Here is a 144,179-nt window from a genome sequence, read left to right as displayed (position 1 = left end):
TCCACATCCTTCCTCTTTTGAGGTGACCAGAAATGAATGCAGCACTGCAGATGAGGCCTACCCAAAGTTTTATAAAGCTGCCACATAACTTCCTGACACTGGAACTCAAACAACTCGACTAATAAATGCAAATACGACTAATAAAAGAGCTATGGACTTGGACCCCAAGATCCCTCTGCACATCCATGCCGTTAAGGGTCCTGCCATGAACTGTAAACTTTCGCTTTATATTTTATCTCCCAAAGTGCAACACCTCACACTTGTACACCTCACACTTTGTGCAAAAACAGCTGAAGTTTTGAATTCTGCCATTTCTGGAAAAATTTTGAATTCTTCCAATCCTGCCATTAAGGCAGAATCAGAATCAGGTTTATTATCACTGACTTATATGTCATGAAATGTGTTGCTTTGCAGCAGAAGTAAAGTACAAAGCCATTAATTACTTTGCCTTTGCACTGTACTGCTGCTGCAAAACAACAAAACCGGGAGGATTGGTTGCCTGAGATCAATAAACAACAATTGGGCAATGAGGTAATTGGTCACTGATCTACTTCACTAAGCTATAAGACAAACGAGATTGCAGATGCTGGAATCTGAAACAAAAAAACAGAATGCTGGAAGAACTCAGTGGGTCAAGTAGCATCTGTGTAGGCAAAAGGTGTCTGTTGACGTTTCAGGTCAAGACTCTGCATCAGTACCGAGAGGGAAGAAGAAGGATTGCCAGTTTATTCCCACCCCCGCACCGACACATCCATCATCGGCCTTCTCCATTGCTACAGGATAAGATAAGATATGTTTATTAGACAAATGTACATTGAAACACAAAGTGAAATGCATCTTTTGCATAGAGTGTTCTGGGGGCAGCCTGCAAGTGTCGCCACGCTTCTGGCACCAGCATAGCATGCTCACAGCTTCCTAACCCGTATGTCTTTGGAATGTGGGAGGAAACTGGAGCACCCAGAGGAAACCCACGCAGACATGGGGAGAACATACAAACTCCTTACAGACAATGGCCAGAATTTTACCCAGGTCGCTGGTGCTGTAATAGTGTTATGCTAACTGCTACACTATCGTGCCTGCTCTCTACTGCTGTGCCTGCCCTCTACAGAGGTCTACAGAGAGAACAAACGTAAATTGGAGGAACGACGTTTCTTATTTTGCTTGGATGCTGTGAACAATGAATTTTCCAGTTTCAGATAACTCACACCGCTGGTGTTCTCCTCTCACACGCACTCGCCTTTCCCATCCTCCTCTCACTACCTGGTTCTATCTTCCCACCATCCCTCCCAATCTCGTTCCACCTGTCACATTCAAGCCTCTGTCCCACCCCTTCCTTATATTGCTATATCCTGGCAATCTTTCCTTTTCCATCTCAGTCCTGATAAAGGATCTTGACCTGAAATGCTGACAGTTATATTCACAGATGATGCTTGACCCACTGCTTCCAGCATTCTGTTTTTTGCTTCACTCTGTTATCATTGCATTCAATGAATATGAAAAAAATAATGCTCATTTGGGCTTCAGAACTTGGGATTCATGTTAATTCCAAAATGGCCCATTGTTTTCAGGGCAAAAATATCCTCCTTCCTTGTTTAATTAATATGAATCACACATCATTTCTAATTTAGGACAAATGTCATTGTATATTCATAATGGAAGTATTCTGGAAACATAGCTTTCAGATCTCGAGAGCCTACTTGATATGGGTATACATATGGAGAAAAGTAAGAATCAGAATCAGATTTATTATCACTGACATGTTGTGAAATTTGTTGTTTTGCAGCAGCAGTATAGTTGTAGACATAAAGACATAAAAATTACTGTAAGTTACAAAAATAAATAAATAGTGCAAAAGAGGAATAATGAGGTAGTGTTCATGGGTTCGTGGACCGTTCAGAAATCTGATGGCGGATGTGAAGAAGCCACTCCTGAAACATTGAGTATGGGTCTTCGGGCTCCAGTACCTCTTCCACAATGGTAGTAATGTGAAGAGGGCATGTCGTGGGTGGCGAGGGTACTTAATGTTGGATGCTGCTTTCTTGAGGCTCTGCCTCTTGAAGATGTCCTCAATGGTGGGGATGCTTGTGCCCGTGATGGACATGGCTGAGTCTACAACCCTCTGCAGCCTCTTTCGATCCTGCACATAGAGCCTCCATACCAGGCGGTGATGCAACCAGTCAGAATGCTCTCCACTGTACATCTGTAGAAATTTGCTAGAGTTTTTGGTGACATACCAAATCTCCTCAAACTCCTAATGCACTAGAGCCACTGGTGTGCCTTCTTTGTGATTGCATCAATGTGTTGGACCCAAGATAGATCCTTTGAGATGTTGATGCCCAGGAACTTGAAGCTGCTTATCCTTTCCACTGCTGATCCCTCTATGAAGACTGGTATTGGAATATTAAAAATAATTAGAAAATGTTGGAATTATTCAGTGGGTCAGGCACAGAGAATCACAGAGAGAATCTTTTCTCTGAGCATCCGCCATTTTTACCAGTATGTATATATTTATATTTGCAGAAAAAGAACAAGGCTGAATGATTAAACTGAACCAAACTGGAGCTTTGGTGCCTAGCTTCTAATTTTTGTCAAGAATCCCTCATCTATCATTTCCAGCTGTTAAAAAAAAAGCTTCCTAAAAGCCTTATTAAATGATTAGATTTGACCACGTATGGTAGTATAATGATTAAGTAGCAAGCTAGAGGCCAGGACTGAAGATCAAAGGACATCAGTTTAAATCCCATCACAACAGATTTGACATCTGGAGCACGAAAAGCTCATCTCCATTATGGTGAACATGAAATCGAAAGGTTGTTGTAAAAACTCATCACGTTTACTAATGCCCTTTTGTGAATAGCATTTGTCACCCTTATCCAGATTGGTTGAAACATGACTCTGCATGCACAACAATATGGTTGATTCTTAGCTGCCTTTTGAAATGATCCAGTTCAGTCCAGAGAGCAACAAGGGATGAGCAATAAAAGCTGGCCTAGACTTCAATGCTCACATCCCATAAATGAATAAAATTAAACATGGGCTGATTATAGGCACATTACTTAATCCATTTATTGCACATCTGACAATCTGTCAGATGATGGGTGGACTGATTGTGATTGAATTCAGGCTCAACTGTTGAATCATAGTCTAGTTAGGCACATAGGATATAAAATTAATTTACATATATTTTAAAAGCTGCTTCCAGTTGAAGAGGTTCATTAAAGATCTGCAAATGCAAGTCCCTGAAAGTGGTAACACAGATAGACAGGATGCAGGTAAAGGCATTTGACATACTTGGCTTCATCGATCAGGGCATTGAATATAAAAGTTGGGACATCATGTTACAGCTGTACCAGATACTGGTGAGACTACACTTGGAGTATTGTGTTCAGTACTGGTCGCCTAATGTTAGGAAAGAGTCATTAAGCTGGAAAGGGTGCAGAAAAGCTTCACAAGGATGTTACTGGGTCCAGAGGGCTTACATTATTAGGAAGGACTTTAAGCTGGGGCTTTTTTTTCCCCTGGAGTGTAGTAGGCTGAGGAATGACTTTATAGAGGTAGATAAAATTATGAGGGGCATGGATAAGGTAAATGTTCACAATTTTTTTTCCCAGGGTATGGGAGTTGAAAACTAGAGGATATAGATTTAAGGAGACAGGGGAAAGATTTAAAGGGGACTTGAGGGGCAATTTTTTTAGCAGAGGGTGGTGGGTATGTGGAACGAGCTGCCAGAGGAAGTGGTAGAGGTGGGTACAATTACAATGTTTTAAAGACATTTAGACAGGTTTATGGATAGGAAAGGTTTAGAGGGATAGGGGCCAAATATGGACAAATGGGACTAGTTTGGTTGGCATGGACGAGTTGGGCTGGAAGGCCTGTTTATGTGCTGTATAACTCTGTGACTCTCTGACTTTATGACAGGTGTACCACTGGTTGAACCAGAGGGAATCATCTCCACATAGAGTGATTTAAGACTATAAAGGCTTAAAGTGCAGAAACAATCACTCATCTCACCATGTCCATATCAGCTATTAGCTAGAGCAATCCAAAATTGATCCATCTACTCTACATTCTCCCTAAAACCTGATGTCTTCTTCTGCAATATTCATCTTTCAGGCTGCCTCAACTGCTCCCTATGGAAAGGAGTTCATTCTCCAGTAACACTGTAAAATAAGGCTTCTCTTTATCCCTTCACCAGTAATTTGATGTTGATAACTCCTCATTACTAAATCACTAACCAAAGCTAACAAACCTTGAATTTCTTTGCACCGGTAATATTTACGCGTTTCACATAATGTAATTGCAACACTGTTGAAGAAAATTGAAGGCTTAGAGCATTCATCACAAAGTCTTCTGGGTCCTCTCTGCATCCTATCTCCACAGGGAAGCCTGGGCATGTGGAGTCCATCCATCCATCAACTTGCAATGCACATCTGGATACCATCCTGTGATTTCCATCATACTTGTGTGGCCCACTAATGGCCCTGGCCACTTATGCCGAAGCAGCATATACCTTCAGAGTGTGTAGGGGCAACTTCACCATAAGTTAAAGCAGCTGGTCACACATCATGGAGTGGGAACCCATTTTAAGATAGGTCTCCATTAGTTTACATATTATCAGCCACCGTGGCAATCACCTGGGCTGTCTTGCAGTTCATCTGGGAATCCAAGATGGAGCAAGTCTGACAGGTCACGATGCACAAGACCCAGACAATGGGGGCAAAAATGTACGCAACATCACGTTCATCCTGATGACCACCCTCATGTATGGCTGCATCAGGGTGTGCTTGGAATTAAAGTATGCTGGCATCAAGTGTCGCAAGGTGCTGAGATTCTACCTGTCCCTGGTGTTGCGAAGGTTAGGCTTGGCCCCATTTCCATGTGATGTGCCAGTCAGCTGGACATTACCACACTACCTATTCTTTGTGGAAAAGTTCTTCCAGTCAAACTACTTTGACTACAAGTCCATCAGGCAGTGGTCAGCACAGAACATCCTGCAGACACTGTGGGGCAAGGACTCGATGGATACTGTGGGGCAGTTCCCTGGGTAGACTGTCCAAATTATCAGGTAGACTGCCTCATCACCAGACAAGCACCAAGACTTCATTTGGCTGGCAATGAGAGGAGCCCTCCTGGTCAAATCCTTCCTGTATGGTCGGAATATCACTCCCAACACACACTGCCCTCAGGACGACTGAAATAGGGAGGAGACAGTTACCCACCTCTTGTAGATTGTGGACTGGAGAAAGATACAAGGGTCCTTGTCACGGTTCATCCCAAGCAGTTGCGTAGCAGAAGACTCTCTGATTTGCGGGCTGCTCCCAGGTACACACGCAGAGATGGACATCAACTGTTGCTGGAAGATCATCAACTCAGGTGAAAGATACTCTCTCGTCTGTCCAAAACCTGTTAGTCTTCCAGCACATGTCCGTAAGGGAATTCTGCTGAATGACACATTCCAGGCTGCAGGAGTGCATGCTGAGGGATGCACTGAAGCTTGGTGCAGCCAATACAAAAGCCCTGTGGAGAAAGTAGAGGTTCTTCCACTACTGGACATGGAGGGGCTGAGTCTGGTGAGAAAGCCCCTTAAGCAACAGAAGGATGTATCATCCTCAGGATCCACATGAGTGACAATGATGCTATGTACAAAAAAGAGATGTACCAACACTATTATGTGTAGAACCATCAACATTGAATGTATAGACTGAACAACACTAAGACTGTAAAGCGTTTTGCCTTGTGTTCTTCTTTTGGAGATATTTTTTAGTCATAAATGAAGTTTATTTCGTAATAAAAAATGATCCTCTGATCTTCAATCCATAGGAACCCTGAGTTTTGCACCCTCTCTAAAATTCACACTGAGCTATGTTGTATAGTATCTCAGATGCCATGGGATAAAACAGCATGTGGGCGAAAACACACCTTCATTACCAGAGATCTGTTTGATTTGTGAAAAGTAGGACTGCTTAAACATTGAAATTCCTCTTAATTTATTTTGTGATAACATTTACAAAACAGTTTCTGATAACTTATCTCTTGGCCAATTTGAACTGGTAGCAGATAATTAACTGGCTACATAAGAAAGAAAGAGCTAAAGTAAAACAGAGAATATTTTTAATCCTTATAAGGTTGGGTCACCTCTGCAGAGAGAGAAACAGAATTGTATCAACTTGATAACCTAACGATGCTGAAACATTTATTCTGTCTGCGGAGCTACCTGACTGTTGAGCACTTTTCGTGTATTGTTTTGTTTCAGATTTTCAGCACCTGTAATATTTTGCTTTGGGACTTATAAGGAGGTGTCGTTTAGATTCTTAGTTAAGTTGCTGAAGCTCAAAATCTATTAATCTATTCAGAAGAATTTTCTGTTTACTTAAGTTTTGGCTGTTTTAACTGACCAGTTCCAGCCACACAAAAGCTTGAATTGCAAGCTTGTCCAGATGATTCAGCTGCATCACAACAAAGAGAGATTTCCTATGTGCATTAACTTTAGTGGCTTCATTAATAAAGTTATAATCAAGACTATGTACTCACAGCAATGTGATTGATTCTTAGCTGCCTTTGAAATGACCCAGAAAACTTCTCAGTTCTGAGAACAAATTAGATGGGTAATAAATGTTGGCCGAGTCAGTGATGCCTACATCCCTGAAATCAATAAAATTAATTATGAGGTCTCTATACAAGGCACACTGCTTAACCCATTTACCACACATCTGGCTTTCTGTCTGAAGACAGCTGGACCCATCATGTCTTCCAGGTGAACCAATAATTCACCGCATCCACAATCCATCTCCATCCAGTCTGCAAGGATGATCCTGAAATTCCAGTTGCCTGTCACTTTAATTCTCATCTCACTCACACCTTGGCCTCTCTACTTCTTAACCTATTCCAGTGAACGTCAAATTAAGTTTGAGGAAGCATCTTATCTGTCTGGGCAGGCTACAGCCCTCGGGAGTCAACATTGAATTCCACAATTTCAGTAAACCAACATTTCCAGTTTGCGCCAGAATTGGCCAAAAGGTCAGGATTCTGTATTATACCATTTAATTGGTTTTGCTCTCTCCACAGATGTTACCTAATTTGTTGAGATTGTCTTGCATTCACATTTATTTCAGATTTCCAACAATTGCATTGCTCTATACCTCACTGTTCCAGCATGTTTTCCCCCCTCACTCCTCTGTTCTCATTCACCTTCTGGTACACCCTCTCCAGACAGACCAGATTCCATTAACAAAGTTTCACCACTGTCCCTCAGCTGAGACCAACTGGTGGTCTCCATTTTCCATGACTACTATTGAAAGGGGCTTTTAATTACTTCTCGGTTATCTTCCAGATTATTTCTTCTGCCTGTTCCTTCAATTCTACACATTTGCATGCTTTTACAAAATTCATAAAATGTTCAGCAGCTAAATGGAACAGTTTGGCTGGAATTAAAGTACTTTTTATTGGTGGCTTGATGGTTTTTAAGTAAACCACTTGGTACAAGGTGTCAGTGAGCGAGTTTGGGATCTTCCCAGTATTGAGAATGAAAGGGGGGATGAGCAAAGCCCATATAGACTAGGGCAAGTAATGACCACAATCTCAACAATGACCACTACCAATAATGGCCATTTAAGGCCCAAGACCTCTATTTGTTGCTCATAGTGTGGTCTTGTCTACACTGGAGAGGCTAAAGCTTAACATAAACTCAAGCAATAGGACCTCGTCTTCAGATTAGGTATGTTACAGCCTTCAGGAATCAACACTGAGTTCAACAATTCCACCCGGTTATTCTTTAAGCCAAAATGAACAGGCTTCACAGAGTGGTGAGGGGTTGGTTAATTGTTGCTGGATAAGATGTTAAGAACTCTGCTTAAATGAAAGGCCCTTTTCAAAAATAAATGGAGAACTTTCCATCTTCCAGACCAAACTTGTGATCTCAACCAACTCATCCAAAAAAGAACAATTTAGTAAAACAGTAAGGGAAAAAGGGCAGACTGAATAGTCTTAAAAGTAAGAGAATGGGTGACACAAAAGGCTGCAGATGTTGGAATTTGGACTAATAAATAAACTGCTGGAAGAACTCATTAGGTCAAGCAGCATCTTTGGAGGCAGAGGGATGGTTGACATATTGTGGCAAGGCTCTGCACCAGGGCCTTATAGGAAGAGGAAGACACTGAAAGGGAGACACCTAAAGGGAATAGAACATCCCTGTGAATTAGGTCGTGAGCAAGGGAAGTGAGATAGTTAGATCGGAAGAGTGACTATTAACATGGGGTAAGGGTGGTTTGTTCATCTCACTTCTGCATATTTTTATTCTCCTGGTGATATTGTGTATCTTTTGAATTATTGGGCACGTCAGCAACTTAGCCCATATAACTATTTGATTTGCTCGACACAGGATTATAACTGGCTGCTTGAATGGGCAACTATTTTTAATATCGTTTGTCATCTTTTAATCAACATTCAGAGCTTAGTATGTATGAAGATACAATAGAGAGAGTAACTGGCACATAGAGGCATAGCATATGGACAGGATAGTTTATAGAGATATCTGAACTCCAAGAACTTTCTGTAAATACTCAGCAGTCCAGGTAGGATCTGCGGAGAAAGAGCAAGTTGATGTATCAAGTCAATAACTTTTCACTAGAACTGAGAAAACAGAGATAAAACAGGTCTGAGATGTAGAGAAAGTGAAGGAATGTAGAGCAAGGAGGAAGATCTGGGATAGAATGGAGAACAGGAGGGAATAAATGACAAAAGAAGTGACAGTCTAAGGTGAAAGAGTGGTAATATGAGAATAAGTGAATAAAAATCACAGATTAGATTAGTTGAAAAAAGCTGTGAATAATGGAAATCTAAAGTGAAGCTGATGGAACTGTTGTTTACCCGAAATGGCTAAATCTTGTGTTGAATTTAGAAGACTACATTGTGATTGGTCATAACATGAGGTGCTGCTTACTGAGCATAAATCAAGCTTTGTTGGAACAGTGTGAGGGGTCATAGACACACTTGAATTCACACTTGAGGATTGAAAGGGAGTCAGAATGTCAGAGAGTCAGAGTTGTACAGAATGGGAACAGGCACTTCAGTCCAACGTGTCTATGCCAACCATCATGCCTAATACTAATCCCACCAATCCATATCCCTTTATGCCTTTATCATTCAAGTACCTGTCCTGATGCGTCTTAAATGTCGTTCCTATTCCCGCCTCCATCACCTCCTCTGGCAGCTCATTCCAGATACTGACTACTCGTTGTGTGAAAAAGATTACCCCTCAGATCTCCTTTAAACCTCCTCCCTCTCGTCTTAAATCTATGCCGTCTAATTTTAGACACCTATACCATGAGAAACAGACTCTGGCTAACTACCCTATTTCTGCTTAAATCAGTCATCCAAACTGCATTTAGTATCCACAGTGTAAGGAAGATCACATAGTGAACAGTGAACACAGTATTCTTGAAAGGCATACAAATAAATCACTGTTTCATATGGGAAGGTTACTTGGGCCCATGAATGGTGGGAAGAGAGGAAGTAAAGTGGTAAATGCTATATCTCCTTCTGCTACAAAGGAAGATGCCAAGGGAGGGGGAGCTGCTATAGGTGGAGATGGAAGAGGGAATTAGATCATCCTTGAGCAAAAAGGTCCTTCAGAATTCTAAAAAGGGATGACAGGAGAAGATGAGTCTGGTAGTGGCATCGTTGGGAGTATTGGAAATTGGGGATCATGATCTGTTGAATGTAAAACCTGATGAGTTGAAAGTTGAAGACAAGGAGAATCTTATCATGCTTCTGGGTAGAAGAAGATGAGTCAGAGAAGTAGTTCATGGCATGGAACGGGCATGGTTGAGGGCCCTGGTGAAAGGTAGGAGGAGATTTGAACAGCACTGAAACAAGGAACATTTTATATAACTTGAATAACTTGAATCCACATGGGTTCTTGCACCAATTCCTTTTATCTGGTGCAAATGAACAAAAGTTCAAGAGTTTCACATGTACAACCACAAGGAAAATACAAGAGTTATCTGAAATACTCAAAGTAAATTCCGTCTTTTAGTTTATGAAATAAAAACTGCCTTGTAAGATGTGTCTGTACCAGAGATGGACTTTCCTGCATTGAGACATTGTGAGGAGAATTCACAGCAATAATTTTAGTTGATGGTGAGAAAATGTAAAGTGATAAGATTTTTGAGATTTTTGAATCAGTTCGGTGATTTATCTTTGTAATTTCTCTTTTAAAGAAAACATGCGTTTCTAACTTCTGCAGGGAACTGCAACTGGTCATTATTAAAGTTCAATGCGTCTCTGCATACGGGATTAGACACTGAAAGCGGATCACTTCACATTCTTTATATTCACTAATTTAATGTTTCTTAGTGACAGACATTAAAATTCATGCATCTGTCTCTCTGCAGTTTAGCTTTTTACGAATTCAGATTATGTGTTAATGGACCAACTCGTATTTCAGGTTAATTAATCTTAATGGACATAGAGGACATAAGATCTTACAGTGGCAAACTTGTTAAACTCTGCACCCTGACAGGTAGAAGGTTTGGAAATACTGCAAGAATGAACTCTGATGAAAACTATTTTCACAAAGCAGGAACTTACCAAGTAATGGTGTCTCATGTAGGCATTGAAAAGAATGCTTAAAGGAACGTGCAGACATTTTAAGATGATATATTACTATTGATCCTTGTAGAGTGGGTTTTGAACAATTTCCAGTGAAGATTCCATTTCTGCTTTGTCTCATAAAAAGGAGTTAGATTGTTTCCCCAGTTCTTGAGTATTATAATTCATCTGCATAAGACCAACAAGTCTTCAAATAGTAACAGATAAAGTGACACAGTAAGGTCATTTTATGCATTGCTTTTCCAAGACCAACACTTCCCTGAAGCTCAGAACAAATGTAGCTTTCTTTATGCACTTTGCAAAAATTCTGTTAAAATTAGGATTATTTTTCTTGCTCGCCTTGCAAAAAGAGTTGTAGTCTGGATTTTAGCCTTGAAAGACATTAATTGTGGATTGGTTGGGAGGGTAATGGTTTGAGGTTGGGCAACAAAGAAAATGGATTTTTGATTACCAGACCATTTTAACTGTAAGAATCCTTTGGTAAATATTTCTGTCAAATCTGGCTGAAATGCAGCTTGATTGACAGATGAGCAAAATGAAGAGAGGACTCCTTTTAATGAATGCTGTAGTCAAATAAAATAAGTTTGTTTAGAGACTGAGAGGGGAGATCTATTGCAATGGTATCTGGCAGTGGTAGAAGGAAATACCTTTGTACACGAATCACTGAAAGTTAACGTGTAGTTCAACAAGCCATTAATAAGGTACAAGGTATGTTCGCCTTTATTGAGAAAAGATTATAGTAAAATTTAAGATAAAATTTCTTTATTAGTCACATGTACTTCAAAATACACAGTGAAATGCATCTTTGTGTAGAATGTTCTGGGGGCAGCCCACACTTGAATAGGGACATCTTATAGGGTGCAGGTGAGACCACAGTTGGAAAAAAATATGTAAGGGTCTGATCTCCCTACCTAGAGAGGCATCTGCTTGCGTTAGAAGGGATGCATGAAGGTTCACCTGTTTGATTCCTGGGATGAAAGGTCTGATGTTTGAGGACAGATTAAGCAGACTAGATCTGTTCTATCTAGAGTTTAGTAGAATGAGAATAGTCACATTGAAATGTATGAAATTCTGACTGGGCTTGACAGGGCAGATGCAGTGTTGACACTTCACATGAATGTTACCTTGATCCAGGGTTCACAGTCTCTAAGGGGTCAACCCTCATGTATTCAAGATGAGAAGAAATATCTTCACCCTGAAGTTGGAATTCACTATGAACAAGGGCCGTGGAGGCTCAGCAGCTCAGTATATTCGAGATGTAGATCAATCTTTTTTTTTCAAAAGGGAAGGAATTAAGGAATATGGTGGAGGAAAGTGGTATTGAAATAAAAGATCAGCCATGATCTTATTGAAGCAAGAGTGGTAGAATGCCCTACACTACTTCTTGTATTCTTATGGGTATCCCTGAAGATATTGCAGTGTCCAGCACCTGTGTTGGCCTAAGCTTGAAGTGCCATCTACTTCCCAGTCCCCGTAGTACTTGTGGTGCTCCACTGGATTTGTCATAAATTAAACAGCGAGTTACCTGGGCTGGAGAATTATAATTATGGGAAGAAATTGATTAGGACAAAGGAGACTGAGGGGAAATTTGGTTGTGGTGGCCCAGACAGCATGAAAAAGAAGGACATATTTCCATGAGCAAAGAGGTAATTTAATGAGAAAAGTAAATTTGTTAATTGTAAAATGATAAGATGAGAGTGGAGGATTTTTATTTTATCCAAAATGTAATGGTGATCTAGAACTCAGTAACAGAAAGGTTAGTGAAGGCAGGAAGTTTTATCACATTTCATAAATATCTGGAGGAATAACTGAAGAGTCATAACTGAGCCAAGAGCCAGAAAGTGGCTAAATAGCTCCTATTATTGGCAAGCATAAGTTTTTATCATTTCTGTGAAGCAGTTGCAAAATTAAAAGCCAGAAAACAAGGCTACATTTTACTGTTATTCTCACTGTTACAAGTGTCAATTTGCTTCCAGTTTCCTGCGTGACCTCAGAGTGCACAATCTGTGCATGATTCACAGCAGTAGTCAAATTAGGTATTGTGGTCGTCATGCATTGGATGATCAGTCAGGATGTATGCAGAATAGCCAATTAGTGATGTCAATCCTCATTCAACTCTGCCTGCAGCTATAAAGGCCTCCAACTGACACTTTAGCTAATAGCAATATCTCCCAGTATGTGGCCCACCACAAAGAAGTTTCTCTCTACTCAAGAAGAGGTGAATTTATCCCCCTCTCCTTGGCTGAAGAGCAGCAAGGAGCTATAGGGTTTTTATCTGTGCATATTGCAAACTTCCCTTGGTATGAGTAAAAACATTTTTTCTTAAAGTCTCCAATGTACAGAACGGAACTCTCCTGGAACTTCTAGGGTCATGCTCTCTGTTTATGCACATTATCTCCAACCCATTGCTATATGATCATTCTGATGGGTCTCAGACATCTGAGAGCTGACATGATGCAATTATCTTGCAGCAATCATACTGTTACTACATTCCAACCACTATGTCCAAGTCCTCTGTGGCTCCAGGGGGGCATACATATCTTTTGTACAAAGGGCTCCAAATCCGTGAACAAGAACAGAATACAGTCATCATCACAGCTATGAAGACACCTGGCATATGGCCTGGTACAGCAATTCCAACACACAGGAACGCAAGAGGCTGTAGAGTTTAGGGATACAGCCTGGTCCATCATAGACACAGCCCTCCCAACTATTGAAAGCATCTACATGAGGGCTGCCTCAAGAAGCTGCCTTATCAAGGATCCCCACCATCTCGGTCATGGCCCTCTTTTCCTGCTACTATCAGGCAGGAGGTACAGAAGCCTGAAGTCCCACACCGCCAGGTTCACGAACAGCTACTTTCCAACAACCACCAGGTTCTTGAACCGACCTATAAACCCTAATCCTACCTCTGCAACTGAACACTGTGGACCACCTCTTGCACTACCCTAGTCACGTTTCTAATTGTGTTTTATTTGCACTAATATCTTGCTTTTCACAGTCCTTTTCTTCACTGTCTTGTATAATTTATGTATAAAGTATGTTCTGTGTACTGTCTGAATCTACACTCCTGTGATGCTGCCATAGTAAGTTTTTCATTTTACTTGTACCTCACCATACTTGTGCATATGACAATCAACTCAATTTGACTTGACTTGACCATCACTGGTTTGTTGAAACTACATTTTCAGTTCCAAACCAATCTGGAAGCAAGCATAAGAACATGCCATTGAGGATCCCTTACTTTGTGAAGGCTTGCTGCATTCTCCACAACTGTCAATGGTTTGAATACAGCCTTTCCCGAATCTATGCAATGGGATGAGGAGGAAAAGAGGGGAAGGAAGAGGAGAGGAAAGGCAGAAGACTGATTGGGTGGTCCTTTCTGGTCTGATTGTGAGTGACAGATTTCTGACCTCCAGTTTTGGTGAGGAGCCTGAGTCAAATTACTGAGGTTTAGGTAATCTGTGCACTTGTGTGCAGCATGGTCTGTTCAGTTGTGTCAGAGAGAGTCAATATTTAGATTAATAGATGAGATGCCAATCAAGTGGGTTGCTTTTTCCTGGACGATGTACGGCTCCTTGAACGTTTTTGGAGCTGCACTTAACCGAGCAATTAAAGTGCATTCCTTGATTAGCTCTTTATAAATAGAGGAAGGGCTTTGAGGACATAAAGAGTTAGTCATTCACCACAGTATAACCAGTTTTGAAACTGACCTTGTGGCCATAGTACTTATGTGTCTGGTCCTGTTGAAGTTCTGGTCTGTGTGACCCCCAACTGCTCCCCATCACCTGGATGTTGATAGTGGAAGACTTGGTGACAATAATGTCATTGCGTGTCAATGGTAGGGAGATCAGATCCTCAGCCTATGTTTATGAATAGAATTGAACATTCCCTCTTCTGACATTATGATGGAAAGAAGGTCATTGATGAAGCATCTGAAGATGTTAGGCCTAAAGGTTTCTGCCTTGTGGGACTCCCGTTGTCTGACCTGAAACAATACCTCTGTTTCTCTCACCACAAATGCTGCCTGATATTTTGAGTATTTCCAACCCTTTCTGATCTTATTTCAGATTTCTAACTAATATTTTCCTTTTAAACTCCTGAAATCTTATCCTTGGGCTGTGATGATTGACTCAGTTGGATGGTGGATTAATTCCTGTGGCAAATCTACCATTTTAGAACAGTTCTCTCCCAGGAGGCATCACAAATCTCTGTAACGTCATTACTGCAGATTTATTGAATATAATTAGCAAGCAACCACACTGTCTAGTCTATTTTCTCTGATCATGTTCACCAGGGCTGCTGATACCACAATTTAATTAGACTGGTAAAAGCTTTAAAATTGCAGTGGTTAAAGGATCCTGGCCTTAATATCTGTGTCTTTGGTTTTAAACCCATAGGAAAGAAATCTGTGGCAATGCCACAGAATGTAGGAAATTATAATCCAGTAAACCTAATATTTGTTATTGGAAAAATGTTGGAATCCATTATTAAAGAGTTAAAAGCCAAACATTCAGAAATTCATAGATAATCAAGCAGAGTTAACATGGTTTTATGAAAATGAAATTTTACTTGACAAATTTCCTCAAGTTCCTTGAGGAAGTAATAAACAGGATGACTAAAGGGGAACAAGTAGATGTGGTATATTTGGATTTCCAGAATGCATTTGATAACGTGCACTTGAAAGGTTGCACATGGGATTGGATGTACTATATTGGCATGGATAGAGGGGTAGCTAGCTGATAGGAAACAAAAAGTTCGGATAAATGGGTCATTTTCAGATTGGTACTCAGTAACTAGTAGGATACCACAGGGATCACTGCTAGCCCCTCAACTTTTTATAATCTATATTGATGACCGGATGAAGGTACTTTGGATTTTAGTCAAATTTATTGATAGAGCAGGGATCTGTGCTTGAGCAACTTGTGAGGAGGACATAAAGAGCTTGAAAAGGGATATAGATAGGTAAGGTGAGTTTGGAAGAACTTGACATTGGAGTACAATGTGGGAAATGTGTAATTGTCCAGATTAAGGAAGGATGAAAAAAAGTTATTTAGATGGAGTGAGACTACAAAATGCAAAAGGTTAAAGGAATCTGGGGCTCCTGGTATATGAAATGCAAAAAATTACCATGCAGGTCCACTGAGTAATTAGAAAAGCTAGTGGAATATTAGCCTCCATTAGAAGTAATGTGGGGTCTAAAAATGGGGAAGATTTGATGCAGCTTTGCAGCTGGAGGCACCCCACCTGAAGTGTTGCATCCAGTTTTGCCTCAACCCAAGGCAAATTGCTCACATGAGGGGGCATAATCTTAAGGTGATTGTAGGAAGATATAGGGGGGATGTCAGAGGTAAGTTTTTACTCAGAGAGTGGTGGGTGCATGGAACTCACTGCCAGCAGAGGCGGTGGAGGCAGATACGTTAGGGACATTTAAGAGACTCTTAGTTAGCCACATGAATGACAAAAAAATGGAGGGCTATGTGGGAATGAAGGGTTAGATAGATCTTAGAGCAGGATAAAATGTCGCACAACATCGTGGGCCGAAGGGCCTGTACTGTGCTGTAATGTTCTATGTTCATAACCCCAAATGTTGACAATCCCTCTACCTCCACAGATGCTGCTCAACCTACTGAGTTCCTCCAGCAGTTTGATTTTTGCTCCAGATCCCAGCATCTGAGTCTCATGTGTGTCCACAATTTCCCAGTTTGTGCTCCTGTTATAAACACCAAAAGTTATAAAGTTTCTTTGCTATAGATATACAGAACCTGCAATAATCTTGATATCATTATGAATCATTTTTACTTGGCATCAAAACTTACACTGTAAAAGAATAGATTTTAGTTATCACCCAGACTCCCTTCAGCAAACATTGTGTGCTTCCTATTATAATTCTGTAACAAAACAGACATTGCATACATAACCAGTCTTAAAAAGGGCACCTTGCCATGATTCACTGTACATATCAACACAGAACACATTTTGAATTGACTATCAGAGACATCAAAAGAGTGTTAGAACCTCATGGCTATGGCAGCTCCTCCACCCTACTTTGCCTTATATCAATGCATGTCAGGGCATTTCTGGATACGGGGCCTTGGCATTAAGTCACCAGAAGCCTCTGAGAACTCATTGCCTGACTCTGGAGAGTGGAGGGCCAGGATGTCGGCCCTCCAGCTAAGGTGAGTGCAGGTAGGTGGGGACCACCAGCAGCAGCACTGGGTGGTGGGCAAGGCCACAAAGATCTTGCCTTCAGTTTCTTCATGGGGTCTGTTCTGCGGCATGAGGGAACTGATAGTGCAGAGACAGGAATATGTAAGCCTTTGTACTGAGTAATCCCCATACGTTCTAAGCATTTCAATAAGCAAAGAAAGAGTCCAGCTACGTATCCACCTTCATTTCACATTAATAAATTCTCTTTCCACATATTTACCAAAGTGTCAATGCACTTTTAAATAAATGTCAGTGTTTTAAAATCCTGAGACAGGTAATGCATAATTTACTGATATGCTGTTTCAATGAATTTACAAATAGATTTAGGTCTTTGATGTGCTGATTGAGGTTTATTCAGAAATCATACCATAACCATGATAAATATAAGGCTCACCAATCATTTTGGTCCCATCCTTGAGTAAAGAAGCTCTATATTGTTTCATTGTATGGTAACTTCCAAATTTCCTTTTAGGGGACATTATTTTGGTTAGTTTCAAACCAATTTTGCAAGAGCCCTAAGAAGTCATTAGCCCCTTGATTTGCATTAACAATGACCTAATTTTATTTTCATAAATACTCACTGACTACTGAGCTATCCAATTCAACAAAAGAGGCAGCATATTTTTGGTCATCTTTAAATTGGGAATACAATCATCCAGTTTCCCTGCTGTAAACTGGGAGAGCAGATTGATTTAGAAGAGAGTGAGGATTAAACTGGGAATAATGTCATTGCACTTGCAAGATGTTTGAACCCGCCAAATTCCACTTTTAACTCGAGAGTGTTTAACCTTATGCAAGCTGCCAGTTCTGTTGAGACAGGTTGCTATCTACCACATATTATTGCCCCTATTAGAACAGTATTAACATGTGCTTCTGACCAGAACATCAGATTTCTTGGCTGCCTGAAACTCCCGAATGAAAGCAAAGCAAATAAGTGTGCTAAGGCCATCTCTCGGAGAAAAGGATTTGCTCCACATAGTTGTTTTTTATATGATTGTAAGAAAGGGTGTGTTTAAAATACAATTGCTAAGGGGTTATTGCTATACATCCAAGGTCACTTACAACACTTTGTAAATTGTAAAATTATATTGCTTTAACATTGAACTCAACTAAGGACCAAGATGAACAAACCTCGTTCAGTAGACCCTCAAGGTAAGGACAGTTTGCTTTCACTCCCCTTGTGGAATCATGAAGTCATGTAGCATGGAAACAGAATCTTCAGCCCATCATGCCCTCTATGGCCATCATTGAGCCATAAAGTCATACAGCACGGAAGCAGGCCCTTCAGCCAATCTGGTCCATGCTGACCAAAATGACCCATCCAAGCTAGTCCCATTTGCCAGTGTTTGGCCCATAACCTTGGAAATGGAATTGGTTTACCAAGGTACAGTGAAAAACTTGCCTTTCATACTGTTCATACAGATCAATTCATTACACAGTTCATTGAGGTAGTACAAGGTAAAGCAATGCAGAATACAGAGTAAAGTGTCACAGCTGTAGAGAAAGTGCAGTGCAGGTTGACAATAAGGTGCAAGGTCGTAACAAGGTAGATTGTGAGGTCAAGAGTCCATCTTATCGTACTAGGGAACCATTCAATAGTCTTATAACAGCGGGATAGAAGCTGTACTTGAGCCTGCTCGTACATGCTTTCAGGCTTTTGTATCTTCTGCCTGATGGGAGAGGGCAGAAGAGAGTCTCCACCACCCGCACAGGCAATGTGTTCCAAATTTCAACCACCCTCTTCGTCAAATCCTCACTAAATCTCCTACTCCTTACTTTAAGCCTGTGCCCACTGGTTATGAATAGCTTTATTAAAGGAATCAATTCCTCACTATCTCCCTCATATTTATGTATACTTCAGTCAGGGCTCTCCTCAGCCTTTTCCGTTCCTAAAAAAACTTGTACTGTCTTTCCTCATAGCGGAAACATTTCATCCCGGGCAACATCTTGGTGAATCTCCTCTGCACCTTTTCCAGAACAATCACAACTTTCCTATAGTGAAACAACCAGAATTTCACACAATACTCCAGCTATCTAATGTTTCATAGAAGTTCTGCCATAACCTCCTTGCTCTTATATCCAATACCCCAGCTAACAAAGGCAGATTGCTGTATGCTTTCTTAACCACTTTATTAATCTGTGCGACTGCCTTCAGGGATCCATGGACATGTACAAGGTCCCTCTATTCTGCAGTACTTCCTGGGGTCCTCCCATTTATTTTTCAAATACTAGCCTTATTAGAACTCCCAAAATCCATAAACTCACATCTTAGAGAATTAAATTCCATTTACTGTTTCTCTGCTGATCATACTAACTGATCATCTCTCACCATATAGCAAAGCTTAGCCTTCACTCAGTTCTGTGTGTTCTGAGATGGCTGATGTGACCAATTTGTGATCCATTGACTTTGCCTCAGGTGGGACCGGAGGTGCTTGATGGAGTGGGTGGGTTAGGTGTTTGATGTGTTGTTCTTCTAATGATGTTTTTGCTGGGTTTCCTTATGTTCCCAACAAAGAGACACGAGGTTCTCAGTGCCAACCCAGATACCACTTTTCCATCATGGAGAAGGCATTCCCACAACTTGGTGGAGATACTGCATTTTTTTCTAGAAGGCTTTGAGCACATCCTTGAAATGTTTCCTCTATCCTCTTGGTTCTTTTTTTCTTTGATGGACCTCTGAGTGGTGCATCTGTTTTGGGACTCTGGTGTCAGCTTGTTAATAATGTGGCTCATCCATTGCACTGGCTGACTGTGGGTGCAGTCTCAAAATTGGCCTGGGAAAGGATGCTGACATTGGTTTGCTTATCTTCCATCGCATTAGAGGAATTTTATGGAGATAGCTTTAGTGATATCTTCCTGTAGGCAAATCTGCTGTAGGTTGTCCATGTTTCTGATGCAAACAGTTGTACAGGAATCATTGCTGCCCAGTAAACCACGAGCTTTGTGTTCAGTAAAGATTTTGATCAACAAATGCTCTTTTCTTCAGATGGCCAAGGACTGTGATGGTTCAAGTGAATTTCATCGTCAGTGTCTGCCTTTGATAGGATTTCATGGCCTTGTAACTCCAGGGGAAAATGAGCATCAATTGGGATGCAGAGATATGCAACTTACAGAAAATAGAATCTCCACACAAAACTGAGGTTACTTGATGCATCTGAACAGTTATGTTTTACAAGGATTTGGAAGTCTTGTCAGATGATGGCAGACAATTAATAGCTCAATGCCCTCTAGAGCTGTATTTGTCTTGGTGCATCAGATTTTAAGGCTCTGGAGTGAATGTAAAGGAGTTCCAGGACATTTCCTCTTGATTGTATCCCAATGAGCCAATGCCTCTGTTGGGCTTGTCCTACTGGTGGGACCAAACATAACAAGGATCACAATGAAGGGGTCCTTGGAAGTTGGCTGAAAGGAATGACTTTGCGACCTTCACTACATCAGGCTGTTAATTGACAATTTTGATGGTGAATCTGCAAGGGAGGAATTCTACTGTGATAGAGAAACTTCAGGCTCATGCGTGAAACAGGAAAGGGTCAAATGTTCACAAATTTTGCTTCAGTTGTGGAAAGCTATCCTCTACAATTTCCAAGCATACAAAAGTTTAATGATACACACGTTCTGTACTAAAGCACTCAGGTGGTCAGTTTCAGGTGTGTCAAGTAGTTGGTCTTCCTTCTGTGTAAATGTTCAGCCTGCTAATCTGCAGTACAGAGCTATTTCACACCTCTCCCCCTACAGCAAATCTTAGCCTCATCCCAGGAGTGTCCACGTGAAAGGCTCAGATGCTGTCAATTTCAGTGATATGACTTGGCTCAGGCACAGCTGCTTGTGTAAGTTTTCTGCCAAGCTTTTGATATGTTAATGATTCCTTTGCTTTTGCTTATCTCTGGTCATGTCTTTGATCTTCCTACATCTCGGACACCTGCTGGTTTGTCACATTCACAGTCACCTTTCCATTGCTGTTAATTGTTTCCATGTTATTTCAAATAATTGCAGACAGTTCTATTCACTGCATTCGGATGTAAAGCTGCAGAGGACACTGACATCCTATACCACTTTACAAAGGCAACTCCTCAAATTTAGTCAGCATTTCCTAGTTCATGAAAAGATTTTTCAAGGTTGACTGGGATGAAGGGGGCCTTACTTTGCTTGGTGCCTCGGTACCCATCCAGATATATCCATTTTGTTTTATTTTGAAAAAATATCATTCACAAAATTATATACAGGAAATACAATACAAACAGTTTATGTTTTTTTGTTACATTCATTGTGTTATGAAGACAATACATTCCATCTACAAAGTGCCAATACCACTCATGTGACCTCTTTGAACAATACACCCAACAAGGGTTTGACAGGCTGTTACACTGGACTCAGCCTTTCAATGCCCAGTGGTGGCAGTTCCTTCAATGCGTTCCTTCCCCTCAAAGCCTTTGCATTGGCTGCACTGACCTTTAGCATGTACTTACTTTATTTCAAAAATCAACTTAATTCATGGAAATATATACAGGAAATATAAACCAAACAGTACAGGTCTTTAGTTGCATTCATAGGGTCATCACCAAGCTTCAGTACATCCCTTAGAATGTGCTCTTGTGGCCTAGAATACGGCATAGTGGCTCCACCAAGCTTCAGTACATCCCTCAGCACGTACTCTGCAGCTGGAGTGTGCCAGTCAACAGCATTCACTTTTGGGCATCTCATTGTACTGGAAGATCAACAGGTTTTGGGCAGACCAAAGTGTGTTTTTCACTGAGTTGATAGCCTTCCAGCAGCCCTCAATAATATTTGAATGTAATGGCTTGATACAACTGTCTGACATGTTGAACCATTTCATCAAAAAAATTCTTGTAGGTCTGGAATCACAAATATGCCTGGCTGTATGGTTGACTGAATTTCTTCTCTGAATCACATCAATGATAATATTTTCCACGAAAATGCAATAGCTTCACGATCACCATAACTGATCGATCTTTTTTATTATTTTAAATTGGATATTATTTGAGATTTTAAGATTTAAGATTAAGATTTCTTTTGGAGTGTTCTGGGTGCAGCTTGCAAGTGTCGCCACGTTACGGTGCCAACATAGCATGCCCACAACTTCCTAACTCGTACATCTTTGGAATGTGGGAGGAAACCGGAGCACCCGGAGGAAACACACGCAGACACAAGGAGAACATACAAACTCCTTACAGACAGTGGCCGGAATTGAACCGGAATTGAGCTGATGCTGTAATAGCGTTACGCTAACAGCTACACTGTCGTGCCGCATCATGTTCCCATGGTAGGATTTGAACATGTGTCTCTGGATCATTAGCTTAGGCCACTAATTCCGTCCACTTCTATCTCTATAATATTGCCGCTTCTACCTCTGTGGCAGTACTCCAGGCTTCTACTCACCCTTCCAACATCATCAGAACCTCAACCAGGTTTCCAGGGTCAGATTTCATGTCATTTACACAGTGAACATTCAGTGCGATTTCTGCCCCCAACTTCAGGGTCTGTCCTTTTCCACTGTGAAATTCCAGTAAACTTGCAATAAAAAAGGTGCCGCATTATTTCAAGATGTAAACAGAAAGTTACACAGGTGCCTTGAAAATAACAAGGTAAGCAAGTTTCCATATCAAGCTCCAAAAAATAAAAAAAAGTATGCAAAAGTCAAGAATGTGGAAAGGCCCAGATCAGGAATTGATCAGATGATAGGAATCAGAATGTAGGGATAATGGGATCGTATTCAGATCGACATGATCTATGTTTAAGGAGTCTGTACTGGAACTTCAGCCTTTCACGGTAGCGTAGTGGTTAGCGCGACACTATTACAGTGCTAGCGATTGGGGTTCAATTCCGGCTGCTGTCTGTAAGGAGTTTGGATATTCTCCCCGTGTCTGCGTGGATTTCCTCTGAGTGGTCCGGTTTCCTTCCACATTTCAAAAGAGATATAGGTAGGTTAACGTGGGCTTAAATAGGCAGTGTGGACTTGTTGGGCCGGAAGGGCCTGTTAACGTATAGAGTTGTGGAATATTGGGTTTAGGCATTAGTTGTCGCAACAAATGTTGTGAATAGGACCATAAAGTTACAGATAAGTGGTTTGCATCCACTAGGCGTTTTCCTCTTAATCCTAAAGTTATAGCGACTGTACCTTTGAAGTATAGTCAATGTCGTAATATAGGAATCACAGAAATCATTCTGCACACTGCCAGCTCTCACAAGCAGCATTGTGATCATGATGAAATAAGTTGATTTCGAAATGTATATTGAGGTTGAAATATGGAGACTGAAAACTGCAGATGTTGAAAATCAGAAATAAAAACAGAAAATGCAAGAAATACAAAGCTAGTCAGGTAACATTATGGAAAGAGAAGCAGTTAAGGATTAGGTCCGAGACACTTTGTCAGAACTGTGAAAGAGAGAAAACAAGTTTTGTGGGACATGCCCAGAAGACCAGACTATACTAGCAGAAAAAGAAAAACTGAGACAAAATAATGAGAGCAACATACAAAGTGCTGGAGGAACTCAATGGATCTTAAGTGCCATAAGATGGGAAATGGTAAAAGAGCAGATCTAGGAGTCTTGAAGAGAGTGATCCCTTTGAAATATTGGAAGTGGAGGAGAATATGTGCCTGGTGGTGGAATCTTGTTTGCAGAAATTGTGAAAGATGATCCACTGAATGCAGAAGTTGGTCAGAGGAAGGTAAAGGCCAGGGAACTCTGCACTTGCTCTGTCCATTAGGATAGGGATTACGAGTGGAGGCAGGGAAGAATAGATGAGGTGCAGTCAAGGACTCTGGCCAATATGGTAGAGGTGGAAGTCATGATTCAGGAAGAAGGAAGACACTTCAGATGCACCAGTGTGGAATGTCTCATCATCGGAACAAATCTGCTAGAGAGAGAGAGGAATTGGGAGAACAAGGTGAAGTTCTTAATGAAGGTAGGGTGGGAGAGCTTATAGTCAAGCAAGTCTATTTCCATGTGGGCAAGGTTGGTGACTAGCCTATCCTCTGAGATGGGGAGTCACTGATCCAGAAAAGTAAAGGAAAAGTCAGAGATGTATAGTATAAACATGGAGCAGGGATAAGTCTCCTTCTGTTCAAAGTATCACAATGGGATCTCTTACAAGCTTTGAGAAAGGAGAGAGGGCTTTGGACGGTTCAATTCTAAAGGCAGCATGTTTAGCAGCAGATCATGTCTTCAGCACTCGATTAATGTATCAGCCTAGCAGTTAGGATTTAAAACTGAGATTAATTGAGATGTTTGTTAGAAGATGAGTAGATAGTATTAGGATATGGACCTGATAGAATATGATTGCATTGAGAACCGAGCTTGAGGGGAAGTGGCCTACTCAGGCCATGATCGAATGGCGGAGCAGACTTAATTGGCTAAAAGTCCTAATTCTGCTCCTATGTCCTATGGTCATGTTTGTATGTTCTTATGACCCAAGCCATCCTCCAAACCTTATTCCATTGACTTCCATCCCACCCAACCTCAAGCCCATTGAGCAGGAACAGGGAAAAGAAGGAACAGTCAATTGTGGTGCTGAAGGAGCCTGGGAAAGAGAGAATCTAGTCTGAACCTCACTTTATTCTTATTCCCAACCTCTCTTTTGCTTGGATTGAAGGGAGGTTTTCCTGCCTACTTCTCGATCCCCATTTCCCATATGCTTCTCATTTGCAGATCCTGATTACAATGAGTTTTGTGCATCATCCAGGACCTTACACAATCCCAGCATTTTAAAGGAATCCATTTAGTGCCCATTACACCCATTACTTACATTGTAATTGCATTCAGTACATATTCCTTAAACCAATTATCAGTTATTTTCTGTTATCCTTCTGTTTTGCTTTTCTCAATTCCTATGAGGTTTTTTGTAGTTTGTCAAATAGAGCCAATTAAAAGGGAAGAGTAAACAGAAACCATGGCAACTTCTACTAATAGAAGCTGGATAATTCCTCCGAAAAATGCAGTGAGTGGAGGATAGTTACAAATAAATTATTTTCATTAAATCAAATGATGGGCAGGAGAATTAACCAGTAAGCCCTATCCTGGTGGGATATGGTGCTGTCACTATATGCAACCATTATATAAATGGAGGAAAAGGGCAACATGGTAGAATTTTGGGACAACAGGGATACCAAGTTGATAACATTTTCTAATATTGCTGAACCTCAAGGCGTTCTTCTACGTTGCAAAATTCCATGATTAAAGGCATTAATTACATCCAAAATTTAACATGATTTACTTTTACGTTTAAAATTTGGCACGTGGCTGATGATTCATATTGTTCAATTTACTTTTTCTTATTCACCACAATTTTATTGTGAATAAATCAGAATTCTTATGTTTCTAATTTACATGTGAAAAATGTGGCTCTGCTTCTGTCCACTATTTTCTTCCACGTTTAGCATTTGTATCCAAAAGGAATCTGTCATCCAAATACCTAAATATGAGTCATTCAATTGCACAGCCAATCACATAGCAGCAATCCTTTTCTGCATAATTAAAGTTCATCAAAATAGTATAAATGGGTGATATTAACCTTCTATAATAGCTTCACCATTATAGATCTCTTACAATTCCATCAAAGATCACTAGAGGGGAGCTATAAAGCAAATACACAAAAAACAGTTAAATGTAATTTATACTTTCTTCTCCTGTGGTACTGGAGTGCTTTTTAATTAGACTGCTTTGTGAGTATAATTGGCGATATTAATTATTTAAATGATACTTCCAATTTATAACAGGTAATGAAAAAAAGTATGTAATCACAGAGTGGCTGCATTTTTAATAAGAATTTTGCCAGCAAATTTAAATCTATTTTTAAAGTTAGTTTGTCATTGAGGAGTCGCAGAAGTATAGTTGCTTTGTTTTTTTATACATTGGACATTGATTGTTATAGGAAAAGCATTGGACATTAGGGAGAAAACAATAGGTTAAGATAAACTCTCACCAACTTTTACTGATGCACCATAGAAAGCATCCTATCAGGATGTATCACGGCTTGGTATGGCAACTGCTCTGCCCAAGATCGCAAGAAGCTGCAGAGAGTTGTGGACACAGCCCACCGCATCACGGACACCGGTCTCCCCTCCTTGGATTCTGTCTTTACCTCTCATTGTCTTGGTGAAGCAGCCAGCATAATCAAAGACCCCACCCACCTGGGACATTCTCTCTTCTCTCCTCTTCCATCGGGTAGAAGATACAGGAGCCTGAGGGCACGTACCACCAGACTTAAGGACAGCTTCTACCCCACTGTGATAAGACTATTGAACAGTTCCCTTATACAACGAGATGGACTATGACCTATGTCCTCATGACCTCACGATCTACCTTGTTGTTACCTTGCACCTTATTGCACTGCACTTTCTCTGTGGCTGTGACACTTTACTCTGTACTGTTATTGTTTTTTTTACCTGTACTACATCAATGCACTCTGTACTAACTTGATGTAACTGCACTGTGTAGTGAATTGACCTGTAAGATCAGTTTGTAAGACAAGTTTTTCACTGTACCTCGGTACAGGTGACAATAATAAACCAATACCAATACCAATAAAGCTTTTGGAGTATTCATATTTACACAGGGTGACAAAAAAAGCACAAGCAGTTGCAGATTAACTAACCTGAACCCATAACTCTCTGTTAAATAATGGAAGCAATTATCAACATTATATATGCAACGACCCAGCAGACAGCAATCATCGTGGGTTCAGATGAGGAAGATTCCGTCTGATCAGTCTTCTTGATATCCTGGAAGGTGGGTCAGTTTAGTTGTTAGCTAAACTTATGCTATAGGAGTGGATTTTGAAGAGCAGTTGATAATGTTCTGCATGAGAGATGATTAAATAAATATAAAATGCTGAGGTTCCAGATGATGACAAGAAGTGTGCTCAATGTTAGAAATTTACCCAGATAATAGCTGGCATATAGTCTTTTCTCAAGTACAACATGGACACCTAGGCATCCAAAAAAGGGACTGCGATGCATACTTAGTATGCTTTGGAGATGTTCTACCTTCTATGACAGTAACATCAGAAAATGATGCAGCAAATACAAAGGGTTAAGCATATTAAATGCTCAAAAGGGTATTAATTGTTATTTTCTCATGTTTTCTTATGACATAGGCCACTTGTCATAAGAAATGTTTACGTTAGCTCACTTCCCTACTTATTTCCCTATAACTTATTCCCTCTCAAATGCCCATCAAGTCTCTACTCTTCTACACCAGGGGCAATACACATTAGCCAATTAATCTACTAACCAGTATCTTTATTCTTTATTATCTTATTAGTCACATGTTCTTCAAAATACACAGTGAAATGCATCTTTTGCGTAGAGTGTTCTGGGGGCAGCCTGCAAGTGTCGCCACGCTTCTGGCGCCAACATAGCATGCCCACAACTTCCTAACCCGTATGTCTTTGGAATATGAGAGGAAACCAGAGCACCCAGAGGAAACCCACGCAGACAGGGGGAGAACGTACAAACTCCTCACGGACAGCAGCTGGACTTGAACCCGGGTTGCTGGTGCTGTAATAGCATTATGCTAACCATTACACTACCACAATTGCCAGTACACCTTTGGAATGTGGGAGGAAACTGGAGCATCCAGCTTAAATCCATATGGTCATAGTAGGAATCCAGGCCATACCCACCTGATCACAGACAGCATCGAAAGTCAAGAGGAACCTGGAGATGTGGGGGATCAATATTACTGCTACCCACTGTACTACCCCCATTGAGGTTCCCTTTGTGCAAATGGGCTGCCCTTTTGTTCAAGAAACCATGGTCTGCATATGGCATAACCAGAGATCCTTAATGAAGCCCACTATTAATAAAGAGAGTTAGTGAGCAACCTATCGAACTTCACACTCACGATAGGTCCCAGATGGATTTGAAAGGCAACACCACCAGCATGAGGAATTCTAGCAAGGTTCTACCCTCTCAGGATCACTGGATTTACAGGGACCCAGCACAAAGCACCAGGTTTGTTCAGAGCCTTTGTGTCCATCTCCCAGATTATTATCATGTCTTTCTACCAGATTGCTATTAAAATCCACTGGTACAGCAACAGAATTTTGGCACACTATTGTGCAACATGGCGACCATCTCAGGAGCTTCTGATAGACGCATATCTTCTATGAACGACGAGTTTACGAGCCCCTTGAGGCTTTGATTTGTGTCATTCAAAACTAATGATTAATCTCCTGGTTTGCTGCAGGCAAACTGAAGAAGTATCAGAGGGACTTTAAGAAATAGTGCAGATTTTTTTCAATTTCTTTGATCTTTATGCATGGGAGAACAGACAAGCAATCATTCAATCATATGGCAAAGAGTCTGGTCTCTTTCCTGGCAAGGGTATTTCATTGGTTGAGAGAACAAAGGCCCTGAGTGCTCTTTGGAGGCAACGTAGAAACAGATTGGTGATAATTTGAGGTCCTGAAACAAAACTTCCACAAATGCACTGGCATCACTTGGTTATCCTCTGTGAATCAAATGGGAAGCCATTGAATCTATCAATTCCTTGAGGCAGCATGGCATTCTCCTGAGGCATAAAATGCACATAAATTTTTTAAGAACTATGCAACTTTCTGAAATCACATGGTCTTCACTGGATTACCAACACTGAGAAGGTTCCTGCTAGCTTTTTAAATATGAGTTGGGTCAGTGCTGTTACCATGCTGTGCGACTCTATAACATTTGAATTCTTTTGAGACGCAAACACTTACTACTGTTATGTACCAGCAGCAATATAAGCACAACGAGTCTCGTACAAGTGTTAAAAACTATTTTATTAATAACTAATAATAAGAAAAGTAAAAACATCAGATATCAAACATAATCCCTAAAACTAAACTCAACATGTGTGTGTGGCAAATTCCCAAACCCCCAACTCTAGGAATGGTTCTCAAAGTTCAGTTCAGCAAGTCATCAGGTGAAATGTGAGCAAAGGCTTTTGCAAAACCACCTTTGACTGAAGAGGAAATGTAGAGAGAATGTAGAGAGAAATTATGAAATCCACATGTTCCACGATGGAATCCACATGATTCCTCAATCTTCGATGATCTCCATTACTTTGTTCCGAAGTAATTGCCACCCCGAAGGCATTCGATATGTGGCTGTCCACAGAAATATCTATTTCCCACTACAGGTTAATGACAAAGTGGATTCCACTTGTTTGCTCCAAAAATCCATACATGGATTGTAGTGCCAGACACACTTATTGTTCTTCATCCAAGGAGACCAGCAGTCAGTGTCTCTCTCTCTGTCTCTCTTTCTCTCTCTCTCTTTCTCTCAGATTCACTTAGCAGACTGTCAGCACATTGTTATCTGGCTGTCTTGATGACACCACACACACACTACTACTCTACTGTCCAGGTGCCTTAAAATGGACATTCACCAAATAGCAACCTGACTCGTAACTCTACACTGGGAGAGATCCAAAGGAAAAGATATGTATGGGAAAACAATTGCACTCCTGTGCATATTTGGGAGGGTTTGTAAAATAGAAAGAAAGAAAACCTGTTCAGGTGATATCAAATAGAGCAACAAACAGCTAATAAGTGTGTTCATAATTTAATCTCAGGGCTTTACTGACATTTGTACAATTCGTGAATTCCTCTCTTGAGGCTTATGACTTCATCAACATCTCTCAACTGAATTACAATGGTGAAGCTCTTTGCCAACTATATGCTATTATCATATATTCAATTCACAACCAATTTAATTCATTACTTTTCACAGCCAGATTTCCTAATGGCCTTGCATTAATTTTTCAGATCAGTTCATCAAATAGCAAGGTGCCTCTTCCTGAGAATAAATTACAAAAAAATGCACTTCATGCCTTTACCTGGTTAGACACCTCTTTCTTTCCTTTCTCTTGGTTGGTCCCTCGGGATTGAGGATGACTTGCTTCCACTCAACTTTTGTGAGTTGTGTGTGTGATTGAGAAGATCACAAGACAAAGGAGCAGAAGTAGGCCATTCAGCCCTTCGAGTCTGCTCCATGAGCTACACTAAAAACTATTCCTATCTAGCCCCAATTTCCAGCCTTGTCCCCGTATCCCTTGATACCTTGACTCATTAGATACCTATCTATCTCCTCCTTAAACACCCCTAATGATTGGGCCTCCACAGCTGTACATGGCAAAGAATTCCATAATTTCACTACCCACTGGCTAAAGAAATTTCTCCCCATTTCTGTTTTAAACCGGTACCCTCTAATTCTAAGATCGTGCCCTCTAGTCCTGGACTCACCCACCAAGGCTTGAACAATCCACCAAAAGTAGTATAGAAAGTGTTTGATCGGATACATGGTGAGTAGGTTGTGAGGTGGTATGTTCCTTTAGCCGTATGCACTGAACTTCTATGTGCTCACAAAATTTGGTCTTGTGACTTTCAATTTGGTCCTATACGTTCCTTGGTGTGGTCATAGGCCAGGGATTCCTAGGAGTTGGTGTGGATGTTGCTTATTTCAAGGAAGTTTTGAGAACACCCTTGAATCTTTTCTCCTGTCCACCTGGTCATCTCTTCCATTGACAGTGCTCAGAATAGAGTGTCAGTTTTCAAAGTCTGGTGTCGGGTATGCGAATGAAGTTGCCTGTCCAGCTAAACCAAACAAGTGTAATTAGGACCTCAGTGGGAATGTTGGTGGGACAAGGGTGTTGATGTTAGTTTGCTTATCCTTCCAGCAGATTTTGCTTTGATGTCCAAGTCTGAGAAACATACAAAAGAGCAGGGATCACCATTGCCTGGGAGACCATGAGGTTTGTGAAATTCTGTACTATCTGCTGTCTGTACTATCTGCTGAGGGAGTTCTCCTTGGTTGCATTATACATCCCACCCCAGGCAGGCATTGAGCTGGCACTGGAGAAATTGAGTACCATGATTAATAAGCACAAAATGGTGCAACCTAATGCCTTCCCCATCATCAGGGGGGACTTCAGCCAGGCTAGCTTGAAGAAGCCTCTGCCAAACTACTACCAGCATGTCACCTGTAACACCAGAGGACCCAACACACTTGACCACTGTCACACCACTGACAAGTGTGCCTACTGAGCCACCCCCTCCCTGCACTTCAGGAAATCTGACCACCTGGCTGTGCTTCCATTTCCTGCATACAGGCAGAGACTGTAGAGTGAGGCACCAGTGGAGAAGGCCATGAAGGTATGGTCAAGGGAGGTGGAGGAGTGTAGACGGGATTGCTTGGAATCGATGGACTGGACCACATTCAGGGACTCATCAACAGATCTGAACGAATATGCCACAATCATCACCGACTTCGTGAAGACCTGCATGGATGAGTGTGTGCCCACAAAATCATATCGAGTCTTCCCAAACCAGAAGCCCTGAATGAACCAGGAGATTCATAGTCTGCTGAGGGTTAGATCTGTAGTGTTCAGGACTGGTGTTCCAGAGACTTACGAAGTCAAGGTATGATTACCGGAAGACTATCATGAAAGAGAAGAGGAAATTCCAGATGAAGATAGAGACACAAATGGATGCTTGACAGCTGTGGTAGGGCTTGCTAACCAGCAGCTCCCACAAGGCAAAATCGACCAGCATAAACGGCAATGACGTATCACTCCCTGATGAGCTTAAAGCCTTTTATGCACTTTTTGAGAGGGAGCATAATGACATACCTGCCCAAGTCCCTACAACACCCCACGACCCTGTGATTTCAGTCTCGGAGGCTGAGGTAAGAACATCCTCCAGGAGGATAAACCCTCGCAATGTGTCAGGCCCTGATGGCGTACCTTGTCCAGTGCTAAAAGCCTGCACTGACCAGCTGGCTGGAATGTTAAGGGATATCTTCAACCTCTCGCTTCTGCGGTCTGAGTTTCCTGTCTGCTTCAAGATAGCATCAATTCTACCGGTGCCCAAGCAGAGCAGTGTGACCTGCCTCAATAACTACCATCCATTAATGTTACATGCACCATAACAAAGTGCTTCTAGAGGTCAGTTATGGCTCTAATCAACTCCTGCTAATTAAGGACCTGGACCCACTTCAATTTGCTTATCGCTACAATAGGTCTACAGCAGATGCTATCACACTAGCTTTCTGCTCTGCTCTGGACCTCCTGAACAACTGGAACACATAAGTCAGGCCGTTGTCCATTGACTACAACTCGGCATTTAATACCATTATCCCCTCAAAACTTATCGTCAGGCTCCAAGATCTGGCCTCTGTACCTCCCTCTGCAATTGGGTCTTTGACTTCCTCACTGAGAGACCACAATCAGTCGGATAGGAAACCTTATCTCCTCCTCACTGACCACTAACGCAGGTGCAGCTCGCTTTCCCCCCTGCTCTACTCTCTCTATACCCATGACTGTGTGGCTAAGCATGGCTCCAATGCCATCTAAGATGCGCTGATGACACCATTGTTGTTGGCTGAATCACGGATGGTGACGAGGAGGTGTACAGGAGTGAGATAGGTCAGCTGGTCAAGTGGTGTCATAACAACAACCTTACGCTCAATATCAACAAAACCAAGGCACTGATTGTGGACTTTAGGAAGGGGGAAGTCAAATGAACGTGCACCAGTCCTCATTGAAGGGTCTGTGGTGGAAAGGGTGAGCAGTTTCAAGTTCCTGGGTGTCAACATCTCGGAGAATCTATCTTGGGCCCAGCACATAGATGCAACCATGAAGAAGGTGAGCCAGCATCTCTACTTTCTTAGAAGTTTAAGGAGGTTCGGCATGTCATGGGAGACTCTGACAAACTTCTACAGATGTACAGTGGAAAGCATTCTGACTGGTTGCATCACGGTCTGGTATGGAAACTCTAGTGCACAGGAACACAAGAGTCTACAGAGAGTGGTGGACTTAGCTGGTTCCATCACAGGTACAGCACTCCCCACCACTGAGGACATCTACAAGAATCATGTCTCAGGAAGGCGACATCCATCATTAAAGACCCCCACCATCTGGGCCATGCCCTCTTCTCATTGCTGCCATCAGGCAGGGGGTACAGGAGCCTGAAGACCTACACCTCATGGTTCAGCAACAGCTTCTTCCCCACTGCCACCAGGTTCTTGAATCGACCGGAAAAGCTCTAACTCTACCTCAGACTATAGTTCTTTTAGTCTTTCTTAACTTGCACTAGAGACATTATGTTTATTTTGTCATGTGAGTTATGTGTAACGTATGTTAATTTAAGTTTATTTTAACTTATGTTTGTCATGTTTGTAATATACTGCACTGCTGCTGCAAAAAGCTAATTTTCCTGACATCCATACCCTGTGTATGTATGCCTATGACAATACACTTGAACTTGAACTCACCATTGTCCTCGGGCAGCCAGCATACGCTCTGGAGATAAAAGGAGTTAAAATGAAGACCTCAAAGTCAGCACAAACTTTCATGAACTTATTGTCAGAGGGCAGTATTACAGAGGGAGAGCAGGCTGGTAGAGGACTTTTTGCAGATTTTGAGTGTAAGGTCCATCCTTTCATATATTTCATTGAAGAAGTTGGATGAAGTCACGCAGATCAGTCTCTGAACACATCCACAAACTTCAGCTTGACTACTAAGTCTGGAGTGGAGCTGCTGTTGGTTGAATAGTTCTCTCTTGGTCCTGTAGATTAGTTCCACAAGAAGCTTGTGGGAGATGAGAAGCATCATTGCAACAGGGAAGGCTGAATAAAATGCGTGTTCTCACACTGGTCTACACTAAAATAAGGTCTGTGTGAACCCATGTGTGTGAAACATGGTGTGTATGCTGTCAAGTAGCAAACATAAGATAGAGTTGAATTTCTGCAGGCACCCTTCTTTGAGGAGTGTGCTCCACAGATCCTTCTGGTTGTAAGTGTCAAAGGATTTAGTGAGGTTGGAAAAGGCCATGTTAGTGGTTAGTGCTGCTATTGCATTTCTCTTGGAGTTGCATGTCCACTGTGCCGCCGGATGGACGGAATCCACATTGTGATTTGGGAGTAGCTCTTTGACAACTGAGAGAAGGGAATTGAGGAGGACCTGGGAGGGTCCTACCCATGACAGTCACCTCTGCAGGTACCACATTTGAACTTTTCTTGATGATGGACATGATTACAGCATCTCTGAGGTCCATGGTATATTCTCCTATACACAGACGTGGACAATGGGATTGTGGATTTGTGACTGAAGCTCCTCTATACCAAGTTTTAGAACTTCAAAGGGGGTACAGTCTGCTCCCAAGGCATTGTTACTTTTCGTTGGCACACATCAAGGCTGGACCAAATTGGCTGCTGTGGGATGAAGAGAAAGGTGTTCATATGGAGGGCATTGTGGCTGAGGGAGTCTTCAAGTTGTTAATTTCAGTGGAATGCTTCTATGTGCTTGATATCAGCAACATTCACCTCCATTCTTGACTCTCATTAGGATGGGCCTTGGGTACATGGTCATGACAGTCCCATATAACCCGTGAATGTCATGGTTGTCAATGAGTTGCTGGGCCTCCTTCATTCTTTCCACCCACCTCTTTAGGTTTTCTGTTTAGACCTCAGTCTTCAGATGCCTATAGAGTTGTTTCTTTTCCCACGAGGCATACTGGAACCATGCCTCAATCTGAGAATGCCTTGAGTTTCTGGATCTCCTGCCATTCTCATCAAACATGCTTTCCAGTCTCCACCCTTCAGTTAATTTGAACTAAATTGACATTCACTATTATAGTCTGTAAGTATTTTCAAATATACATAAAATTTCATTTTATTCATGCAAGGATATGCAGGAGAAGCTAAATTATTATTATTGTATCAGTGAAAGAAACATAAAATCCAACATTCTTAAAACAATTGTAACTTATTTACAGATATTCCTCCAAATCTATGTCAGCAATTACTTTATCTTTTCTTAACATTCACTCTTCTTTATATCCCAGATCTTCATGAATCTTCTTGCAGTTGAGAATATGAGTGCATCAGTTAATCTAGCCGTGAAGAATATTAAATTCAATCTTGTATTCTTGTGATTGTAGAGAACAATTAGTTCATTGAGTACTGTACTTTATCTTCAACATTCTACTTAACCTTTTATTCTGGATCAGGGAATTTACATTAAAAACAACCCTTTAATGCAATTTCCTTTTATTTGTTATAATGAAATACTTAATGGGCATTCCTGTCTGTTTTTTTACATGAGGGAGATTAGAAAAGGTGAAATCACTCCAGATTAAGGTGGTAATGGTTCATATTCACAAAATCTTAACACAATATTGGATTTTTGAATGAAGTCTGAAAAAAATCATTCGTCAGGATTTCTGATTCAAATTTGACCAATAATAGCATTATGTATATTTTCATGGATTTTGACATCAACAGTATTATTAATTTTGAATGCATCCTGACCAATCTATTATTCAGAATTTCTGAAAGGAGCCTGTCTAAATCATTATTTATGATTTCTTAATGGAACCTAACTAGAATTTTATTCAGTGTAAATTGACTGATCAAAACAACACGGAACCCAATCTGACCATTATCAAGAAACTGGTATTAACCTCTTCATTTCGGTTGCTGAAGTATGTGAGTTTTTGTTAAAGGTTAATGAATGTATCAGATGGTTTTGGATTTCTCTATCAAATAGATCACAAAATTGTACCTTTAATCTTTTAGTTTTATTAAACTATATTTTCAATCAGTCTGGAAGAAAATTAATTTGTTGTTGTGGACAGATTTTGATTGTTTTTGGTGGATAATTAAAGTAACAATGAGACAACCTATTTCTTCAGTTAGTTTGGTGAGAGTAAGATATTTAGAACAAAGGACTGTCATCTTTCTCTGCATCCAACTTGGGATGTCATTGGAGGAGGTGACTATTATCTCTGCTGTCTGCTCACAAGAGTGTGCTGGCTCGGATTTGACATTCCCTTTGCTGTGAAAAATGAGAGCAATGGAGGCGATCCCCCTGGGAATTGAGCACAATAGGGAGCAACACTCAAGGGCCATACCAACTGATGAATCTGCCAAAATAGGGACCAGGCAGAGGGATTTAAGGGACTGGCTGGGAGAAATGTTTCTGCCAGAATCTTCTCAGAGCAAAACATGCACCTCTACCATACTGAGGGGCATTCCCTGCAGAGACTGAAGTTCTCCAAGGATGTAAATGGCAGGTAATGTAAATGATAGGGGATATGCCTGCTGTGGCATTTTGCAAATTCTTTGAGGTGTGAGAGTCAGTCTAGAAGTAGTGATAAATTGGTGAAGGTCTGGTGGGGTATTTGATCTACCATGTTTGGTCTGAACTTCTTGCCTGCATTAAGACCACATCCTTCAATGCTTTGCTTATTTTAAGTGCCTGTCTAAATGCCTCTTAAACATAGTAACTGCATATGATTACACCACCTGCATGTTAATTTCCAGTGATTGGTATGCAAAGACATCCAGCTTCCTTTGAGTGTCATTGTTTCTCAATCTATCATATTTAAAAAATTCACAGTGCTGCATTTTTTTGTTCTGAAGTGGATATTCTCTTTTATTTTGCATTGTACTCCATCTGCTGCATTGTTGCAAACTCACTTGGCCTGTCCCTATCACCTGGAAATCCCTTTGCATCCTCATCACCACTCGCCTGACTACTTAGTTTCAAGTGTTTCATCGTGCAGTCCCTTCTGCCAAATCTTTGATACATATTGTGAATAGTTGGGGCCCAAGTACTAATCTCTTAGGTACTCAACATGTCACAGCTTGCCAACCTGAAAAAGGTTCACTTTTTCAGATTTTTTTATTTCTTACTTGTTAATCAACTCTCAATCCACACTGTTATATTGCTCCCAATTCTATAGTCTCCAAACACGTTCACCAACATCTTGTGCGGGACCTTCTTGAAAGCCTTCTGGAAATCCAGTTATACCACATCCACTTTTTCCCCTCATCTAATTAACTACCCACAAAATACTTCAGTAGACCAGTCAAACCTAGTTTCCCTTTCATAATCCATGTTGACACTGTTCAATTACATTTTTATTCTCTGTGTGTCTTGTTAATTCTTTTCCTTATAACATAGAATGAGGGCAGATCACATCCTTTATTGTAAATTTGATCATTTTCCCAACTACCCATGTCAGAATAACAGATCAGTAGGTCCTTACTTCTGCATCCTTCATTAAATAATGAGGTTACATTTGCCACCTTCCAATCTACAGGAACCACTCCAGAGCCTATAGAACATTGTAAGTTGATTACCAAACAATTCATCATCCCCATAGCAACCTCTTTCAAAAACTCTGGAATGTAAATCATCAGGTCTTTGGAATTTATCAGCTTTCAAGGTCATTAATTGTTCTTGTGATATTTTTTAAAATCAATCTTTAATTCCTTTATTTCCTTGTTTGCTTTGGACCCTTAGTTCTCCAGTATTACTTGGAGATATTTTTTGTATCTTTTTCTGTGAGGACAATGTATTTGTTTTAATTCCTCTGCCATTTCCTTATTCCACATTATATGTTCACCCATGTCTTTTGGTAACAGATCCACCTTTGCCCTACCCTGTTGTTTCCTTTCTACATACGTTTGGAAGCTCCCACAGTCTATGTTTATGTTTGTATACATCAGGAAAGCCACATCCACATTTGTTCATCCACATTTGTTCCCTTATGCATTTTGTGCCATCTCTTTGCTGTACATTTTTTTTACAAGGAATGTCATGCAGATGTCCTTAATAATATCAAAGACTGATTTAAATTATGATCTACTTCAGGTAGTATAAATGCCACTTAAATCAAATTCATTCAGCTGATGCCAGTCATTTTGATTACCCTGCTGGATAACCAAAGCACTGTACTGTAATCACTACTGAAACAACTTCCAATAAATACGGGCTGTTTAAGATTACCCAGGACACTTCTTGAGAATCAGAACAGAGGAAAATGTGACTGATTTATTGCTGTGTTCTGAATTTTTTGAGCTATTTTCTGGAAATAAAATCAGAATTAATTTTACATATGATTATATATTATTTTACTTTTGCAGGAGATTCTAATGTTCCCTGCAGAGATTCCCCTTATTGAATTTAATTCACAGTAATGATCCTGCATCTTTAAATAGTGCTGCTGTTTTAACATTGTCAGCTTCAAACTTATATCAAGAGGCAGAAGGTTATAGCACCATGATTTACAATTGAGCATGAATTCTGCGTCAGAGTGCTGAAGAGTATAAGTCTGTCTCATGTCCTTAAGAGATAGAACAAAATGTCCCGTCTCTATAGAAACTGTTGTTTAATTCAGTTGCCAAGAACTCCATTAGACAAAGTTGTTAGAACATGTACATTTGTGGCAGATGATGGCAAAATAAGGAGCTGAGAGGTAAACTATTTTCTGAGCTCTCTTCTAAAAGTGTTTCTGTCTGCTTTTACATCAACTGTCAAGCTGTAGAGATGCTGAAAACTCTTGGTACTATGGCTCAGTTGTTTTACCTGTCACCACATCTACTGAGATTGTCCCTTGTGAGTAAAGGTTACAGCAGCACCTGCAAAGAATGAACATTTCGTATCCTTGCCTTAGGAATGCCACAGAGCAAGCGGGAAAAGATTAACTTAAAAAACAAGGAATATTTTGGAATCCTCAAGGAATAGCCAGAGAAATAGAGAAGTCAAAATTTGGATTGATATCAATCAACTTAAATAATTTGTTTACTTCAGAAAGGATTGTTTGTTGAAATTTGTTGGGATGATCAGCAATGATGATGATAATGCTCCACACAATGATTGATAACTACGGTAGGACAAAGTATATGAAAGACAGCCCTGGAAAGAAACATGACTTAAGAGGGAGGTAGATATAAAATGTGAGTAGGGAACATGTGAGTAGGGTAAGCCCAGCTTTTGTCCCTGAGACCCTTACTAATTTTTGTACCAGTAACTGGGAGAAAGGCAAAATCTCCTTTAAAGATGAGACTAAAATAATAACACAAAACCAATAATGAGGATCATTTCACATTTATTCCAAATGTTAAAGCAGGATTTTTCTTTTCATTCTTGGTGTAGGGACACCACTATCTAGATAAATGTTTACTGTTCGTCCCTACTGACCCCGAAGAGATTTTTAGGAATCCGGGATGTGCGGGAAAATGACGCTGAGGGGAAAGACCAGTCATGGTCGTATTGAATGGCAGAGCAAATGTGACAGGTAGAATGACCTACTCTTGCTTCTCTTTATTATGTACTCACCTTTGCACTTACTGAATGACTACATCTCACATGGTGACGTTTTGTCCACAACTGTTTCATTTATTTAGAGCTTTACATCAGCAAAATTTAATCGTCTTTTTTTATGATTCATCTAACACTAGGGATATAAGTCGATTATTCGAACATTAGGAGTAAAACAGAAAATCAGGTAATGTTCATCCAAATGGTAACAGTACCAGGAAAAAGGCATTGAAATGGTTACATTAATCATTGTCAGTAAGGCACATTTATCGAGAAAGAAGGAATTGAAGGATATGCACTTAAAATTGTTATCCATGTGCTAATTGTGTTTGGCTGTCTGTTTCTAAAAGTGCTTTATAAAAATAGATTTTATTATTTTATACAAAATTAGCTACTTTTTGGGCATTCACTTCCTCAGGCAATGAGAAGAGAAGAGCACTTAATCCTTCAGTTCAGTTACAAACTGTAATTTGGTGTCAGAAAGAAACCTAAAATTAACCTTGATGAAGAAAAACAACTAATTTCTAACTAAACTGTTGTAAATGTGAGTGACAAAATTTGACAGGCCATGAATTGCAAACTGTTCCTCAAAGGCACATGAAGAGCATTCATGCAGTTTAAAGGACTGGTGACTAACCTCTGAAAGGCCTGATGTTTGGATGGTGTGGTCTACAGTAATGCCTGAAGTTGGAGGCAGCAGCCTAAACTGGGCCACATTGGTTCATCATAGTGATGGCTATTTTATACATAAAACTATGCCAATCCATACCCTGAGAAATCAGGACTCATCAGTAACCCAATAACTATTTACAATGGCGTACGCAGAGGTGATGCGTTTATTGTTACATTTCTGGAACAAAACACAACTCATTTAGCAAAACTGTGCCTGCTCAGAGATTTGGCACACATACATAATACAATGAAGTGCTCTGACCTTGGCTAAAACCTTGAATTTATTTATCATTGCTAAGAATATTTTAAGATTTCAGCATAAGATGTCAATAAAACGTATTTCAAGAACAGCAGATAAAAGTATTATAGAATACAATTTAGACGCAGTTACTTTATAGGATTGATTTACCTTTTAATATATCGGGGACAATTTGGAAAGGTTTTATGGAATTAGTTAGAGAGTCATAGAGATGAAAGCGGGCTCTCAAGGGAAAGTAGCATAAAATCAATATTGAAAGAGTGCCAACGCTTGCTTCAAGTTGGGCTCTTGTCCTTATTTTGTGATACCAAGCTGCCAACAGTACTTGAGCATTTGTGTTCATCTCAGTGATTTGAGCCTTCTGAAAACAGTCAGACTTAAACTCCAAGCCAGCCTACCTGTGTGTCCTTAAGTATGTTGTCATGTAAATAAGAGAACAATAAATGTAGACTGAGAAGTGATCAGATTATATGTTTCTGTGGTGCCAAATGGACAACCATTGATCATTAGGTTAAATGAAAATTGGAATGCATCTCCCATTAAGGACCAAGCATTAGGTTTCCGAAGATATGCAAATACACCAACCACTCTTTGCTCATTTAGGCATTTCATCCGAACCCATGTACAGGGCTCTGGTTATATGTTGATAAGATGCTTCAGAAGGACAAGGGAAGGATAATTTCCTTTATCAGTCAAGGCAGAGAGTACAAGACATGGTGGCTCTGCTAATCCTGCAACACCAGCTTGGACTTAGCTAGAATACTATGTGGAGTTCTGTTCATTGCACAACCACAAAGGTTTGATAGCATTGAAAATGGTGCAGGGAAACAGAAAGTTACAGGGATGTTACCAAAGTGGGCCTGTTTCCCTTGACTGAGTTTCAAACTAATCTCTTCCATTCCACCCTCATGGGCACATACTGTTAAAGTATCTGCTTGAGGATTACTGGAGAGTTGAGGAAACCTTTTTTGTCCAAGGAGAGGTGGGGATCTGTATCTCACTGACTGAAAGTATGTTGGAAGCAGAAACATTCATATTTTCATAGTACCTGGATGAGAACTAGGACATTGACCAGCAGTTAAATTTTGTGAGCTGTAAAGTAGGATTAACCAAAGTTGGTCTTGTTGAATGGAACAGATATACTTGGCCAGGTAGTCTTTTGTTATGCGGTCAATTGATTTGATTCTACAATTTTATTCAATGATTAGAATACTCATAGGGATGAATGCTAGTTTCAGGGCTGGAGGACTTGCAGGATAGCCCTGGGAGACAGAAAGTCCACAATCTAAAATGGTGCATTGGGCTGATTCAATAAAACTTCCACGGTTTATGTCCGGTGGATGGGTGAACCTTGTCTCAAATTTTCCTTCATAGTCGATTTTAAATTCTGCATGGGCATTTTTATCCTCTTACATTGTCACTGAGTAGTCATCCTGATTACTGAACTGCGCAGTAAAATACATTTACAAGATTCTATGGAAATTGCAGCAGATGCTAAATATATTGGAAACCCTGTCAATGGTGAGTGTTGAAGGATGGACTCTGAGATCACTCTCAATTGCTTAGATATGAAGAATGTCAAGATACCAATGATAATTCTGGTTGTAGCGTCAACTTTGTACCGCCTAAGTTGTTTCTCTTCATGGATGGTGCATATATGTGATCTCCAACCTCAATATCAGAATCAGAATCAGGCGTTATATCAATGACTTATATGTCATGAATTTGTTGTTTTGTGGCAGCATTACAGAGCAAAGACATAAAATTACTATAAATTACAAAATAAATAGTGCGAAAAAAGGAACAAAGTAGTGTTCATGGGTTCATGGACCATTCAGAAATCTGATGACGGAGGAGAAGAAGCTGTTCCTAAATCATTGAGTGTGGGTCTTCAGGCTCCTGTACCTGCTCCCTGATGATAGTAACAAGACAAGGGCATGCCCCAGATGGTGAGGGCCCTTAGCGACGTATATCACCTTCTCGAGGCACCGCCTCTTGAAGATGTCCTCGATGGTGAGGAGGGTTGTGCCCGTGATGGAGCTGGCTGAATCTACAACCCTCTGCAGCCTCTTTCGATCCTGCACATTGGAGCCTCCATACCAGGCGGTGATGCAACCAGTCAGAATGCTCTCCACCGTACATCTATAGAAATTTGCAAGTCTTTGGTGACATACCAAATTTTCTCAAACTCCTAATGAAATAGAGCTGCTGGTGTGCCTTCTTTATGATTGCATCAATGTGTTGGGCCCAGGATAGATCCTCTGATATGTTGGCACCCAGGAACTTGAAGCTGCTCACCCTTTCCTCACCTTTGACCCCTCAGTGAGGACTGGTGCGTGTTCTCCCGACTTCCCCTTCCTGAAGTCCATAATCAATTCCTTGGTCTTGCTTTTTGTTTTGTTTTGCTTTGATTTTGGTGTTGTTTCGGAGATTGCAATGAAGAATGTTTGTTCTTTCAGTGGAGTTCTTCACTCTTCAATGCACCTCAATGAAGAGTAGCTGAGGAATTAACTCATGATCAATATTGTGATAACAAGGCAATATATTTTGTCACAGTTTCATTGTTGAATATATTTTTAAGTTCAATTAAAATGCAATAGAAAGATGGAGACTGGAGAGGGAGATGAAAGGGAAAAGGGAAAGGTAAGATTGACTTTCTGGCAACAGTGTAAATGGCTGGTATCAGACTGACAACTTATAATGCACTTTTTTTCCAGTCACTTAAAGTTTAAAATTACCCGAAGGAGTTCAAAGCCATCAATGGGAAAGACTAAGCATGGCCCCAACAAAGCATTGTTGGAAAGGTTGCAACTAGGTTTTGAGCTGTAAGCTTCAGAAGAGATACCAGGATACTTTTGAACAAAGGCATGCTGTGTTAAGTTAAATGTATGATAGCCAATTATTTCTGAAATAGAATGTCAGTTATGAAACTACAAGAAAGTGACTGGTCCTGTTCATTAAAATAAGTTCACAGAAGGCAGCCAAAACAAAAGGAGAGATGAGGAAAACTAGACAGCGCTTTAGGTAGAAACGGAGAAATTAAAGAATAAAACGTAACCTAGTTATTCTTCAGCATCTTATACTCCTCGTGTTCAGCCAATACTGTGGTTCATTTGTTCGCTCTCACATCTCAGCCACCTGGAGGAATCCCGCACGGTCACAGAGAGAGCGTGCAAACTCCACACAGACAGCATCAGAGGTCAGGATTGAACCCGAGTTGCAGGAGCCATGACGTGGCAACACAATGCACTGTACCACTAGGCCACCCTCAAAAACATCTAAGATAGCACTGCAGGGATGCTACATTGTCAGGGAAGCACTATGCAATCACTTTACCTTTCACATGAGATGCTAAATTGACCCTACTTCCTTTCCTAGAAAGTTATGGAAGGCCCCACAGCACTAGTTTGATGATGAGAATCGAGAGTTATCCACATGTCCTAGCTGAAGCAAATTGCATGGCTTTTTACCAACTCATTTCTCTACTTCAGTTTCTAGGGGCAGTGTTTCTGCTCAGTCATTTTGCAAAGCTATGTCTGAAATTCTCCAATTTCAGGTGAACTTCTCCCTCTCTGTCCCTTTTCTCTCTCCTCCTGATCTACCAAGTTCTTCCTACACCTGCCCCAGTGCCCCCCTGATCCTGTTTCCCCTCCTCCACCCCCTTCATCTGCCCATCACCCACACACTCCACTGGCTCCCATTCTCCCACTGTTCCCATCTGCCCTCTCCACCTCCCTTACTTGACTCCATGCCCCATCTTCCTTTCCGATCAGATCCGTTTGTTTCTTTATTGTGTCCAGTTCTGGTCGCCTCATTATAGGAAGGATGTGGAAGCTTTAGAGATGGTGCAGATTTACCAGGATGCTGCCTGGATTGGAGACCATGTCTTATGAGGACAGGCTGAGCAAGCCAGGGCTTTTCTCTTTGGAGAGAAGGAGGATGAGAGGTGACTTGATAGAGGTGTACAAGATGATAAGAGGCATAGATCGAATGGAGAGTCAGAGACTTTTTCCCAGGGTGACAATGGCTAACATGAGGGGGCATCATTTTAAGGTGATTGGAGGAAGGTATAAGGAGGATGTCGGGTAAGTTTTTTTACACAGAGTGTGGTGGGTGTGTGGAACGCACTGCTGGCAAAGATTGTGGGGGAAGCTACATTTGGGACATTTAAGAAACTCTTAGATAGCCACATGAATGATAAAGAAATGGAGGGCTATGTGGGAGGGAAGGGTTAGACAGATCTTAGAACAGGGTAAAACGTCGGTACAATATTGTGGGCCGAAGGTCCTGTACTGTGCTGTAATGTTCTATGTTCTTCTACGTATCACCTCCCAGCCGCTGGCACTACTTCCACTCTTCCTTCCTCCATCGGCCTTTCACCCCTCCTCACCTGGATCCACCTATCGCTTGCCAGTTCTTGCTCTATCTCTTCCCCTCTTCTCTTTATACTGGCCATCTCCCTGCTATCTTTTAGTCCAGGTGAAGGGTCTCAACCCGAAATGTTGACTATCTATTTCCCACCACAGAGGCTGCCTGACCCACTGAGGTCCTCCAGCATCTGGTTTGCTGCTCCAGATTCCAGCATCTGCGGTCTCTTGTGTCTCTGAAACTACATCTGACCCTGCGGTTCTGTGGGGAGGCAAGGTTGGAGGAGAGGGTATTGCCCTCCATAAAAACAAATTTCGGAAAGTGTCCGAAGATATGCGTTGTCAGGATGTTTTGATCACAAACTGTCTCGACAATCATATAAAATGGGAAATAACCAAGCCTTTCCTTTGGAGAGGTGTGGAATGACTGGCTGAAAATGCACATTTAACACTATTGGTCATAAGAAAAATGACCTTCTTTGACATTACATGAGAGATCTTCTGATAAAAATATTGTGGGCAGCAATGACCATTTCATACCAGTGAAATTATTGTCCTAAAGGTGCAAACCTAAGCAGATCACAATTTTCTGGCCTCCCTCCTCAAGGATTTTTGGATTTTCACACAGGAAGAGCCCAGTGCACAGCTTGTATATTGCCCTGCACTGACAGAACAACAAAGATATGGGTCTTTAAGGTAGGGACATGTTTGGCACAGCTTTGTGGGCCGAAGGGCCTGAATTGTGCTGTAGGTTTTCTACGTTTCTATATGTTTCTATGAAGGAGAACTGAACAAAATAGAATGTTATTACAAAACATGTGCATTACATCACCAGCAACTTCTAGCCTAGAATGCAGCTTTTCACAGATTGCCTTTGTAAATCGATTGAACATCAGCAGCTACTGTAGACTGCAAGGACATAGGATGAGTGCAAGCAATTGATTCTCCATCCCATTAGAAAGATACACCACAGTTATTAATCAAACACTGCTGTGGTTTCCACATGACGACATGTAGCTTAGAAGTACTAACCATCCTTTAAATAAAAATGTAACAGTAAAGCCATCTTGTTTGCCTAGAGTTGGGGATTTACATATGAACTTCATGCTCTTCCTCACCAACATTCATTGAATAACACTGGAGCAAGAGTAGGCCATATGGCCCTTGGATCTGTACCACTCATCCAATGAAATCGTGGCTGACACTAAATGTTGCTTCGGTTTATGTAAATATCCTGACTTCAGAATCTCAGTTGTCAAATTTTGTGAAGTTACCAAACCAGCAGGTGCAGCAACGCAACTATGGAAAGTTAGAAATGTTAATCGAGAAATTCTGTGATATGTGTAGGCCTTTGTGTGCTATTCAATGACCAGGAATTTGCTATGTAGTTTTTTTTAATTCCAAAATAAACTTTATTCATAATAAGAGACAAACTATATACAACAATAAAACAGTGCAAACCTTTACATTTGTGTACGGATCAATCATTAGTGTTACTTTTTATAAAAACCACAGCACCAATGCTACTGGTGGGGCTCCCTGAGGTGATACCCCAATCCGATCTTTACAATATTTGAGGGGCTTCCTTGCCTGACCCCACCTCTCCCCTAGTTCTCACAGGTTACAATTTTCTTTTTTATGCCTTATGTGTGGAAGTGGCCCGACAATCACACTGGTGTCCAATTCAGTAATAATCAACACACATTTAGATACCACTTGCTTAAAATTCTTTTGCACTTACATGTACATTTCTGCAGAAGCAGATCTTCACAGTACCACAATGGCTACTTTCACTGTAAATTGAAGCGGTGTTGTCTTACCTGATATGTCAACATGGAGATTCATCCTCATGCATATATTAATGAACCTTTGCAACCCTCACCACACTCCCCGTACCTGGGGGTTTTCTTCTACTAACTACCACTTATTTCCAGCCTAAACTGACCCCTGACATCACCCCAGCCACCCTCCCACCCACCCCTACCCCTCAACCAGCAGCTGATAAAGGCACCCGTATTATTCCCAAAACCTAACCTGATCCTGAAAATGCAGGTTATGTTGTTGCAGGGTCATGACCCGTTATGTCAACCACCCCTTTGCCTCAACAACTGCTGCTTGATTCACCAACAGTTAATCCAACGGTTTGTTTTTTTGCTCTAGATTCTTGTATCTGCAGCCTCTTGTGTCTCTTGATCCTCTAGATTGCCATTTCTTCCCCCTTAATTGAAGCTCTGACTCACACACTCATCTACAAGCTTCTCTTAACCTCATTAACCCAGCTGCGTTGCCCAAACATCACAGTACATCGCTTGCCTTCCAACATCTCCCTCAGTTCCTACACTCGTTCTGCAATGGTAGAGGTTAGCAGAGGAACAGATATTGTGTATGCAAAGCTGACTTTATTGCAGTGCGATACACGGCAACATAAGCAGTAGAATATAGAATCTTGAAAATTCATTATTTTTTCCCAGATTCTTCCTGATTTTCACTACTTTCTGTTTTATGTTAAATTGCCAGCATCCCATTTTGAGAGAGGTAAGAGATAAGATTGCTGGGGCCTTGACAAAGTCTTCACATCCTCTCTTGCCACAGGTGAAGTCCAGGAGGACTGGTGAGTAGCTTATATTGTTCCATTATTCAAGAAGGGAAATAGGGATAATCCTAGAAACTATAGACTGGTGAGTCTCAAGACAGTGGTAGGGAAGCTATTGGAGAGGATTCTTAGGGATAGGATTTATGAGCATTTGGAAAAGCATGGCCTAATTAGGGACAGTCAGCTTTGCTTTGTGCGGGGTAAGTCGGGTCTTACTAAATTGATTGAGTTTTTCGAGGAGTTAATGAAGAGATTGGGGAAGGTAGTGTTGTGGATGTTGTCTACATGGATTTTAGTAAGGCGTTTGACAAGGTCCCTCATGGTAGGCTCATCCAGAAGATTAAGATGCATGGGATCCACTGTGACTTGGCCATTTGGATTCAGAATTGGCTTGCCCATAGAAAACAGGGGGTAGTGGTCGATGGGACTTATTCTGGCTGGAGACTAGTGATGTGCCGCAGGGATCTGTACTGGGACCTCTGCTGTTTGTGATATATATAAATGACCTGGATGAAAATGTGGATGGGTGGATTAGTAAGTTTGCAGATGATAAGAAGATTGGTAATGTTGTGGATAGTGTAGAAGATTGCCAAAGGATACAGCAGGATATAGATCAGTTGCAAACATGGGCAGAGAAATGGCAGATGGAGTTTAATCAGCCAAATGTGAAGTGTTGCACTTTGGAAGATCAAATGTAATGGGGCAGTACACTGTTAATGGCAAGACCATTAACAGTATTGATGTACAGAGGGATCTGGGGGTCCAAATCCTTAGCTCCCTGAAAGTGGCTGCACAGATTGATAGGGTTGTAAAGAAGGTGAATAGTATGTTTGACTTTATTAATCTAGGCACTGAATTCGAGAGTCAAGAAGTTATGTTGCAGCTTTATAAATCTCTGGTTAGAATTCAGTTCTGGTTGCCCCATTATAGAAAGGTTGTGGAGGCTTTGGAGAGGGTGCAAAAGAGGTTTACCAGGATGCTGCTTGGATTAGAAGGCATGTGCTATGAGGAGAGGTTGGACAAACTTTGGTTGTTTTCGCTGGAGCGGTGAAGGCTGAGGGACGACCCAACAGAAGGTTAAAACATTATAAGAGGCATAAATAGAGTAGATAGGTGGTATCTTTTTCCCAGGGTCGAAATATCTAATACTGGAGGGCATGCATTTAAGGTGAGAGAGGCTAAGTTCAAAGGAGATGTGCACAGCAAGTTTCTTACACAGAGTGGTGGGTGCCTGGAATGTGCTGCCTGGTGTGGTAATGGAGGCAAATACGATAGAGGCATTTAAGAGGCTCTTAGATAAGCACGTGAATGTGCGGAGAATGGAGAGATACAGACCTTGTATGGGCAGAAGGGACTAGTTTAGTTAGGCACTTATTTACTAGTTTAATTAGTTTGGCACAACATAGTGGGCTGAACGTTCTGTTCCAGTGCTGTATTGTTCTATGTTCTATGTATTTTGATTTTATTTTTGTTTTCAGAGCCTCAGTAGACACAAAACTAGGAAGGATTCACTGACCTGACAAGCTGAGTGTTTCCAGTGTTTTCTGTTTTTATGCAAAGGGGATAGTGATCAAAGTGTATAACCTTATGGTCAAACTGCATCCTATCAAGTTGCAAGTTGCATCAAGAAACTGCTCAAGGATCAAGGGAGGTTTTCAAGCACTGACAACATTTTGACAGATATTGAGGCTGGTTCCCCAATGCATTGGGATCTGAGTTATGAGGAAGAACTGGAGAAGCTTTCTTATTGGCCCAATATGGTGGGATGGAGGTGTAGGTGGTGTAATTTGGGAGAGAACTTCAAACGTGTGAGTATGTGGAAGTATTAATTTGAGTAGAGGAAACCACATCTTATATATTACATTGTGTTAAACTGCAAGAACTGAGTGACAAAGAGTGATTTACTAATGATTAACTTCATGATCAATATCTGGAAATTAGTCATACAAAAATCTGAAAATATCTGAGATAATCCTATGATCTTGTACCAGTGTTTTCCTTCATAATCAGTTGAAGTTGATATTTGACAGTAACAATCACATTTACTCAGTCAAATATTCTTCAAAATATGCAATATCCTCTAGTGAGCATCATTCTTGGTGACATTCATCAGAAGAACCTACTTTGTTTAAACTTTAACATTCTCAAAATCAACTGCTAAAGTTATAACAAATAATAAAAAAAAAATCTTCCTTGGGACTTGACCATATATTTGAACTTCTAGCTGCATGGTTTGTAGACTAAGCCATTCAGCTTGTATGCACAGTTGTAGGTTTTGATAGAAAAGTATGTCTGGACCATAAGAATCTCATGGGCCCCTATGGCTACAGGAAAAAATAAAATAAGTTGGACATGTGTTGCTTTCAGATGTGATGCAGTACAGTTTCTAGCTTCTGTTTTAAACAGTTTCATGTTGTGTCACTTAAAACATTCTTTTGGGTTAAATCACAGAGTCATTCCTAAGGTTTGAACCAGTTCAAGGGATTGGCCTGGAGGAACCATATCTGATAACACGACATGCTTTCCACAATCTTGAATGGGCTTCAAGGAAAGATGCTGTTTTCCTGCATGATGGTGTACTGATTCCTGTAAGGTTCCTGTGGCAATTACAACCGGTACACTTGTCATGCAACAGGTTCATTATAGTCGGAAACCTAACTCAAATTCAGGATCCTCCCTCTTAAAAAGCCAGAGTTCCCAAATAATAGGAAATCAGGTAAACGTGGCAATGAAGAGTATGGTTTATCTTCTTGCTTGATTCAATTCTTCACATGAAAAATATCTCCGCAATTAAAAAGTTATATTATTTATCCACAAAAGAATAGACATAATTGTGCTGCCAGCAGGTCTGTAGAGAACTGTCAGCATGTTCTAGACTTCTGTGGGCTGTGGCATGGAAGTACAGAACATGCTAGAGGTCAGATGCAGGTGGGTCTGACCACCTACTCTTCCTCTGAGTAACTGAGTAATGATCTGAGCCCAGGGATCTGATACAGATTTGGTTTCTCAGCCTCACCCTAGCCATACATGCTGCATCAAGTGTTGCCACATTCACACAGCATGAAAACAAACCCCTCAGCCCACTGAATCTTTGCCAACCATCAAGTATCCATGCACACCAATCCTACACTAATCCCATTTTATTCTGCCTACTTCCCATCAACCTCCAGATTCTACCACTCACCAACAGACGAGGGGCAATTTACAGTAGCCCAGTGACCTACCAACTTTCATGTGGATTTTGGGATGTGGGAGGAAACCAGATCACCTGGTGGAAATCCACGCAGTCAGAGGGAGAACATGTTAACTCCACAAAGACATCAGGATTGAACTCAGACTGCTGGAGCTGTGAGACAGTAACTCTGATAGCTGTGACACTCTGCCACCCCTATTCATTCATTTGAATGAGACCATTGAGCGTCATTGAAAAGTTATCTTCCCTTATTCTAAATAATTTTATTTTTAAGTGAATGTATTAGTTTATGAATCATTTTCATATTTTAATTACTTAATTTTTCCTGACTATTTCTAAATGCTTCAGATTGACAGAGATGCTTGGAAATAGTGACAAGGGCTTCTGAAAGCACAAGCATGAGCAGGTCCATGGGCAGAGGCTCCAACTGCACTGCCTGAGGCTGAGTCATCGCTCATGGCCTGTCCTGATAGGTCGCTGTGATTCCAACACTGTTTGGCCAATTAATCCATTTCTGGTCTTGGCCATTCATTTAGTGAAACAAATTCCTTTGCTTTAAAGGCTTTCAATGTAAAATTTAGATTGGTAGATCTGAGTGCCCTTTTCATCTGGAAAATGCCCGAGTGTGATTCATCCATGTGCATTTTTGGGGTGCATCATGCTGGACACCACAGTTGTGAGAGGTTTGCTTGTGAGCATTAGCATGACCTCAGGAACTATGCAGGATCAGCAGACCATTAGTGTGCAACATTGGTTTGATGCCAGGTGCTATGTGCAAAAGAAGATGAGCTAACATGCTATGTATAGAATCAGCAACACTGAATGTATTGACCAAGCAGCACTAAGAATGTAAAGAGCTTTGCGCTGTTCTTCTTTTGTACATATATTTTTTTATTATCAGTAAAGTTTATTTTGAAATAATTATAAAAAACAAATGATGCTAATGTTTCCACTTTGTAACTTAACAACCCCAGTAACACCATCTTCTAAAGATGTGTAGGGAAACACATACTTAGCAGTATGAAGTAGACCTCACCAGTTCTACTTAGTGGGGTTATCAACTACTTCCAGGTTAAACTAACTTATATTGGCTATTATTACAATTCCATGAGTTTCTAGAGTTGTTTCAGTTTGTAAAGGTTTACAGGGATTGAAGGATTTTGTTTTGCTGACTACAAAGTTTCTGTACAAATCTGGAACTCCCTGAGATGGGTGCATCAGTAGGCGATTCTCAAACGATATAACCGTACAGGTAGGACAACAAAGGCCAAGCAAGGCAAAACAAACTGCTGGAAGAGGGAGGAGGAAGAGGAGTTGAAAGGCTTTCAGCAGGAGACCATATCCAGCATGGATTTTCGAGGATTAGGTCTTCTGCCCGAATATCGATGAAGAACAGTGTACAAGATGTATGTGTTTCATTAAAGGATGGCCTCATTGAAATCTGTCACCTGCCAGAACTACAGCTGCAGTCTGAGAGCAAGAGCTGGTGTTTATCTGTCACAAACATTTTGGATTTCTAGAATCTGCAAGTTCCTTTCATTTTCAAGAATTTTTATGCATCTTGCTCCTCCAAGGCTTCTGCTTGCAACTCCTCACAATTTGACATCTTCTTGATATAAGAGAGGACATTGAGGCTCTCTGTTCAAAGAGAGCTAATGACATTTCATTCATTTTTGCAGATAACTGCAGAGAGAGCACATGGCTCTGGTAGGGCTGAAGGAGATTGCATATCATGGGGTGTCTTGGACTGCACATTCAGCAGTTTGTAGATGTCCCTTATCAACTCTAGGTCACACCAATGCAAAGAGCAATTCCTTTCCATCAAAAATCAGCTGAATTACTACCATAGTCAGTGAATCGTGCTAGTCAAAGCTCTACAGTAGTCAAAATACTCTCATTCTGCAGATCTTCTCTGTGCCAACTGCACTTAAGTCAACATGGTTAATCGAATGGTCCTGTGTGAGCCATAAGGTTTCCCCAACCCATAAGGACAACCTTCAAACAGAAGTCATGCTGCTACACAACACATTGTAGATGATGTTGAGACAATACTTCTGTCATATGGAAGCACTTGACAGTGTGGCAAACATAATTCATGTTCTTTGCCAGATGCTACACAAACCTGCCATCTTCAGGGGACAGACCAGTTATAGATGGTGAGTGAGAAGCAGGAGCATTGGGTGAGAGGAGGAAGAGGTGGATGAGGAAGAAATGGAGGAGTGGAAGCAAGGAAACAACCAACATAGTTAACCTTATTCTGTCCAAGAAGAACACAAGTCCAAGATCCATAGATCTCACAATGTTGCCGGACAGGTTGATAGGGTTATTAAGAAGGTGTATGGTGTATTGGTCTTCATTAGTCGGTGTATTGAGTTCAAGAGCCACGAGATGATGTTGCAGCTCTATAGAACTCTGGTTAGACCACACTTGGAGTATTGCGTCCAGCTCTGGTCGCCTCATTATAGGAAGGATGTGGAAGCTTTAGAGAGGGTGCAGAGGAGATTTATCAGGATGCTGCCTGGATTGGAGACCATGTCTTATGAGGATAGGTTGTTCGAGCTCGTGCTTTTCTGTTTGGAGAGAATGAGGATGAGAGGTGACTTGATAGAGGTGTACAAGATGATAAGAGGCATAGATCGAGTGGACAGTCAGAGAATTTTTCCTAGGGCGACAAAGGCTAACATGATGGGGCATAATTTTAAGGTGATTGGAGGAAGATATAAGGGGGATGTCAGGGGTAAGTTCTTTACACAGAAAGTGGTGGGTGCATGGAATGCACTGCAGCAGAGTTTGTGGGGGGGCAGATACATTAGGGACATTTAAGAGACTCTCAGATAGACATATGATGATAGGGAAATGGGGGACTATGTGGTAAGGAAGGGTTAGATAAGATCTTAGAGCAGGACAAAATGTCGGCACAACATTGTGGGCCCAAAGGCCTGTACTGTGTTGTGATATTCTATGTAATACTGGTAACTTTAACCCAATTCTCCAGCACTAACAATCGTACACTTAACCTCCCTGCTATCACTGAGTATCATTCCCTTTATTTGGCCACAATGCAAGAATAAATGTCGACAAAGAATTTTGCCATAAAAAAGAAACTAATTATCCTTGCATCTTTGGTGTGCCTCACCTGCCCTAATGGTTTTATATGTTGTTATTCCAGAAGCCTCAGCATTGATGGTGGAAGGCTGTTCAATTTCAATTGAGTAGACTGGAGGATGACTTGGAAGGTGACTTTAAGCTGCCCTCTAATTAAAGAGCTTGGATTCAGACTGCACTATCTTCACATGGGCAGTGGTCTAGGCTGGTGGACAGAAAGACAAAACGTGTGCACTGGTGGACAAATACAGATCGAAGAAAGCACACTGTCTTCATAAGAGGGGTCAGAAAGTTTATGCTCCATGGAGTCCCTAATAATTCCCAGGGTCAACATCTGACTAGGCTTGGAAAGCTGCTGGAGGAAAGATTGTTGGAGTGTTAGAACAAAGGAAAGATTTGTGCACGTGGTAATCCACAGCCATGTTGACAGCAGTCCAAACTTCACAAGTACCATTCAGGTACTGAGCCATCAGATCTATCAACTATCAAATATTCTTCTTAGGCAGCCCCTGAAGATCAAGAAGGACATGATTCTACTCCAGTTCTGTGGGCTCTGGAATGATTTAGGAGGCCAAAGTGAGATCGGTGGACTCTACCACATGGGAGTGCAGGACCTGCTTGGTGGGAAGGTGGATGGGTACCATGAAATGTGGTGCTCTCCTCCTATTGCCTTTGTTGGGCTTCTGTGTTCTCCTGATAAAAAGACCTGAGGTTCTCAATTTCATCTTAGATGCTCCTTCTCCATTTTCAGTGGCTGTATTCTAGGGATTCCCAAGGGTTGGTGAGAATGTGACACTTTTTCCAAGAAGGTCTTGAGAACATCCTTGGATTGTTTCTGCTGTTGCATAAGTAATTTCTTGCTGTGATGGATCTTGGATTACAGTGTCTGTTTCAGGAGCATTTATATTGGATATGATGAGTAAATGGAGTTGCCATCTTCCTTGATAATGAATGCATGCTTTCTGACAGGTTACATATTATACCAAACATTTTATTGTGCATGTCCATTAGATATCTTTATTAGTCACATGTACATTGAAACACACAGTGAAATACATCTTATTTTTGCATCGAGTGTTCTGGGGGCAACCCGCAAGTATCGCCACGCTTCCAGTGCCAACATAGCATGCCCACAACTTCCTAACCCTTACGTCTTTTGAATGTGGGAGGAAACCAGAGCACCCAGAGGAAACCCAAACAGACACAGGGAGAATGTACAAACTCCTTACAGACAGTAAGTGGAATTGAACCTGGGTCACTGGCACTGTAATAGCGCTACGCTAACTACTACACTACCGTGCCTTCTTCTGTGGCCTGCTCTATCAAGGATTTCTTTAGCAGAACTTATTTTCAACTCTTCAAGGTTCGACATGCATTATCCTTATCTCTATTCTTGCTGTAGGCCTCACTACGAGCACTTAACATCTGATGCTGTCCTCTAACTTAGACACAGTGTCAGTGTATAAGAAAATGGTTTTGAATATGAAACCAAATGACAGTTACTTATCATTGACACAAGAGACTCTGCAGATGCTGGAACCTGGAGCAACACACACAAAATCCTGGAGGAACTCAGCAGGTCAGGCAGCATCTATGAAGAGGAATAAACAGTCGACGTTTCGGGTCGAGTCACTTCATCGGGACTGGAAAGGAAGAGGGCAGAAGCTGGAATAAGAAGGTTGGGGAAGGGGGAGGAGTACATGCAGGCAGGTGATAGGTGAATTCAGGTGATAGGTGAGTTCAGGTGAGAGGGGGAAGGTGGAGGGATGTCTCCCAACCTTCTTATTCCGGCTTCTGCTCTCTTCAATTCCAGTCGTGATGAAGGGTCTCAACCCGAAACGTCAACTGTTTATTTCTCTCCGTAGAGGTTGCCTGACGTGCTGAGTTCTTCCAGCATTTTGAGTGAGTTACTTATCATTACTATCTTCCAGCTGTTCCTGCACTGCCTGACCAGATTGTATTTCCTGCCTATCTGTTGATAAAGTGACCAGCATGTGGCCCAGAAGGATTGAGGGGAGGTGGGATATGATATGGTTTGGGTATGAACACCCCATCATCTTCATTGGTTTCAGCCACGTTGTTGGCCTCTTTTGCTGCTTCTCAGATTATCTTCAATTGCAGAATGCTTCAAAGCACCTGCTCTGGCCACAATGCACCTCCCATTTGAGAATTTCCAGCTATCTCTGAGCAGAAAAGGCTAGCTTTAACTGGAACTAGTCTCATTCAGTGTTGTTCCCTTACTGATGAGCCTAGCTGATGAAGAGTTAACATTGGCTAGATACTGCAACTATGGAAATGAACAGGCCCACTGCATTTTTTATTCCGTTACCACTGTTTGTTTTTTTTTGCAATATCACTCCTGAGCCCATTTTTGGGGCCAATAATTTTGGGGCATCTTTAAGTCAAACTGGCTACTGACTTCCAGTGTTACAACAACTCAGGCAAGCTCTTCATAAATTGCAGTGAGCATCAGCTGCTGTTTAAATTAGGTTATCTACAACTGTTGGACCTCATTGGGACCATGTACAGTTTGTACGATATTCACTGTGGTCCTGACTTGTATTAATTTCAAAAGATTATTCTGCACCAGAAAGTACATTTAATTTGTTGAATCTTTCTGTTATAAGGTTCTTTAGCAAAATAATTTGGAAGGAACTAGAAAATGGCTATCAACACCCTCCATCATTCTTCCCAAACCCATAGCCTCTGCCACCTAGAAGGTCAAGGTCAATTAATTATAGGAAGACCTACATCTCAAATTCCCCTCTAAAACACACACCATCATGGCTTAGATTTTTCACACAGTCCATGGATTGCCACCAGATGAAAATTCTGGAATTCTTTATCCAGCTACATTGTGAATGCACCCTTCACTAACAGAGACAAAGAAAGTGGCTTACAATCACCTTCACAAGGTCAGCTGGGGATGGGAAATAAATATTGGCCTCATCAGCCGCACCTATATCACAAAATGTTAATAATATCCAGCTGCTTTGTCCTCACAAATTTCAGAAAATTCTGGTCAGCAATAAGATAGCAAGGACTTTGAGCATTGTTTTGATGAGCTTAAAATATTTGCATTTTTGGCATGATTTTCCGGAATGGAAATGATGTGACGGATTTTTGGATTAAGCAGCAACAAGGAGTCAGTACGTGAAAAGAGAACACTTTTTAAAGATGCAAGAGGCCTCAGCACCTTGAGTAATTACAAAGACTTAGCCCATGTATATTTGACAAAAATAACTTTAATTTATTCCAGTGATTATCAAGTGTGGCTTTCAGCAGTTCCCTGTTTGCTCCAAGTGTTCATTTCAAAATCACATTGACAGTGATCTGCAGGAGCTAGATGCACTTAACCAGCTTTCAGTGCATGAAGAAATGATCATTCTCACAGTGAACCTTTCCTTTGAAATGTTTGACTCCAGTTTTGACAAATGTAAGATGTTCTCAAAAATGTATTATTGTTGTAGTTAGGTCTTTAGAGTATGTATTTCAAAAACTATATTATAAACTTCTAACACATAACAATTTTGTCAACCATTCTCTTGACCTTTCCAAATCATGAGCGGCTGCATGCAAGTATTGTGGTTGTGCATCCCCAAGATTTATTTTAACTGCTCCCTTATTCCTTCTCTGTAGCTGCCAACATTACAGCTGTCAAGCTTAATCACTGCTAGATTAGATCAGAGAATGTGAATACCTCTGTGTTCTGTATCTAGTGTTGTGTGTGCCAGCTGGCTGTGATCTCCTCACCCATGATATGCCCAGAAGGTGCAAAGCTACATGCATTTTTAACAGATAAACGATAGGTCTTTGTTGTCTAGCAGACAGGCTCACAGTACAAGAGCTCTGGAGAGGAATGTGTAAATGGGCAGGCTGGAAACAACATTTTATTTTCATGTACACTTGCTCAAGGAATTTGTATTAGTACCATTTGCAGATTGCAAGTGGAATGTAATTTCCTGCGATGATGGATTTCACTACTGTCTTCAGCTGTCTGAGGAAAAGAGTGTTCAAAGATCAACACCTCCAACCATCACTAAGTTCATTGGTCTAACTGCTAGCAGTGATCCCCATTCTCCTGTAAACCTCAGAGACAAGAACCACCTATTACAAGCACATCAAAGCACTGGAGAGATACCACCAATGATGTCTCTGTAAAATCTTCTGAAGTCACTGGCAGGCTAAATGAACTGACGTCAATGTCCTCTCAAAGGCCTACGTCTTCAGCACGCAGGCTTTAGATACACTCTGCCAGGGTACATCTAATGGGCAGACAAGATCAATCACACGCATGATACTTGAAACAAGGACTCTCCTCCAAAGTCCATCACAGAAAGGAATTTCAAGTAAGTCGACGAGAACATTTCAAGGACATTCTTAAAGTCTCCCTAAGTCACAGGATTCCCTGGTACATGACTGCTCAAAATGGAGAATGAGCACACATGGCACTGTGAACAAGGCACTGAGAACTTTGAGTCACCATGATTGGAGCATGCAGAGGTCATTCACAAATATTGGAAGAAGCTCACAACATTCCAAGTTACTGACTATCCCTGCCACATCAAGCACAACCTGCCCCTGCCTGTGGCAGTCTGTGGATTCCAGTCGGACTTGTCCGCCACCTCAGATCCCTCAGACCTGAATGGAAGTAAGTCAACCAACTCCAAGGGACTGCCTAAGAAGATATTTCTTTGTATTTTACAATGAAGAACTTAGAAAATCTGGTTTGTTTGAAAAGTAAGTAGGCACTATTGTACTGAATGGTACTGAATATCCACAGGTCACTGTGATGGATTGCATTTCATGTTTTCTCATGCTCCTCGTGAATGCAGTAAGGCCTGAAAGCCGGAATTGGGAACTGAAGAGATGACTATGAACAGTTCAATGATTTAATGTCTTCATTTATCCATTACTTTGTAGTAACCCATCTTTGAGGACTCATCTTAATAAATAGCTTGTCTCGTTTTACTGAAGAGGAATACTGTAAGGCTCGGAATGGTGAAAAATGGAACCAAATTAATGATAACACATGAACTGAGATGATATAAAATGCTGCCAGCGGCACATGTGTTTTTGTATATTGTGAGGTGACAATAATTGATATACTGTCAAATGTGAATGTTCTCATCCTCAAAGGAAATGGAATGTAGTTAGAATCCCTGCAGAATGATAAGGTTGTGTGATTTAAAAAAAAATCTTTTAATAAAGAAAATTCATGTGCTACTGGTTGACTAGCATATGAGTTAAAGGAAAGTGTCACACCAGTTTCTGAAAAAAAATCATTTTCGTTGTAATATTGCCATATGAGTTCAATGTACAGATTATTACATTTGGTTATTATGTTCAGTTGAGGGGAGAGAGTGTTTTCAGTGGATATTGGTTAGGGTCTGATTCATCTCCTGTCTGAAAATGACCAAATGCAATTGGATCAAATGTTCATCATACAAGCAAAAAGTTCAAAGGCTCCACGCTCCGATTGACTGCAATGCTTACTTTCTCTATCCCAGTGAAGACTAGAGATAAAATGGCTGTATATTTATTTTTTTTAGTAATATATTTATTCTTGACTATTTTCTTTCATTTACACAAATGCCTTTTTATATATTTTGAAAGAAACCCTGAATCATTACCAACATGATTTTCATTGGAGAGCTGCACTCCTGAACAGCGATCGTTAATTTCTCATGGTTGGCTTTGCCTAATCATTCATATTTTCAAACTGAGTAGTAATGATCTTAGGGGGTGATTATCCTCAGCCAGAACACTTGCATCGACAAATGACAAGCTGCTAGTTTGAAATGCATTTTCTGGGATCTTCATTTGTTCAACCTGGATTCGTATTTTTAAATTAAAATCAACCACCATCAAACAGTTCCAATTCTTTACTGACATATTTTCTTACCAGTTTATGGACAATTTCTGGATTATGGTGAGGAAATTGAAATAGTTTCATGATGGTAACAAATTACTCAGCCAAGTTGAAGAAATATTCCATTTTTTTATCTTTGTCTAATCATTAATTATGTTGTTCAAGTTCAAGTTTATTATCATAGGCATACGTACCCAGGGTATAAATGCCATGAAAATTAGCTTTTTGCAGCAGCAGCACAGTGCATTACAGACATAAACTAACATAAACTTAAATTAATATAAATTATACATAATTACACAACAAAATAAACAAAATGAACATAACAACATTAGTGCAAGAGAGAAAAAAATAGATAAATGACACATCTATATTGATGGGCACATGCAACACAGACACTCATAACATATGTTTTTATACTACCTTTAATAGTGCAAAATATTTCAAACCTTGGTCCGCATTGTTAAATAACATTTCACAATGAGCTACATAGGATATAATATAAGCAGTGGTCAAAGGGGCACATTTTAAGGGACATCTTAAGGGAGAAGAGAGAAGATTAGGAAGGAAATTCCACGGCTTAAGCCCAGTCAGTTGAAACCACAACCACCATTGGCAGAAGGATGAAAATTGGAAGTGCACAGTATGCCTGGCTCGAAGGAGTGTAGAGTTCCGGAAGAGGTTACAGATATGGTGAGGGTCAGGTCTCTGGAGGGATTGGAGAACAGCATGGGAATTTTAAAATCAGTGCCGGATCAGATGAATCTCTTGCCACACACAAAGCAAGAGAATAGCTTCTCTGCTGCAAGAATGTCAGTAGCCAGAATGATGTTGTGAATCCTTTTCCACACACAATCGCCGCAGCAAAGGCGCCAGGCACATCCAGTTTTAGCGTGTCTTTTAATCAGGCACCTTACATCTGCATAGCATGCTGAGGATTATCTGTTTCAGAAAACTGAATGCGAGAAAATAAGTACCTTCGAGGAAGTAGTAGCCAAAAATGTTGGACATATATAGCAGGCATCTTGTGTAGAAAATGCACAGGTGTTTAAGATCTGATGAAAGGACTCCTGAAGCATTAAACTACTTCTTTCTTTTGTCTGTGAGTATGCAGTGCTTCCTATTTATAGCTCTGGCTCTCAGGACCTTTGTCTCTACTGTAATTATCAGTTCTCCTGCAAAGCACAGTTGATTGATGTCAAGACCAGTTCAACATCATTGCTAAGCAGAAATATTGGATACAGGTTAGAATAAAGAGATCAGGAAGATTATTTGTGTCATAGCATATTATGAGTACATGGATCATCAATGAGATATTGCTACTCTTCTGTTCTTTGTCAGCTTTCCTGCCAAATCCCAACTTGAGAATTGTGATTTACCTCCTTCATCTCCTTTCTCTCCTCAACCAATCTAAACACAAATGGAAAGAGAACTTCAAAGTGTTGACCGAACAAGAATGGATTCAAATGAGCTCAAGACTGGAGCAGATACTGCTGACCTACTGCAACCTAACGTTAGGATGACCAACACATATGGCTCTAGCTCCAGCCTAAGAGTGACCCGCAGTCAAAGGGAAGAAATGGCTGTGATCTTGAGGGCACGGCATTGCTTCATTCAGGTAGGAGAACTGACAATTGTCCCAAACAACAAGCCAGTTTGACACACCGGAATGAGGCCTTCTAGCATCAGTCCATTTCAGTCTCTAATCAACCAGCCTAGCAGTGTGGTGTAGGGTTCAGAAGGACGGGGCAGGGAAAGTTTGTGGTAGCCTGGATTGTTTTTGTAGGGGCACTCTTACCCTTTGGTGACCTGAGAAATTATTCCAAACTTATCTTTGGTGGGCTACTTCCATGGAACTGGAACCTTAAAACAAGAATCTTAAAACCAACACCTGAAGTGGATGAAACTGTAGGCTAAAATATAAAGAATATAAAATTAGAAATGTAAAATTGAATCTGTATAAAACTGTTAAGTTTGGAGGGTGTTTTCATCCCTACTTTCACACAGGAATGGAGCTGTAAGGGGGTGAGACTATGTGTGTGAAAGTTGCAGTTATGTTCCTGTCAAACTTTAATGATTTCTTTTGCTGGGTGTTCAGCCTCACTAAATAGATCTGATCCCAGTGACACAGATAAGTGGGAGATAGAAAGAAAAGAGACAAAAATAGAGAGGAGAAACTTTATGAATGGATAGACGAGAGAGCAGAGGCCTTGAGACTGATTCTCACATGATTGTTCTGGTTATTATGAGGTCAGTTAGAATGGTGGCTAAATTGGGTCGTATGATCTGGGAGGAAGACCCCCTGAACCTATGTGTCCAAACTGCTGTAATAAATAAAGATCCTTTTAGAGCCACCGTATGGTGCAGCAATGGCAGAAGGTGGTTCAGTTTGACTTATGGTTGTATCTAAAATGTATGATGATCAATCTTGGTGAGCCTGTGTGATGCAAAACAACTATATTTTAAGAAGCCACTTGAGGAGCTGGAACTGCTGTGGCAGAGAGGGACAAATGTGACCAAACTGTTGCTGGAGACTGAGCTTTTTTTAAATCCTAATAACGAATTGCTACATATTTTAGGTATTAGGCTAAGGCAAGGTGGTGACAAAGGTTGAATCCAGGGGGTCTAAAAGGGGGTGATATAATTAGAATGGACTAGAAACTAATGTCAAACATGTTCCTAAAAAATCTTATGGCCACTGCTTCTTTTGGCAATCAAGTCTTCCTACTACATAGTCTTTGCGCGTCACCCATTTAACTAAACCTGAGGGACATCCTTATACTTGAAAAGCTCTTTCCCAGTGTCAACTCGTAGTGTGGGCAACAGTTATGCTTACGGCAAACTCTTTATGAAAATATTTCTGGAAACATTCCCCCAACTTATGAATTGATGTAATCAATTAACTAATTCCAATGCAAATATAATTTTATATAACACATTTGACACAAGAACATTAATGATAGAAGTTGGCAATTTGGTCTTCAGAATCAAATAAAATTCAGGTTAATTTCCCACCTCATTTCCACACAGATACAATGCTCTTGCACTCCCAAGACTTGGAGATACATTAATTCACCAAGCTCATGGTGGGCCTTCCCTCTGTGATCTCCCACCATGGTGAACAGTGGTAAGGGTTGTGTGGTTGGGGTGCATTTGGAGGAAAGTGATGGGGAGGGATTTTGTTGGGGACTGGATTGGAGATAGGGAAGACCAGAGCAAAGTGGAGATGGCCATGGAGTTAATTTAGTGGGGGATGGTATAAAATCAGGAGAGATAATGGTGTGCTAGGGAGGAGATCAATGAGAGCAAGGAGAGAAGGAAAGACCACAGTGAGTGCCTAAGGCAAAGCAAATAATTTGGAGGGGGGTGGTTTTCTGAGTAGAAGATTGGGAACTGTAAGATGTGCCTGAATAAGAAGTGGACCATGGATTAAATCACAGGAGGTGGAGCCAATAGGACATTCATGGAGGGTAAGAGATCGAGGGTCAGAACAACACAAAGGATGCCAGCGAGAAGATGACTGGGGAGGAGCAGGGTCATGATCAGTGGAGTGGATGCAGGCAAAAATATCATGTGAGAGCTGGTGGGGTAAGATACCTTGAAAGTTGGAAGAACAGCTAAAAGGAAAGTAGGGTGTGGCTGTCAGGATAGCAACTAAAGATGTTAACAGGAAACAGGAAGTTAAAGAATAGTAACTTAATGGAAGGATCTTTGTGCCAGACCCGCTGGCAGTGGCAGAGACAGATAAGTATCCTTTAAGTAGCAGAACTTAATTCCCTCAGTAAGAACTGCTCCTGTATTCGAGGCCCATACATACCACATGCTCAAAAACAAAATTGCACAAAACAGATCAATTGTCATTTGTATGCCACTTGGGTGGCACTGAACATGCCAGCTGCCTCCTGGAATTATGCATAGGGGGATATCCCACATTTTGGGAAAATGCTACATATGTGCAAAGTAGTTTGCCCAAAAAGTCATTAGTTTTCTGATAAAATTGTCCTTGCATGGCACCAAAATTGACTTTGAGATTGCAAAACTGAGTTGGCTTCTTGCACTCATACATTCTATCTGGTAAAGTTTCTGCAAGGAAGGAATTTTTCAAAGTGATGCTGAAGGAACAGTAATTCACTTCCATGTCAGGGAGGAAAATGCCTTAAGAAGGAGGTTGCTGGTCCCATGTGACCACTACCTTTGCCCTTCAAAGTGGAAGCGGTTGCAAATCTACAAAACACTGCCCAAGAAGCCTTATCAAATTGCCACTGTGTGCCTTGTTTGTATCACAAAAGAGCTTATCATCTGGGATTCAATGTGTAGGGTGATGGATGGATTGCCAGCCAAGTGGCTTTGTTATGGATGGGGTTGAGCTCCTGAATTGTCTTGACTTCCAGATGATGGAAAACTTTAGGGATCAGGAAGTGAATCACTTATTGCAAAAAACCTGCTCTTCTAGACAGAATATTTATGTGGCTTATTCAATAACATTTCTGGTTAATGGTAGCCTCCAGAATATGATGTTGAGGGATTTAGTGATAATAATGTCTTTACGTGTCATAGACAGATAGTTAGCCATTCTGTTATTGGAGATGTTTAGCATAAATATTACTTGCCACTTTTTCACACAAACTATATTTTCTCCAGGTCTTATGATACTTTTACATGAACTGTATTATTATTTGAAGAGTCAGCAATGAAATTGTACACTACAATCATCAGCATTGATGGATAGGTTCATGGAACTCCCTCCTCCTGTTGAGGTTCAGAATATGTTTGCCAAATAGACTTTTTGTTTGGAAAGGCTATCAAAAGAAGAGGGAGGAGGTGGTGAGGCAAAGGTACCTGGATGGAAATCTAATGTATGGGCGATGGTGTGGAAAAGGAGGGAAGGATGCATAACTAGTAATTGGTTTATTGTTGTCACATGTACCAAGATACAGTGGAAATCTTTATTTTGAAAGCCATCTATACAGATAATTTCAAAACATAAGTACATTGAGATAGTACAAGGAAAAAACAATAGCAGAATGCAGAATATAGTTACAGTTACAGAGAAAATGCAGTGCAGGTAAACAATAAGGTGCAATGGCTACGACGAGGAAGATTGAGGTCAAGAGTTCATTTTTATCATACAAGAGGTCCATTCAAGAGTCTTTTAACAGTGGTATAGAGCTTTCCTTGAGACTGCTGGTATGTGCTTTCAGGTTCTTGTATCTTCTGCCAGATGGAAAGGGGGAGAAAAGAGAATGCCCAGAGTGGGAGGGTTCTTTGATTATGTTGGCTGCTTTCCTGAGGTAGCAAGAGGTGTAGACAGAGTCCATGGAGGGGAGGCTGGTCTTCATGATGGACTGAGCTGTGTCCACAATTCTCTGCAATTTCTTGTAGCCTTAAGCAGAGCAGTTGCCATACCAAGCTGTAATATATCCAGCTAGGATGCTTTCTATGGAGCATCTATAAAAATTGGTGAGGGTCAAAGGGGACATGCCAAATGTCTTTAGTCTCCTGAGGAAGTAGAGGTGCTGGTGTGCTCTCTTGGCCATACCATCTATGTGGTTGGACCAGGACAAGCTATTGGTGATGTTTACACCTGGGAACTTGAAACTCTCAACTATCTGCACCTCAGCACCATTGATACATACATACTCCGCACTGAGGTCAATGACCAGCTCTTTTGCTTCTAATAGTTGGAGTCTGAGTTTGGCGTGAGCTCTGTGGCTAAGGCTAGAGGTGTTATTAAGAAAGAAAGATAAGACCATCAATGTTTTGGATTACTGTGATGAATATTTTAAATAGGGACCAATGACGAATAAGAAGTTATAATAGGACATCAATGGCAAGGATAATGGAGGATTGGAGACTTAGGCAACAACGTGTTCAATCAGCAATGCAGGAAGACCAAGAAATGATTAGAATAGTTAGGTCTGGAGGTCACAAAGTCATGGATGAGAACTTCAGCAGCACTTGAAGTGGAGATGAGGTAGGTACATTACTTTTTTAATCATGGGGATTAGGGCTGACAAACTCAGCCCCAGAACTCCAAGGATACAGACTGGAATAGTGCCTTGGTATGGACAAAGTTAGTTTGGAAGGTACAGTGGTGAAAATAAGTCAACCTTTCAACTAAAGGAAATTGTGACTCATCCAAATACAAAGTCAGACAAGCATTCTTGCAACAGGAAAACAGTTGACAGGTCAAAACTTGTCAAAGTTTCTGTTCCTAGACTCATATTTCCATTATGAATTCAGACCTCAAATGGATAGAGCTGTTTTAACCTTGTCTTACTGAAATCACACCTTTCCACCAAGATGAAGTTTTATTCCTGTATTGTTGTGAAAGGATGTAATTAAAGCAATAATATCTTAATGGACAGTTTTCCATTATAAATATGACCATTGAAATTTATAATTAACAGTTGATAGAATGCATGCTGACATTTGCTTATTGATATACCACACAATACCTTTTATTTCAGTGGAGGCTCTTTGCAGAAGGATAAGGACAACACTGGACTTCAAAAGAAATAATTACCCAGTTAATATACATGGAAACTCTATGACCCTGTCAAATCAACAGAGTGTCAGCCACTTCATTTACATAGCAGCCTGGAAAACCAACTGGAAGCTGTTTCTTGTGCTTTCTTCTTATATGTTCATTTGCACTTAAGTATAATCACCACTATACCAGCCACCTAATTGCAGGATGATTTTTCCAGCCTGGAATGCACGCTTCTTTTCCAATTTTATCGCTATAACTTAATAATCCTTGTCAGGTCTGAGATTCTGCAAATGGATCCATAAAATAATCTTTTGAGTAGCTTGGATCAGAACAAGCAAATCAACTCACAAAAGCAGCAAGCAAAACCACGTGTATGTTGAAGGTCAGGCAGTCAAACTGGCCCTTCTGGGTGGCTTTCAGCATGCTGTCAATAGAGCATGTCAGACAGTTTTTGTTTCTTCCATCTTCTGAAGCGAGAGATATGATAATATGATTTCCATACTGCGGCATGAATTATGTAATAATGTAAATGGCATATTTGGCATCATTAGCCTTCTTAATTGGAATATGGCAAGCTATTGCACTACAGGAAACTTAGATGTATCAAATTATGTATGGAAGTCTGTAATAGCAATCTCCACTGAGTTCTTCTTGCAGCGATGTAGTCTGCCAATCACAAGACCAACCTTCAGAGTCAAGTGGAACAAACTCTTAAGATAAGTCCATTTTAAGGCTTATTATGCAGTGTTCCTTGAAATATTATACCAGGATTGAGAATTATATGTGTGAGAGTAAATGGGATTTGACTTATTTCATGCAAATGTCAAGAAATAGAAGTGTATTAAATATGATCAACTTGCATTTGGATGTTAATTGTTTTCAATATTATTTTTGTTTGATTTCATCAAAATTCTGAGCTACCAGTGCTTTTCTTCAAGACATTGTTGCAATATAATGACACAGACATGATTGAATTAGTCAATGGATCCATTAACAGATGTAGGGGTGAACATTATCCAAATGGTGAACTTGTCAATTGCTTCTATCTCTGCTTTGACATGGGTTAATCTTATAAACGCTCTGAAATAGCACAGAGATTCCACTCCTTAAATTAATACTCCAGTGCATTCCCATTTTTGGCAGAGGATCTGTGCTTCATTTGAAAGAAGAGCCATCTCTAACTCCCAGGAAAAAACAAAGGATGTATCACCAGCTCATTTTGTAATCAAGTCAAATTTGTTTATGAGAAGAACTCATTTTTTTCCCTTCTCCATCAAATGGTAATTGTGCTCCGAGGAAATGGCAGATTATTGTTGATTTTATTTGGAAGCATCTCCTTTAACTTGAAATCCCCCAACCCCTGGTAGATACTGCAGTGTCAACAGACGGAATCCTAAAGTGATAGTCCTCAGGGTTTTTTGACTATGCAGCACAGATCATAGATTGTGAGTACATTCATTTATGAACACAGTTCAATGACCTTGGAAATGAGGCAAATAAAATATAGAGAGGCCTCTTTCTGTCTCCTTTGTGAATTGAGTAATTGAAAATGCATGTAAGAAAGAACTAGCCAGTGGCCATCAGAGCAAATTCCACTCAATATAGATTCACTTCCATCTTCTTTCTCTGTTCATGCCTTAATCCCCTGAGCCTGGAGGGAGTTTGTTTACTTCTTCTTTTGGCATGGCAGTCTGTGATATTTCATCTTCGCTAAGTTGCCTGCGCAAGATTATTACGCTGCACAAGCTCAATAAATCAGTAGAGTCCAGGCTGCATCTCTTGATTCGTGCAAGAAACCAAAAAAAATTGCTACTTTTGCAGTATTTTCATCTAATTTTTCATTTCTTGGTTTATCATTCTCAAGTGGAGACCAAATATCCTGTGAAACAATTGTAAGCTACAGTGCAATCTTGATAAAACTGACTTGATTTTACTGAAGGAAAAGGAAGTTTAATCTTATCAAAGCTGATCTCAAATAGTGGCTGTTATGTCACTTCTTTAATAAACATATCAGGTTTCCTCCCAGCACATGGATCTCACTATTTATATATTAGGAATGTAAATGGCCCTTAATCCACAGCCATTTTTCAGTATATATATCCTGCTTCCTTTAATAAACAGGAGAGTTCAGAAAGGCTCTCTTCATAATCATTTGAAATCTCAGGAGGTTGAAAATCCTGAAGGTTGAACGTTAATGTAAATCTATATCTGACATTGATTTGAAACCATTTCTAATTGGTTAAAACCAGGAGAATTCATAATGGGGAGAGATTGACGGGAGGTACGGACAGATGGAAGACTTCTTTTTAATATATTGCTCGTCAATCACCTGCAGTGTTACAACCTGAGACTAGGAAAGCAGGAGATACCAGATGAGGGTTTTGATATGAGAGACTGGGCAAGAACATTTGATGGGAAGAGTGCACCAGCAAAGCTCCACGAGCAGCGAAAATGAACAGCAGGAGTAGTACAGCAGAGAAAAAAAAGATATTAAAGGGCAATAAGAATGCCGATGTGAGGAGCCAGCAAATACATTTATTTGGAGTACATGGGTGAGTGCGGGGAGCAGGCATTAGAATGAAAGGGCTAATTTAATTTCTTAAACTCGGTGGTGCAGGGGAAGTCTATTGATTTTTAAATATAGCTGAGTAGAGAGCCTATTATGATTAACAAAAGAGGGAAAAAAATTACACTGGCAACTAGACAGGTCTAAGCGCAGAACAGAATAGCTGCAGCAGCAATACGCTTTATATATTGCGAAAATGAGAATAGGTTGTGTCAGAGATTTCAGGTCTGGGTATGATGGGAATGTTGTCACTGAGAAGGTATGATTCAAGCAGCATTATAGCACTCATTTACAACAGTTACAGTAAGTCTGTGACAATACGCTAGATATATATTTACATATGTTTGATTAAACAGAGCAAGATTAATAATAAACAGAGAGATTAGAGACTGAAGCTCTCCAAACTTGCCCTGCCATTTAATTAGATCATGGCCAATCTGTAATGCAATTCTATTTCTCCAGCCTTGATCCATACCTGAAGAAAGGTCAATGAAATGAAGCAACAAGCCAGGTTGTCCTTAGCCCAGCCCATATCTCACATTCACTTCCCACAAGATATTGTGCCATGCTTATCTTTTGTGCCCAAGCATCTCCTACTGACCTCAATACCTTGCTTCACTGAGACACAGTGATCTGCAAGCAATGAGTAGACCTCAGGCTGTGGAAACTGAGCCCCTTCCTGTGTCTACCCTGATGGCCTTCTGGCAGCTCATGCTACTTAAGGCTTTTTCCACTGTCTCTAAATGTTGCTGATCGCCAGAGACATTTAGAAATGGTTGAAGTGCATTTAAATAATTAAAAAGATTTATTTTATAACCTATTCAATTCACAATAATTAACTAAAGTATTGATATTAATTAACCTAAAGTAAAAAATAAATTAACAAACCACTTCACATAGCTTTTAAGGAGATCCAACTTAATGATGTCTTTCCTATAACAGGGTGACCAAAACTGTACAGAATAGTCCAATTGTGGCCTCACCAACGTCTTGTACAGTGGCAACATAACATCCTAACTCCTTTACTCAACATCCTTACTAATGAGCCCAGTATGTCAAATGCCTTCTTCACCACCCTATCTACCTGTGACACCACTTTCAGGGAACGATGTACTTAGACTCCTGGATCCCTCTGTTCTACAACACTCCCCAAGGCCCTACCATTCACTGTGAAAGTCCTACCCTGGTTTGACTTCCCAAAATGTAACACCTCGCACTTACCTGAATTCAACACCAGTTGCTATTCCTCGGCCCAGTTACCAGGTGATCAAGATCCCCCTGTAATTTTTGATAACCCTCTTCACTGTCTACAACACCATCTAGTTTAGAATCATCTGTAAACTTACTAACCATGCCTTGAACATTCTCACCAAAATTATTTATGTAAATGGTGAACAACAATGTGCCCAGCACCGATGCCTGTGGCACACCACTAGTTGCAGGCCTCCAGTCTGAAAAACAACATTCAACCATCACCCTCTGCTTCCTCCCATCAAGACAATTATGTATCCAATTAGCAAGCTCTCTCAGGGTGCGACCTAACCTTCCAGACTAGCCCACCATGTGGGACCTTGTCAAAGGTTTTGCCAAAATCCATACATACCACATCCACCGTCTTGCCTTCATCAATCCTCTTGGTTACTTCTTCAAAAAACTCAGACAAATTTGTGAGACATGATTTCCCATGCACAATGTCATGTTGACTGTCCCTAATCAGTCCTTGTCTATCCAAATGGTGGCAGATCCTGTTCTTTTGAATCCCCTCCAGTAACTTACCCACCATTGATGTCAGGAGCACTGGCCTGTAGTTCCCTGCCTTGTCTTTGCTGCCCTTCTTAAAAAATGATACAATATTAGCCACTCTCCAGTCCTCCCAAACCTCACCCGTGACTAAGATGGTGCAAATATCTCTGCAAGGGCCTCCGCAATTTCTTCCCTAGATTCCCACAATATCCAATGATGCACTTGGTCAGGCCCTGGGGATTCCAAGGGGTTTGGGCAATGTGAAAAGAAAGGAAGGAAGCAAAATAAAATTGATGTAAAGTAAAGCTGGACAAATGGGTTAGAAATTAAAGTAGGCTGGATGGGAATTTACATAAAATGTAAAGAAAAACATCCAATATTAAATTTATGGATTAATTTATTTAGAGCCTGGATGAGATCAGGCATGGTAAATGAAAGGTCAAAGAAGGCAAGCAGTTTTGAGTGGATAAAATCATGAGCAGTCACTTTAAAGTGGAGAGGTTGGATTGGATCCAGATAAAAGCTTTCTAATTGCATTAAACATAATTTATTCTGTGATGAAGAAGAAGCAGCTTGGGCATAAATGAAAATGGTCAGTGAAAGCCAAAAGTGGAGTGGGCAGAATCAAGTACGCAAAATGGCAGATAATGTTTTAGAGATTCACGGCAGGCAAACTAGATGGGAAGGAGATCGGAGTCAAAAAATAATTTCAAACTGTTTATTAAATCCTTCCAAAAAAGTAGAGTGGTAATCCTTGAAAACATTTTCAAAATGATTAAACATTTAAAACAGTATTACTGGAATATCACCAGAGACGTTAAAACTGAGCAGAATTTTTTATAAGCTTCCACATTTTATACCAATTGATGATCCCCAGTCAAGAATCATTATACTATTTTTCATGCTCCTTCAATTATGGCCTCTTGTTCACCTCTGATTTTCTTCATTCCACAAAAGGCAGCTGTAACATTATCTGATTAGATGTGTTTTTCTTTAGTTACTCATTTACTGCATGAGGGTATTGCTGGCAAGACCAGCAGTTTTTGCCATCCTTTTAATTGCCCTTGACAAGCTGACATTAAGCCACCTTTTTGGACCATTTCAGTGATTTTACTGCAGCCATTCCCAAAGTGTTATTGAGCGGGGAGACCTAGGATTTGTACCCAGTGATAATGAAGGAGCAGGTATATATTTCCAAATCAGGACCGAATGTGTCTTGGAAGGGAATCTTCTGATAGTGGTTCTCTCATGTGTTTGCTACTCTTGAACCTCTTGGGATGTTCTGTGGGAGTAGACAAGGAGATTAACTACTGTGCCTTTTATTGTGCATTGCAAGTGACTCCTGTGTTATGGCCTTTCTGGTAAAGGAAACTTGCCCTTACAGAATTCAGAAATCATTATCCAAAAATTTGAGACATATCCACAAATGACATCACTTTATGTTTTGGAAAATCGAGATACGGGCCATTTTCTTGGAATGCACTTAACCTTAAGATGGAAAGAAGGCCACTCATGAAGAAGCTGAAATTAGTTGGGTATGGGACAATGCCTTGAGCAACTGCAACAATTACAACACTCTTCCTCTGAACAAGGTGACATTTCAGCCATTGTAGTGATTTCCCTTGATGACATTGACTACAGTTTTACCAGGGTTCTTTGATATCACACTTGGTCACGTGCCAGCTTTATGTCAAGGTCTGTCACTCGCATCTCGCCTCTGGGGTTTAGGCCTTTATTCAATATTTGGACAAAGGCTAGCATTGGAGGTGGATTGGATGTGGATGGTCCTCTTGCAACCCAAAATAAGCATCAGTGAGCAGGTTATTGATGTGTAAGTGCCTCTTGAAAGCACTGTCGATGATGTCTTCCATCACCTTGCTAATGGCCGAGAGTACACAGATTGTGCTGTAGTTAGCCAGATTAAATTTGTCCTGCTTTTTGTGGACAGACATACTAGTGGAATAGCTTGACTGAGTTTGGCTAGCTCTGGGGCATAGTTCTTCAGCACTGCAGCCAGAATATTACCAGTCCCATAGTCTTTGTTGTATCTAATGCTTGCTATCATTCTCTCTTCCATATGTAGCAAATAAAATTAATGTGATCAATTGGTGAGGCCTTCAGGAGAAGCAACATGAATCTTGCACTCAGGTCTTCCGATTGAGCGTGGTTGTAAATGTTTCAGCCTTTTCTTTATTACTCACATGCACGTCCCACCATCACTGAGGATGGAATTATTCTTGGAGGCTTCTCCTCCAGTTATCTGGATAATTCAGGAATTCCTTCATAAAACTCCCTTTCATAAAATCTATGTCTCACCAAGTTACTTTTTATAAATGCTGTGTGTCATAGGTGAATCGATTGGGCTGGTTCTTCTGTCAAGATGTTGTAGTCCTGGCCTGACTATCCCAGTCCTCCAATTTTTTTCCCTCCCTCTATCATGAGTTGTTCTTCCTGCAATTCTTCCTTCCTTTAGGTTTTATTAGGGTACAGGTAAACTCGTTCCACTTGCTATTATCTTGAGCTACACACAAATTAGTGATAGAATTTAGGAGTTGAAAGCTTGAATTCAAACTTTGCTCCCAACTTTGAGCCACACTAACTTACACCAGGTGTCAAAAATAGCTAGATTATGTAATTACAGCATGAAAAATATAAGTTGTCAAAACACATTAAAAATGTGTCTTTTTGACAGGAATATGCACAAATATCCACAAATATCAAATATGCACAATATCTGTGTCAAATATCCAGAGCAAATAAATGCTGGACTAATTTTTAACCCTTTCAAATCACTTCTGCTTTGGAACAGTACAGTTTTTTTGGAGATAGCAAATCTTTGTTTTTGCGATTTCTGCTGTCAAGCTATTTATCTGGTACTGAAAGCCGGTTGTATTTAAGTTTTCAGCAAAATTTAATAACTTAAAAACATTGCTGTAAAATCTCCAGGCTGTTATTAAATTATTCACCAATACTTTGGTATTACTCTTTCTGTAAATCAATAGTCTTATGAAACTTCCATGACCAGTTCCTAATGACTTCCTACAAGTTGGTTAGCATTCAATTAATTATCCAAGAGATTTTTTGATAGACTTTATTGAAATGCATGACATTTGAAATCAGCATGCTTTTTGGAAATAGCCTAAAATGGATGAAAAGAACTTTTGTCTCAATATTAATAAACCATGAACAATAGAGGCTGATTTGTAAGGCTCCATAGCTTTGCTAGTGATGACCAGAGGTCAGATATTTGCTCCTCAGTGTTTTGTCCTTCACTTCCATCGGAGGTCATGTCCTGTGAGGCTTTGCATCAGCAACAACTTTGTCATTGCTCAGCTGATTGTCTCTTACCTTGGGTATTACCCTGGAGTCCCTGAAATTCAAGCTGAGATGTTAATGCAATTTTGAGACTTTGCGCAATACGGGGGGGTCCTATTTGTCAGATGAGTTGAGGTAAATTTTACCTTAGGTGGATACAACAATCTCTTTTCACTACAGTGGTATGGTGCTATCCTGCAGAGCAATGGTTCCATCCCAACACTCACTGATATCTACCTACCTGTACCATTCCCTTTAGTATGCTCTGCTGTACCGTGAATCTGGCATGAACTTCTGCTCCTCCTCTGCCACTCCCCGCAGCAAAGAATTACCCAAGGGTTGATATAGAGAGGCTGCCTTTGAGGGCTAGTGATGAGTGGGCTGGCATGAATTGTGATGTCCCTCAGCACTGAGATATGGGGCTCAGATCTGCACCTTAGCCATCATGGTGTGTTCAGGCATTACTGGGGACTGGCATCCATGTGTTCACATTCTGCCTGGATCCTGCAGCCTCTCATCAACCCCTGATGGAAGCTGCTGTCTCCTTCTCTTTATGTTTGCCTGCATAGCTCTCCCAGCTTGGAGATTTCTCCATAGTAACCAGCTCAGTGGTGGTCACTGGCTATTGAGCTTGTTACCATAGAGAAATCTCTGGGCAGGGAAGAGCTGGGCAGCCAAACAAAGAAAGGGTGATGGAGGTGGTGTGGGAGGCGGAAACAGCAGGTTCTGTCACATCCAACAGAAGGTGAAGAAAGAGATGGTAAGGTCTGGGTGAAATGTCAAGGGGCTGTCAGTACCCACTAATCACCCGCAATCACTGTGTTGGCCAGTGTGCAACCCTGAATCACACATCTCAGCACTGAGTGGCCCCACTGCTAAGCGAGGCCCACCCAACACCAATGTCTCCAAATCGAGCTGTTGTAAGACCAGCTAAGGGCAGGTTCCTGTCACCCAGCTTCCCAACACAGCAGAGCTGTTGTTAAGACATCTCTATGTACATAGTTGTATAATGATCCCTCACAGCATTCATTCCACTAAGGTTTTTGTTCCTCGGAATGCATCCTGAGTGCTAAGCAAGGTACCAGTGAATTCTGAAGAAGTAACAATTATCCAAAGCATTTTGGCCATATTTAGCTATCAAGCAATGTCACTGAAAAGGATTTTCTCATCTTTGTCAAATTTTATTGTAATATTGGAAGTAATACATTAGAACATACACAGAATAAACAGAACATACATACAGACCATAGAATAAGTAGAACATACATAGAATAAAAACAAAATGCTGGAAATTCTCAGCAGGTCAGGCAGCATCTGTGGGAAGTATGCAGCATGAATAGAAGAGGGACTGGCTCGAAGGTCATTTTCAGGTTAGCAACCCGTAACAGGTTGGTGCCACAGAGATCCGTGAACAGTTTTTGTCTCATTTAAGGAAAGATATTATTATTGGAGGTAGTTCAGAAAAGGCTGATCTGGATCATCCTGGGTATGGAGAGATTATCTTATAAGGAAAGGTTCAACATATCGGGTCTGAACTCATTAAAGTTTAGTAGAAAGAAAAGCAATCTTATTGAAATATGTGATTTTTAGGGAACTGGACAAGGTAACTGCTGGGAAGATGTTTTCCTTTATGGAAGAGTCGAAGACCAGAAGGCATAGTCCCAAATGAAGGGATGCCCACTTAGGACTGAGATAAGCAGGAATTTCTTCTTTTAAAAGGCTGTGAGTTTTGGGAATTTCTTCTGTGAAAGCTGTGAAAGTGGTGAATGTATTCACCCTGATAATCTTCTATATCAGTAAGGGTTATGGGGAGAGTAGGAAAGTGGACTTCAGAAAGTGGGATCAGCAATAATCTTACTAAATGGTGGACAAGGCTTATTGAGCTGAATGACCCACAAGTTATTTTTTACTGTCTTTACATACATATTATTTATATATTCCCTTACACTATGAAGGATGTTCATCAAGTCTATGCCAGGTCTCAGAGCAATCCTGTCAATGTTATTCTCCCACTTATTTCTCTGTAACCTAATCACTCACAAATAGCCATTAACAGCACTGTCACTCCCCCCATGACTGTCCTACCACCCACCTACACTAGGGGCAATTTACAGCATACAATTTGCCTAACAACCAGCATGGAGGAAACTGGAGCACCTGGACGATTGCACAGAGAACATGCACATTCCACACAAACTGTACTAGAGGTCAGAAGTGAATGTGAGTCACTGGAGTTGTGAGAGAGCTGCTTCATCTGTTTGTTTGTGGAAATTTGTTGTGCACAATTTGGTTGCTGAGTTCTCTAAATTGAAGCAGTGCCTTCATTTCACAATTATTGGTTGGGAAGAACTCTTGGTTGCTTTGCTCATTATCGGTGATCTTTCTTTTCCTGATAGAGATAGCAAGTGTATATTAAGTCAATGTATTCCATGATTCAGAGAGGCAGAACAGTTTTCTACCTGGCAATATCTGAGAAGGTTAAAGCTACCTTTAAATCTGTAGGTTAATATTACATTCTGGGGTTAAGTTTGACTTTGTAAAGTAAACTGGAGCAACCACCCGTTGTACATCTCTCCTGATTTTCATTCCTACTAAAGACCTATAAATCTACAAAACTTCCAAAAGGAAAGATTAGGAAGTTCAGCCCCACTATCTCCCAAAGCTAGGTGAAACTCAAAAATGTGCAGATGTTCAATGTCTGAAATGAAAAAAACAAAAAGCGCTGGTAATACTCAGCAGGTCAAACAGCATTTATAGGAAAGATTGCGAAACATTAACCCTGTGTCTCTTTCCACAGACGCTGCCGAGGAGTATTTCAAGTAATTCCTGTTTTATTTCCAAAGCCAAGTGTTAGTAGATTATGGTTATCTCCTTCATGTAGATAAATAATTCTTTAGGGCTATACTAAACTCCACTGGAAAGCAACAATGGATTTCCTACTTGACTGAACTGAGGGTGCAAACCTCAGGGTGCTGATAAGACCACTGGACTTTCATATCTGAGACTGGCAACTCACCTTCAACATTATCTCATTTCATTGTGCTTCTGTAATGGTGCCAGAGTGAAGACGCTTGAAAACCGTTGGATCATCAATGTGTGATGCTCTTCAGATACATCTTGCAGGTACTAAATTGCTGGTGAGATTTACAATAGTGCAGATAGTTCCTATAACTCACTAGGAGGATCCATTTAATATGTCTCTTGGGTAGCTTGATTCATCATTGAAATGTCCGAAATGCATATTGATGGCATTATGTTTGGTTGGACAGTTCCATTTCTAGCTTGAATGATTTGAAGACAGGTGATTCTATTTGCATCACCTAACAAAATTTAGTTGGTTTTGTTGACACAATAATGCTGTAAGAAAGCCAAAAATAAAATGAACAAGCCATTTTCACCCTTAGTTTTAATGTTATATGGGACAAAATCTTCATAGGAACAGAAGATTTAGGAGCCAGATTAGGATACTCATTTAATAAGATCCTGGCTGATCTGATTGTAACCTCATCTTCACATTCCCATCCACTTACAGTAAGCTTTCACCTCCTTGCTGAACAACAATCTATCTTTAAAAAGAAATAGATGCCCAACCCAAAGAATTTGTCTGGTTATAGACACTAACAAAGCAATAGAATAAGCTGCAGTATTACAGAGATTGCTTTGTTAAAAATTCTGTAGACTTTGGCCAATCTATTTCAATGTAAGTCCAGAATGTATGTGTATAACTGATGACGTGGCTGCTCCACCCACATTAGCATGAGGCTGAACCAGAGTTAAAGCAGATCTTTGGAGTTTCACTGCTGTTTCTTGTTGCTGTTGCTGGCTTAGTGGTTACTTATACATCAATTGTTTCAGAAGCCATGCTCTGATTCCCTCCATTTTCATTTATCAAACATTCAAAGTCTTGCAATAACATATTGTGTATATGTGGCACCTTTTTTGGTATTGGTATTGGTTTATTGTTGTCACTTATACCGAGGTACAGTGAAAAACTTGTCTTGCATACCATTCGTACAGATCAATTCATTACACAGTGCATTGAGGTAGTACAGGGTAAAAACAATAATAGAATACAGAGTAAAGTATCACAGCTACAGGGAAGTACACTGCAGGTAGACAATAAGGTTCAAGGTCAAACAAGGTAGGTTGTGAGGTCAAGAGTCCATTTCATCGTATAAGGGAACCTTTCAATAGTCTTTTCACCATGGGATAGAAGCTATCCTTGAGCCCGGTGGTATGTGCCCTCAGGCTCCTGTATCTTTTGCCTGATGGGAGAGAGGAGAAGAGAGAATAACCAATGTGGGTGGGGTCATCCAAAGCATTTCACAGAAGCATGATAAGACAACAATGAACCATGTAAAGATTTATTGTGATGGCGACCAGAAGTTTGAAGAAGTAGTCCTTAACTAGTGCTGTAAAGGAAGAGAAGGAAGAAACCTGTAGGAAGGTTTTGGTAATTGGTAATTGGTTTATTATTGTCATATATACCGAGAGACAGTGAAAAGCTTTCGTTTGCATCCAGACAGATCATTCCATACATAAGTACATTGAAGTAGTACAAAAGGAAAACAAAATATAGTGTTTTTGTTACAGAGAAAGTGCAGTGCAGGTAGACAAATACAGCGCAAGGGCCATAATGAGTAGATTGACAGATCAAGAGTTCACCTTTATCGTATAAGAGGTCTGTTCAAGAGTCTTATAACAGCAGGATAGAAGCTGTCCTTGAGCCTGGTGGTACATGCTCTCAAGCTTTGGTATCTTCTGCCTAATGGAAGGGGGGAGAATGGAGGATGACCAAGGTGGGAGGAGTCCTTTATTATGTTGGCTGTTTTTCCAAAGCAACAGGAAGTGTAGACAGAGTCAATGGAGGGGAGGCTGGTTTTCATGATGTATTGAGCTGCGTTCACAGCTCTACAATTTCTTGCAGTCTTGGGCAGTGCCTCCGGATAGGATGCTTTCTACGATGAGGGAAAATTGGTGAACAAATTTCAGAGGTTGGAGCACAGGCAGCTGAAGGATGAGCACGAGACTTGGCCAAAGAGGTCCAATAAATGTCAGAACATTTTGTGACATAGCATCTCTACTCCATGAAATACAGCAAATGACAGTAGACATGTTCATACAGAATCTCTCAATGCTCAACTGAACAACATACTACCTCTGACATTATTACATTCACTTTAAGCCTTATAATACTTGGAGTTTCTTACACACCAAGAGTAAGATGATCTGGAAAGCTAGCCAAATTCCTTGCCTAGAGTCATGGATACATTAGGTGATAGCCAATGTTTACCGGTTTTGGTAATGAGCCAAAAACAGCAACAACATACTTGGGAGTTGTTGATTCTATGGGGAATAGATGGTTGAGATGGTGGCAGTGGTATTGGGAGTAGTAATAGTGTGAAAGAGCTGTGGCATATTTCAATTGCCTGTCCAACTTATTGTCTTTTAAATGAACTGTAGGGCTTTTCTTCCATTAAATACATACACGTCAGGCCTAAATCATTCAGGGCAAAGTCCATATACCTGGGGATTTCCACTAATTCTTTCATTTTAAAATAATCACTTATGCTATCCTTATATAAAGAAAGATGAAGAGTGATTCCTGCAAGATTAAGGCTGGATCTGCAACCACTAATCATGTTAATCCTTCACCAAAAACTAGATATAGCACAATTTGTGCTATCGGGTAATTATCAAACAATCTTTGAAAATAATGTAATGTTTCAGATCTCATGTTTTTTGTACAGTCCACTCCAAATCAGTCATTTATTGCCCTGAGGTACCCATCATGCCTGTTTCATTATTCAATGAATTCATGACTGATCTGGATTTGCAGTTGATTTGGTTGTTTTGGTTTTTTAACCCGTAATAACAATGTCCGATGAAAAATTATGAATGTCAGTTTTGAATTGTTTAGCTGTTTTTATTTTGCGGGGTGATGCTGTTACAGATTTCTACTATTCATTTTGTGAAGAACTGTTTCTTAACACCATTGAATGGCCAAATGAGGGAAAACAGTAGATAGGCAAGATTCATGGCTCTGGAAGATGGCCCAGCTCCCAAGTCTCCCATGGGGGATTGGTTGAGGGGATTGGAGACCCTGAGGTGTTGGGAATCTTGGGGCAAGGAACCCAGGCATCTGGAGAATAATTGGGTTGTGACATGTGGAAGGTCAGTGCCATGTGGTTGGCGGTCCAAAGGACAACAGGTAAACATGATATTTACACAGCTCCCAGTCCAATGCTGCAGTGTGAAAGCATAATTGCCAGGTGCTGCTCACTCCCAGGGACAACTTGTTCTAAATTACCTCAAAGTACTCAAAATAAAAACTGCTGCACAGGGTGTTTAATCATCCCTCAGGGGACTCACACAGAAATCACACCAAAATGCAAAAGTATGAATCAGTTTGGGAAGTGCCCTGTTGAATTTCTAGAAAGATGTAAAATGGCTCAAAACTTCTCATTCCCACCTTCTCCTCTGGGTAAAGTCAAATTTCAAGCATCCAGAGCTGAAATAAACAATAAAAGCCATAAATGATGAAAATATTCAGTGGAGCTAGTGGCATTTGTAGAGAGAAAAATAGAGTTAATGCTTGAGACTAAAGACCGTTTACCTCTCCAGCATTTGCACTTCCTTTTTTTTAGATTATTAAAACAAATAACATTAGACGAGGTGAGTAATTCAAACTTTTTAAAAATCTATAATGTTCAAATCAATGCAAGCTTAGCCTTATTAAGTTGTCTCCTACAAGTATCTATGGAGTAATTCACAGGATGTAGGCATTACTAGAAAGGTCAGGATTTATTCCCTCAAACTAATTGCCCTTTAACCAAGCGACTTGTTGAGCCACTGAAAGGACAGGTAGAGTCAACCACATTGAGAGCTGGAGTCACATGTTAGAAACATAGAAAAACTACAGCACAATTCAGGTCCTTCGGCCCAAAAAGCTGTGCCGAACATGTCCCTGCCCTAGAAATTACTAAGCTTACCCATAGCCCTCTATTTTACTCAGCTCCATGTACCTATCCAACAGTCTCTTAAAAGACCCTATCGTATCCGCCTCCACCACCATTGCCAGCAGCCTATTCCATGCACGCACCACTCTCTGAGTAAAAAACTTACTCGTGATGTCTCCCCTATACCTACTCCCCAGCACCTTAAACCTATATCCTCTTGTGGCCACCATTTCAGCCCTGGGGAAAAGCCTCTGACTATCTACCCAATCAATACCTCTCATCATCTTATATACCTCTGTCAGGTCCCCCCTTATCCTCCGTCGCTCCAAGGAGAAAAGGCTGAGTTCCCTCAACCTGCTTTCATAAGGCGTGCTCCGCATTCCAGGCAACATCCTTGTAAATCTCCTCTGCACCCTTTCTATGGCTTCCACATCCTTCCTGTAGTGAAGCGACCAGAACTGAGCACAGTACTCCAAGTGGGGTCTGACCAGGGACCTATATAGCTGCAACAATACCTCTCGGCTCCTAAATTCAATTCCCCGATTGATGAAGGACAATACACCATATGCCTTCTTAACCACAGAGTCAACCTGCGCAGCTGCTTTGAGCGTCCTATGGACTCGGACCCCAAGACCCCTCTGATCCTCCACACTGCCAAGAGTCCTACCATTAAGACTATATTCTACCATCATATTTGACCTACCAAAATGAACCACTTCACACTTATCTGGGTTGAACTGCATCTGCCACTTCTCAGCCCAACTTTGCATCCTATCTATGTCCCTCTGTACCTCTGACAGCCCTCCAAACTATCCACAACACCCCCAACCTTTGTGTCATCCGCAAACTTACTAACCCAGAAGTCTCACCAGAAGCAGCAGGTTTCCTTCTCTACAATTTAATGATACTATGGTCACAGCTACAGTTTTCAGCTTTTTATCCAGATTATTTAACTAATAACTAAATTCTGGTTTGCAGAGAATGACGAATTTTAGCTATTCTGAACAGATTCGCCAATAGTCTTAACACACCAAAGTCCCCAATTCGCTGAGGACCAAGCCCCAAACCCTTCCACCCCTGAGGGACTCCTAACTACTTTATCTACCCACATTTATCTCCCAGTTGGTCATTCAAGGATGCCAGGAAACACAAGAAAACAAGACCACAAGAGTAGACCACCTGGCTCCTCAACCTTTCTCTACCATTCACATGATCATGGTTGATCTATGCTGGCCTTAACTCTTTTTCTATAACTGTTCCCCTCAGCCCTCAATTCCCTAATCTTTCACAAAATTATTTTTCTGTACCTTAAGTACTTCTAATGAGCTGGACTCTACAACCCTCTGCGGTAGAGAATTCCAGAGATTCACACCCTCTGCAGAAGGACATTTCTACACATCTCAATTTTACACAACCATCTCTTTATCTTGTAACTACGCCCCCTCGATCAAGACTCCCCCACTAGTGAGTCACACTCCTTCATGCAAAGGATCATAGAATTATATGTATTTTTATTTTATTGATCCCACTGTATATGTACCATGTGAATGGTGACTGCATGATTTGTTTCAGAGCTGTCCCACTTCTGTGCTTCAGTTGAGAATATAGCACCTAACATTTACCATTCTCCTCAGGTAATTCACTTGGTAGACACTACACCCATTATGTGGGACCTTGATAAGACTACACCTGGAGTATTATGTCCGACATTAGTCTGCTTACCTAAAAAAGGACAGATTTCACATAGAGGGAGTGCAGTGAAGATTCACTTGACTAGTTCCTGGAAGGTCTGATATCTGAGGAAAGCTTGAGTAGGCTATGCCTGATTGGAACATACAAAGTACTCAGAGGGTTAACAGGGTAGATGTGGGGCTGTCTAGAATGAGGAGTTGCATGTCTCAAATAAAGGTCAAGCCAAGTATAACAGAAATTAGGAGAAACTTCTTCACATAGACTCATTGTTTCAGCCTGAACTGGTCCCATTAAACTTGCTTCTTTCTGCCTTGGAAGGGCGGATCTTTGGAATTCTCTTATCGTGGGGTTGTGAAGGCACAGTAATAGATTGCATTCAAAACTCAGGTTGATAGATTTCTGGATATCACAGAGACAAAGTGATATATAGAGGCAGAGGGCAGGAAAATTATTTTGAGGTGGAAAATCAGCCATGAATACTGAGCAGGTTCAAGGAGCCAAAATGTCCACACTTGTTCTTTTTTTATGCTATTATGTTCTAATTCTTCAGCTGCCATGGGGGAAATTGATCTTGAGTTCCCGGTTCCATAGTTCAGATCACTCGTTTACTACAGCAGCAACATGATTACAATGCTATCATACCCCTTAATATTCTTCCTATTGGAAGTCAATTCTCATGCATGCCTTTCTTTTATTGATCTTATTGTGTATACACCATATGGGTGGTGACTGTATGATTTGGCTCAGAACTGCACCCCTTTTCTGCTTGAGTTGAGATCTATCACACCTAACATCGACCAGGTAATTCCCTTCTGCAGGCAATTGTGCATGCTGGCTGCCTGTTGTTTTTGCTTTCAGCATGCTGGGATCCTGATGGCCTAAGACCTCCTTGAGAGATAGGCTCTGAGAGACGTCCACACACTGAAACTGTAAAACCATGAATTAAGCAACATCCTGTGCAACTTTCAGTTAACCCTTCTGTAGCACAAGGATAATTCCCAGACTTCAATTTGTTCATTCTTTATGTAGCCTTGATCACTTGTGTGGATACATCAGTATAATTATAGCCTGCAAATCATGCAATATCTGATTAATAAAACCCTGATCATTCTCCCTCCTCTATTCTTTTATCACTACAGCTTCAAATTGTCCTCCTCAAACAAATATGTCAGTGTTTTCCAACATAATTTCAAAATATACTTTGTCTATTTAGCATGTTCAAGCTTTGTCTTTCAATATGACCAGTGAAGATTAAGGTACAACACTTTGACTTTGGAAGTTTCATCATGCAAATTTTTCATTTATCTGTCACAAAAGAAAAGGATGGTCAAATGCATGTCTGCCACTCACATACTTCCTTTTGCTCTCACTTTGTTCTTTAGACAATCATTATAGAGCCCTTGGTTTCTTAGAGGATGCTGGTAATATTAAGTGTGTGTGTGTGTGTGTGTGTGTGTGTCTGTCTGTCTGTCTGTCTGTCTGTGTCTGTGTATGTGTGTGTATGCCTGCCATAAGCTGCCTTTACCACACAGCTGTCCAGCCCATTCGAAGTGGGGATATTTGAACACACACTCGCTGCAGGGTTAGCCACAATGGGTACTACTCTGGGTTATATACTATTTAGTTTCTGCTGAAATGCGGCCAATATATTTGGAATTAGAGAACACCCTTTTGGACATTTCACCGCTGTTATGGACTCAGTGAAAGTCCCTTTAAGATAGAGAGTGTGTGTGTATGTGTGTGTGGGGCGTGCTTACGTCAATAGAAGATAAAGGACGTAATGACGTTGTTGAAGAAGTCAGAAGAAGAAGAGAGAGAGAGAAGGGAGAGAGACACCAGCCTGCTTGTTTTCTCTATCGATGGATGAGAAATAATAACTGTGTTTGCCACTGAAATCCATGTATGGAAGTTGGAAGTAATCCGTTGGAGTTCACTTCGTTGCTGACCTGTAGAAGGAAACAGGTATTTGTGTGTGGACGACCACGGTTCGGATGCTTTTCAGGGTGAGGAAGTCACTACCGAGTAAACACTGAAGTGTCGTTTGGGTTCCATCGTGGAACATTTGGATTTCATATGTACTCTCTCTATGTTTTTCTACATCTACATCTTATCTTCTGACAACGGTGGTTGTTGAAGAAGCCCTTGCTCATGTTTCACCTTATGGCTTGCGGAACTGAACTTTAAGAACCATTCAGGAACTGGGAGTTTTGGACTTTGTCACACACACACACGAAGAGTTTAGTTTTGGGGTTAACGTTCGAGGTTTAACATTTTTGAATTCTAACATACTAACATTCTTACTTTTATTTTACGTATTATCATAAGTAGTGATTAATAAAATAGTTTTTAACACTAAATCATGCTCAGTGTGTTTCTTTTGTTGCTGGTTCGTGACAACCGCATAGTTTTCATTTACATAACTTTGCTATTATCATTTCTAACTTACATTTCTATGGGTGGGCAAAATTTGTAATGCGCTTTTAATAATTTGTTCCTCTTTGTGTGCTGCATTGTTATTTTATGAGTGATATTCCTGGCCTATCCTTCAGTTTCTTTAAGTCATAAATTTTGTTAGGGTCATACATTGTTCATTTGATTGGAGCACAAACTTGCAGTTGATGTTTCTTTCCAGTGCCGAGGGAGGTGTACGATACAGGAAGTGATGTCTCCCAGACAGTCTGATAAATATCTGCCCTCTGGTTCCATGGAACTACTTCAAAGAAGAGCAGGGAAGTTTCCGCCAGAACCCTGGTCAATATTTAGGTTCAGCTTACCCCGCCAAAAATATCTGATCATCATATCAATCAAGTTTGAGGAAACTTGCTGTGTAAAAGCTAACAACCTGTTTTGTACATTACAACACTGATTATAGCATACTTGGAAGTCACCCTTTCTCATAAGAAATCTTACTTAGTTGGCATTGTGGTGTAGCAATTAATACTGCTTCTTCACACCGTCAGTGACCTGAGTTCGATCCTAACCTTGGTTTCTGTCTGTGTGGAATTTGCATATTTGCCCTGTGACCCTGTAGGTTTATCCTAGATGCCCTAATTTCCTCCAACATCCTAAAGACATGTGCCTTAGTGTCGGTAAACAGCAATTTATCACAGGGAAGTTGATGAGCATGTGAGAGAGATTTATCTGCTAGTAGCTGGCATGGACCCAATGGGCCAAATGGCCTCATCTGTGTCAGAGTTAGTAACTAAGGAAGTGTAGATTTTCCAAGCACATGAGCAGCTATCTCCAAATAATGTACACACCATGGCTGCACAGAGAAACATTTTGAAATTTATGCCGGTTAAATAACTTGTTAACAGCTTGAAATTATTAAAAGATCATTATGACAGGTGTGCTGTGATTAGCTGGCAGTTTTTCATTATCACTGGCAATATTGGATTCTCTATGTGCAAGTTTCAAAATTGCATGTTCCCACAATTTCACTGTGAATTATGATGAAGAATATGAACTTCCACAGTTGTTCCAAGTGAAAAAAACCAAATATCTTGCCCTTGATGAGAAATGCAAGCTCTGGGGCTCTACTCTGAAGATTTGGTCTCTCTCTCAGTAGGCGTTATGAAACAGTCCTTGACACCATCTCCCGCATAATTCTATACCTTATACTGAATATATTTTGAAGATTACAGAACATGCTTGAAGAGATTTGGCAAATTTGATGCAAATTAGGTTTCTATTTCTGACAAGAATGATAAAAGAAAATTTACAAAAATTGTCAGATCAAGGTTTAACAAGGTTTAACAATCACTGAGAAGTCTGAGGTACAGTGAAATCATCAAATACATATTATGATAATCACTGAACAGCATGCAAAAGGGTTGTAGTCTGCATATTTCTCCACCCATTTCAAAAACCTCCATCCCTGAGCAAGGGTGGAATAATGTCAATCCTATTTCCTTATAAATGGCTGGAATATTGCAATAATCTTTTTGTATTTTGTATTTTTCGTGCAAAATCTTATCAGATGAAGGAGCACATGTTTTTGCATATAATATATAAGAACAAAATTTGAATCTTAAAAAAGAAGGCTGGCCCTTTCCAGATTATGAGAATGTCATCCATGATATATTATACTGATGGGAGTACTGCCAATAATGGTTAAACAATGTTCATTATAAGTTGGATTGAGAACCTGGAGTCAGGAAGCAACTGCACAAGATATTCTCCTCGGATCTGTGTGCTTTATGATTTATTACCAATATTACAGGGCATGATTGCAAAATCACTATAAAATTTTTGCAAGGAGGAAGCCACATGGATTGAATGGCCCTTTTTATTTCTTTATTCTTTATTATGTTGAATTTCATTGGCACTTGAAAAGTTGTGTGAAATAGTTGCAGCAATGTGGCCGAATGGATGTTTTGCTTGTGAGCCTGATGTTAGGAAATTCCATAGTCCAGAAGCTCAAGGCTACTTTAAAGGCCTTAGACAAGGTAAGGCTTTTTCATTGCTTGGTCCATCAGTGTGAAATATTTGAAGGAAATCATATAAGTTCACGGTCACAGCCTTGTCCCAGTCAAGGGGAAAGGAAAAAATTGTGGTGTTGAGGGGGAGAGAGTTGGCAATTGTCAAGGATGGGGTGGGGCTAGTCAGGTTGGGGGGGTTTCAATCATCACTTGGGGATGAGGCTTGGTGAATATTGACCTGGAGTCATCAGTTGAGATGGAAACAGTAGGCTGGGGATCATTGTTCAGAGATGTGCATTAGTGGTCAAGAGGATGACTGAGAGGTGGGTTAGGAGATCAATGGGTGGATGCCAAGTCTGAAGCTCAGTTAGTAGGGGGAATCAAGTGAATGTTGAAAGCTTGTTGGGATGGTCCAAGTTGGTGGGGTTGGTCGGGGATAGTGCCTGAATTAAAGCTGGGTAAGTAAATTACTTAAAAGGGACTACCTACATTCGTTTCCTAGCAATGGCCTTCAACCAAGTAGGTTCCCTTTAAGTCACATAGAAGCAGGATTCCTGAAAGCTTGGGACTGCATAAGTGGCCTGCAAGCCATGTGAGCCACAAAAATTCCAGGAGGGCATGCATTTAAGGTGAGAGGGGGTAGGTTCAGAACAGACATGAGGGGTACATTTTTTACTCAGAGAATGGTGGATGTCTGGAATGCGTTGCCTGATAGGGTGGTGGAGGCAAATTCATTGGGGGCTTTTTAGAGGGGCTTGGATGGGCACATGAATCAAAGGAAGATAGAGGGATATGGGTATTCTATAGGTAGGAGGGATTAGCTATGTCGGCACAACAGTGTGGGCCAAAGGGCCTGTTCTGTACTGTACTGTTCTATGTTCTATGTTCTAAGTGACATCCATACATGAGTTGCAGATCACTGGAAGCCACTCCACATATCCGCTGTCTTCTGTGAGACGTGAGTCAAGCATAAGAATGACCGTGGACTGAAACACCTCTCTGTTTTACTTTTCATGAAAATTAGATTATGAGGTGCACAGACCACAATTTCATTTCTAGCAACTATGTTCTTAAAGGTGTGAGAAAGCTCAGACTTCACAGTGTTATGTAATTTATGTACAAACAGTTCCAGTATTTTGTACAGGTTGGTCTCATGTACACAAACAAAGCACCGAAAGATTTTCTATTCTTGTCACAGTCATAATGCATTCTGAATACTGATAGGTTTTTGCAAATGCCAACTATCATCAAACTCACTGAAGAGACAACAAAAATATAATAGCTTTTAATTTTTTTAAATAGATCTATCATAGTTGCAATTGACCATTTTACTCCATGCATGTATTGATAGCCTCTTGTGTCATTAAGCTAAGATATGCCATATTTCAAGCTGTCCTCCAACTTACATTCATGCAATAATTACTTTTTCTCCCTTCATTTTCTTTTCGTTATTATTGGATAGCTATTGAATTCCACACATTCGAGTTCTAGGATTTAAGATTTCTGAGTTATCAGCAGTTCTGCTGAAACAGTACTGCTTGTATTATGAATAGTAATTTCACTGTCTGCTGCCATGAGTTATGCACAGTGACATATAGGCTACATTTTGTTCAATGTCACATCATTCGTTTCCTTTTAATCCCTTTGGGTTCTGTGTCAGCAGCATGATTCTGGCAACATTTAGAAATTATACCTGAGCACATTGCAGAGAATAAACAAATCTTTGCTGGGAACTTTGATGTATTTCTGTTCTTTTCACGGAATATTAAAGTGGCATAAGAATTGAGCTAAGGCATATGCTGTAATCATTATATTACTTATGCACATTTCTATAAAATAGCATAATTTTCACTGAGCCAGGTATAATTTCCAAAGTTATTTCAGCCTGTGAAAGATTAGGTTATAAAAATTATGTATTAAGCTTTCATAATTTTGGTTACTTTTTCTGTGACTCTGGACCTGACTGGATGGTGTGAGGTTTAATGTGAATAATATTGGATGAAGCAACTGGTAATAATTGCATGATCTTGTTCATTTATTAAAAAAAATGCTGCAGCTAGTTAGTGATTCCTTTCCAATGGACTTAATGCCATCATTGTGCAATAGTGTAATGGTGGAGTAATCGTGTTAGTCAATATTAGTTCATAATTTGCGATTAGAGAGTGGTGACACATTTAGCATTGCTAATGTTTATGAATGTCAGGTCTTGAATGGATTTCATAGCTGGTTAGTTTTATATTGTGTAAAATGCACCATCATGGAACTACAGGCAAAATCTGATTCCATCAGTTGGTTTGCATGTTGCAAAAGGTGTGTTTGCATCGTACTTGCAAGCACTAGCCTGCCTCAAGGTCTCTGCCATAAAGAAGTATCAATAGGAATCATTTAACAGATATCTTGAATAATTATTCTCTTATTAACTTTTTTCTTCCCTTTCTTAGCATGCAGTTGCACTCAGTGACTGAACTCTCAACCCCGGGTCAGAAGTTTATGGGTTCTAGTCCCACTTCAAAGATGTCAGCACAGAATCTGGGTTGTCCTAACAGGATTGCCTTCTGAATAAAGTGTTATGCCAAGGTCTTATCTAATCTGTCAAAGAAGATCAGGGAAGTTCTCCTTTCCCAATACTTATCTCTCAACAATATCATTCAGCAAAAAAAATCATCTAGTCATTATAACAATATCATTTCTCAGATCTTGCTCTGGAGAAAGGGACTGTCGTGTTTCCTACATTACGACTGTGATGATACTCCAAGAATCCTTGTTAGGCAGAAAGTGCCTAAGGACATCTTGAGATTGTGAGAAGTCTAAAACAGAATGTCAAACTTATTCCAAAGTGTAAACCAAGAGCAATCTAGCCTTCAGTTCTCTTTGATTCTGGAGGTTCTGGACTTCTTTTAAATTGAGCATCACATGCAGTCGGAGCCATTAGATTTTATAAGGATATCAGCAAGATTAACTTTGACAACACATGGCACAAGCATACATATAAAGAGAGAAGACAGAACATCCAATTTGATGTGAAATGCCATTGTCAAAAATAAGATCATAACATTGATAAGAGTTGGATCAAGTGATTATCATTTGCATATTTATATTATAGCAAACTCTGGCTATCAAGTAGTGATAACACTTTCCAACCCTGAGGTGAGAGTCCTGACACCCCAATTGCAACTGCATCCTTGAGAAAGAAACCAATTATAACTGGAGTGATAACAAGTTATGCCAATTTTCTTTTTCCATTCTTTGAAATGGCAGAGACTTGTGGCAGGCCAGTACTTGCCCTTGGGTGTTATCACACCTTCTACAACATGCTTCCTTCTTTGTTGTACCTTTCCTTTCAAATCCTAGATCCAAAGGGAAATTCCCATAGGAGAACCCACTGGTGCACAACGACAGCCAGAGAGGTTGAAAGTCTTCATCTCAGCCAGAAAAGCCAAGATGCTGCTATTAAACCCATTCTAAATCAGAACTGTTTCCTCAAATCCAAGGGGCTTTGCAGGGGTTTGTTGAAGGTATGAGTGGAGAATTACTCTTCTCCCCAATGCCATGGAAGCACTTGGTCAATACTTCTGGTTGTCTTTGCTTTTCCCAAATTGAGGCAGAAGTTTATTTCAGCTCCTGGTCCTCATTTTGAATCTGACTTTGTTCTAGGGTATGAACTGGTGGAAAATCATGTTCCTCTGATTGGTGCCCACCAATCAAAGGTAGGTGGTTGGAATATATTTTTTGGGTCTTCCTTTATGTGGAACTTCTTCAATATCCTTGTCAGGACAGCCATTAGCTTTAGTCTGGTGTCAGAAGAGCAGCATAAATCTCCCAGTTTTCCAGTCGATGAGCAACCCAAGAAAATATGGCTATCCATCCACATGCATTCATCTGGATAGTTGGATTAAAGTAGCTCTCCACTACACCATGTTTACATTGATATCCTTCCCTCTCTCATTGCTTGAATATTTATCAGGCTTTGTGCCATCTGCTCTGAAGATGCTTTTTAACCTCATCTGCTGCCACTGTGCATCAATGGATTTCCCCCTTATGGGAATTTCCCTTTGCATCTAGCATTTGAAAGAAAAGGTGTAGCAATGAAGAAACTTTATGTCAGCCAGGCATTACTACAGATATTGCTGGGATCCGCATATGCCCATCCATTAATGTACCTGCTCTTGGTGAAAGATCAGTGCCGCAAAAGCTTCAAACTGCATGGTCATCTGAGATAGGACAACCAATAATATGCTGGGGATGCTTAACAATAATATTAGTCAACTTTACAGAAGAAGTGATAGGAATTTAACTTCAGGGCCTTTGTGCTTCTGCCTGCTCTTCTTCAGCATGTCATTCAAAATTCATATTCCAAGAAGTTCTTATTTAATTTGTGCTTTTGTATTTACTGGGCAGAAGGCTCACAAAATCAATATTTTGCCTACAAAGTAAGGGGCAAATGAGGTGAAAGGCTTATAACTCACCTTCTCTTCTCATTAAAAATGTGGCCTAATTCTGTGCCAAAATCCACTCAGTTTAGTGCAGTCAGGGAAATGTAAAAGTGGGGAAGATTCAGAATCATATACCTTTGTCACTTTTGAGCTTCACAGCAGGGGAGTTAAACATCCTGGGACACAAGAGAATCATTTTTCAGACCTACTAATCCCAATATGTTCATGTAGATACAGGAGACTGCAGATGCTGGGATCCAGAGCAGAAGTCAAGCTGTTGGAGTGTGTATCAGATGCTGCCTGGCCTGCTGAATTCCTCCAGCAGCTTGATTTTTTCCTTCAGTATGTTCATGTATTTCATTGATCAGTCGTTTTTCCTTGATCCTCTTCGATTCCATCTCTCTCCGTACAAACATCTCATGGACATTGAACCTATAGCTATACCATGAAACTGAAGCTCAATCAGATGAATAGTTTATTCTACAAACTTCTCCACCTGATTCCCATTCTCACACTTTCCTAATGTTTAATCTGAGTTCCTGAGTAGTGAACTTTTATCTCAAGAAATAGCGAACATAAATCAGCTGTGTAAAACCATTTCAATATGGCCAGAACTCAATTTCTTTTGATTGTAGTCTCCTCAGTCAAGGAAAGAAATCATTTTCAAAGAGTCATCTTTGTCATTTGGCTGTTCACAGAATTACAGAATGGTCACAGCAGGGTAGGAAAATGTGCAGCTCATTGAATCTATATCTACTCTATGTAAGAGGAATCCAGACAGTACCACTGTTCAGTCCTCTCCCCATAGCTCTGCGAATTCTGTTCTTTCAGATATATATCCAGTTCCCTTTTGAATGCTACAATTGAGTTCAATTCCACTCCTATCCCAGGCAGTGCATTCCAGACTCAAAGAATATAGGGTGTAAAAAAATTCTTCATGTCACTTCTGCTTCTTTTACCAATCACCTTGATTTTATGTCCCCTTGGTTCTTGACCCTTCCATTGGTAGAAACTTAAGTTTCCTTCTACTTAAGCCCATTAAGCGCATTTCCTTCTACTTAAGTTTCCTTCTACCTATTCATGATTTTAAATATCTCTATTACCTCCTCTGTTGTAAGGACAATAACCCTACCTCTCCACTCTATTCACGTAATGGAAGTCCCTCATCCCTGGAATACCTTTGGTAATTCTCTCCTGCAACCTCACAAAAACTGTTACATCTACCCTGATACCCACAACTGAACATCATACTCCAGGGGGGACAAACCAATGTTTTATAAAGACTCAGCATAACTTCCTCACTCTTCACTTTAATAGTATGATGCCTAAAATTGTGTTCCTGATCTGTGGAGTGTAAACAAAATGAGGCCTGATCAATGTTGTAGAGAGCAGTAATATATATTTTTTCTGATTTGTATTTTTTTCCCTCTGTTCATTCTGATTCATTATATCTTCCCCCACATGCACTGCAAAAAAATATACTCTGGCACTTATTATGAATGCTGGACTTTCATATTATTCACTTTAAATTTATAATTTTAGGGGTTTCAATGTTCAATGTTTAAATTAATAAACATGAAATATTTAATGGATATTTTTTATTTATTTTTTATGATGGAAATAGACTTATATCAAGGTTCTCCAATAAGGTAGAAAGTCAATTTAATTCTAACCTGCAGTGCATACATTATTCTTGTCACTTGAGTCTGATGTACATGAACACTGGCTATTATTTCAAAACTATGATTAACTTTGCACTGCCAACCAAAAGTGAGGTTAAAATTTGAAATTCTGATGCCTAAACTTGTGATTATAGGAAGTATATTTACATTCTAATAAGGTCTTATTTAATTTACTGTTTCCTATTTAATACTGAATGAGTTTGGTTTATGTCGGCTCTTTTGTGGACATTGAATTCTCTGACAACTGAACTAAATAGTTTGTCCATTCTTCCTCACACACATACATATGTACACGTGTGCGCACGCACACACACATTGTGCACATTCATATGCACTCATGTGCACATACCTGCACACATAGATAGACAGTCATAGATAGCTATTCGTGAGCGCTCTGTGGAATGATTGCTCTTGAGTAGCTATTTTCAGAGGAGAATTTTCCCAGTGATTGTAAATCTGTTGCTATTTATAAAAATAAGATAAGATATCTTTATTAGTCACTAATAATCTAAGAGCCGCGAGGTGATGATGCAGCTTTACAAAACTCTAGTTAGGCCACACTTAGAGTACTGTGTTCAGTTCTGGTCGCCTCATTATAGGAAGGATGTGGAGGCGTTGGAGAGGGTGCAGAGGAGATTTACCAGGATGCTTCCTGGATTAGAAAGTATTGAATATGAGGAGAGGCTTAAGGTGCTAGGGCTTTATTCACTGGAAAGGAGGAGGATGAGAGGAGACATGATAGAGGTATATAAAATACTGAGAGGAATAGATAGAGTAGACAGTCAGCGCCTCCTTCCTAGGGCACCAATGCTCAAAACGAGAGGGCATGGCTTTAAGGTTATGGGTGGGAGGTTCAGGGGAGATGTCAGGGGGAGGTTTTTCACCCAGAGAGTGGTTGGTGCATGGAATGCACTGTCTGGGGTGGTGGTGGAGGCAGATACATTGAACAGGTTCAAGAGTTTATTGGATAGGCATATGGAGGAGTGTGGGATGGGGGGATATGCGGGAGGAAGGGGTTAGGTAGTGTGAGGGTGGTTTGATGGACGGCACTGCATGGTGGGCCGAAGGGCCTGTTTTGTGCTGTATGGTTCTATGGTTCTGTGGTTCACATGTACATCGAAACAGACAGTGAAATGCATCTTTTACATAGAGTGTTCTGGGGGCAGCCCGCAAGTGTTGCCATGCTTTCAGTGCCAACATAGCATGCCCACAACTTCCTAACTCGTACGTCTTTGGAATGTGGGAGGAAACCAGAGCACCCGGAGGAAACCCACGCAGACACAGGGAGAACGTACAAATAGACAGCGGCCGGAATTGAACCCGGGTCACTGGTGCTATAATAGCGTTACACTAACCGCTACACCACCTCAGTAGATTTGTCCCATAATTCACTTCTTCAAAATTATTATTATTCATTTGCCTATATAGCAATCACAATGGGCTGGATCATGTTGGACACAGCCTGTTGCTCAGAGTTTCCTGCCCTTACCCACTGCTGGTGATCCACTTACCCAGACTTACACTATGTCAAAGGTTTTCAATTAACTTAAACACACTTCAAAATACTGACCCAAAATTTAATACTTTAAAATTAAGTAGAATAACCCAATCACTTGCCTGCATTTACTTTTTTCCACTAGGTCAGCAAGTCCATTCAAAAGACTGAGGTCATGGCTCTTATGACAACCAGCCCTCTTAAGTGTAAAGCTGGAGAGCGGGTCCTTCTCCATCACGTCAGTGCTTTGTTGCTGAACTCAATGGCAAGTCCAACAAAGCAAAAGGAGATCAGTTGCACTGGTATCTGACATCCAGCTTATCTGGTATTTATATGTTTACCCAATCACGCATGGAAATCTGAAACAAGTTAAACTCTGAGTGACGGATTGTGGCTCCCCATTGAAACATCCACTGCCAGTCAATTGGACTTGGGCCAATCTTAACAGTACCATTCACACTGCTGGTGAAACTCCTGCTAAAAGGACGGTGTCAGTGTGAGGGAGAAGTGAAGTGGGTGTGGTGTCTGGAAAAATCACTACACAATACATCATCAAGGCCTCAGTGCAATATTGCTATTACCCACAGAAGTCCTGCTATATCTGCTGTCTGGAAGCAGAATCTCCATGGGAGAAACCAACTGATCAAAAGGGTCCAAGGTAAGTTCTCAATATGTGTTTCCCGATACAATGCACATCATCCTTTTACCATGGTGAGGGGAGCCAGGCAAGACAGAATGGATGTGGTAACCATCTTGGTATTTTGGTTTAGTGAGTGTAATGCCACGTATCAGAGTTGTTTACTGTCAACAGTCTAATCCAAGAATCTGTGTGAGGCAAAGGATTACTTTATCATGCAAATAGCTGACTGCCATCAGGGTTACTCAGGGACGATGAAGGCTGGAGAGGTGACATGATGAGGAACGGAGAGCTCCAGCTCTTTATACACTTTCAGATATTTAGTGTGATTACACTTAGCCTTGTGGGTCACACCATGATTATCAAGTTAAACAATAATCTCTTGTAAGTCCGCATTTTCACATTAGTCTCTGGCTGATCTTCTGACCAAATTATCTCAAATGAGATTTTTAAACTAGATTTTATACATGAGCAAACATATTCCTCCATTCCAGATGTGTCACCAGTAGAATGGGGAATAAAGAACATTAACATATTTTTCAGATTCTAGTGATGTCTCTCAGGAATTTATTTAATTGTGGGAAAATTTACATTTATCTAATCATAAAATTTGAGCTCAGATTTTTCCATGTTCATGATCATGCAGAAATCAGGTTTAATGATGATGATAAGAGTTTGTAAATTATGCTGGTCCACATGGGTTGTAGGAAGCTACATTTGCCAATTTTAAATACAGTACCAGGTGATGTAGTATTGACCCAAACCCATCAGCATAAAACACAAATTTCACCTCAATATAAAAAAGCACCAATAAAATAGTTATGGCTAATATCTACTTAAAAAGAGTAAACTCCAAATTAATCAACATTGTTTGCAATTCCGATAGACACCCAGGCCTGGAAATTTGGAAGTACCTCCCTTTGACCTGGATATGAGTGATTTGGGTTTGAAGAGTCCCAGAAAAGAGCAGCAGATCTCATTCTCATAGTGATGGTACTGTGGAATATTGCCAGTCCTAACTAGTAATGGGTGGAAGGTTAGGACATTGCCAACGTCGCAGTGAGTCAAAGATAAGTGATGATTTGGGGAAGTGGAAGCGAATTGCAAGTGCTGAGGAGAGGATTCCAGACATGGAGGGAGTGAGCATTGATGGATATGGGGAATAATTATCATCAGCCAGTAGCCATTTTTGGTCAATCTATCAAAGGAAGGACAGGACTGGGGGGCAGAGGGAAATTTGAGGAGTCCAGTATTTGGAAGAAGGGAGGGAATGTCATGGAGCCCTACGATTGTGGTCCACTGTGGAGGAGAAAGTCAAGGACCTTGCACCTGGGATGATGGTATGCTGTTTAGTTTGGGATCAAGAAGATCTCCATGTTTCTTATTCAACTAGTACCTTAATGTTGCTGGTAGGCATTCAATAAGCAGGGTTTCCCCAAATAAAGCCAGTATTTCAAAGCAAACTAATCTTGAAAAGGGAACATCAACAGTTAAGCCTCTCATTTCATACACAAGAACATAAGAAATAGGTACAACTCCTCAGGCCTGTCCTGCTATTCAATAGAATCATGGTCACTCTGATCTTGGTCTCAGCCCCACTTTACTGCCTGATATCCAAAACCCTCAGTTCCCATACATAACAAATATCCATTGACCACAGCCTTGATAATGCTCAATGTTCTGAGAATTGCTGAGAATAGCTTCTGAGAATTCCAAAGATTCATCACTTTCTGGAGAGTAGAAGTTGTTTCTTACCTCCAAGTTAAGGGAGACAACCCCTCAATCTGTATCTATCCCACTTGGTTCTACATTCCAACACAAAGGGAAACATCCTTGCACCACCTACATGATTCAATAATATTACCTGAAATGAGTAGAGGCCTAACTTGTTCAACTATTCCCTGTAAGAAGAACCATCAATATCCTATGGATCACCACTTATTAGAAACTCAGCTGGGTACTGTGATTACAAAACTAAGTAAGAGGCTGAGTATTCTGTATAAGGTGAGTCACTTTCTGACACCCTAAGGCTTTTCTACCTACTACTAGGTCATGGAACACTCTCCACTTGCCTCGAAAAGTGCAGCAGCAACAACAACTTTCAAGAAACTCTACATGATCCAAGTCAAAGCAGCCTGCTTCTCTGGCACCTCATCGACCACCCTAAACAGTCATTTCCTCCATCACCAGTGCACAGTGGCTACAGTGTGTACCCTCTACAATACAGACTGTAGTTGCTCACTGAGGCGACTCCAACAACACCTTCCAAATCCATGACGTCTTCCATGAAGGTCAAGAGCACCAGCCAAATGGGCAATACCATCTGCAGGTTTCTCTCCAAATCGTAAATGGAACTCTCTTTGTCTTAGAAAAATCTTGTCAGTTTTTCATCATCACTGGGTTCAAATCTTGGAAGTCCCTGCCCAAAAGCTTTGTGGGAGGATCTCCATCAGAAGGACAGCAGCAGTTCAAAAGAAAGCTCACCATCAACTTCCTAAGAGCAATTGAAGGTGGGCAATAAATTCTGGCCTTGGTGACAACATCCAGACTACAAAAATATTTTAAAAAATCCTTCCTTTTTGGAATCAACCTACTGAACTGTCTCTGAATTGTTTGCAATAATTTAAAAAAAAGGAAAATTATTTATACATATGATATATTAAGTTTACTTAAGGACACCATTATGTGCTACAAATAAATTTCAAACATTAGGATTAAATAACATATAGATACAAAACAAACCACTTATCTCCTCTTTCTTCTTGTATCCATGTGGCCAACAAGTTAACCTTGGCAGAGCATGATGGGAAAAGAAGCCAACTCTATTGTGAACATCGGTCTGCTGGAAGAAGGGAAGTAAAACTAGATAATTGATTCCACCAATGTTTGGTGCTAAGGGTTATCTAAACCTTTGCAGTTACAAGGTCTCTATATCTGAAAAAGGAACAATGATGTCCTGATGGTATGACCCTTGATTAGGTGACCTCAGAATCATGAGGATCCTAGAAGGGGCACATAGCCATAGGCAGTGATAACTTGAGACTGACTGCAACAAGGAAGAGGACCTGAACTCACAGTTCAGAGAAGTCCAGTAGCCCTCAGAGTGATCCTGGCCAGTTCCTCTCAATCAAGAAAAACCTGGTCTGAACCCATGAGATAGTTGCTGAAGTATGCTAAGTTGCAGAAGTGTTTAAGCGAAGTAGTGATTAATAACAAAGAGCCTTAAAGTATAATTCAGTTGAGTCGCTCTTGGCCCGAAGAATTAGTTGACCAGAGGGTCAATGTTCTCAACCAAGATCACTGACCTCATTCAAATAAATTCAGAGCATTTAGATAACATGGTTCGGCTAAGTCAAAATGACTAGTATAAAGTTAAGGATTTAGATATGATGTGCATTATACTGCCCTCCTTCTCCACTCCAGTTCAGGACATTTGTAATCTCCCTCTGAACTCAAAGCACTGATACCTGACCTTCAGCTCACCTCTGACTTCCAAGCTATAATGTGCAGGTGTAGATGTCAGAGACAAGCTGACTGTGAAGAGAATTTCACAGGTGGGTCTTCTATTAAAAGCAAAAATTAAGTACATTTTAAGCCAATGATAACAGCTGTACAAGGCACTGTGAGACTGTTTATGATTTTAAAGGTGCCTTATGAGTGCAGCTGCTGATGTTATTGCTACTTTGGGGAAGATCTGACCCTTCCTCTCCACAGAAGATGTACAAAACATTTGAAGAGAAATCTTAAAATTAACCATACCATGACCTTGACAGCAATGACAGAATACAATTGCTGACAGACACGGAATCAAGAATCACCAATGAGCTCACTACACTGCTCAAGAAATATCTGCTTGACAAGTTAATTGGCACAGAATTTGAACACATAGCATCCTTTGGTTCACACAATGTGCCTAATGGAGCACAAAATGGTATCCATATTGAATCATTTTTGATGCTAGCATTGAAGGCATTAGCATCAACACAGGTAACACATTATTTTGGAACTCCACACACTAATCCATCCCATAATACAAATGGAATCACATCATATTGACTAAAATCCTAAACAAATATTTGTTGTGCATTCCCTCATTACATGTCTTGTCTATGCTTTTGTTGCCTGGTCTTCCTTTTCAATCCTCTCACAAAGTATGGGTGATGGAAGGCCATGGTCTTGCAAAGGAGGAGAGTTGCAGATGCACTTGGAGCAGCTCTGAGTTGGTAGGTGGAGCGTATGACTATTAGGTATGCACCCTGATTGATCGAGATTGTCAGTGGGTGTATGGTGAATTGAAGAGTGTCTGAGGATTACATTGAAGTTGGTAATTATGGTATTTAAAGAAATACTGACTTGGCTGGTCCTGTGTGGTCTTTGAATTCCTTTTCAGCACTGTATGGAGATCCTGGGTCAGGACCTCCACAGGTAAGTACTCCACTGCTATGTATCAGGAGATCCTTCCTGATTCCTACAAAGTTAGGATCTGTCTTCACATTTCTAGCTCCTCCATCAGGACCTCTACTGAAGTATCTAAAAACCATAAACCTGGCTCTATCTGATGTTATGCCATTTTTCAGTGTTTCCTGGCTTCCTGCTCTATTCCAACTCCCATACTCAAAGTAGCACCAGAGCATTGCAGTTTTAGGTCCCCTGATGAACAAGCAGTTATGGTTGGCAACACAGAAAAAAATCATACTGTTTGTCAGGCAACGCGAAGATACATGGTGCCTGCATTTCAATAAACAGGCACAATTAATGGTGCATCATTATCCCTGCACCTAATTTCAGGGGCAATCAAATTAACACCATAGTGCTTCTTGATACCCTTGATTAATCTCCTCAAGGATTTCAAGATGAGTACAACCTTCAGCATATCTTTCTTTTAGCAGGTAGGGTAGTGAAAAGGTTTATAATCTGTGAAATGCTTCCTTTGGCTTTGTTGAACAAGATGTGAACAAGACTCTTTTAGAATTGTAGTTGCCATGTTTTGTTAGTGAGTGAAGCTGTAGAACTTAGCGTTAGTCATTTTCTTATTACTCAGCACTGATGCAACAAATATTAATCCTACGTTCCAGTTCCTGTAGCTAATGCAGCCACTTCCACAAAACTACATTTATAAAAATGTTGTATATAAGAAAAATGGACTATAATAAAAAAATGCAATTTATGGACCTATAAATTTTCTGTGACTAGAACTTCTGTGTGTCATTTACTGTCATTTCTGCATAAATTGCACTGGGTTTATTATTTCTGGATGTCGAGTAGACTGACTACCGTGAGGGAGGAGGTACAGGAGATGAAGACCCACACTCAACAGCTCAGGAACAGCTTCTTCCCCTCCACCATCTGATTTCTGAATGATCCATGAACCTATGAACACCACTTCATTATTCCTTTTTCTTTCTGCACTATTTATTTATTTTTGTAATTTATAGATTTTTATGTGTTTGCACAGTACTGCTGCCACAAAAATTTCAGGTCATATGTTAGTGATAATAAATCTGATTCTGCCTCCTTAGAATACTATGTAGTGGTTTTGTGAGAGGGGTGTTTAATAAATGGTCTAAATTCATCCACGCACCTTTCGTCTCAGATTGATTGTTATTCCTGTTGACTCCAGTGCCCATTTTATGCTATAACCCAAGTCTAATATTATCCTCATGGGGTGTGTAGTTTAAGGGAAAGGAAAAGTAAATTGTTTCATAATCTAAACAGTGAATATTACATAATATAGAATTATACAGTATGGAAACAGGCCCTTCAGCCCAACTCGTCCATGCTGACCAAGTTGCTGACCTGAGCTCTGTTGGATTTATCTGTTTTAAGTGTTTAATACACCTCAGGTGGCTGCACAAGGAATGGCCGCTTCCTAGCTTATTGGTTCGTCTATCAGGTGAATATGTGTTTTCTCATTGGTTGGTTTTGCCGCAGGTACCTAATAGGTTTTCTGATCAGACTATTGTTAGCTAAGGAGTATTGGTATTGGTTTATTATTGTCACTCGTATCGAGGTACAGTGAAAAACTTGTCTTGAATACCGATTGTACAGATCAATTCATTACACAGTGCAGTTACTTTGGGTTAGTACAGAGCGTATTTGGGTAGTACAGATTGCATTGATGTAGTACAGGTACCTCTTATCTCAGGTATAAAAGGTGTTGTTTTTTGTTAATCACTCTCTTGCTCTCTTCACCCCCCACCTCCCTGCCCCCGGCCCTAGCTCATTTTTAGTTCCTTTGTCTTGGCTCATCTCCTAGTAGTAAAGCTAGTGCCATGTGCTCTGTGACTGTTTCTTTGTTTTAAGCTTTTCCAATAAAACTTTGTGAAGCACCAAGTTGTTTTCAACTCATTCTTGGACTCCTGAAAGAACGTGTGGATTCGATAATAACCGGATCTGACAGCTCCTTCCATTTGCTGTGTTTGGTCCATATCCCTCTACACCTTTTCTATCCATGTACTTATCCAAATGCCTTTTAAACATTGCAATTGTGCCTGCCTCTGGCAGCTCGTTCCACATACCCACCACCATCTATGTGAAAAAGTTGCCCCTCAGGTCCCCTTTAAATCTTTCCCCTCTCACCTTAAACTTATGCCCTCTAGTTTTAGATTCCCCTTCCCTGGGAAAAAGGCAGTGACCCTTCACCTTATCTATGTCACTCGTGATTTTATAGATCTCTGTCAGGTCACCCCTTAGCCTCTTACGCTACAGGGGAGAAAGCCCCAGCTTATTCAGCCCTCCATTTCCAGTAATATCCTTGTGAATCTTTCTGAATTCTTTCCATATTAAATACATCCTTTCTGTAGCTAGGTGAGCAGAAGTACACACAAGACTCCAAGTGTGGTCTCATCAATAGCCTGTACAGTTGTAACATGCGTCCCAACTCTTGTACTTATGAGCTATTTAGCAGGAAGATAGATAGATAATGCAGCCTTCTCTCAGAATATGAAAAAATCCCCCTGGAGCTGCAGTAAATATTTTGATTTTGGGTGATTCTTTATATTATAAGTCGTTCATTGATTTGTTTGATTGGAGCCTAAAGGGAGGCATGTTATGCATCAATGATATTTATGTAATTGTTTTATTCTGCATATGAGGTTGAAGATATAAATGATTAAAAGGTTATGCAATGCTGGTTGGTGCAGTTGTTTATCTTTTGGTTGAACTAATGTGATTGAGCAGTATTGTGAGCCAGTTTAGAGATACTGGGAAAAATAAACATCTTTCCTACCATTGCCGAGCCCTACATTCATTTGTGTTCATGAAGTCTGCTCAGCCAAGTGCTTTGCAAGGTCAACCCTGATAAGATAAACAACATGGTTTTGGAATCTTGCCTAACATTTGTGTTATGTGCCCTATCTCTTATTTTCCCATTTCTTAATTGGTTATCAGTTTCCTTTTCCCGACGTGATTATTCATAACATTTGAAATAGGACCAAATGAGAATTGCTCTGTCATTTAAGAAATTCTTTGCCTCAACTCCACTTTTTTGTCAGTTCTCCCAAACCCTTGCCTCTCCAATAATTCAAAATCTCGAAGTCTTGAATATATTCATTGCCCAGCTCTCAGGTTAAAGAATTCTAAAGATTCAGGAGTCCTGGTGCAGAGTTTCAACCCAAACCATTTGACAATTCCTTTCCCCTCACAGAACCTGCTCGACCCACTGAGTTCCTCCAGCAGTTTGTTTGTTACTCCAAATTCCAGCATCTGCAGTCTCTTGTGTCTCTAAAGATTGACTACCTTCTTGAGTAAAAAATAATGCTCCTCATCGCTGTTTTAGGTGAGGTGACCCCCCCCCCCCACCCTTATTCTGAATCTATAGTCCCTGATTCCAGATTTCCACATGAAAGGGAAATATCCTTTCAGCATCTTATCAGTCAAGCCCTCTCAGGATCTAAAACATTTTAATGAGATCATCTTGCATTCTGCATATAGGTCCAGACTCTTCAACCTTTCCCAATAAAATGATCCTATTATCCCAGGGATCCAGGCAGTGAATTTTCTCTGAACTTCCTCTAATGCCAATACAGTATATCCCTTCTTAAATAAGAAGGCAGGATGTATGCAGTACGCACGGATTGTTTCACCAATGAGAGCTGACACTAGAGAGGGAAAAAAGTTTATCTTAGTGGTAATGTTTCATTGATTAAATTCTGAATGAGGACAGTAAAATTAGTTAGTTCATTTAACTGGAGGTATAAGTAAACGAGTTTAAGCAGTCTGTGGTTGATGGGCCCTGTTGCCTCATGAGATAGTTTAGAAAGGATTGCATTTCCAATGCAACTTTACTGAACTATGGCCAGCCCAAAGCATTCTACAGTTAATGAAATATCTTTTGGTATGATAGCACTCTCACAATCTTCACTGTAGTATGATAAGATTAACTGTTTTAATGTTTGAGGTTGGAAGTTAAATGTTGGCTGGATCACAGTGGGGATAATTTCCTGACTCTTCCTCAAAATCAAGTCACAGGCTTCTTTACATCCAGCTGAGATAGAGTATCAGTTTAACATCTCATTTGCAAGACCACAGCTCCAACTCTGGACATTAGTGTTAAAGTTTCTGGAGTATCCCCAACCTTCTGGCTCAAAGGAAGAAGAGCTAACATTCAACCACAACTGACAGACATTACAAGCTTTGCCACCATTATGTACTCTCAAGTTGCAACTGGGATCACGAATCAGATCAAAGGGAATTTCCATTTTAACTCAGTCATTTTACAGCTGAGTGGAATATTGAAACTTGGCACTTTAAGAGAAAAGGTACAAAACTTCAGTAAATTTATGGAAAAAGCATGTAACCTGTGCATTCACCACTCCATCATCTTTACTTAAGTTATTAAGAAGTGGGATGTCATCAAAGAGATCACCACATATTTAACAAATAGTTTTAATTCTCAAATAATGATCCAGTGATTACATTTTATTGACCTGGGACCAATTTTGCACTTCTTCGGCCAATACGAATTGCATAGAGTAATAAAAGTGAGTCGTGTTTCTAATTTGGTTTTCATTTGGCAGAATTTATGCTTAATCACATCATGTCTATGGGATAGCAATTGAATAGGAACATCTTGGTTAAATAACCCATAAACTCCCTGTCAGGAAGCTGTTAAATCTATGGAGGATATGCTATGTTTAGTAGGTTTATAGACAACGTGGTGTTTACTGTGAATATTAAATTGACCTTGCCATGTTCTGGTGTGTGCAAACAAAATTTTGTGCTTTTGCTTTTGGACCTTCCCCAATTTTCACATTATTAAAACTCCAGATATACCATTCCAGCTGCTGATTCAGGAAACTGGAAAGCCCACAGCTGACTTCACACATAACTGGGTCTCTGATGAGTCAAACAGAATGGCTCTGTCGTGCCACCCTCAGCACAGGCAGCTAACGTTTAATGATAAAAGATGGGGTTTGGAAAATACCTTCTCAATGTCAGATAGCATAATTTCCAGAGGCACAAGAGGTTGCAGATGCTGGAATCTGGAGCAAAACAAAACAGACTGCTGAAGACACTCAGCGGGTTGAGAAGCATCTGCAGGGGGAAAGGAATTGTCACCATTTGAGGTCAAGACACTGCATCAGGACTGGTATAATTCTAGATAGGTGTTTTGGATGGAAATCCTTTTTACATCAACTCTGTCAGACATCACCTTAAGAATTAATACAGATAAAAATATTTTTTGAAATGAATTAATGCCATGGGTCCTTTGCACCTATTTACAAAGCAAAAGTAAAATATTTGGAGACCTGTTTCAAATGTGATTTATTAATACAAGTTCACATAAACAGCAAGGATGTCATAAATAAGCCATCAATAAAGATAAAACCTTCTGTTATAGCAGAAGAGGTTTATGATGGCTTAGCTAGATCTTTTAAAGCTGCACTGTGCTTTTTATCAATCATATTTCATTTTACTTTTTACTCCCTGTGCTATTGATAGATCTTTCACGCCTCATTGAATAGACCATATACCTGTCAGTAGAATGAAAATGCAGATAAATTCAGACTTTAAGTCTATGCTTAGATTCAAAGTGTTGAACTCACATCCTCCACCTGGAAGCTTAGATTACTTGAAATGACAATTCTGTCAGTAACCTTTTATGTTTAGGATACAAAGCCAAATGGCAATAATGATAAACATTGTTTCTATCATTACTTGAAAGGAAGACAATAACAGGGAAGAGATTGGAAAATTAAACCATTGTAAAACATGCCCAGCCACTGCTCCCTATCCTTCCTACAACTTTCAGCATCAGGTCTCCATCATTATCAAACTTTGTACTTCATTGTCAACCTTCCAGACATTGTCTTGTATGACAAGACTTCAGTTTGACATCCCATCCAGAGAACACTTGCTTGACACATCCAATTTTCAAATCTCTCTCTTACCAGTCAATTCATAGGTTAAATTGCGTGCACTTCTGAGAGCTGACAGAATTGTATCTGTCTGAATGGAACTGATTACTAATTAGTTAATAGGAATGTGAAAGTTATGGCATGTAATATAAAAAATAGACAATATTACTGAAATGTAAAATATTGAATCACAACTCAGCTTTCTAATCTTATGATACTTCTTGGTTTAGTTTTAGATTCATGAAGACTGTCACGGAAATGGTTACTTACAAATCTAAATATTTGCCTGATTTAAATGCACAAAAAATACATTTGTAGACAGTGATTGTTATTTTGTTGTGAAGTCTATATACTGACTTATATCAGCTGTCAAGACGTTTTTATTGAGCACTTAATGAATTTTACCACCAACGTCATTATAAAATGTATTTATCAATCTAAGAGAAAGGTAGGACATATACTTCTAATAATTTGTGCAGTCAGCTGGAGATTAAGTTCTAGCGAAAAGTTTCTGGCTCATATGCTCAATTTTAAATGCTCAGTGTTTAACTAACATTCATTTGATTTTGTAGATTGATCATGATGTTTAAAATTCTGCTCTCTCTGGAAAAATGAGACAGCAGAGACTAGAAATTGGTGGTCAGTCCAAAAGCATTTTTAAAGTTAGAATCCTTTCTGATGGAAGGTTGCTGTCTTTAGAGGTCAATATTAAAATGAAGATTCTTCTACATTCCATTGATTTCATAACTCAACAGCAATGTTTTAAATCCCCTTATCTCTAGAGAAATAAAACTGCAAGAACAGTGCCTATTGTTATGCTCTATGCAACTTGATATCTTTTAATTGATTTTCAAAATGCTAAAAATAGTTTTGTGTATACATGCCTGCCATTATGTACCAATTTAAATACTTGTAAAGGTAGTTGTCCATCAGGTAAATATCAAATGAACAATAATGCTTGCCACTAGAGTCATGCACTGAATAACTTGCTGTGGTATTAAATGCATTATCTTGATCTCCCCATTAGCTTGTCACCCTGTGCATCACTACTCTCTTGCTTTCATGATGTATTAACCATGCAAATATGTGCACTCACACAGCTGACACTGTAGAATGCCTTATATTTTATTGATTAGCTTTCTGACATGGTGTTTATTAAATGTAGAAAAAAATGAAGCAAGTGTCACAGAGGTGGTCAATAGATTTGTAAATCATAGGGTTGCCATTGACTTAGAAAATGGGGAGGTCAAATCAAAAGGATTTGCAGTAGATGTGTGAAAAGTGGAAACGAAACAGCTTGGGTCAGAAGTCATGGGTCACAAAAATGGATGTCAATTGGGAATAGTATGCCAGGTACAAAAGGATTCTGGTCTGACGTGATGGCATTACAAAATCTTGAAAGACAAAATAATGAAGTTGTTTTCAGTGTAAACTTCATATCACCTTCATGAAAAAAAATACTTTAAGCTCATCACCCAGTCAGCTAAATGCATGGCTTCCACTAGAGTGAAGCTTGATTTCCGCATGGATAATGAGGGAAGTCCATGAATTGAGAACAACTAACAGAAGTATAATTTGCAAAATGTGATGAATGCTCTGCATATATTACTGTGATTGGACACCTTCAATGAAGTAAGTTACAGCATATCCTGTGCTATCCTAAAAATAATTTTTTTGCTACCAGTTTGATAACAGGATAATGGATACCTACAATCCACTTCTGAAATGCAAAATATGGGTTTGATGTTTCCGACTTGACATTATGCATTTCAAATGAAATTAAGATAGGAAATTTTGTGCAATTCCTTCAACAAAGTTGAGATTTTTATAAAGTTAGTTTAGAAAAGTACAGATTTGAAATGTCAATTCCTTAAGCATGCTCAGTCTTCTAATGGAAGAGGTTTAACACAGAATATGAAAGATCTGCTATGAAATGTGATGCATTCTGCTTCATTTAATTTACATTACACATACACAACACATTGAAAGCCCATTGCATAAACCTCTTAATTAGGTAGATGTAATACATGGTACGGTTGCACGTCAAGCCACTGGCTCTGCACTATTAGTAACTTATTGCCCAAGATTTTGTGGGGGAAATGCCAGCAGTACTGTACAGCACTGCTAACATTTCCATGTGGAAATTTCAGCAAGTTCAGGATTTCCACACATGGGTGTACAAACACATAGGTCCTGAACTTGGTGACTGTTTCGCATGTCCCCGTTGCCAGTCACTTCAACTCCCCCACCCACTCCATCACAGTAATGTCAGTCCTCGGCCTCCTCCACTGCCAGGAGAAGTCCAAGCGCAAACTGGAGGAACAGCACCTCATTTTCCATCTTGGAACCTTGCAGCTTAACAGCATGAACATTGACTTCCCCCACTTTAATTAATCCCCACAACCCCCCCACCCACACACACCCACCCCCAACCATGCCTCTTCTTTTCTTCCCTTTCCTAGCCTCTCTCTCTTTTTTCTACCTATTTTTCCTCCTTACCTTTGACCCATCCCCCAGTGGATCTGCTCTCCCCTCCTCCCCAGCACCTGCCTATCACTATTTCTTACCTGCATCTACCTATCACCACCTTGTGCCACCCCACCTCCTTTCTTTTGTCCACCTATCACTGCTCTGCTTTTCCCTCCTATATATTGGGCTTCCCCTTTTCCTATCTTCAGTCCTGAAGAAGGATCCTGACCCAAAACATTGACCGCCTGCTTTTCTCCACAGATGCTGCCTCACCTGCTGAGTTCCTCTAGCATCAGAGTGGTTTTCATTTATTTGGATGACTGTGTGAATGCTCATTTTTCCACTCCACTATGTTTTAAAATCATGGGCAAAATCCTAGCACAATGCAATTCCTTCTGAAAATAGTGGAGAAAAGCTTTCACACAAGTACATAGCACCTTTATACTAAATATCCCACAGCATTATTTTAAAGTTCAAGGTGACATTATGGGTAGTACTTTAAATTGTAACAGAAGTCACCATGGAGTCATTTCTAAGGGTCCGAAGGACTTCATCTTGTTATATCAACACAAACCGGTTGCTGCTAAAGAGAGCAAATATTGATGGGCATAAGCAAACTTTATGTTGGTTTATGGTTAAAAAATGTGCTTATTGTGGATTGATCTGATCAGACCATCTGTAAAAAGATAAGATTTTAGCTGCATAAATGCTGTGTCATTTATCAGACCATAAAACAAGTCCTTTACACATTCTCTGATTTTTCTTAAAATCAAGTGCTCATGTCTTAAATCCTACAATTTTTTTTAAACAATGAAAGACATGGTTAAATTGGAAAGAGTGCCGAAAAGATTCACGAGGATGTTGCCAGGACTAGAGGGCCTGAGTTATAGGGAGAGGTTGCTCAGGCTAAGTCTTTATTCCTTAAAATGTAGGAGAATGAGGGATGACTTTATAGAAATTTTAAAAATTATGAGAGGCATAGATAAGGTGGATAAGTCTTTTCCCCAGGGTAGAGGGGTCGAAAACTAAGGGACTTTGGTTTAGGGTAAGAGGGGAAAGATTGAAAAAGGAGTTGAGGGGCAACTTTTCCAGGCAGAAAGTGATGAATATGTGGAATGAGCTGCCAGAGGAAGTGGTTTAGGCAGGTGCAATAATATAATTTAAGAAGCACTTGGATAGGTACATGGAGGGATATGGCCGAACCCAGGAAATTGGGACCAGCTGGGTGGGCACTGTGGTTGGCATGGACTCATTGGGCCGAAGGGCCTGTATCCATGCCGTATTCCTTTATAGCTCTATGACTCTATAAGACAAATCAGCTCTGAGAAAATTGGCAGGAAATTCTGCACACCATATAGGCTAAAATGGTTGCACTTTCTTGGATTAACATCTTTTTTTAGCACTGAAACCAATTATGTAGAACCCCTTTATGAGAGAAAAATTCAACAGTATCTGCAATAAAGTTCACCAGAGAAAGTTACTTGAACTCTTACGTCATTGAGTTTATGATGAGATAATGCAATCGACTGTCAATGTGAAATTGATGCCACACTGCTGGGAATCCCTTTTAGTCAAGCACAGCTGTCTTCAGTCTAGAAAGCCACCTTTTATTGCTTCATCATTGTTAGGTAGGAGGCTCAAGCAGTGAAGATGCAGCATTTGTAGTACTGGAGCCATTTAAAGATTAGGGTCGCTTCTCAGTGCAAATACAAAAATTACAACAGCCTGGAATGTGTCAATAAACACCCACTTACCAATTGCTGATGTATTCAAACCACTTGTTAGGTAAACCTGGAATAATCAGTTTTATTTGGATAAAAGGCATCTTTCAACATAAAGCAGGAGGTTCAATAGTATTATATATTGTTTAAAATAGAAAGTTGTGCATGAATCATTTCCCAGTCTCCTCTATGACCATAACAATCACAGGGCTCTGGGATTCGACATCCATCACTGTATATTTATCAATTTTCAGCAATTAATTCATCAATGATTGCTATATAACTTTTTGAAATGATGTCAATGTTGTGTTAATATACTTGAATTCCTTACAAAATGCACTGGGTGCCATTACCAGAGAGAACAAATCATTGTTTTATTGGCAATATTTGAATTATTAGGTCATAGGGTGCAGGGTTTTAACCTCACACCAACAATCCTGCTGACTGGAGATCAAAGTTCTGGCTCTTATTTAAGGGTTGGCATCTGGTTTCTATTAGTGAATTCAATCCCTTGTCCAAAGAGTTCTGGAACCCATCAAGCCTCCTACAGAGTAGGAGTAATCCTATCAATTGATGCTAAAAAAAAGCATGAAAATCCTTCCACAGTCTCACGGTATCTTGCAAGGGAAGAGTGTGAGGATATGAATACAGTGGCAGAACTGCAAGGACTTTCACTAAGCACACCCAACATCACATCCCGGGGCAACATGAGCTGCTGTCTTGCGAGTTTTGTCCATTTTCTGAGGAAAATAAAAAAAAACACAATTGGATTTCACTGCTTTACATAAGCAAAAAAAATGACTTTATTAATGATCAAGATTTTAAAAACTTGCATTTTTATTTTTGATTTGCTGTTCAATGAATAACATTGTTAGCATTCACTTCTAGTGAGCCAGTGTGCTATTGTCAGCCATGCTAATTAATTGCTTGACTGAAATTGCAGTAATGTAAAATTAGGTATTGGCAAGCATGTGTACACATGTAAAGAATATGAATGAGGCATCACTGTGATGCCAATCCGAGAAATAAAAGAAAAAAAACACAAATATTGACTATGTTTTATGAGTATAATAGTTAAACTATTGGCTCGGTGCATATTAAAGTACTTAAGTATGTTACAATGCTTAAACCCAAAAGGTTGAGTGGCTTGTTATACACACTGGATGTATTTTGTAACCTAGGAAACAATGGATTAGATATAGCTCTAAAACTGCAGTCAATATGTATCGTGTTATAGCTATTGCACTAATTTATTTCAAATGGGGCCATCAACAGCATTCACGGCACTTCATCAAGCCACATGTTTTATTATTTCCTCCTCTTTAAGAGGATTGACTTAACCAACAACTCAGACAACTAAGGATATTGGAATCTCTTCAGGATATTGGCATGTAACTTAACTGGCCAAGCTGAACTTTTCACTTGCCTAGTTTCCATCTGCAGGAAGAGTTAAAATTGCCTTTTACATTCCTAAACTGTGCTTAATTTTACTAAGCATACATTACTAAGTGCACCTATTACTAAGTACTTTTTACTAAGTGCACACTTGTCATACTTCCTTTGAAATCTCCTTTGAACTAGTATGTCTCTTTATTTCTAAACATTTGTTGCATTCATGGAATCATAGATACATTCCATAATCAGGTCCTTCAGCCCATCAATTCTGCACTGACAAACAACCACGCATTTTCACTAATCCTACATTAATCCATTACTGCCTTAATCATCTCCAGTTCAAAATGTTCCCACTGTTCTGTCCATTGCCTTATCTGCTGACATCTATTACCAATTTATATGGGGAATATCCATTTTATTTAGAACTCACTGAAATTTCCATTTTAATCTGAGATATTGAATGTTTTCTTTGCATTTCAATTATTGCATTGATCCTAACCATTTCTATTGCTAACTCCTTGTACAGCTGTTAACTTGCTCTTTCTTTATTTTCTGGAGCTCCTCCTTCATTTCTCAAAGGGAAATTTCAACAGGAATCAAGAAATTCTGATAGACCTACTCTTCCTTTGGAAGTGCTGGTGTTGGGCAATAGACTTCTGGACAATAATTAGCCAGAGTGGGGCTGTCCTGCTATTTCTAGACAAAACACACATGGCCAGTTTTACATATTTTGCAATATGCGCTGGTGTTGTACCTGTACCAGTATGGTTTAACTATAAGGCATGGCTAGAGCTCGGAACAACCCTTCAGCATTACTCCAAGGTCAACAGATTTTGGCATATCCGCTATGCACTTGTGGAACAGTGGTGCAGCTAGTAGAGTTGCGAATTGGATTTGGTCTCAGCCTCTGATGCTGTCCGTGTGGATGTGACTGCAAGAGTTTCCCTCAGGTTTGCCGGTTTGCTCAGACATCCAAAGACCTGCAACTTCATAGATGAATTGAGCACTGTAAATTGCCCCTTTACATGCAGGTGAAGGAATCTGGGGGGAGCTGATGGAAATGTGGGTAGAATAAAATGGGATTAATGTGAATGGGTGCATGATGGTCAGTGCATGCTCAGTGGGCCAAAGGGCCTGTTCCCATGCCACATGATTCTCTGAGCTCCATGAATTATATTGGCTGATATGGGGACACGAAGAGGAGATAGTGATGGATTATCCACTCAGCTTTTGGGAGATTGTATTCCCAAGTTATCTGCCATGATTTATCAAACATACTTAATTGCTTTGATGTATTTGGAATGTTGCAAAATAGGCTATATCAATTCTAGCTTTCCACATACATTGTTTTCTTCCTGAAGTTTACTTTAAATCCAACCAGATTTTTGTCCCATTAACTTGAAGCAGATCTTATTACCTGATAACAATAGACAGACGAAACTTTGATAGACAGAAAAGCTGAGCTGTGAATCAATAAATGTTTATGATACAGCTTTGAGAAATTAGAGCTAACACCAATTTCATTGCAAAATATCCAGCAATGTTTGCAAGTTTGAAAGCTGATTGTTCCCCTATACTTATGATGTTAACATCATTCTTAGATCAGTCCAGGAATTAATGTAAGAAAAGAGAAAAGCCAAAAAAGTACAAATCATAGTAACTGAACTATACACGTGCAGTTTTTTGCTTATTTTGAATTTTTGTGAAGGATAATTAAGTTGAAATTAATTATGCTTTGCCATGTTCAGCTCGGTTTGGCTAATAGAAAATTTAAGCATGTTCATAAGTAAAGCCAGACATATTGCATTTAATTGTGGAAAATTCTAGGATTAAGAATGTAATTTACTATTAAATATGCAGTATTAATACATTTTAGTATATTTATTATCAGTAACTTAGAGACACACATTAAATAAAAGCCCATTTGTTACCCTTTCCACAGCTACATGGTTCTCAGCACTGACTTCACAGGAAACCACATACATAAATGCAAGAAATACAGCTGTGATGCCCATTCAAAAATACAGCAGACATAAATAAACATTAAAAGAATGGTAAAAATTTCCACATACTAATTTTCAAATAACATCCTGAATTTACTATAATAGTTCTAATGAAGGGTTATCTACCTGACACATTAATTTGGTTTCTCCTTTCATGGATGCTGCCTGACTGATGAGTGTTTTTGTTGTTATTTTAGAGTGCCAAGATCTGTAGCATTTTGATTCTCTTTTAACTTATATTGTTGTTTCAGATAATTTACTTCACAATTTATATTCTGACTTATTTTGACATTTTAATAATATAAAAAGAAATTTATTCAGGTTAGTTTTTAAAGTGGTTTTCTAACCATTAGCCCACCTATTACATTACAGTTCTCCACTGGGAGATACACAAAAGAAGCAGTATAACCTTGTTTACTTACATGCCTGACTCTTTTCCTACTATTTCTCTCAATTTTTGCAAGTCCTCCCTTTACCGTGTCCACTCTTTGATCTATATCTTTCCCATATTTTTTCTTGTATTTCTTTGCACATAGGAGGACATTCCACCCATTGAGTCGTTGCCTGGGCAATCTCATCGATCCCACTGTTCCATTTATTTCCCTGACACCTATCTTCTGCCACATGCCCATCAACTCTCCCCTGATTCTTCTACCACCCACCAACAGCAGGGGAAATTTACCGTAGCCAATTAACCCATCTAACACATCACTGTGGGACGTTAGGAGAAATAGGAGCCCCTGGGGTAAACCCATCCATAACAGTGAGAATATGGAAACTCCACACAGACAACACCCGAGGTTTGGTTTGAACCCAGATCAGTGGAGAAGTAAGGAAGCAGCAACACCTGCTACACCACTGTGCCACCCAATGCACCACTGTGCAGCCCATAACTCCACAACTGAGCAATGGGCCCTGTTGTTTGTGATATATGTAAATGATGAAAATGTAGGAGGTCTGATTAATATGTTTGCAGATGAGACAAACATTGGTTGAGTTTTGGACAGTGAGGAAGGATGCCAAAGGGTACAGCAGGTTGTAGATCAGTTGGAAATTTAGGTGGACAAATGTCAGATAGAGTGTAATCCACACAAGTGTGAGGTGTTGCACTTTGGGAGGTCAAATGCAAGAAGAAAGTATTTGTCTTTGCCAATGTAACTAATCCCATATGCAGGCAGATGGGATTAGTTACATTGGCATTCTGTCAGTACAGTAAATGACAGGACCCTTGAGAGTATTGATGTACAGAGTCCATAGCTCCCTGAAAGTGGCATCACAAGTGGATATGGTGGTAAAGAAGGCATATGCATGCTTGCCTTCATTGGTTGAGGTATTGCATATAAAAGCTGAGAAGTCATATTGCAGCTGTATAAAGTGTCAGTTAAACCACATTTGGAGTCGTGTGTGCGGTTCTGGTCACCACATTACAGGAAGGATGTAGAGCCTATGGAAAGAGTGCAGAAGAAGTTCACCAGGACTTTGTCTGGATTAGAGAGCATTAGCTATAAAGAGAGATTATCAAACATGTATTGTTTTCTTTGGAGAGTCAGAGGCTGAGGGGAGACCTGAGAGAAGTACATAAAATTATGAGATAAGGTAGATAGTCTTTTTCCAAGGTGACAATGTCAAATATTAGAGGGCATAGCTTTAAGCTGAGAGCAGGAAAGCTTAAAGAAGATGTGCGAGGGAAGCTTTTTTTTTACACAGAGAGTGGTAGGTGCCTGAAATGCACTGCCGGAGGAGGTAGTAGAAACAGATGCAATAGCAATGTTTAAGAGATATTTAGACAGACACATGAACAGGCAGGGAATAGTGGGATACAGACCATATGCAGGCAGATGGGATTAGTTACACTGGCATTCTGGTCAGCACAGACATGTTAGACTGAAGGGCCTGTTGCTGTGCTGTACTATGTTCAATCTAATATCTGATTTTTGCCTGTGAGTGAGGTGCCCACGAGCACCATTTGGTGTACAGAGATTGTGGGGACAATGAAAATGAGACTAACTCTCCATGTGAGGCAAACATCTGTGTGGGAGACCCATGTCTGTAGCCTGGATGTCCTCATAAATTTTGCGTAAGTGATATTAAAAATTGTGATGCATGACGTTTGATTTCATTGCGCGTGCCCAGCAGTCTCAAGAGCATATGTGCAATAAATGCACAGAGGACCCAGAACAAATTACAAAACTGTACAGCTTGTATACAAAAGCTCCTATAACATTTAACAAATGCATTTTGCATTAAATTCCATGTGTGTGGTCCACAAAGATATAATACTACACTAAAGAATTGCAAGCCTAACTGAATTTTTGCAGAATCTATGATTTGATCCAATTTCTTTCCTAAAACATTAGGAAAGCTGACTCTTCTTATTTTCCAAGGTATCATTTCAGATATTTTAAATATATAATATATTGTAATGTAAGGAGTTTGTATGTTCTCCCCTTGTCTGCGTGGGTTTCCTCTGGGTGCTCCGGTTTCCTCCCACTTTCCAAAGATGTACAGGTTAGGAGCTGTGGGCATGCTATGTTGGCACCGGAAGCGTGGTGACACTTGCGGGCTGCCCCCAGAACACTCTACGCAAAAAAATGCATTTCACTGTGTGTTTCGATGTACATGTGACTAATAAAGAAATCTTAAAAAATCTTAATCTTAAAAATGTCAGCTTTTACAAGGTAAGGCAAGTAACATGAATACACCCTTTAACTCCACACCCTCTCCTCCCTACTTTCTCTGCTCAGTAACAGATACATAAACTCCATCCCATAATTTCCAAAGCTATCCTGCATTCTAGTCACCAAGATTATTAAAAAGCATAGGTACATAGTTGCCATTAAATCATCAAGGAAAATGAAATTAACCTGTCACTGGAACACAAGAATTAGATGTCCCAATTAAAACCATAGGGAATATAACCGTTAGAGATAGAAATAATGCAATAAAAACATTTCAGCTATATATTTAAATTATATTATTCATACACCATCTAATATTGATATCCTTTTTATATTTTGATATGAAGTTACATTCGAACTGGAAGCTTTGTGACTTTCAAACATCAATAGTGATGTGGTTCTTTCATTTGGTGAATATTTGTCAAGTTTTCCTGGCAATAATTGCTATTGAGCACTGCAGAACCAAATCTGCTGGCCACTGGTCTGCTTGAGTGGAAGCAAGTTCATTTGAAGCAAACCCCATTAACCCTGAGCCCTGTGACATTGCCATTAATACGATGCTCACAAAAGGCATCTGCATTTTCTGAGCTACTATGTTAGTAATTAACCAGTCATACTGGAGAATACTTCTTTATAGCATTGCATTTATGGGCAGAAGAGAGAAAACTATCCAAATGTAAAGAGAGAAGGATTTGATCTGAAGATATGTATAGAATTGCCTGTGGTTGGTTGCATTAAATGACAATGAAAGTGTACTCTTTCTGCTTTTGAAATTTAGCTACTCAATGGAACTAAACTTCAATAACAGAATGTGATGTGCTCCTCAAACATACAGTGCAGATAATGCTACTGACCAGGGATGACTTTCTATGACTTTAGTATAAAAGAACTTCCTTTCATGCAGCTGCTTCCATGACCTCAAAATGTCCTAAAGCACTTCGCAGCCAATGAAATGCTTGTGATGTTTGTTCACCATCCTAATATAGGAAAAGAGTAATAGAGTAAAAGTATATTGGTGAATCTTAGAAAGAGGGTCAACTGGAAAATAACATTCATTCTGTCAGAGCTTTTCCAACTGTTTCTCATCCTTGCAATGTTCTTCCAAGAGAAGTGGGTCAGAGTTGTTCTTCTCAAAGTTAATACATCCTTGACAAAGCTCAGTTTCAGATATAGGGCATATTTGAGAGCAATGATTTATGAAGTTGGATCCAACCTGAAATCCCATCTTTGTCTCCATCTGTCAGGAATTAAAGAAACAGTGAACAAACAATATGTAAACTGTAAATTCCAATAACACCTGTACTGTTAAGAATACACAAAAATTACCGTAGATGCATTTGACAGCGATGGAAAGCCTTAGTATTCTTTCCTCCTGTTTTTTTTTAGACACATCTGATTAAAAGTTGTGAAAAATTAAAGGAAATCTGTGAAAGCTGTTTATGAAAACTATGGGCAAATATCTTCATTAAGTGGTTTTGGATGGTGTAGATTCCAAATATTCCTATGATCATTGATGTACATTGTAAAATAAACCTCATTTCCTTCCTTCTGAAAGAATTGAAACAGTTTGTGTTACTTGAACATCAGTGAATACAATAAACACATCTTACTGTCACTGTGAGTTGGTTATCCCAGTTTTAATAATTCGAGATTACATAAACTTGTGGAAGATCTTCACCTTAAAAATGATGTGTTAAACTGGTGCTGTGCAGGGGGCTCCATACCAATTTTTTCTGTTGCCCCTAGCAACAATGTTCAATGACACATGAGGATCAAGGCATCATGTGTGATAGAAAAGTCTTGCACTTGAAATTGTATGCGACAGCCTTCTTATGGAACTATTGAAGGAAACAAAAGCGCTTTATAACATATTGAAGCACTTGCAACATTCTTCAACATTGTAAACAATTTAAATTAGCAAGCTTTAAAACAAGTATGGAAAGATTTAAGGCCATTTTTAATTGTAAACTAAAGTACAGGAAGTCCCCGGGTAATGAACAAGTTCCATTTTTGAGACTGTTTGTAACCCGATTTTGTATGTAACTCAGAACAGTGTCCGTGTATGCGCACTTGGGCCAGGGATCGCGGCTGCGCATGCGCACTTGGGCCGGGGATCGCGGCCGCACATGGCCCCAGCCGCACATACGCACTTGGCCCAGGGTTGGGCCAAAGAAGGTGTACTGCCGCCGTGGTAGGATTGGGGGCCGGACCTGCTTACGAACCGATCACGAAGGTTGGTTCGTAAGTACGGGTGTTCGTAAGTTGGGCGTCCGTAAGTCGGGGACTTCCTGTAATACAAAAGTCCATCCTTTTTCATTCAAAGCAAAGGAAGGACAGCCCTTGCATCTCTAACGACCTGGTACAGGACTGGCCACCTTGTGCAATACATCAGACAAGGGCATTTACCTAAGTTCCCTTCTCATTCAGTGTTGGAGTGCAGTCTGCTGCCCTGACAACAACTTTGGGATTGCTGCTTTCATCCATACAAACATGGAAGTGCAAAAGGGTTGGATCGTGCGTGATCCAGCCGTGAGTGCGTCCTGCAATTTTCCCATGGCTGCGCTTACTTTTGTGGCCTTTCCTGTCCAGTTACCCTCTGGACCTTGCTGCTGACATTGTTCCACGAGGTAAAACAGTCTGCAGTTCGCGACGTGGCCTCAGGTGGTGGATCTTCAGGCCTGGCTTTTTGACAGCTTACTGCTGTCAGGCATAAAATAATTTTTAAATGCCCTTTTCATGATCAGAGATATTTTTGCAAAGTTCAAATTAATTGAAAATAATTAAGAAATGCTATTTAAAAAATAAACATTAAATTTGCTTGAAACATATTCAAATGCTAGAAATTAACTAAAAAGTCTCAGTTAAATATAATAAAGAAACAGTTTAGCCCCACTTACCTTTTAAATCAAGGTCAGTGATTCTATTCAAATGGACAACACCAGTGTTGAGCCCAGTGATGGAAGGGGAGATTGGATACACTGGTAACTCACCTCCAGCTCATTCCTGACTTCATTGCAATGCACAGGCACAGAAGTCAGTAGTGAGCTGACCCGCATTCTGTAGTTAACTAGTGGTTTTCCACAGAACTGCTGGCAAAGTCTCGGCACATTCCAGCCAGGGTCACTGTCAATTGCAGTCATTATCCTGTAAGATCCATGTAAAAGTGGCTACGCTTCAAATTTCGTGTGATTATGCTCCTGTGAAATGTCTTGTGACATCTTGCTTTGTTAAAGGTGTTAAATAAATGCAAGTTATTATTGTTGATCATATTCTGTCATAGTTTATTTGAAGAACAATGTATTCAAAAACTATAACCCATATTGCCGAGTATTATGTGCATTATGCCATTGACTCAAGTCTGATTAATATTGAGCCATTCATTCATTCATTATAAGTCTTTCATTTTCCATGTGTATTTGCCTGGAACAATCGGAGTTAAGGTTGTAGGATAAACATCTGGAAAGAAAATTCAGTTCACAAACTGAATAGGATTCTCGCCGCCTCACTAGGGCAAGCTTTCTGCACATGGCGTGCAGGTGTGCATTTGCTGAATGCTGTGATACACTGCGTGAGAAATTTAATTTATCTAATCCTTCATGGTGGAAATAAAGCTGGTAGTTGCATTGGCTGGATTAGGGTGCCTACTTAATTACTTACGCAGTCTCTAAAATAACAATTTTAAAAATCAGTGGGACATTCAATTCATACTTTGCAAGGTTAGATAGGAAAATGCACAATGATTAAATATTTAGCTCAACCAAACATGAGCTTTGCAGTTATCTAAGAACCCGACCCTTACATTTGTGTTGTGAAAATTGAAAGTAAACATGGCACAATTACCAAACCATATGACAGACTAAAAACTATTTTTCAAAGCCTGTAGACTATTCAGTTCAGCATTTAACCAAAAGGCTGGAACTCCCAGAAACATATCAAAGGAAAATAATGATGAAAAATTCAAATGTAAAGGAATAGCTAAGGGAATGAAGTGCAGTAATTACTCTTCAAACAAATGCTGTCAGCCTTCGATCCACCACCTTCCATAATCTTGGTTTCATCAGAAGACAATGAGACATGTTCAACCTCACACGTCTCATTCACCAACCATTGCAGCATTCACCAACCTGCTCTGCCTCCCAGCCCCCATACGGGTCCACTTTAAAATTCTAACTCTTCCCTTCGCTGTGACTTCCAACCCAAAACCCTGCATTCCTCCAACTCTGGCATTTTGTCCATCCCAACTCTACATTATTATCTCTTCAGCTGCTTGGGGCTAAAGCTTTGGTTTATCTCCCTATATCTCTCTATATCTACATCTATTTTTCTTGAACGCCCATCTTAAAACCTACCTCTGACTAAGCTTTTGGTTACTTGCCCCAAAGGCATGGAATTTATGATAAGCATAACAGTAACGCTATTGTGTTTACCACTAAAATGTTGAAAATGTGACATTTTTTACATAATATACATATGCAGTTAAACATGAAAGTCTATATATTACCCCTTCCCTCTAGTGCAGCCATCATCAATAGATTTGACTTTGAAATGACTACAATGGTGTGCATGCTCCTTAATTTTATATTTAAATTGTCTCATGTTAGGTCAGGAGTAGGAAAGTTTAAAGGGGTGATGTGATAAATACTGCTGAACAACCTATCGGGACCAGAAAAGAATATTAATCTGTTAGGTTTCATTCCCTTAAAAGAAAATTAGAGATGGATGGACGGCTCATAGAGAAAGGCAAGCATTTGTTTGAAGAGAACTTTTTCAGACCTTTACTGCTCTCCCTTAATCTCAGCTGTATTTTCCGATCTTCATGTAGCTTCCTGGACATCACAAATCTGATTTAAATTCCTTGCTTCATAGATTGGGCTCTCTGAGACCATTCCACAGTCAGATAGGTTAAAGAGCCTCTATTTTATTTTACTTGCTCATGCAAAACTCCAGTAAAGGATTGTATTATAGAAACATAGAAACATAGAAAAACTACAGCACAATTCAGGCCCTTCGGCTCACAAATCTGTGCCGAACATGTCCCTACCCTAGAAATTACTAGGCTTACCCATAGCCCTCTATTTTTCTCATCTCCATGTACCTATCCAACAGTCTCTTAAAAGACCCTATCGTATCCGCCTCCACCACCGTTGCCGGCAGCTCATTCCATACACTCACCACTCTCTGAGTAAAAAACTTACCCCTGACATCTCCTCTTTCCCTACTCCCCAGCACCTTAAACCTATGTCCTCTTGTGGCCACCATTTCAGCCCTGGGGAAAAGCCTCTGACTATCCACCCGATCAATGCCTCTCATCATCTTATATACCTCTATCAGGTCCCCCCTCATCCTCCGTCGCTCCAAGGAGAAAAGGCCGAGTTCCCTCAACCTGCTTTCATAAGGCATGCTCCGCATTCCAGGCAGCATCCTTGTAAATCTCCTCTGCACCATTTCTATGGCTTCCACATCCTTCCTGTAGTGAGGCAATCAGAACTGAGCACAGTACTGCAAGTGGGGTCTGACCAGGATCCTACATAGCTGCAACAAATCCTCCCGGCTCCTTCGATGTCTTGTCTATTTAAATGATTGTCTAAATGTCACTGAAATGTTGTAAATGTATTTGATTCCACCACCATTCCAGAAATCAATCACTTTCTGTGTAAAAAATTTACCCCTCAGACTCTTCCCTCTCACCTCAAATCTATGCCCTTTTGCTTTTGTTATCCCGACCACAGGAAGAAGATTTGGACTGTCTACCCTCTCAATGCCACTTATAATCTTATATACTTTTATCAGTTCACCCTTCAGCCTCCTTTGCTCCAGGGAAAACAAGCCCAGCTTTTCCAATTTCTTTCCATTACTAATGCCCTCCAAGCCAGATGATATCCTGGTGAATTTCTTTTGCACATCTCCAGCACAATCACATCCTTCCTGTAGGTTAAAGTGAACAGTATAGATGCATTTAAGAGGCTGATTAAGCATATGAGGGAGCATTGAGTAAAAATTCTACTTATTGTTTGCAAATCTATGAGGTTCCACAAGCAAGTGATAGGAATGTGGCAGCGAGTTTGTGATTGACCCTTTTCTATCCAGACCCAAACACAACGAATGACCAACTTGAACAAAACACAAACATATTGATGGTACTTCTGGAACCATATCTCAGCAGGAACTAGCAATTTCAGCAGAAAAGGAAAGAAAACCAAAGAGAGAGAAAGAGCAAGAAAGGGCACCACTGCATAATACTGTTAAAGGTTAATGAGTATGCTGTCAGTTAAACTGTTACCGTTATGGAATACAGAATCAATATTCAGTCTGTGAAAGTGTGTAAAAAAATTCCTATTAAATAACACTCCATGGTTGGCAGGAGCACGTGATGTTCCAGAATTCATTTAAAGACATCATCAAAGTTCGACCGGGAGCTAAAACATGTTCAAGGTTCAAACCTAAGAATGAGTAGAATTTTTACTCAATACTAGCACATTCCTGCTGTTCTTTCAATTATACAAAAGGTTCTCCCATTCACTTGCAGCTGCAGTGCTCAGAGGTCAAAGCTTTCTCACAACTTAGATCACATACAATTACTTGCGAGATGTTTAACCTGAGCCTTGCATTTAACCCTCAGGGTACTGAATCTCTATTCACACTTTCAACGCATATCTTCTTTTGGCAAATGGGGTTCCACAAGCAAGTATGAAACAAGTGGGATTATCAAAGACTCAGTTTTGTAGAATACTGTACAATTTCCAGTCTTTTCAGATCAGTCTCAAAATACTAAGTTACTTTAGTGAAAGTGTAAGTCAGAAAGCATAAAATGAAAATTCATTCTAGTTCAAGTTCAAGTTCAAGTTTTTTTATAGGCATACATATATAGGGTACAAATGCCATAAAAATAGCTTTTTGTAGCATTAGCACAGCTCATTGCAAACATAAGTTAACATACATTTAAATTAATATAAATTATACATCACTTACATGTGTGCAAAAATAAACAACAAAATAAATATAATGACACTAGTGCAAGATTGAGAGGGTGGAAAAGAAATACAGCCCAAGGTAGTGTTCGGGTTTCTCAGGTTGGTTCAAGAATCTGATGGCAGTGGGGAAGAAACTGTTGTTGAACTCTGTGGTGTGAGGCTTCAGGCTCCTGTACCTCCTGCTTGATGGCAGTGTCGAAAAGAGAGCATGGCCTGGATGGTGGGGGATCCCCTGATGATGGATGTCACCTTCGTGAGATATCGCATCTTGTAGATGTCCTCGATGGTGGGGAGAGCTGTACCCATGATAGTACTAGCTGAGTCCACTACTCTCTGTTACCTCTTGTGTTCCTGTGCACTGGAGTTTCCATACCAGGCTGTGATGCAACCAGTCAGAATCCTTTCCACTGTACATCTGTAGAAGTTTGTCAGGGTCTTCGATGGCATGCCAAATTTCTGCAAGAATTATTGCGTATTTAATTCTCCCAAGTGTGATTTTTTTTTGTGTATTCTTGAGCAAGAAGAATTGTTTGGAAGAAGTTGCTTTCTTCATTTGTTCAGTCTTTGTGGGCTAGTTTTGTACTTTAGCATTGACATTAATCATTGTATCGCAGTCTTACTGTACTGCCATTGAAAACAGTGCTTTGGACTGTTTTAATAATTTATCAACTGTGGACTTCTTGTCCTGCGACAGGTTTCAGAAACCTTGACGAGTGGATTGGACTGGATCATGCTGGCTGGATTCAATGCCCAACCACCTACACTTGTATTTATCAGATATCTAGGGATGAACGGCCCTCCCTCCTCCACACTTGAGAAGTAGACCTAGCTCCAAGCCTGGTGTGGTCCACATTTACCACAGTCTTGCCATTAATCTTGACTATTGGAGGGCAGGGTGGTGTAGTCGGGGCAGGTAGAAGGAGGATGTTTGTCTTACAGATATTGAGTGCAAGTCCAGCCTCTTGAACGTTTCAGTGTATGGATCTCAACCTCCAAATGAGATGCAAATACAAGCACAATCTGCATACTGCAGCTTGACTGCTGGTGTTTGGGTGGCCACGGTTCTTGAGTGCAGTTGCTGCAAGTTCAATAGTTACCCATTAGATCTGAAGATTCTCTCCGTTCCTGCTGAAAGTTTGTCGGAGGTGATATGCGATATTATGGCAAGAAAGATTGAGAAAAATATTGGGGCAATGTAACAACCTTGCCTGATACTGGTCTTCACTGAGATCAGGTGTGTTGTAGACCCCGCTGGCATCTAATCATAGAGCAACATAACACAATGATGAATTTCTGTGGGCAGTCGAATTAGAGGAGGGATTTCCACAGTCCTTTATTAATGATGTCAAAGACTTTAGTAAGGTCAAGAAGCGTCATGTAAAGTGGCTGGCATTGCGTCCTGCATTCTTCTTGGAGTTGCTGCATGGCGAAGATTGTGGTCACTGTACCTCTAGGTGGAAGGAATCCACACTGTGATCCGGGGAGCAGCTCTCCAACAACTGGGAGGAAGTGGTTCAGAAGGATGCTGGCAACGAGTTTTGCTGTAGCAGATGGCAGGGAGATCACTTTGTAGTTACCACAGTCAGATTTGTCTCCTTAGTTGAAGAAGGTCATAATTATGGCACCTCTGATATGGTACCCCTGTTGTATCCTCCTCTTTCCAAACGTGGATGATGAGATTGCAATTCAGGACTGAAGCTCCTCACCACAAGGTTGTAGGATTTCAGTGGGGATCCATTGTACCTGAGATCTTGTTACAACACATCATCATTAAAAACTTGTGAACTCCTTTTACAAACCTCTTATTGAGGCGTTAAAAAAATACAGAATAGACTTACAAAGTGATAACAAGCCGGGTGCTCCGGTTTCCTCCCACATTCCAAAGATGTACGGGTTAGGAAGTTGTGGGCATGCTATTTTGGCACCGGAAGTGCGGCAACACTTGCAGGCTGCCCCCAGAACACTCTATGCAAAAGATGCATTTCACTGTGTGTTTCAGTGTACATGTGATCAATAAAGATATCTTATCTTGGAATATTGACAAATAATTAAAAACATAAATTGAACCATTTACCCTTACTTACTATTCTCTGCTGGCTGGGAAATCAATGGGGTCACTGTCTGTAAGTCAGTCATAGTCCTACAGCATGGAAACAGGCCCTTCGACCCAACTCATCCATGCTGAACTTGTCCATACAGCAGTCAAGTCTGCTGAAACACTGAAGGGTCAGATACAAAATGCATCCGGCCCCTCTCCTCAGCATGACATTGATCTGCTACCATGCTCACTGATAAGTGGATAAAGAGATCAAATGCACCTGGGATTTGACTTCCAGGTCATTTCAAACACTAACATTGGCTGGGCAGCTCCTGGAATTCTATGACAATCTCAGCTGTGAATGGCTGAAAGCCAGCAGCTTCCTATGGATCCAATGGCTGTCAGTTTGCATTGGCCCATTGTTTTTATTGGATTGTTTCTTTTTGGAAAGTAAGCTGATGATCAGTGAAGCCCAACACGAGAAAGTGGAATGCTGCCTTTTAGAATAATTAACCATTGATAGTAAGTCTCAGGATACAGAATCAGTTTGAATAGATACCAACTCAAGTGTCTTTTGGGAGAAAAAAAGTAAGGATAGTGATGGGGTTTGGTGGGTTAAAGGGAGTGGGAATTGTACAACTAGATATACCTCAAAATTCTTTAATGGAAACCTAATCTGCAACTATATCTCTACCTTCTCTCTTGTGATGTACTTTCTCATTTAAATTTCACGTCTGGTTGCTCTAAGCTTTTCTTTTATTAACACGGCTGCAAATCGAAATGCCAGTTTACTTCAGTCTAAATTAAAAATGCTACCTTAAAGTGTTTTATGTCCACAAAATGTCTCAATGGTCTTATGTTTTCACTCATTGTGAATATATAATAAAGCTTTACAAATGGATGTTATAAATAGAATGAAATATTCAGCATATGATTAAAAGCTGAACTAACCTTTAATGTCAGGGTTAAAAGATGAAAATGACCATCTTTTGAAATGTTTGTTTGGCAAAAGATTGTCCATGGCAGATTTTTTTCCCCATAAAGTCAATTCCTTGTCTTTCCCAGTGTCATTTTAATCGGACAGCACATCTTCTCAACTGTCAGTCTCCATGATTGATCCAACATTTTGGTGTGAAGTATATGTAGCCAAAATGACATTTAACCACCCCTTAGGCACAAGTGCTGCTTCACAGGAGAGAACAGAATCCTGTCAAGCTTCTTTTGGTTTCCTTTCAAACCAACCTTTTGCCCTCTTGAGACAAAAACAATCTGTGTAGCTTGAAATTTAAATCAATTATTAATTATTGTATTATGCTTTATATGCTGGCTAATTGTAAAATCATCCAAACAATGGGGCTGCAAAGTTTAGCTCTGGAATACTCTATTTGGGCATTACAGGTGCCAAGTTAACTCTGACATAACAGGGATGTGATGATATGGTGGTTAAGTTACTGAACTTGCAGGTAAACTTCTGCAGGATCTGCTAGTGTGAGTTCAAATCCCACTCGAGCAGCTGGGGAGTTTAGAATCACAGAGGGTCATAGTCATACAGCACAGAGACAGGCCCTTTGGCCCAACTGCGCCATGCTGACCGAGATGTCCATCCAAGATAGTCCCATGTCTCAGTATTTGTCCCATAACCTTCTAAATCTTTTCTATCTATGTACCTATCTATCTGTCTTCTAAAAGCTGTTATTGTACCTGCCTCAACCACTTCCTCTGGCAGCTTACTTCACATACATACCACACTCTGTGTGAAAACATTGTCCCTCAAGTCTCAATTAAATCTTTCCCCTCTCACCTTAAACCTATGCCCTCTAGTTCTTGATTCCCTAACCCTGGGAAAAAGACTGAGTGCACTCACCCTATGACCTTACTATGACCGGGAGGGTTTAAACTAGTTTGCGAGGGGGATGGGATCCGCAGGAGTAGGTCAGAGGAAGAAGGGGATGGGGAAAAGTAACAGGTAGAGAGGCTTTGAGGAAGGAGAAGCAGAGTACAGGCTATAAAAGTAGTAAGGTGGATAGGCTAAAGTGCATTTACTTAAATGCAAGAAGCATCAGGGATAAGGGAGATGAACTGAGAACTTGGATAAGTACATGGGACTACGATATTGTGGCTATCACAGAGACATGGCTGACATCAGGGCAGGGATGGATATTGAATATTCCTGGTTTTCAGTGTTTTAAAAGGGATAGGGGGGGTAGTAGAAGAGGAGGAGGGGTGGCGATACTGGTCAGGGACACTATTACAGCTGCAGAAAGGGTGGATAATGTAGAAGGATCCTCTCTAGAGTCAATATGGGTGGAAGTTAGGAACAAGAAAGGACCAGTTACTCTACTGGGAGTATTCTATAGGCCCCCTGGTAGCAGCAGGGATACTGAGGAGCAGGTTGGGAGGCAGATTTTGGAAAGATGCAAAAATAACAGGGTTATTATAGTGGGAGACTGCAACTTCCCAAATATTGATTGGCACCTGCTTAGTGCCAAAGGTTTAGACGGGGTGGAGTTTGTTAAGTGTATCCAGGACGGATTCCTGTCACAGTATGTTGACAGGCCGACTAGAGGGAATGCCATATTAGATCTAGTTTTAAGTAATGAACCGGGTTAGGTGACAGATCTATCGGTGGGTGAGCATTTGGTGGACAGTGACCACTGCTCCATAACCTTTAGAATTGTCATGGACAGGGACAGGAGCAAAGAGGATGGGAAGATATTTAATTGAGGAAAGGTGAATTATGAGGCTATAAGGCGAGAACTTGAGAGTGTAAATTGGGATGACATTTTTGAAGGGAAATGTACTATAGAGATGTGGTCAACGTTCAGGGATCTCTTGCAGGATGTTAGGGATAAATTTGAGGCAGAAAAGGAATGGCAGGGTGAAGAAACCATGGGTGACAAAAGAGGTGGAAAAACTAGTTAGGAAGAAGAAGGCAGCATACATAAGGTGTAAGCAGCAAGGATCAGATAGGGCTCGTGAGGAATATAGAGTAGCAAAGAAGAAACTTAAGAAGGGGCTGAGGAGAGTGAGAAGGGGACATGAAAAGGCTTTGAAGAGTAGGGTTAAGGAGAATCCCAAGGCTTTTTACTCGTACTTGAAGAGCAGAAGGATAGCTAGAGTAAAGGTAGGTCCAATTAAAGACAAAGGTGGGAGGATGTGCCTGGAAGCTGTGGAAGTGGATGAGGTTCTTAATGAATACTTATCTTCAGTATTCACCAAGGAGAGGGGTCTTGATGATGCTGAGGACAGTGTTGGTAAGGGTAATGTTCTAGAGTATGTAGATATTAAGAGAGAGGAAGTGTTGGAGCTGTTAGAAAATATTAGGACAGATAAGTCCCCGGGGCCTGACGGAATATTCCCCAGGCTGCTTCGTGAGGTGAGAGAGGAGATGACTGAACAGTTGGTTAGGATCTTTGAGTCCTCGTTGTCCATGGGGATGGTTACCTCTTTATGGGAAGGGTGTGGAGGCGTTGGAAAGGGTGCAGAGGAGATTTACCAGGATGCTTCCTGGATTAGAGAGTATGGATTATGAGGAGAGACTAAAGGAGCTAGAGCTTTACTCTTTAGAGAGAAGGAGAATGAGGGAAGACATGATAGAGTTATATAAAATATTAAGAGGAATAGATAGAGTGGACAGCCAGCACCTCTTTCCCAGGGCACCAATGCTCAATACAAGAGGGCATGGCTTTAAGGTAATGGGGAGTAGTTCAAGGGGGACGTCAGAGGGAGGATTTTCACCCAGAGAGTAGTTGGTGCATGGAATGCGCTGCCTGGGGTGGTGGTGGAGGCTGATACATTGGTCAAGTTCAAGAGATTGTTAGATAAGCATCTGGAGGAATTTAAGATAGAGGGATATGTGGGAGGAAGGGGTTAGATAGTCTTAGGAGTGGTTTGAAGGTCGGCATAACGTGGTGGGCCGAAGGTCCTGTATTGTGCTGTATTGTTCTATATTGTTCTATGGTTCTTACCAGAGAGGTAGCCTCAGTAGCATAACCAAGAACTACCAGATTGTTGTAAAACTCCATTCTGTTCACTGATGTTCTTGGAAATCTGACATTCTTAAGCAGATTCACCAATATGTGACCAATGTCATTCACTAATAACTGTACTCCTCCCTCCTCCCCAGTTTAGGCGCGGCTCGGGATGGGTAGTAAATGTTGGCTTTGTCAGCAATAAATAAAACAAAGATTCAATGAGCAAGTACAGGTCTGTAGACTCCATCGTGCCACTGTCACATTGATGAGGGTCACAGCTTGCATATAGCTAAGACAGACTGACAGTATGCGCACTGCGCTGCGATGTGAAATGGTCATTTGATGCCATTGCTGCTATTTTCGTATTTCATGCTCCAACTGAAGCCCTCTACTAACCTTGCATGCTGAGCACACATTCAGCAGCAGGAGAGGACCCCATACCAGAGCTACTTAAAGGGTTCAGTACTCACATTCAAGCTAATTGATGAATGACTTCTATTCGATGTTGCTGTGATTACTACAAGTGTTTTGTTAGCTTTGTAGATGCTAAAATCACCATGAGAGTGGTAACTCTGGGGCTAAAAAAATTTTTACCCTGATTTACTGAGCATCACGTCATCCACTTAGCCTCAATGTCAAAATAATATCTAAAAACGAACATTCCAGCTGAAAATTTTAAATGAAAACATACCATCTTGCACATTCCCCTCTGTGTGCTTTCACCAATTCTTCCAATGACATCTACCGAGGTAATCCCTCAGAATCGAGAATATCTTGCTTCCATTCTCGTTTTGTGGGTTCTAAGATGACTGATGAGATCAATATGGGAACCCCAGACCCTTCTGTAGATGAGACAGGAGGTGCCTGAAGGGGTATGCTGGTATATAAGTGGTACACCCCTTCTGCCATTTATGTTGATTGTGCTTGCAATGCAAGGACTCAAAGTACTCAGTCCTTTCCTGAACATTACTTTTCACTGTGAGCACTCATGAGCCAGGGATTCCCAGGAATTAGTGGGGATATTGCAGCTTTTTCAAAAAGGCTTTGAGTACATCCATGAATCTTTCTGTCTGTCCACCTGGTAATCTCTTCCCATTATAGAGATTGGCATAAATTGTCACAGTGGATACAACATGGATCGTTGATTTACAATGGAGTAGACAGCAGATGGCCTTGGAGGAAAAACTTATTCAGCTCCAGACTTTCTTTGATCAGCACCTCCTGAATTGAGGTGTAGCAGTCTTGGCTGGCTGGCTAACAGGCAACAGCAAGGATGTGAGGGTAGTTTGAACTTGCATGACAGAAGTCTAAGTGTCAACTTAGCCTCAAATGTTGCATGCCTTCTCTGCATGTTGAAAGCTGAGTCATTGGGCATCAAATTTTGCATTCTAAATCAGTCTTTGAGCGATACCAACAAAACTTCACTGGGAAGAATGAGCTCCAAACTCTGCAAAAGATGTGTGCCATGCCCCTTCATGCTCTTTGATGCTGCATGCAGACTTCTGGCCTGTTACTGCACCAAATTTAGTGAGTCCATCATGACGCCAAGTTGGTGCTTCAGAACACAGAACATAAAACATTACAGCACAGTTGTTGTGCCGACATTTTATCCTGCTCTAAGATCTGTCTAACCCTTCCCTCCACATAGCCCTCCATTTCTCTATCATTCATGTGGCTATCTAAGAGTCTCTTAAATATCCCTAATGTATCTGTTTCCACAACCTCTGCCGGTAGTGTGTTCCATGCACCCATCACTCTCTGTGTAAAATACTTACCTCTGACATCCCCCTGATACCTTCCTCCAATCACCTTAAAATTATGCCCCCTCATGTTAGCCATTTTCACCCTGGGAAAAAGTCTCTGACTGTCCACTCGATCTATGCCTCTGATCATCTTGTACACCTCTATCAAGTTGCTTCTCATCCTCCATCTCTCCAAAGAGAAAAGCCCTAGCTCACTCAACCTATCCTCATAAGACATGCTCTCCAATCCAGGCAGCATCCTGGTAAATTTCCTCTGCACCCTCTCTAAAGCTTCCACATCCTTCCTACAATGATGCGACCAGAAATGAACACAATATTCCAAGTGTGGTCTAACCCATGGTATCTGATATCTGATTCCAGAGCTGCTCTCTGGTTATGGTATTGAAGGTGCATTCACTTACCTTTAAAAGTCACCCAGAGGTGCTACAATGATTAAATAACTGGATAACTGGACAAGTGCTCCAGAAGACTGGACTAACAATACAGAGACCTGAGTCCCATCAAGTTAGCTGCAAAATTCAGTTAATCACCTGCGACTTTAAAGAATGTAATTTGTAATGTTGACTACCAGAATATCATAAAAATACAAATGGTTCATAACTCTACCAATTTGTGACTCCAGACAATATCAGCTTTCCAAACTTTGTTATGTCTGATCCCATTGTGGTTGATCTGAAAAGGCACTGCAAGCAACTCAATACAAGGGCAATGAGGGTTGGCTGATAATTGCTGGCCTTTCTAGTGATGTCCACATTGAATAAGTGAGGAAAAAAAGGACGACTTTACTGAATTTTGTGCAATCAGCTGCTCAGGGCTGGATTTCTGACATTGACCTTCAAGAAATTGCCTGGGAACTTTTTAGTTTCTTGTGGATAGACCACGTCCTCTCTCTCCTCCAAGGCCTACAGTGCTGTGTATAGCTAGACCTCAGTGTTACTGACTTCAGGCCAACTTCCAAAAAATCTGTCAGCTCCTGGTGAAACAGCAATGCACTTGCCCTTTTAGAGGTGCAAAATTGCCTTAAGCAGTGCGGCTTTACTTGTTCCTGCCACACAAGGTATGCTGAAGCTCGCAACAACTCAACAATGCTGTAGCTGAAAGCAGCATTCACTGAAATCCCCAGGAAGCAAATCGTAATTGCCACACTGTTTTTTGGGGGTGATTGGCATGGTGCCGTGCACATTTTGTGGAGCTATGCATCTACGTATTAGAATGGATGGAGGAATCACAGCATTCAGATGGTGCATTCATCCTTTAACTTATTACAGCTTGACGAATAAGATTCCAGTGTTGGAGGCTGTCGAATGGTTAGCATCTCTTTCTTCAAAGTGCAGTTTTGTGTGCTGTTATAGAAACAAAGCGGCACCAATAAGAATCAGATAATCAGGAAATTTCTTTTGCTTCTATGACTGCAATCATTAAGTCAGATTTGGAGAGATGAAAAGTCCACTAATTCAGATTGTTGCATTCCAGAGTTCCTTTGGCCCAATGCCCATTTCACAGACACTGAGACAGGTCACATAATCTGCAATTAAAGACATTCTTCAAACAAAACATCACCCATGGAATATGAGGTGGACCGTTTGCTTTGGACCCCTCCCCAGCGACACCACCACAGCGCACACCCTCCCCCCCCCCCACCCCCCCGGCTTTCTTTCCCACAGCTGGGAGTCAGAATGTATTCAATTTACATGGACAGGTTTACTGAAGATAATCGCAGCAGTAGTCTTCGAGGTTGTAATGCTTGGCAAGAAGCGTATGCTCTTCCATGCAACTGAAATATTAATACACAATATTGTGTTGAGGTTTATGATAGCAGCAGAGTGGCTGCCCTGTGGTTTTCCTATTAGAGCTCTACCAGTGATTCTGAGAAGTCAGTGGCGCCAGAATGGGACCAGGCCTAATAAGGTTGAGAAAACTGATACTGTTATCTTGGAGTCACAAAAAAGCTTCAGACATCAACGACCCTGGCGAGTGAGTATGTTTGTAAATGCCTTGTCCCTGGCACTTTATATTCAAGCACAATCTGATACTATAAAGGCAGCAAGGAAAAAAATCTGCATCAGTGCCCTGAGCTGTGCTTTTTTATAAATGTTCATATGGTTGGGTGCTGATTTGAAAGGGAGTTCCCGTGGCTGAATCCTGTGGCAGGCAATTGTTTCTGCAAGGCTAAAATTGCTAATTTAATCCATTCATTTCAGATTTCCAGTGTTGCTTATGGAATGAGTAAGTAAAACAAAGCAGAAAAGTAATACTTATTTTTAAAACCATTAAAACCACCAGAACAACTCTTAATGAGAAGAATGTCTATTAATCCTACTGATTTTTTGTGCCATTTGATCTTCTATGGCTGAAAGACAGATTTTAGCCTGTCCAGACTTGGGGGCTGCTTGTGACATTGGGATACCTGGATGCCTGCAAGTTTTTTTCAGAAGGTCCTGTGGAATTTAACTGCCGGGTTCTTTTAAGTGGAGTTCTCACTCTCAAGCAGCCTGTTTGACAGGTTGAGACTTCTCAGGTGGCACTGTGCTTCAGAAAGCTAAAGCCTGTGTAAGCACGTGGGCATGGTGAGAAACAGTGGGGGTTGGGTAGCTTCTGATTTTATCCAGATCATTCGGGGATCCAAGGTGAACACGTAATTGTCGGGGGTGGGTGGGAGCTGAATCCTGACTACCGGTTAGATCCAAATTGCGTGGATGAGCCCTGAGGAAAATCCCAATCATAGCTGGTGGCATCAAAGTATTGTACAACACAATAACGTAGCGATTAAGTTATGAGATGTATCCAGAGGTCTGGACTATTGATCTGGAGACGCAGGTTTAAATCCCGCCACAGGTAAAGAATTTAAATTCTATTAATGAAATGAGTGGCAGTGGCCGTGAAAAGTTTTGCATTGATGTAAAGAACCATTTGGTTCACTAATGTCCAAGGTGAATGGAAGTTGTTGTCCTTAGCTGTTTGTTTCCCTGAACCCACAGCAAAATGATCAAGTCTGAACTGGCCCCTGAAAAGTTCAGTGTGTGCTGAGGGATGCCATGAATGAATTAAATAATCTGGCGAGAGGTGCAGATGCATCTGTAAAGCAAGTTACCTCACAGATCTGCCCATTCTGGCCTATTTTCAACTGTTGGATATCCTGACACTCAATCAACCTGATAGAATGACTTACAACCTGAAGACAGACAAGCTCATTGTGATATTTAAATGTACAGCTTGCCTCATCCGTCAATTTGGTCACCTAGCTCTTGTCCTATTTCTGCTAACCCCAGATGCTTTTGAAGAGAGTTGGATTGCTGTTTTACAGTTGTTTCAATTCAACAAGTGACTGTACTCTCACATATGTGCTTCTGGACACCTGGATTTAACACAGAGAATAACTTTTCATTTAGCTGTGATCATAACTTTAAATCAACCCTTCCCTCCTCCACACCCACATGCCCAGGTGGGTGGAAAGTGTTCGGTTAAAGGTTAAACCAAAGCTTTGTCTTCCTTTCTAATCTCAATATGTCTCCCCTCATTGTCTTTAATTATCAAGGACTGTTAAAGGCAGGTCAAATAGATTCAAATACTTAAATTTAAAAAGTTACAGGAAAAACAAATTTACATGAAAACTGTTTATCGAATAGAAATTAATTAAAGTCATTGATGGAATAAAACTCACTTGTACTTAACTTTTCTATCTAGTTGGTAACCTCATGCAATGAATGGAATTGTGTTACACAGCAAGCCATGGTTGCCATAAAGTTAAGGGACCAGATAGGAAGAGCATCCAAGTCCTCAGCTCAGCATAACAAATCTACCCTGGATGAGTGTTGGAAGTGGCAGTGAAAAGGGAGGTCAAAGGTATCAACATCAACCTCCACCATGTTCCTGATCACCGGGTTGCAATATGCAGGCATGAAAGATGGGGACGGAATGGCCCACACACTGCTTCTGGTTCATGGTTCTCTAGTTAGCCATCAGCACCATCTGGCCCATTAACAGACCAGCATGAATTTGATCTACGTCATATTTAATTCTTTTGTGCATAAAATCGATTGGGGGAATAATTTTAGGTCACAATTTCTCTGCCCCAATCGCTTCCAACTTTTGTGCCAAGTTATGATGTCGGCAATCTCTAAGTGAGACATCTGACGTCACCAACTGCATGGTTTTGCAGTGGTCAGTGTCACATAGAGTCATAGAGCACCACAGCAGAGAAACAGCCCCTTCTGCCCATCCAGTCCATGCCAGCCAGGTTTTCTGCCTAGTCCCATCTACTTGCACCCAGACCATCGCCCTCCTGTTATGGACTCAGTGAAAGTCCCTTTAAGATAGAGTGTGTGTGTATGTGTGTGTGGGGCGTGCTTACGTCAATAGAAGATAAAGGACGTAATGACGTTGTTGAAGAAGTTAGAAGAAGAAGAAGGAGAGAGAGAGAGAAGGGAGAGAGACACCAGCCTGCTTGTTTTCTCTATCGATGGATGAGAAACAATAACTGTGTTTGCCATAGAAATCCATGTATGGAAGTTGGAAGTAATCCGGTGGAGTTCACTTTGTTGCTGACCTGTAGAAGGAAACAAGTATTTGTGTGTGGACGACCACGATTCGGATGCTTTTCGGGGTGAGGAAGTCACTACCGAGTAAACACTGAAGTGTCGTTTGGGTTCCATCATGGAACATTTGGATTTCGTATTTACTCTCTCTATGTTTCTCTACGTCTACGTCTTATCTTCAGACAACGGTGGTTGTTGAAGAAGCCCTTGCTCATGTTTCACCTTATGGCTTGCGGGACTGAACTTTAAGAACCATTCCGGAACTGGGAGTTTTGGACTTTGTCACACACACACACGACGAGTTTAGTTTTGGGGTTAACGTTCGAGGTTTAACATTCTTGAATTCTAACATACTAACATTTTTACTTTTATTTTACGTATTATCATAAGTAGTGATTAATAAAATAGTTTTTAACACTGAATCATGCTCAGTGTGTTTCTTTTGTTGCTGGTTTGTGACACTCCATACCTCTTTCTTCCATGCACCTATCCAAACTTCTCTTAAGGTTTACAATTGAACCCTGCGCTCCAGGGAATAAAGTCCTAACCTATTCAACCTTTCCCTATAACTCAAGTCCTCAAGTCTCGGCAACATTTGTGTAAATTTTCTCTGCATTCTTTCAAGCTTATTGGTATCTTTCCTGTATGTAGGTTACTAGAACTGTACACAATACTCTAAGTTTGGCCTCACCGATGTCTTATACAATTTCAACATAACATCCCAACTCCTGCCCTGATTTATGAAGGCTAAAGTGCCAAAACCTTTCTTTACGACCCTACCTACTTGTGATGCCACTTTCAAGGAATTATGGATCTGTATTCCCAGGTCCCTTTGTTCTACTGCACACCTCAGTGCCCTACCATTCACCGTGTAAGTCTTACCCTGGTTTGTCCTCCCAAAGTGCATCACCTCACACTTGTCGGCATTAAATTCCATCTGCCATTTTTCAGCCCATTTTTCCAGCTGGTCCTGATCACTTTACAATCTTTGATAGCCTTCCTCGCTGTCCACTATGCCCCCAATCTTGGTGTCATCCGTAAATTTGTTGATCCCGTTTACTACGTTATCATCCAAATCATTAATATAGATGATAAACAACAATGGGCCCAGCACCAATTCCTGTGGCACACGACTAGTCACAGGCCTCCAAACAGAGAGACAACTTGACTCAAGAACTCATCCATGTGCATGATGGCTTCAGGAAGTGTTTCACCACCAGCAGCTCCCAAAATACATGATGGGAATGTTGCAGGAAAGTGGAGAATGTTTGAGGTAGCTTGACAGAGTTATCTACAGAATTGGAGGTGGAACAGATGGCGGAACAATTCCAGGTATCAACATATCTTGAAACTTTCTGAGTACTCCCAATAGTGGATAAGATTCCTTTCAAGAAATATAAGCTTAACAGGAGAAGATAAGTTGTTGATGAAATATAATTGATACAGAATAATGTTGCTGAAACTCATCAGATGTTGGGAGTTTTATGCAATTGTGCAAAATGAAATACTCAGAGACATAATTATGTTTGGAATTGCTACTTGAGGGTGCAAGAGTGTATGATCTTGGATGGAATAAACATTGTAATAGAGGAAATATAAAGGGGTTCAGCATCTTAGAAAATTGATAAATTACCAGACCTGGGTGAAATTTAAAGCAACAAGCAACCTGTTGGAGGAACTCAGCGGGTTGAGCAACATCTGTGGGGAGTGAGGAATTCTTTTCCCCCCACAAGATGCTGCTCAACCTGTTGAGTTCCTCCAGCAGATTGTTGCTCCAGGTTCCAGCATCTGCAGTCTCTTGTGTCTCCTGGGTGGAATATATCCAGGCTATTAAAAGAAGCAAGAGCAGAAATGTGAAGGCTTTAACCATGATTTTTTGGTCCTCCCCAACTACAGGAGGAGTTCCAGAGGATTGGACGACTGCTAATATTGTACCATTGTTTAAAGAGGGAAGAAGGGATAATTGGAGTAATTATGGTGTGCAAATTATTGAAACTAATTGTGATGGACAGTCTAAACCTTCATTTAGAAAGGCACAGATTAATCAAGGATGATCAGCTTGGTTAGGGAAGGTCACATCTGATTAAATTGATTAATTTTTTGAGAAGGGAACAGGGAAAGTCGATGAGAGTAATGTGTTTTATGTAGTCTACATAGAGGTTAGAAAGGTTTTTGGCAAGGTTATCCATGACAGGCTGGTCAAGAAAAGCATCCAAGTGTGAGTTGAAAATTGGATATTAAACTAGTTCATGGTCGGAAGGAAAGGATAATGGTTGACAGGTGATCAGAAGATCATTACAGTGCAGTTGCAAAGGGTTTGATACTTACCACTTGCTCTCTGTAATATTGATCCAGACTGCAGAATTAATTATATGGGCATGATAAAGATATTTGCAGATGATACAAAGTCTGGGTGTGCTTGACAGTTAGGAGGAAGATATAGATGGTCTGGTCTGTTGGGCAGAGAAGTAGTAAATGGAATTCAATCCAGACCAGTGTGAGCTAATACATTTGCTACAACAAAGCAAGGGAATGCACAATAACTGGGAGGATGTTGAGATGAGCGGACAGACAGAAGGATCTTTGAGTTTATATCCTTCACAGTAAGCAGGTCAGGTCAATAAGGTTTTTAGAAAGGCACGTAGAATGCTACGCAAAAAGCAAACCGCTGGAGGAACTCAGCAGGTCAAACTGCACCTATGCAGGGAAATAGACAAGTGATGTTTGTGGACCAGATAAAGTCTCAACTCAAAATGTCAACTGCCCATTTCCCTCCACAGATGCTGTCTGACCTACTGAGTTCCTCCAGCTGTTTGTTTTTTTGCTCAAGTTTCCAGTATCTGCATTCTCTTGGGTCTCCATGTAGAATGCTGTGCTTTATCAACCAAGACATGGAATATAAGATCTCCATGCAACACTAGTTATATACAGTGTTTTCTGATCACCACGGTAGGAAAAATCTGATTGCACTGGCTGGAGAAGGTGCAGAAATGAATTACAACAATGTCTCCTCAAGCAGAAAACTTTAGCTCTGAAGTAAGATTGGACAAGCTGTGCTTGTTTTCTTTGGAATGGAAAAGGCTTAGAGGAGACTTAATTGAGGTATATAAAGATGGATAAGATAAAAAAGATTGTTTTCCCTTAGCAAAGGGGTCAAAAACCAGTCGTTTATAAGATTTAAAATAATTGGTATAATGGATTGAGGAGAAATGATCTTTCTTTCACCAAAAGGATAGTAGAGGTCTGGTTGAGGTTGGTAGAGGCAGAAACCCTCACAACATTTAAATAAAAATATGTGAATATGCACTACTTAAAGAGCTATGACTTGCAGAATTACACAACTTGGGCTGGAAGGTAGGATTGGTCTGGATAGCTTTTTATCGACCAGCATCAACACAGAGTTCAATGTACACGCTTGTCTCTGAAGTTTTCTGTAATTCATTGATTGATTCTATGCCTTTGTATCTCCCCACAATACAATTCAGAACAAATAGGACAAATTACATTATTCTTGTCATGCTTTAGTGTGATGTCAAATGAATTGTTCTTCAAGTACACTGTTCAAGGGTTTCAACCTGAAACAGCGACAATTGCTTTCCCGCCACAGATGCTGCTCGATCTTCTGTGTTCCTCCAGCAGATTGTTTGTTGCTCCAGATTCCAGCATCTGTAGTGTCTCGTGTCTCCACTGTTCAAGTTACTTGATGACATGTTTTCCAATGAGCCACCCTTCTACAGTTTTATTTTCAGTAACCCGCCATTCAATCCAATACCACAACCCACACCCTGCACAGAATAACAAAACCTTGTGAGGTTGAAATATTTGTACTACTTACTCAAGTATCTATTGCCTGGAAAAATCATGCTTTTTGAAACCCCTTATCCCCAACCTGAAACAATCATTGATATAGACAGCTGCATTCTATTGTCGAACAGATTATTGATTTAACGTGATATATGGTACATATTTTAAACCAAAGCAGAGCAAGCTTGGTTTGCTGCATTATGCAGCATCCTGTACTTCTACTGTGGCAAAGTATTTTGTCAGACAACCAGTTCATTGGCTTAGTTACTTGTTTGTTCATGAGAGTAAAGTTTACCACAGACTGTGAATTAAATTATTCAAGGTCTAAATTAATAGAAAAATTGGTCACTTTATTTCCAGTTGTTCTTTTACAGAAATCTAAGTAATTGATTTCAACAGTCACAGATTGCCTCTTCTACCATCACCATCCGTGCTCTCCACTATCCACCCCTTATGGCCTCGAATCTTCACCAATACTCATGATAAATAGCTATCGTCTGTTGCTAATATGGTTCTTTTGCATCTTGTCTGACGCCACTTTCAGCAGACCAGTGTCATGCCAGATCTAATCCCATTGAGTTATGTGTCTGTCTAATCAATTTCATAATTCTGAATATTGAGTTTTATAATCTGATCTATATAATCATTGGTCATACAGATTGGGGACTATATTCCTAAACATCTTAATAGGCAATTATAAGAATCTAGTGGCAATAGAAAATGTTGCAAATACTCAACAGGTATATGGGAGCACCACTATCTGAGGATCGCCACCAAACCATACATTATCCTGACTTGGAAAATACATTACTGTTCCTTCATTGTGGTGGATGTTAACCTCAGAACCTCTGACCCAATAAGAGAGTGGGAACACCTTTATCAAAAGACGTCAGTGGTTCAAGGAGGAAACTCCCCATCATCCTCTTCAGGCAAGTAGAGAAGTGCAGTGAATGCTGGTCATGCCAGCAATACAGATAAAGAAACAAGCAAACAAAAAAAAAACAGAACTTTGAAAAGAGTTAGCATTTGAGAGAAAAGCTAAGTTAACATTTCAAATTGATAACATTTTATCAGAAGTGGAAAGAGAAATGTAACAGCCAAGGACAGAAGTAGGGAAAGTAAGGGGGGTGGAAAGAAATAAAGAGAGGAAGGTCTACGATAGTCAGTCCATGATAGTCTGCAGGAGGGAGAAGAGATTAAGTGACAATATAAATGAGCTCGGCCAAAAGGTAATGGGAAATTTTTTTAAAATTGGGTCTAGCGGAGGTGAAAAAGGAAATGGCAAAATCATACTTGCGTGAGAAAATGTGAATGGTGACTAGAATCCAAAATCGTTCAATTCAGTGTAGAGTCAGAAAGCTGTAAAATGCATCATTGAAAGATGAGATGTGGTTCTTTCAAAGGAACAGTATACCAGCCCAAGGACAGTGAGGTCACAGCAGGTGTACACACTTGTAACTGTGAATTTGTCTAAAACATTATATTTCTAACATTTTTGCAGATCTAATGAAAAGTCAGGAGTCATTTTTTTTTCCTCTCTCTGCATATACTGTGTGCCTTGTTGTGTATTTCTGACATTTTCTGTTTTTATTTCAGATCTCCAGTATCTAGCATTTTACTTGTGTATGCAGAGCTGGTGATTGACTTCTGGGAAAAGGGTCCTGTATTATTGTGTTAGTTAGCCTGATAGGGAACAAAAAAGAATAGAACAACAATAAATTGAGAGAACTGGCTTGAGAAATTAACAAGATTGATGGGCCAAGTTAATTATATTCTCATAAGTCTAACAGCCATTATGAATACTATGTGCTTCGGTAACTTGAGTTATTCAATCTACTGTTTGTTTCCTTCAAACTAGTGATCTGTGTAAAATCAGAACGATACACATGGCAATATCATCAGTGCACATTTATAAAATAAACAATTTTCCTAAAAAAATTAAACATGATTAAAATGCTACCTATAGGAAATGAAACTATGAAGACAAGCATCTGAAGTGGCCAGAACTAGTACTAAATACCTACCAGAAACTCAATTAGCAGGATGGTGTGTGACTTAAGAACATAGGAAATAAGACTAGGAGTAGGTCTTCAGCCTTTTGGGTATTTCAAAGGTTCACTGTTCTCTAAGTGAAGATTGTTCTCATTTACTCATTCCTAAATAAAGGAAAATTTGTAGGAGATGGTGCTTCAATGACTAACTGCCCTACTCCTTGTAGATGGCACAGGACCCAAGTCTGGGAGGTATTATCAAAGAAGACTCATTGTTGTCTGCACTGCATTTTGTTGATGGTTTACACTGCTGACACAGTATGTTGGTGGTGGAGCTGGTGACTGAATAGAGTGAAGGATTGAGGGCCACTCAGGTAGGCTGATTTGTCTTGGATAATGTCAAGGTCACTGAGTGTTGTTGCAAAAGTACTCGTACAGGCAAGTGGAGAGAATTGCATCATCCTCCTGTCTTGTGCCTTGTAGATAATGGGAAACATTTGGGAAAAGACTGCTCAGTAACAGATTTGTACGTTATGGAGGGGAACTTGTTTTGTATCCATTGTTCCACCAACGTACTCAAAAAGGAAGCTGAGCAAACCACCGTCCCCGCTTTATCCCCATCCCTGCTTATTTTGGTAAATGTTACAGGAACAGAATAGAAGAGGCCAGAGAAAATGTCTTGCATGAACATTACTCTTCACTTCTAGAATCATTTTTAAGGTTCAGCATGTCTGACAAAACAAACGCTTCCACTCTCTATTGGCTATTACAGATCAAAGGGAACATTGAGGGAAAATAAATTATCTTTAACATTTCCCAGGATGCCGGGAGTCAGAATATGTGTTAGAAGAGGAAAGAAATAGAAAGTTCATTTGTAAATAACAACTACAGGCTTCTGCTTTAGTTATGTATTAAGTAGAGAAGTTCGATGCACCGTTTACCAATGGGGCATTTTGTAAATTTCAATGACTGAGTCTGAAATCTATGTGAATGTCAGATACAATGAAAAAGTGTAAAAAACAATAAATGTTAATCAGTAGAATCCCTGAAATGAAATATCAGGAAGATCTTGGAGAGGAGAAAGGGAATCATCTGGTTAATATACTGTAGTATAGCAACTGCATTAAGCCCAGCACATTTTATTATGATGCTCAAAAAGGAAGGAACTCATAAATTGAAGAATTACAGCCAAATTAACTAAATTTTAGTTGTGGGGAAATGCTTGAGCGCATCATAGAAGATGCTATTGATATCCATCCAAAGAATTCAGAAGTTGTAAGGAATAGACAGCATAGATTCAAAAACAAGTCATGTTTCAGGAGCCTATTTAAATTCATTTGTAGAGCCCCTGCATTAACTACAAGGGCCATTAAGTTGAAATAATTAATGTGGATTTTCAAAAGTCATTTGAAAAACTACTTCATGAATTGTTTTCAGAAATGACTTGGATGCATGGTGCTAATGACAAACCATAATCGGGCTTGACAATTAGCTCGTCAAGGGGAAAAGGAAGGGAATGTAACTGGAAATGGGGGTTTTGGGAGTGGATGTTCAAGAAGACCCATTATTACTATCATTTTTACATTGATTTTCAGAGATAAGTAAGTTTCCTAATATCACAATGAATGAATACATCGTAGGATATATTATTAATGGATACTGACCCAAATTCCCAAGTTTCAGACCTAGTTTATGTTGCATAATGTGCAAAAAAAGCTCATTATCCCAAGTTTAAGGAGGAGAAAATGTCTGGAGTTCCCATTCTTGGTTCCTATAAACTTTTCATGTGGTTTCTGAGTTACATCCTTCATTCTTTTCTCATATAATGCACAATATATCATCCTGCTACCAAAAACTGACACTGTAGCCCTGCATACCTTTAATTGCAACTGCAACTTTATAAGGGAAAAATTGAGTTAAACAATAATAAGCACTGTGAAGTGGTAAAGAACTGTCACTGTCAAAGGATAGAATGTTGAGAGACATTTGAAAGCAAAGAGAGAAAAGCAAAGTGAAGGATGTTGAGCACCACTGGAAGAGGATGATGGTGGATTCAGGTGATGGAGCACAGGAAACCCAAGGCAAATAGAATAAGAGGGAGTTAAATAAGTGAGTGCTGGAAAACAGGTGGTGGGGTTGTGATGTGTAGTTAACTGCTTTGGGCCAGTGCAAAATACACAAGGGACTTGTGCTGCCACTTCAATAAGATGATTTTAGCATCCAGCCAGCACTAATCTACTGCAGTTGCCCCTGGTGTTCAATTTAGGGAGTGGCCAGCGTAGTGTCGTGAGCATGCAGAGGAAAATCTGGTGCGTAGGAGTACAGGAGGGTCTGGTTCACTAATGGAAGAAAATCTGCCATCCTTACTCAGTCTGGACTATGTGAGGCCAATATAGTTGACTCTCAAACTTGTAACCAAAATGGATAGTTGGTTCAGGAGCAGTTATGGATGGTCATTGACCTCAACAGAACCAAATTTCATAAGTGAAGTTCAACAAGTGCATTTAGTGAGGTAAATTTCTATACTGTCTTGTGTTTATGCATTAAAGGCCAAAGCACTTTCTAAGTTGTTTGACTTAAACATATGTTAACATGTTATGTTTGTATGTCTCATGAACAGTGTGTGTATTCTCAATATTAAAACTAAAATGTCGTAAGTATAAATACTCAGGTAATTGAATACACATAAAATGAAAGGTCTTTTATTTGCATACTTCACAAAATAAAATGTCCATTGGGAAAGTACTGCCAATGTAAGAAATTATTAATTCAGGGGAAAGAATGACTTTTCTCTTGTTTAAGAGGGTGAAACAAATCAAGCACAATGAAAAGAAAAATAAATCCAGGGCAATGACACTGCAGTTGAGAGAGAAAGCAGATAGGGATAATGAGCAAAAACACATAACAAAATGAAGTGATGCAGTTGACAGAAAAGACCAATAAAGGAGTTTTATAACAGATGCTTTATTCATTTTTCAAATGATTTTAAAATAAATGGTTTGCATTAACTTTTTCATAAATTTTGAGCATCGCTTTGCTATATGGGTACTCATATATGGATTTGAACTAAATTCATAATAACACAGTTTAAAATGCTATTGAACATTAATCCTAGGATTGCTTTTGGCAGGAGAAATCCTAGATAATTTATTAATAAACCTTTGGTTATATCTAGCTATTATCCAGTTCATTTTAGTAACTTGATGAGACTTAATTGGACTAAATGAGCACTTCTTTGTAAAAGGGAGTGAAGATGCAATTATAGTGATTTGGAAGCAAATCGCCAGCATAGTTTAATGCTATTCTTGCTCTCGCAACTGCTTTGGTTAAAATAGGAACAAAACTCAAAAGAAAATAAATCAAAAGCCATCACTTTTCATAGAAGTCAAGCCATTGAATAAGAATGGAGAGGGGTTTGCTCTTCTGATGCTAATATTGCCAAGGAACCACTACATTACAGCCTGTTATGAAGATTGTTCAAGTATTAAGTCACATTCAATTTGTAGTTGAGATGGGAAAAGAATTGCAACATGGCAGCTTCATTAATTATTTATGTACAAAGGGGCATGCTATTCACAATTCTCCCTTGCTTTTTTCATGCATTCTGCTTTTATGTTTAAATTGTTAAATTGTGGAGATGATAGGAAACATTTAACTGTTAATAGTTCTACAAATACAGGCTGCCAGAAGTGAGGCTGGGTACCCAATCTGAAGAAAAAGCTCTCAGATATTTGTTAGAGAATAAAACGTGATTAATGGAATAATATGTGGGATATAGATAACACAGTCAATGGCCTGGATCTTGCTGATACAGTCAGACTGTTCCGAACAGATCTACTGGTATTTACCTGCTTAGAATGGAAACAAATGCACGACTGTCAGTTCACTTTACTGCTGCTCTCCACATGGAGTCCAGGGTCAGGCTTCCATCTTGCTGAGATTCCCCAGCATTAATGTAAAATTGGTGAATAGAAAGCATAAGAAATAGAAACAAGGGTAGGCCCCTTGACCCCTTGAATCTGCTTTCCCATTCGATAAGATTACATTTGATCTTCTA

The sequence above is a fragment of the Pristis pectinata genome, chromosome 2 (assembly GCF_009764475.1).
Source record: "Pristis pectinata isolate sPriPec2 chromosome 2, sPriPec2.1.pri, whole genome shotgun sequence".
Classification (NCBI taxonomy): Eukaryota; Metazoa; Chordata; class Chondrichthyes; order Rhinopristiformes; family Pristidae; genus Pristis; species Pristis pectinata.
The sequence above is the reverse complement of the archived record's forward strand: the minus strand, read 5'-3'. Positions refer to the sequence as shown.